This window comes from Molossus molossus, unplaced genomic scaffold, assembly GCF_014108415.1.
Source record: "Molossus molossus isolate mMolMol1 unplaced genomic scaffold, mMolMol1.p scaffold_m16_p_5, whole genome shotgun sequence".
Lineage (NCBI taxonomy): Eukaryota > Metazoa > Chordata > Mammalia > Chiroptera > Molossidae > Molossus > Molossus molossus.
In genome coordinates, this window is record NW_023425388.1 from 1,577,551 (window position 1) to 1,720,609 (window position 143,059).

A 143,059-nucleotide genomic window follows, 5' to 3' on the forward strand; every position below is an offset into this window, starting at 1 on the left:
CCCCTGTCCTCTCGGCCCCCGTCCCCTCGGCCCTCGGCCCCCCGGCCCTCGGCCCCCGTCCCCTCGGCCCCCGTCCCCTCGGCCCCCGTCCCCTCGGGCCCCGTCCCCTCGGCCCCCGTCCCCTCGGCCCCGTCCCCTCGGCCCCCGTCCCCTCGGGCCCCGTCCCCTCGGCCCTCGGCCCCCGTCCCCTCGGCCCCCGTCCCCTCGGCCCCCGTCCCCATCCCCCGTCCCCTCGGGCCCCCGTCCCCTCGGCCCCGTCCCCTCGGCCCCCGTCCCCTCGCGCCCGTCCCCTCGCGGCCCCCGTCCTCTCGGCACGTCCCCATCGCCCTCGGCCCCGGCCCCTCGGTCCCCTCCCCTCGGCCCCCGTCCCCTCGGGCCCTCGGCCCCCGTCCCCTCGGGCCCCGTCCCCTCGGCCCCCCGTCCCCTCGGCCCCCGTCCCCTCGGGCCCCGTCCCTCGCCCCCGTCCCCTCGGCCCTCGGCCCCGTCCCGATCGGCCCCGTCCCCTCGGCCCCGTCCCCTCGGCCCCTCTCCCTCGGCCCCCGTCCCCTCGGGCCCCGTGCCCTCGGCCCCCGTCCCCTCGGCCCTCGGCCCCCGTCCCCTCGGCCCCCGTCCCCTCGGCCCTCGGCCCCCGTCCCCTCGGCCCCCGTCCCCTCGGCCCCCGTCCCCTCGGGCCCCGTCCCCTCGGCCCCCGTCCCCTCGGCCCCCGTCCCCTCGGCCCCCGTCCCCTCGGCCCTCGGCCCCCGTCCCCTCGGCCCCGTCCCCTCGGCCCCCGTCCCCTCGGGCCCCGTCCCCTCGGCCCCCGTCCCCTCGGGCCCCGTCCCCTCGGGCCCCGTCCCCTCGGCCCCCGTCCCCTCGGCCCCCGTCCCCTCGGCTGCCACAGAGTCAGCCCCTCCTGGGTGGTCATCAGGCAGAGGAGCCCCACCCACTTGCTCTCCAGCGTCTCTAAGGTGTGTCTCCTGCCAGGCGACTCTTCCGCGCTCTGAGGTCTTTTCTTTCTCTTCAAACTGAGTTGGCCCACAGATCCTGGAACAGAGATCCAGAGGCCAAGATGGAAGGAACCGCAGCCGAGTCCTCAGGCCGGGAAACACTCGTGTGTGGAGGCCGTCGCCGCGTTTGGAGGAGAGAGCCCGGCGCTTCCTCCGTCCATGGCGATGGCCACCGTGGGAACCTTGCGGACTGCGCGTGGTGGTTACAGGTGTGCCGGGCTGGCAGGGGAGGCCGCACCGGCCGTGCTCTGTGATCCACACCGAGATGCCGGCAGGCAAATCCATCCCTGGACGGGGGACAGTGTGTCACTGCTCGGTGCAAGCCATCACCCTGTCGCCTGTGCCCACAGCGGGTGGCACGTGTCATGCCCCTGCCGCGAGCCGGACTCGGAGCTGGACGTGCATCTGCCCTGAGTCCTTCTATCTTCACAGCAGCCCTGTGGGGCCGACGCGCTTCTGTTCCCGTCCTGCGGATGAGCAAACAGGCTCAGGGTTACCCCGGGGCCACGGAGCCAGGGCAACACGAAGCTGGAGCCCAGTCTGCCGCACGTGGAAGTCCAGCCTCCCAGTGACATGTCCTCCTCTGTAAGCGCCAGGCGCCGGCCTGCTGCTGGGGACACGGAAAGGAGCCCGAGGAGCTCCAGGGACCGTCACTGCCAAGATGAACCACGACAGGAGACAGCTCATCGCGCTGCAGAGAAAGGAGCACCGATCTTCCTGTGTTAGGGACCCTCAGGCCACCCCAGCCCACCGGCACGCGCTCAGGCAGGCGGCAGGACAGAGCGGCCGAGGGAACTGGGGGTGGACTTGTGTCCCCGCAGGTAAGCCGAGTCCCAGCACGCAGGGAGGACACAGGCCTGGGTGGGCTCCCCTCTGGCCCCCGGAAGGCACCAGCCTGCTGACATTTGGGACGATAAGCTTCCGTTCTCAGCCACACGACACACGGGCCTGTGCTACGGGGGACTCAGGAAAGCCGCTCGGATCGCGGCCCGATGCCTGTGAATGTGACCTGACTTGGGAACTGCGTCCTTGCGAATCAAGAGCTCGATCACACGGGAGCAGCACTGCTCCTCAGCCCAACACGATGGGTGTCTCCGTCCGAGGAGGAGACAGAGGTGGACGCAGCGACGTGGGGGCTGGGAGCCGCAGACGGCCGGCCACCCCAGAAGCTCCGGCAGAGACACGGGACAGTCTCCTTGCGCCCCCAGGAAGGAACCCACTCTGCCCGCCCACACCCTGACCTCGGCCCCCTGGCCTCCAGAAATGCAAGAGGACACACTTGTGTCGTTTGACGCCACCCAGTCTGGGGCACTTTGTGTTGGCTGCCCGGGGAAACCACCAGGGCAGCTCCCAGTTCTGTGGGAGGAAAGTCACCTCTGCTTGACCTCGTGACCTTCTCGTGTCTCTTCCAAGGCCTCCTAGTCCCTCAGCCAAGCGTGGCCCTCCCAGCTCAGCTCTGCGTCTCCCCATCCTCGTTGGCCCGGCTGTCTCCTCCGTGCTTCTCACACACACGTGTCCCTCCCCACCGTGCACACTGGGCCTCGGCTCCCTCGTCCCTCCTGTGGGTCCCTGCGCCCCTCCTGATGAGCTGCCCCGGGGAGGGGAGGGGCTGCAGCTGGAGACGCCGGGGAGACCAGACCCAGAGCAGGAAGAAGGCACTGCTCACTCGGGAGCTTCAGCTCACAGCAGAGGGGCTGGCGCTGTGCAGGGCTTTGAACGCGAGAGGCCCCTCGTGTCCGCCTGCTTACGGAGCGCCTGCCCCCTGCTGGCACTGCCGGGAAGTGACGACACTGCAAGTGCACCAGTCCTTTAACAAGCAGCCCGGAGGGGTGGGCCATGGATGTCTCCAAGGACCCAGGTTTAACTCTTCTCCACTGTTCTCAACGTTGTTGACTTTGAGTTTCATTACTTTGGTATCAAAACCAAAGACCTTACAAAAACAGATTATGGGCCAATATCCCTGGTGAACATAAATGCAAAAATCCTCCACAACATAGCAGCAAACCAAATTCAGCAATGCACTAAAAAATCATACACCACGATCAAGAGGGATTTAACCCGGGGATGCAAGGTGGTTTAACATCTGCAAATCAATCAACATGACACATCACATCAATAAAGCGAGAGATAAAATCATATGATAATCTCAATAGATGCAAGAAAACATTTGACAAAATTCAACATCCTGTTGTGATAAAAACTCTCAACAAAGTGAGCATGTATAGAAGGAACACCTCAACATTATAATTCCTGTGACACACCCAGAGCTAATCTCATATGCAATGGTGAAAAGCTAAAAACTTTTCCTCTGGCCTGGCTGGTGTGGCTCAATGGGTTGAGCATCAGTCCCATGGACTGAGAGGTCCCAGTCTGATTCCCAATCAGGGCACATGCCCAGGTTGCAGCTCCATCCCCAGTAGGGGGCATGCAGGAGGCAGCTGATCAATGTTTCTCTCTCAGGTGGATGTCTCTATCTCCCTCTCCCTCCAAAAAAAATAATAAAAACCTATTAACCAAACAACAACAAAAAAACTTTTCCTCTGGAATCAGAAACAAGACAAGGATGCCAACTTTTACCACTTTTATTCAACATAGTATTAGAAGTCCTAGCCACAGCAATCAGACAAGAAAAAATAAAGAATAAAAGGCATCCTGCCCAGCCAGTGTGGTTTAGTGGACTGAGCATCGTTCCGTGCACCAAGAGGTCGCCAATTCAATTCCCAGTCAGGGCACATGCCCAGGTTGTAGACTCAATTCCCACTGGGGGGCGTGCAGGAGGTGACCAATTGATGTTCTCTCATCCATGTTTCTATCTCTCTGTCCCTCTCCCTTCCTCTTGCTCTAAAGTCAATAAAGAAAAACATTTTTTTAAGTAATCTGAAGAAACTGCTTTTATATTGTATAAATATTGCAATGTCCTTTTCCCCAACAGATTGTGTCCATTGTGATTGTAGCCTCATCAGTGATTACTGTGAGGGATATGAACTGGCAATTTGATTTTCTGCATGTATTAGTCCCTCTACATTTGTTCGTTGGCATTTAACTTCCTCTTATAATGAAAGGAGAGCTTTCTTTACTCCTTTCATTTATTTGTTACATAGTATTCTTCTGATCCACAGATTCTTCTCTTACACTATGTGTTACTGTATCTATAACCACTTTAATGAACTTTACTATTATTGTTGTTTTCATGTAAAAATGTATCTGGTTAGCACTCTGTCAGTTCACAGAATTCCTCCTTGTTGGTTTGTACAGCAACAGGGTATTCGCTGTGTGGACGTACTCTGATTTAGTAAAATAATTTCCTACACGTTGAAGTTGTTTTTCATAATTTGCAATTACAAATGATGCTGCAAATGACCCTATCTAGAATATTTCTGAATTGTTAGAGGTAATTCAGGACATTACCCAGAAGTGACATTTTTTTCTTTTTTTTTTTTTTTGTGGTACGTGTCCCTAGCGGGAACCGAACCCAGGACTCTCTGGTCTGCAGGCCAGTGCTCAACTGCTGAGCCAAACCGGCCAGGACAGAAGTGGCGTTTCTCAGTCAAGGGCTAAGTGCTATAAAATGTGTAGACATCGCTCAGTTCCCTCTCCAAGGGATGTACCATCTTGCTTTCCCACCACCCACGCTGGGAGTGCCTGCTTCCTCCGGCCTCTCTAGGCAGGTGGGCTCTCTGCCACCACGCCCTCGCCCTGTGAGGCCTGGACACGCCAGCACCGGGTACCTGCTCACTGTCCTGGAGGAGGAGCTCAGCCTCCGCACCCACACAACTGCCACCAAGAGCTATCCCACCAGGCTGGGCAGTGGACTGGGGAATGGAGACCGAACATTCCAGAAGGGGGCTGAGGGAACCTAACGACAGCCAGGTGCAGGAAAAGGGACAGACAACTCTGGTCATTGACAGCTTGCATCGAATGTTCTTCTCTCATCAGATGGGAGAAAGTGCTGGTTTGACCCCGTCTGTTGAGTTGGCCAGGACCTTCCTCCCACTGACAGCATCCAGGTCCCTAGGGGGCGCCGTTTTCAGTGTTGTTGTTATTTTTCTTTATTGATTTTAGAGAGAGAGGAAGGGAGAGGGAGAGAGAGATAGAAACATCAATGAGAGAAAACATCGATTGGGCGCCTCCTGCATGCCCTCCCCCCGCTGGGGATTTGGCCCACAGCCTGGGCATGTGCCCTGACCAGAAAGGAACCAGCGACCTCTTGGTGCGGGGTCAGTGCTCAACCCCTGAGCCACACCGGCCGCATTCTTTAAAGGGATCCAGAAGATTAACAGGCCTCGTTCTCCTGTCACGTTACAGCTCCAGGTGCGGTCACGCCCCAGGGAAGGCTGCCCACAATGTGGGCCAAGGTACGAGTTCACCTCTTTGTTCACCTCTTATCTGGGCCGTGGGAACGTGCCTGAGGGTTGGAAAAATGCCCCTCCCCCCACAGGCTCAGTGGGGAGGAGGTCAAGGCCCTGCGGGAGGGGGCAGCACAGAGGGTGGGTGTGGCTGAGCTGGCCCCACCCCCCCCCACAGGCTCTGGACCAGCACCCGCAGTCCTGGGGGGGCAGAAGGCTGCCCGAGGCCTGTCAGATGTCCCTTCCCCAGCTTTCCCGGGCGGGCAGCCCTGAGCTGTTCCATTTCTTCCCGTGGACAGAAGCTACACAAGCCCACACCCCACACGGGGCTGCAACGTCCTGGGGGGGCAGAAGGCTGCCCGAGGCCTGTCGGATGTCCCTTCCCCAGCTTTCCCGGGCGGGCGGCCCCGAGCTGTTCCATTTCTTCCCGTGGACAGAAGCTACACAAGCCCACACCCCACACGGGGCTGCAACGTCCTGGGGGGCGCTGGTTAGGGCAGAAGAGTGAAATCGTGAGAGGCCTCATCAGGGTGACCTTGCTCCTCTCCCCACCCCCTTCTCAGGGACATTTCAGTGATTCATTAACAAAGATGTACTTAGCCCGCTCAATGCCAAGCGCTGGGGCGCGGGGGGGCGGGGGGGGGCGGGGGGCAGGGACCAGAGACACCCAGGGGGACACTATCTACAAAGGAGAAAGAGCCTGGTGGAGAGGGGCGGGTCTCGGCCGGATGGTCTCTGAGACGGACAGGAGGGCCTGAAAGGTCAGAGAGCATCCAAAGCGCTCAGAGCTGCTGCGGGGAAAGAGGGGGACCTGCCTTCATGACGTCCCCGACCTGCCCTAGAAAGGGGAATCGGCGAGGGTTGAGGACATTAAGAACGTAAGGAGAAAACAGAAGCGGAGGGGTTTGGACAGAGGACGAGACAGCCGGGAGCTGGCGGGGGCTGCGACCAGGCTCACAGTCCCGCGCTGCTGGGCTTTGCGTCAGCACCCAGGGTCAGCCCGCCCTACAGACGGCTGCTGCCACAGCACTGTCCGCCCCCCACACCCCTCGCCCACAGCCCATGTAAACTCTTTCAAAACAACTTGCCTCTTTCTTCCCAAAACGGGGTGTATAAAGCCCGTGAGCCCCAGGCGGCGGGGCTGGTCTCCAGGGGCCCTGCTGCCAGTCGCTTGGACTCATGCCCAGGACCTGGTCCCCTTTGTGGGCTGGCACTTGGCTCAGGAAAACCTTTCTTTCAGGAAAACTTTAGGTGATGCACGTGTGTTGTTGAACAAAAGCTCCCGTCCTCACCAGGTGGGGGAGGCTGGAGAAAGGGCGGGGACCAGGCAGCCCCACGGACACCCACCGAAACTTCCCTGGGCCTCCCTGTGAGACAGCGTGGGGGGGGGGGGCAAGCAGGGACGCTGGGGTCAGAGCGACAAGGCTTTGAATTCTCGACCTGTGGCACGCACATGCCTAACCAGCTGGAGCCCGCCCCGCCCTCTGTAAGGGGTATGCCCAGCCCTCCCATCAGGCACGTGGGAAGGCCAAGGGCCCCAGAGGCGTGCAGACACCTCGGTGGCCGGGAGACAGCTGGGCAGCACGGGTGGCCCCTCTAGGACGGAGGGGGGACGCCTTCACAGTGCCGAGGCTCCTTCCCAGCGAACGGGCTCCGGGCCAGGACAGCGCCTGACCCGCTGCTGTTGGGTAACTGCTCACAGAATGGGGGGCGGGGCACAGAGGCTGGGATTCAACAGCGTCACCTGTTCCTGTTTTAAAATAAGCTGCTTCTGCCCTGGCCTGTTTGACTCAGAGGTTGGAGCGTCGGCCTGCGGTCCAGAGAGACCCGGGTTCAGTTCCCGCTAAGGGCATGTGCCTCGATTGCAGTTTGTCCCCGGCCCCAGTTGGTCCTGCAGGTGGCGGCCACTCAATGTGTCCCTTTCATGTCGATGTTTCTCTCTCTCTCTCTCCCCCTCCCACTCTCTCTGAACAAAAAAAATGTAGAAATGTCCTTGAGTGAGGATTTAAAAAATAATAAAATAAAATAAGCCGCTTCCCACATCAGCACGAAGCAGGCAGCTGGGCGAGGGTCTGACTTGTGGGGCCAGGTCAAGGGCAGCAGCCGCCCTCGGGCCCTGAGAGGCAGGAGGTCGGGGTGCAGGCCAGCAGGATGGGGAGCATGCTGGGCACGCAGAATTTCAGGGGACCCCTCTGAGTAACCAGATCCCCAGGTTAATTTTTGCAGGTTCAAGTTTGAGAAGCATTGATTTAACTTTCTAAGACTTGCTCTCCTAAATGAGGGGCCAAAGTAGTTTTAAAACAAGTTGAATAACCCTGGCTGGTTTGGCTCAGCGGTTAGAGCGTCGGCCTGTGGTCCCAAGAGACCCGGGTTCGGTTCCCGCTAAGGGCATGTACCTCGGTTGCGGTTTGTCCCCGGCCCTGGTTGGGCCCTGCGGGTGGCAGCCACTCGATGTGTCCCTTTCACGTCGATGTTTCTCTTTCTCTCTCTTCCTCCCACTCTATCTGAACAAAAAATGGGCCCTGACCAGATTGGCTCAGCAGTTGAGCATAGGCCTGCGGACCAGAGAGTCCCGGGTTCGGTTCCTGCTAGGGGCACATACCACCAAAAAAAAAAGGAAAAATGTCCTCAGGTGAGGATAGAAATAAACAAACAAACAAGTTGAATATAAATATAACTAGTTTTTTGTTTTTTTTAATCCTCACCCGAGGACATTTTTCCATTTTTTGTTCAGGTAGAGTGGGAGGGAGAGAGAGGAACAGAGAGAGAGAGAGAAACATCGATGTGAAAGGAACACATCGAGTGGCTGCCACCAGCACAACCGACCAGGGCCGGGGACAAACTGCAACTGAGGTACATGCCCTTAGCGGGAACCGAACCCGGGTCTCTCTCGACTGCAGGCTGACGCTCTAACCGCTGAGCCAAACCGGCCAGGGCCTAACTAGTTTTTTTAAATGAATAAAAGTAGTACATATTTGCCTCACCAGTGTGGCTCAGTGGTTGAGCATCGACCCTGCACCAAGAGGTCGCCGGTTTGATTCATGGTCAGGACACATGCCCAGGTTGTGGGCCTGATCCCCAGTGGGGGGCACACAGGAGGCGGCCAGTCGATATTCTTTCTCATCGATGTTTTTTCTCTCTCTCCCTCTCCCTTCCTCTCTCTCTAAAATCAATAAAAACATTTTAAAAAAAGTAGTACATATTTATAAAGAAAAAAATTGAGCAGAACAGAATGTGAAAGCGAAAAGCAAAGTCCTCTTTATCTCACAGCGTCCCACAATGTCCCAGAGGGTCCCACAGGGTCCCACAGGGTCCCACGGCATCCCACAGGGTCCCACAGGGTCCCACAGGGTCCCACAATGTCCCAGAGGGTCCCAGAGGGTCCCACAGGGTCCCACGGCATCCCACAGGGTCCCACAGGGTCCCACAGGGTCCCACAGCATCTCACAGGGTCCCACAGGGTCCCAGAGGGTCCCACAGGGTCCCACAATGTCCCACAGCATCCCACAGGGTCCCACAGGGTCCCACAATGTCCCAGAGGGTCCCACAGGGTCCCACAATGTCCCACAGCATCCCACAGGGTCCCACAGGGTCCCACAATGTCCCAGAGGGTCCCACAGGGTCCCACAATGTCCCACAGCATCCCGCAGGGTCCCACAGTGTCCCACAGGGTCCCACGGCATCCCCCAGGGACCCCAGTGTCCCGTGCTCCAGCCCCACCGCAGCCCCGCCTGGTGTTGGCTTTCTCCCTTTCTGGCGGGAGCCCCTCATGCGAGGTGTCTCTAACCACCAGCCAGGGCCTTAATCCTATTTTAATAGTTAAGCATTTAAAAAATTATAATAAAAGTCTCTTCTGAAAAGTTCACACAGGACACAAACATGGTGAATTCCAATGGCCCAAAGGGTGCGCAGGTTAAGGCCAGCCCCCTCCAGCTCCCTCCCCCAGGGCTGGCAGGGGAGGCCCAGCTGAGGCCTCTGGGGGCCTCCCCACAGCCTCCCTTCCTAGGTCTGCTCCAGATGTTTGGACAAGGGTCTTGGCTTGCTGGTCAGAGCAAGTCCTCAACCCCCAAGAAAGGCCGGAGCTCGCGTGTCCACTCACCACCGGAGTCCAGAGGACGCCATTCCCTCCCACATCGTCCTGCCAGCCAGGCACTGACCCAGACGGCGGGCGCCGGGCGGAGAGCACAGACACGGCCTCTGGACGGGGCGCTGACCCTGGTGCCCGGTGGGGGGCGGCCCGGTCCAGCTCGGGCAGCACTGCCCCTGAGGGTGCAGCGCCGGTGGTCCGGTGTGAGGACCGGGGCCAAATGCCCCCCCAGAGCGAGGGACCTGTGGCCTCCATTCATGCCTCTCACAAGGACACGGTCCCTAAGCCACGCGGTGCTTCATCTTCCGCAGACAGCGACAGGGACGGCCCAGGAGCAGTGGGCGGCCAGGCCTCCTGAGCAGTGATGGCCCGACAGGGAACCAACCGCCTGTGGCTGGTGAGACCTGGAGCCCGGGACCCAGCGACAGCGTGGGCCAGGGACAGGCCACTCTGGAGGTACCCTCGAGAAAAACACAGCAGAACACCCCTGCACCCTTCACCAGTCACTGCCTTCTTTTTAAAAAAAATTTTAGTTGGGGGGGGAGAGGGGAGAGAGACATGGATGGGAGAGGGAAACATCGACTGGTTGCCTCCTGCAGGACCTCGACCAGGGCCAGGGACCAAACTGCAACTGAGGTCCATGCCCTTGACTGGAATCGAACGTGTGACTCTAGTCCGAGGGCCAACGCTCTAACCACCTAGCATCCAGCCAGGGCCTTCCATTGGACAGGAGGACAGGCCATCTGCTGGGTGCTCACCATCAGTTTGATAACCCGGCCGAGGCCTCTCCTTTACAAAGAGAGGAAGGGGTTTCACCTTCTCTGACATACCTCCAAGGATGCCTGGTTCATGGTTTAACTGCTGTGTGTGTGTGTGTGTGTTTGTGTGTGGTGCATATGGTGTGTGCTGTGTGTGTGGGGTGTGTGTGTGGGTATGTGTGGTGTGTGCGGTGTGTGTGCGGTGTGTGTGTGGTGTGTGCGGTGTGCTGTGTGTGTGGTGTGTGTGCGGTGTGCTGTGTGTGTGTGCGGTGTGCTGTGTGTGTGCGGTGTGTGTGTGGTGTGTGTGGTGTGTGGTGTGTGTGCGGTGTGTGTGCGGTGTGTGTGGTGTGTGCGGTGTGTGTGCGGTGTGTGTGTGGTGTGTGTGTGTGGTGTGTGTGGTGTGTGTGTGCGGTGTGTGTGTGCTGTGTGTGTGTGGTGTGTGTGTGGCGTGCTGTGTGTGTGTGTGGCGTGCTGTGTGTGTGTGCGGTGTGCTGTGTGTGTGCGGTGTGTGTGGCGTGTGTGTGGTGTGTGTGCGGTGTGCTCTGTGTGTGTGCGGTGTGCTGTGTGTGTGGTGTGTGTGGTATATAGTGTGTGTGTGTATGTTGTGTGTGCGGTGTGCTCTGTGTGTGGTGTGTGTGTGGTGTGTGTGTGGTGTGTGTGTGTAGTTTGTGTGTAGAACTGCACCCCGCCGTCAGCATGGTCTCCGCCCCCCTCCCACACAGGACCCCCACACAGGCCCCCACGACAGGCTGCCCCCGCACGGTGGATACAGTCCCCATCCCTGGCCTTGTGCTCGTGTGGAGGATCAGGCCCAGCAGGTGGGAAACAGACAGGAGGGCTGCCCTAGAAACGTCAGCACAGGGTGTGAGATGGACCAGAAACAAGCAAACAAAACACCCAGACAGGCGCAAAGGGAAGAGGAAGCGAGACCCACGCTCCCGGAGCGCGGCCACGGGAACTACACGCACAGGCAGCGACTGGCAACCGGCGAGGAGGCCGGGACCCACCGGGGCGGCCGGCAGAGCGACTGGCGTCACGAGGTTGGGTGAGGCGACAGGACACAAACGCTGAGGCCGGGCGGGCCTTCCTGAAGCACAATCTGGGGGGACCCGGGACCCCTCCGCGCCCTCTCGGGGTGCACTTCAGGGGCATCGCGCAGGTTCCTTAGAAAACCCCGCTCCGGTCAGCATGGCAGCAGGTAACGCGGTGTCCGTCCTCCACCACCACAGCAGAGTTACAGCTGACTACAGAACAACCATCACTCAGAACCGCCCGACCCCGAGCGGGATGGAGTCCTGCAACCACGGGATTAAAGCAGCCACATCCAGACTGGCAGGAGGGCGGAGCGGACGGGCTGGGCCCACACCCACGTGTGGCGGATAAAATCAGGGGACACCTCGGCTGGGAAGGTCCTCCCTGAAGACTGAGGGGTCCCCGTCCCACACCAGGTGCCCCGCTCAGGGTCCCAGGGCCAGGAAGAGAGTCCCCATCACTTCTGGCTGGAAAACCAGCGGGAACTGAGGCTCAGGGAGGCTGAGGCGGCTGGAGCCCCAGGCAGCTCCTCTTAAAGGGCCCGCGCACGGACTTACCGGACTCTCTCCCTCTAAGCTTGGAGGGGAGGCAGCTCGAGGGACACCAGAGACATACAGGGAAGAGCTGAGCTGTTTGGCACTGGCACGAGGGCTGGAGAGGGGGCTTCCTCCGGGACAGCTGTGCTGTCAGAGGCCTTTGTTCCTTGGGTGAGCCCTTCCCTGGGGCGGCAGACAGCCACCAAATCTGGGACTCCAGCAACCTGGCTCACACTGGTAGCCCCGCCCTGGTGATTCCCTGAGACCCCGCCCCACCCAACTTTAAGGCCCACCCAAGCTGTTGCCAGTTGGTTAAGTATAGGATTGGCCTAGCCCTGGCCGGTTTGGCTCAGCGGTTAGAGCATCGGCCTGTGGTCCATAGGATTGGCCTGTCTTGGATCCTGCTTCAGGTTTTCCTAAATCCTTTCAAACAAGCAGCATCTGGTCTCAGCTAGCCTCATACCTCTGGTTAAGTAATACACAGAAACAAACACAGAGAGGCAGCCAAAATGAGGAGACAAAGAAACAGGTCCCAAATGAAACAACAGAACAAAACCCCAAGAAAAGAACTAAGCGAAATGGAGATAAGCAACCTAACAGATGCTGAGTTCAAAATACTACTTATAAGGATGCTCAATGAACTTAGTGAGAACCTCAGTGAACTCAGTGAGGGCCTCAAGAGCATAAAAAAGGACCAGTCAGAAATGAAGGAGGCACAGTCAGAAATGAAGGAGGCACTAACTGAAATAAAGAATAATTTACACAGATTCAATAGTAGAGTATGTAAAGCCAAGAAGCAAACCATCGATTTGGAATATAAGGAAGCAAAACACACCCAATCAGAACAGCAAAAAGAAAAAAGACTCCAAAAACATGAGGATAGTGTAAGGGGCCTCTGGGACAGCTTCAAGCGTGCCAACATTCGCATCTTGGGGGTGCCAGAAGGAGAAGAGAGAGAACAAGAAATTGAAAACCTATTTGAAACAATAATGGCAGAAAACTTCTCTAACTTGGTGAAGGAAACAGACATACAAGTCCAGGAAGCACAGAGAGTCCCAAACAAGATGAACCCCAAGAGGCCCACACCAAGACACATCATCATCAAAATGCAAAAGGTTCAAGACAAAGAGAGAATCTTTTTTTTTTATCCTCACCCGAGGATATTTTTCCATTTTTTGTACAGATAGAGTGGGAGGAAGAGAGAGGAAGGGAGAGAGAGAGAGAAACATTGACGTGAAGGGACACATCGAGTGGCTGCCACCCGCACGACCAACCAGGGCCAGGGACAAACTGCAACCGAAGTACGTGCCCTTAGCGGGAACTGAACCTGGGTCTCTCTAGACCGCAGGCCGACGCTCTAACCGCTGAGCCAAACTGGCCAGGGCAAGAGAATCTTAAAAGCAGCAAGAGAAAGGCAGCTAGTTACCTACAAGGGAGTTCCCATTAGGCTGTCAGCTGATTTCTCAAAAGAAACTTTGCAGGCCAGAAGGGAGTGGCAAGAAATATTCAGAGTGATGAAAAGCAAGAACCTACAACCAAGATTACTCTATCCCGCAAAGCTGTCATTTAGAATCGATGGTCATATAAAGAGTTTCCCAGACAAGAAAAAGTTAAAGGAGTTCATCACCACCAAACCGTTATTATATGAAATGATGAAGGGTCTTCTTGAAGAAAAAGATAAAAAATATGAACAAACAAAATGGCAATGAATACATATCTATCAACAATGGAATCTACAAACAAAATGAACAAGCAGAACAGAAACATTCTCCTAGATACAGAGAACATTTTGTTGGTTGCCAGATGGGAGGAGGGTTGGGGGATGGGTGAAAAAGGTGAAGGGATTAAGAAGTGCAAATTGGTTGCTAGACTGACAAACCTCAAAGGGAAGGGAGGTTGGGGGTGGGAAGAAATAAACCAAAGAACTTATATGCATAACCAGTGGGTGCAGACAACAGTGTGGGGAAAGGTAGGAGGGGGGCAGGGGTGGGGAGGAGGGGGTCAATGGGGGAAAAATGAGGAACATCTGTAATACTTTCAACAATAAAGATATAATTTTTAAAAAAAGAAAACACACAGTACCTGTTCTAATAGCAAATACCCGAAAACATCCACCAGTCCTTCCACAGGTGTAAGGGGTTGAAGTAGGTCCCCAGAAAGGTAAGTTCAAGTCCTCACCCTCAGCACCAGTGAACATGGCCGTGTTTGGGAATCGGCTCTTTGCAGATGGGATTAGTTAAGGTCAGGTCCCACGGGTCTGGGGTGGCCCTGAGTGCAGTGACTGGTGTCCCTACAGGAAGAGGGGAGGGCACTCAGACAGCACACGTGGTGATGGAGCAGAGATTGCAGTGACGCGGCCACAAGCCAAGGAGTCCTGGAACCGCGGGAAGCTGGAGACAAGGACGCCACCCTCCCTGGAGCCTCCGCAGGGGTCACGCCTCTGCCCACACCGAGGTTCTGGCCGTCTGCCCTCCCAACAGGGAGAGGATACATCTGTCGTGTGTTAGGGAAGCCCAGGGAGGGGACACAGAAGGGGTTGGTTCAAAAAATAGTGGTGCCAAACACAGGGCTAAGGACGGTATCTTGGTCTTTAAACTATGGGAATATAGTTCCTTATATGAAAATAAAATAAAATGGAAACAATAAGTTAAAAGTCTATTTCTTTCCCTGTTACCTGGTTGTTGTTTTTTTTTTTTTGTTATTTTTTTAAATCTTTACCTGAGGATATTTTTCTATTTATCATTAGATAGAGCTGGGGGAATGGGGGGGGGGGAGATATCGATGTGAGAGAGACACATCAACTGGCTGCCTCCCACGAGACCTGACCAAGGCCAGGGACAAACCACAACCGAGGTACGTGCCCTTGACCGCAATCAAACCCACGACTTATGGGTCCGCGGGCCGACGCTCCAACACAGTGGTTCTCAACCTTCCTGATGCCGCGACCCTTTAATACAGTCCTCATGTTGTGGTGACCCCCCATAAAATTATTTTTGTTGCTACTTCATAACTATAATTTTGCTACTGTTATGTCTTACGCGACCCCAGTGAAAGGGTCGTTCGACCCCCGAAGGGGTCGCGACCACAGGTTGAGAACCGCTGCTCTAACCGCTGAGCCAAACCAGCCAGGGCAGTTGTTTGGGTTTTATTTATTGCACCTGAAAGTCAAATAATAGAGGACAGTGACTGCAGTACTGCTCTGTACATGGGGAACTGGGAGATCTGAGCCTGCCGGTGCGCTGGGCAGCAGGGGCCCCAAACATGTCCGCAGGAACAGAACCTGCAGCGAGGCGGGCAAAGGGCAGTCCCGGCTGCTGGTAGAACTCGGGGTGCTAGTCAACGGACCTTGGAACAAAGAGCAGTTCTGGAGGGGACCCTCAGAAGCGGGAGAGGACGTCGAAGCAGCAGCGGGGAGCAGAGTGGGGCCGGCTTTGGCTTTGATGGAGCCGGAGGCCACAGGCCAAGGGAGGCGGACAGAAATCCTGTCCTGCTCTAAATCCTGGCAAAGGCCAGGAATGGACTCCCGCAGAGGGCTCCGGGAAGGAGCATGGATTTGCAGACACCCTCATGTCAGCCCGGTGAGACCCCATCAGACTGACCTCCCCAAACGTGAGGCCCAGTGTGTGCTGTTCTCAACGACAGCGTTTGTGGTCATTTGTGACAGCAGCAGTAAGAAACCCGGACACCTGGACAGCCCTCGCTTTGCAGAGGAAGAAGCCGAGATCCAAGAACCCCAGAGAATCAGCACGGGACCCAGACACCCTGGCCGAGCAGGATGTTTCTGCAGGAGAATGAGCACCTGCTCACCTCAGACACAGTCTGCCACAGTCCAGTCTCCCTGGGACACTTGAAAAATAATCTGCTCTTTGAAAAAGTCAGCTTCTAGGCACTTCTGAACACTTCTCATTGTACAAACAAAAATAAACAGCCCCGGCCGGTTTGGCTCAGCAGTTGGAGCATCGGCCCGCGGCCCAATGAGTCTCGGGTTTGAATCCAGTCAAGGGCACAGACCTCGGTTGCGGTTTGTTCCTGGCCCTGGTCAGGACCTGTGGGAGGCAACCAGCCGATGTGTCTCTCTCACATTGTCTCTCTCTCTCTCTCTCCTTCCCTCCCGCTCTATCTGAAGATAAACGAAAAATATCCTTCAGTGAGGATTTAAAACAAAAAACAAAGCATATTTAAAGCCAATGTCATGTGTGGTTGAGAGCACCCTGGCCTGGAGTTCAGAAAGTCTGGGGTCCAGTCTGGTTTCCCATTCCTGGGCCGTGACCCTCCCCCAGTCTTAGTCCCATGCACAAAAGGGGGTCCCGAGGCCTGCCTTCCCGCCAGGAGCACGGGATGGAGGGAGGAGTGTGACGGGCTCGCAGGCGTGGCCCTCAGCGCCCAGGACCAGCCTGTGAGGAGGACCCAGAGGGAAGCACCGGGCGGACACGCCCAGCGGGACACTCCGGCCTCCCGGCACACAGAGGACAGATCCCTGACAAGACTCGCGGCTTCTTGTCCCAGCTCATGGCCTCGCCCGGGAACCCATCCAGCGGTGGGCACTGGCCTCACCTGCCCAGCGACACAACGGGCACCCTGATGTCCTGCCCAGAACATGCGGGGCTCCCCCCGGACACTCCAGGCTGCTTTAACGAGCAAGGGGGAGCCCTTCCTGCACGTCTTCCCAGTGAAGGGTGCGGCTCGCACAGGGGACACCAGGGTGTGCCCCAGCGCGCTGGCTCCAGGCTGGAGGACGCCTGTGCCCTCGCCGTCCCAGGACGCCTGTGCCCTCGCCATCCCAGGACGCCTGTCCCCTCGCCATCCCAGGACGCCTGTCCCCTCGCCATCCCAGGACGCCTGTGCCCTCGCCATCCCAGGACGCCTGTGCCCTCGCCATCCCAGGACGCCTGTGCCCTCGCCATCCCAGGACGCCTGTGCCCTCCCCATCCCAGGACGCCTGTGCCCTCCCCATCCCAGGACGCCTATGCCCTCCCCATCCCAGGACGCCTATGCCCTCGCCATCCCAGGACGCCTGTCCGCTCGCCATCCCAGGACGCCTGTGCCTTCGCCATCCCAGGACGCCTGTCCGCTCGCCATCCCAGGACGCCTGTGCCTTCGCCATCCCAGGACGCCTGTGCCCTTGCCATCCGCCTGTCCCCTCGCCATCCCAGGACGCCTGTCCCCTCGCCATCCCAGGACGCCTGTCCGCTCGCCATCCCAGGACGCCTGTGCCTTCGCCATCCCAGGACGCCTGTCCCCTCGCCATCCCAGGACGCCTGTCCCCTCGCCATCCCAGGCTGCTCTTCCTCCAGCTGGCTCCGTCGTGTCTACATCGCGCCTGCCAGGACGCCCAGGGGGGGACGACAGCCCCACTTCCCTTCTTGCATCTTTTTGTTGTGAGTCCTCACCTGAGGCTATTTCATTTATCTTCAGACAGAGAAGGAGGGAGGGGAAGAGAGAGACATCGATGTGAGAGAGACACACTGATTGGTTAGTCCTGCGTGACCCCAACTGAAACCGAGGTACGTGCCCTTGGCCAGAACCGAACCCGGGACTCTCTGGTCCACGGGCCAGCGCTCTAACCTCTGAGCCAAGCTGGCCAGGGCTCTTGTGTGTCTTTCCTAAAGGAAGGGAACATTTCTTAGAGGCCTCTGACTGCCCTCCATGGCGTGCTGACCACACAGGGGTGGGGGTCAGGCCGACCCCTAACCTCAGCGCTGACACGGGACGGACGAAGTGACCTGGCTCGTGGGACAACCAGGCCCGCCTCCAGGCCCAGGGCACGAAATCGGGGTTCCGCAGCGGGAAGGCGGCAGCAGGCTTTGGGCAGGCGCTCAGCAGCTGGAACTGGAAAGCAGTCTTGAGTGTTACGGTCAAGTCTCCGCCTGTGGCAATGGTGCTGAACTGAAAGGGAAGGTCCGTCACCACCTTTCTTATCTTAGATGCTGAAGAGACATCATGGACTTTATGTCCCGCAGAACTGCCGCTCTTGCCGGTTCCGAACCTGCTCCTGACGCTCTTCATAGGTCGAAGGCCGCATGGCCCTGGACGCTCCCCGCAGGCCGCCTCTGACCACCAGCACGCCGCCCGGCATCGCCTTGGTCACATCAGCCGGCGTGAGAAAGGGGCTCTCTTACCCTTGGAGGGACCTGGAGGGGACTGTGCCGAGCAAATAAGCCAGACAGAGAAAGACAAGCACCACGTGATCTCGCTTGTTTGTGGAATATAACGAACAAAATAAGCTGATGATCAAAACAGACCCAGAGACAGACAGGAGCAGGGTTCAGACGGACAGACCTCAGAGGAGGGAGCGGAGCGGAGCGGAGGGATGAGATGAACCAAAGAACTTATAAGCATGTGAGCGTAACCAAGGGACACAGACCACAATGCTGGGGCGGGGGAGGGGGGGGTAGGAGGAGGGTGCCTAGGGGGGGAAAAGGAGAAACATCTGTAACAAAAATAAATTAATTCATTTTTTTAAAAAGAGGAAGCAACCCTGGCCAGTTTGGCTCAGCGGTTAGAGCGTCAGCCCGCGGACCAGAGAGGCCCGGGTTCGGTTCCTGCTAAGGGCATGTACCTCAGTTGCAGTTTGTCCCCGGCCCTGGTTGGGTCGTGCAGGTGGTGACCACTTGATGTGTCCCTTTCACATCCATGTTTCTCTTTCTCTCTCTTCCTCCCTCTCTCCCTCCCGCTCTATCTGAAGATAAATGCAAAAAAAGGAAAAAAAAAGAAGAAGAAAAACAAAGATACATCCATCTGGGGCCCAGGAGGCCCAGGGGCAGGGAGTCGGACAAGCCGCAGCCACGCTCCAGTAGCAGGGACTCGGGGTGTCTGGGGCAGCACCTGTGGCGTGGAACTAGGGGTCCTCATGAGGGCAGTGGCAGGGTGAAGCTTCTCCAGGAGGCCCTGAGGACCACAGACGGGAACAAGAAGAACAGAAGAGGAAGAAGGCCACCTGCAGCTAACACTCTGGCTTGTGGGCACATGGGAGCTGCTACTTCGAGTGCGCCCAGAAACAACTAAGGATGCCTGCCTGGGGGTGGGAGAAGGGCTGATTCCAACAGAGCTGGTAGGGTGTGCTGGGGTGGGGGTGCTGGGGTGGGGGGTGTTGGGGTGGGGGTGGTGCTGGGGTGGGGGTGCTGGGGTGGGGGTGTTTCTGAGGAGGGGTGGTGCTGGGGTAGGGGTGCTGAGGTGGGGGTGTTTCTGAGGAGGGGTGGTGCTGGGGTAGGGGTGCTGAGGTGGGGGTGGTTCTGAGGAGGGGTGGTGCTGGGGTGGGGGTGTTGGGATAGGGGTGGTGCTGGGGTGGGGGTGGTTCTGAGGAGGGGTGGTGCTGGGGTGGGGGTGCTGGGGTGGGGGTGGTGCTGGGGTGGGGGTGGTTCTGAGGAGGGGTGGTGCTGGAGTGGGGGGTGCTGGGGTAGGGGTGCTGGGGTGGGGGAAAGGCTGATTCCAACAGAGCTGGTAGGGTGTGCTGGGGTGGGGGTGCTGGGGTGAGGGTGCTGGGGTGGGGGGAGCAAACTCCTCTGTACTGTGGCTCCAGGGGGCCAGGCTGCTGGGGTGACAGTGCATCACTCCCAATACACATTGTGGGATGCTGTTCTGAGAACGTCACACCACTGAACTCCTGTTTCCCCTTTTTTATAATAAAGTAAATTTAAAAATGTTCTTATTGAGTTTTTAGAGAGAGAGATGGAAACATAGACGTGAGAGAGAAACATTGATCCACTGCCTCTTGCACGCCCCCCACTGGGGATGGAGCCTGCAACCCGGGCATGAGCCCTGACTGGATCGAACTCGGGACCTCTCTGGTCCACGAGATGATGCTCCATCCACTGAGCCACCCTAAGTCACACTCCCTGGCAGCCCCTCCCTCCGAGTGTGAGCCTGGGCCTCTTTGTCCCCGGAAAGGCTGCTCACTCCCAGAACAAAGAAGCAATCGCTTTAAAGCCAAAGATCATTTTCCTGCGGCCACCACATGGCGTGACCGGGCACTGGGGTGTCCCTAGGACAGACCATCTGCTCTCGTGGTCTTGGCATTCTTACTAATGCCAGTCCGCCAAGATGTGCCCGTTTGGACAATACATTATAGTCACTCCTTTTTATTTTATATTCTATTTTTTTGTTAATCCTCACCTGAGGATATTTTTCCATTGATTTTTAGATACAGTGGAAGGGAGGGAGGGAGGGAGAGAAACATCACGTGAGAGAGACACATTGACTGGTTGCCTCCCGCATGACCCTGACCAGGGCTGGGAATTGAACCTGCCACCTAGGTACGTGCCCTTGGCCGGAATCAAACCCAGGACCCTTCAGTCCACAGGTGGACACACTAACCATTTAGCCAAACTGGCCAGGGCCAGTCACCCCATTGTAGAAAGTAATCTGAAACCCTCTTGTCAAGAGAAGGGGTTTCTAAGTTCCTCTGGCATCCGTGAACAAGTCAAGAGTGACCCTTGTGAACAGACCGCGGAACTTCCTACCAGAGGTGGCGGAAATCGGGCCAGAGGGCGGCCGTGGCTCTTCGGGGGCGGGGAGCAGACCAGCAGCAGCTCCCGGAACCTGTGACACCCGCCAGGTCTCGGGCTCCACCTGCTGCCGGGGGCGGGGCTGCAGCCTCTTGGCTTCCGCGGACCTTCGGACCCTCGGGGGCTCCGATGCAGCTGATCAAGACCCTCTGCAGGGGCAAAGGAAACAGCTTCCTCCAGGTGGTGGGACGAGGACAGAAGAGAGAACACAGGTGCGAGCCGTCCTCACTCTGCTCTGAGTGCGGGGGCCGGAGGCAGGGACACTGAGGGATGGCAGACCTGGGAACATCAAGCGTGCTGGTGGCGTAAGCGCTGGGTCAGCTGTCAGGACAGGGACGACTGGGGGGCATCGCGTACCTGTGTCTAGCACCCAGGGCACCCCGGGGTGTCTGTGGGCCCCGGTGCTGGGATGTCAATAGGCGACTTGACGGGTGGACCAGGGTCGGGCAAAGAGGTGGAACTTGGTGATAAGAGGCAGATGGTTGGAGTCACAGAGGACAGTGGTGGGACCGTCACACGGAGGCTGTCCCAAGTCCAGAACAGACTGGACCAGCTGCTCGGCAGCAGAACCCAACAGGGACCCCGATGACACCCGAAGGAAGTGCCCCTGTACAGTGCCGCCTGAGCTCTGCCAACCCCGTGCCCAGAGTCCAGCAGGGACGGGGACAGGAGGGGAAGCTTAGCGTTCAGAGTGAGACAGAAGCTGTCCGCCGCCGAGGAAGGCCGTCTGCAGGGGAGCGGGGGCGGGCCAGCAACAGCCTCCTCTAGGGAGTTTCCCGTGTTTCTGATGCAGTAACAGCCCTGCGCTCACAGATGCGACTGAGAGCCACCGGACAGTTCGATTTCCCTGCAGCCTCCTAAGAATCACCTGAGTGCTGACCCCTGGCTGGTGCTGAGCAAGCTGTCTTGCAGTTGACAGCTCTTTTTGAACCTAATGTCACAATTTTGTCTGGTCACCTGTACTTCTAGCAAGTTTTTACTGCCCGCCTGTGTGGATCAGGGGTTGAGCATCAACCCTGCAACAAGAGGTTGTTGGTTCTATTCCTGGTCAGGGCACATGCCCAGGTTGTGGGCCTGATCCCCAGTGGGGGGCGTGCAGGAGGCAGCCAATTGATGATCTCTCTCATCGATGTTTCTATCTCTCTCTCCCTCTCCCTTACTCTCTCTAAAAATCAATAAAGAAAAAAAAAAGTTTTTACTGAGCCCCGCTGGTGTGGCTCAGCGGTTGAACATCGTCCCATGGACTGAGAGGTCCCGGTTCCATTCCCAGTCAGGGCACATGCCCAGGTTTCAGACTTGCTCCCCAGTGGGGGGCATGCAGGAGGTGGCCAATCAATGTTCTCTCTCATCGATGTTTCTTTTTTTTTATCCTCACCCGGGCACATTTTTCCATTTTTGTTCAGGTAGAGTGGGATGGAGAGAGAGAGAAAAAAAAATATCGATGTGAAAGGGACACATCAAGTGGCTGCCACCAACACGACCCAACCAGGGCCGGGGACAAACTGCAACCGAGGTACGTGCCCTTAGCGGGAACCGAACCTGAGTCTCTCTAGACTACGGGCCGACACTCTAACTGCTGAGCCAAACCGGCCAGGGCTCTCATCGACATTTCTATCCCTCTCTACAATCAAAATTAGAAAAAAATTAAAAAGAAAATAATACAAAGGAGAGGGGAGAGAATCGAGCTGTAAGTCTCTGTGTCTTACCAGAATTAGCATTGATCTCAACTAGATTTTGATAAGATGTTGTCATCTGCAGCGGGGTGTTTTATAATGATAAGAATCACCTTATGAGTAATATATAATAATTATAAAAGTATATCCATCTAACACAGAGCCTCGAAAACAGGAAACAAAGCTGGCTGGTCTAAAGGAAATACAGACAACACGGCAGCAGTTGGAGGCGTCAGCAGCGCGCTCGGAATAACTGACGGGACTCAGACAGACAGACAGAGAGTGAGTGAGGACAGAGGGCAGGAAGAGCGACAGCCGGTGTGGCCGATGGCACCTGTGCACTCTCACCAAACGACCACAGAAACCACGTTCATTCCAAGTGCAGGTGGGGATCAGATGCGAGGCCACACACTAACTCTCCGCAGGAGACTGCTCACACACGGTGCATCCTTGTCGTGTGCCATGGCATTAAACTAGGAATCAACAACAGAAGGAAATTTGGGGACTCCCCAGATATTTGGAAGTTAAGCATTATAAAGTAGCCCATGGGTCAAAAAAGGAATCACAAGGCAAATTAGAGAAAATCGTGAACTAGGTAAGAATGAAAGCGCAACATTCCACGTATGGCTACAGTTAGTACCATGCTCAGGGGGACATTTTATAGTTTTAAACAGAAGAAAATACTATTAACAACTCTGTACCAACAAATTAGACAATTTAGATGAGATGGGCAAGTTCCTTGGAAGACATAAAGGATCAGACTCAAGAAGAAACAGAAAATCTGAATAGATTTCCAATGAGAAAGTGAATTAATAAGTAACGATCCTCCCCGAAAGAAAAGCCCAGGTCTAGACGGCCTCACTGGTGAGTTCTGTCAAATCTTTAAAGACAAACAACACTCATCCTTCACAAACTCTTACAGGAAGGAGCAGAGGAGGGTATGTTTCTCAACCCCTTCGGTGAGCCCAGTGTTATCCTGACACCAAATACAGGCATCACGAGAAGATAAAATTACAGTACAATATACTCTGTTCAAGTGGGATCTATTACAGGAATGCAAGGTTGGTTAAACACCTGAAACTCTATCAATGTAATACACGGTGTCAATAGATAAAGGACAAAACCACACGATCATCTCAGTATATGCAGAAACAGCTTTTCATGTTCATGTCAAACACTCTCAACAGTCTGGAATAGATGGGAACTGCCTCAACCTGGATGAAAGACATCCATGAAGAGCCCAGAGCTAACTACTATTTAATGGTAAAAGTCTGAATGCTTCCCCCACACTGGGAACTGCCAGGACGGCAGCCTTTACCGTTTCCATTCAACGTGGCAGACTCCGGCCAGTGTTACGAGGCCAAAAAGGGGGAAGGCGCTGGAATGGACATTTCATTAAAGAAGACATGCCAGCCACGCAGCCACGCTGAGCTGAGCTCCGGCCGGGGGCTGGCTGCCTACCCGTGCTCAGGGTTTGGGGGCGACCACACAGGGGAAATACAGGCTCATGGTGGCAGATTCCGGCTGAGGCTGGGGGTCGAGCTCATGGGAGGCGCTCCCTTCTCTGTGGCCATGGGTGGCGGACACCCCAGCGACGATGGCTCCCTCGTACAATCAGGTGCCCTCTGTCGTGAGAAAACAAACCCGAGTCCCACGGCCGTGACGGGGTGCCCCCTTCTCAGCCAGACGCCGCAGCCGTCAGCACGGCCCTGCCCCTCCCAAGCCCAAGCCCACCTTACCAGCCGACAGCCCTTTGCCCAGGGAGCAGCGGGCACCGCAGTCATGCCAGCGGGCAGCACTTCCCTCCCTGGGCAAGTCCCTGCGGACACAACTATGGCACCAGGGCACCGCCAGCCTCTGGATACCCACCCAAAGCATGACTCAAGCGCACGAGGGAGGAGACTGAGAACAAGGAGCCTGATTCAGAATAATGCGCGTGGGGTCCCCAGGCCCAGGCCACCACACCGGCTACCCCCCCAGCAGCAGCGGCTCCAGCAGTCAGGTGAGGACCAGCTGGTCAGCGTGAGGTGCTGCGCTCCCTGACCAGCCCGGGGGAGGTTTCGGAGTTCTTGGGCCAGGGACTCTGAGTGAGTGGCCAAGCGCTGGGAGAGGGGCATCCTCGCAACTGTGGCCGTCGGGATCCTGACGAGCCACCCTCGCGTGCCCGACAAGGTCCGCGAGGGTGAGCGTCCCGGCCGGCCTGAGCACGGAGCCTGCGGGGGTGAGCATCCCGGCCTGAGCACAGAGCCCCAGGACCGCGGGGGTGAGCGTCCCGGCCGGCCTGAGCACAGAGCCCCAGGACCGCGGGGGTGAGCGTCCCGGCCGGCCTGAGCACAGAGCCCCAGGACCGCGGGGGTGAGCATCCCGGCCGGCCTGAGCACAGAGCCTGCGGGGGTGAGCATCCCGGCCGGCCTGAGCACAGAGCCTGCGGGGGTGAGCGTCCCGGCCTGAGCACAGAGCCCCAGGACCGCGGGGGTGAGCGTCCCGGCCGGCCTGAGCACGGAGCCCCAGGACCGCGGGGGTGAGCATCCCGGCCGGCCTGAGCACAGAGCCTGCGGGGGTGAGCATCCCGGCCGGCCTGAGCACAGAGCCTGCGGGGGTGAGCGTCCCGGCCGGCCTGAGCACAGAGCCTGCGGGGGTGAGCGTCCCGGCCGGCCTGAGCACAGAGCCTGCGGGGGTGAGCGTCCCGGCCGGCCTGAGCACAGAGCCTGCGGGGGTGAGCGTCCCGGCCGGCCTGAGCACAGAGCCCCAGGACCGCGGGGGTGAGCGTCCCGGCCGGCCTGAGCACAGAGCCTGCGGGGGTGAGCGTCCCGGCCGGCCTGAGCACAGAGCCCCAGGACCACGGGGGTGAGCGTCCCGGCCGGCCTGAGCACAGAGCCCAAGGACCGCAGCTTCACCTGGCCAGGCCGCCTCCAGCGCAGGGCTCACACGGCCGGCCTCCGCGACGCTGGAGCAGAGCCCCCAGGGCTTCCTGGAGCAGGACTCCGGGTGGCCCTTCTCCCCAGGGTGCTCACCCAGCCCAGCAGGCTGCCACACCCCAAAGAAACCAGGAAACAGTGGTGTGGGGGCTCCGTCTAGACAACCATGCAGAGGGAAGGCCATCCATTTGGGTTCGGCCAGGCGCAGTCCAGGGCGGTCCAGGCCTCTGGGGTCACCCTTGTCTGCCCCTCGGGGAGGCGCTGATGTGCGACCAGGGGCTGTGTCCCTGTAGAGCTGGCCCTGCGCTGGCGGCCAAACCCCGGGGCTGCGGAGCACGCAGCTGGGTGCGAGCGCAGGGACCACAGCGAGGTTCCCCTGGGACCCAGACTCAAGCATCCTCCCTGGAGGCTGGCACCAGGGGCCCAGGCCCATCCACATGTGGCGGACAGTCACGTGGCCCTCCCTTCCCTGGGCGGCGGGCGTGGCCCACGCGGTGGGGCTGCAGCCAACCAGTGGCGTGGAGAGGGCGCAGCCCATCCGGGAACAGCGGCCTCACCAGGGGGCGGCTCACAACCAAGGGAGAACACAGCCCACCGCGGCCTGGGGCACTGCGTGGTGACAGCCTCCAGCTCCACCAGGGAGCCACTACAGCCCCCGGCCATGGGCAGTGTCTTCACCATCCCCAGCGACGCGGACGAGGAGCGGAAGCACGCGCCCGCTAGCACTGTCCCCAAGCAGCCGACTGTCCAAGGCCGCCCACTCTTGACACCCAGGGGAGCCTGGAGGATCATTGCACTGGGACCCCGAACCACCATGTGCCACCCCTGAACAGCCGGGCCGTGGAAAGGGACAGCGTGGTCCCAGTCCTCCCAGGACCCCAAGTCCTCCAGCAACATGACCTCCACAAGCGGTCACTCTTCAGGGAGCTGACCTGGGACCGTCACCTGCCAGCAGCAGCTGCCTTTCAACCTCAGCCAGGCTCAGCAGGTCCCCGTGCGAGCCACCGAGGGCAGTGTCCTGCCTCCGTCCCGATGCCCAGGCTCAGCGGGTCCCCGTGTGAGCCGCCCAGGGCAGTGTCCTGCCTCAGTCCCAATGCCCAGGCTCAGCGGGTCCCCGTGTGAGCCGCCCAGGGCAGTGTCCTGCCTCAGTCCCAATGCCCAGGCTCAGCGGGTCCCCGTGCGAGCCGCCCAGGGCAGTGTCCTGCCTCAGTCCCGGTGCCCAGGCTCAGCGGGTCCCCGTGTGAGCCGCCCAGGGCAGTGTCCTGCCTCAGTCCCGGTGCCCAGGCTCAGCGGGTCCCCGTGCGAGCCACCGAGGGCAGTGTCCTGCCTCAGTCCCGGTGCCCAGGCTCAGCGGGTCCCCGTGCGAGCCGCCGAGGGCAGTGTCCTGCCTCAGTCCCGGTGCCCAGGCTCAGCGGGTCCCCGTGCGAGCCGCCGAGGGCAGGTCCTGCCTCAGTCCCGGTGCCCAGGCTCAGCGGGTCCCCGTGCGAGCCGCCGAGGGCAGGTCCTGCCTCAGTCCCGGTGCCCAGGCTCAGCGGGTCCCCGTGCGAGCCGCCGAGGGCAGTGTCCTGCCTCAGTCCCGGTGCCCAGGCTCAGCGGGTCCCCGTGCGAGCCGCCGAGGGCAGTGTCCTGCCTCAGTCCCGGTGCCCAGGCTCAGCGGGTCCCCGTGCGAGCCGCCGAGGGCAGTGTCCTGCCTCAGTCCCGGTGCCCAGGCTCAGCGGGTCCCCGTGCGAGCCGCCGAGGGCAGGTCTTGCCTCAGTCCCGGTGCCCAGGCTCAGCGGGTCCCCGTGCGAGCCACCGAGGGCAGTGTCCTGCCTCAGTCCCGGTGCCCAGGCTCAGCGGGTCCCCGTGCGAGCCGCCCAGGGCCGTGTCCTGCCTCAGTCCCGATGCCCAGGCTCCTTGCTGCTTCCCAAACAGCAGCCCCAGCCCGGGCACTGTGCCCCCCACCTGGCTGCCACTGCTGCCCACCTCCCAGCGAGCCCACCTCTGCACCTGCACAGCGCCCTGGCTGGTGACCTCCCGGGGTCTGCACGACCCACCGAGCAGGGCCCCTGAGCACGGCCCGGGTCCTGCACTTTTCCACCACCCGCCGGAGTCAGCGTCCGGCCGAGTGTGCCCACTGCACCTGCACCAGCGCCTCTCCAGTCTCCACCTTCTACAGGGTACCCACCGAGCCCTTGCCAAAGTTCACCAGTACCCGTACCCCGAAACACTGGGAAGGACAGGAGAGCTGACTGCAGGCACAATGCAAATGGTGGGGGTGGGGCAGGACCCAAAGGAAGAGCTGGGGGAGGGGAGGACTTAGAGCAGAGAGGACATTTTTAAAAGGAAAGGATTCAGGAGGGTGGGATCTATGCTTTTTTATTTTGAAAGAGAAAAAGAAAACACAGCTCAGGAACCCATTCTGCACCCAACTGCAGAGGAGAGCGACAGAACCTTCCAGAGGCGGAATGGGCGAGGGGGTGGGGGTGGGGGCCGGCTCGAAGGAACTCTATGAACTTTTCAAAGAACATTTTCATATGGTAGCAAGTGGCATTTAAGAATTTGCTCTCAGGGGACATATGATATGGAGATCCAATAGGTCTTTAATTATTGAACATAAAAATTAGGGAATTTAGCCCTGGCTGGTTTGGCTCAGCGGTTGGAGCGTCGGCCTGCGGACCAGAGTCCCGGGTTCGGTTCCCACTAGGGGCACGTACCAAACAAACAAAAAAAGGTAAAAAAAAAATTGGGAATTTTCCGGAAGTCTAACCAGTCAGCAGCCCTCTGGAAGTCCAGGCTGCGGCCTGAGGCTGATTGTTAGCCCTAACTTCCATGTTACTGCCCCAAGCCTCTCGTCCCAGAAAACCAAAGCCCACCACTCACTCCAGTCAGGCAGAACGGAATGAGGGAAACCACCCTCACCCACCCCAAACTGCAAACGGTACCTGGACAAGGAAAACAAGTTTCAGGAGACCCCAGGCCCGACCAATCAAGAACTCGGGAGACCCCAGGCCCGACCAAGCAAAGACGACCACGTCTCCACCGCTGAACAACCACCTCCCAGCCCTGAGTTTAAACTCCCTGGTCTGTTCAAGCCGGTTGCTACTCTCTCCTTAGAGGTAGTCCAGCAGGCTGATTCCCAATGAACCTGCACTTCTGGGACCCCGCACCGCCTCGTTCCGCCTCGTTCTTACACTGATATTTTGGGGGTGGTCTGGGGTGGGCAAAGCCCAGTTCTGGCTCAATGGTCAGGGCTGGGGGGCGGCGCTGAGGTCAGCTGATGAGCACATGAAAAGAACCTCAGAACATTAGTCACCAGGGAAGTGCAAATTAAAACTGTAATGAAACACCATTGCACTCACAGTGGCTGTAATAAAAAGACAATACCAAGTGCTGGCCGGGAGATGGAGAAAGTGGACCCTTCAGATGTCGCCGATGGGAATGTCCAATGATGTAGCCACTGTGAAATAAACCATTTAAAAAACATTAAAAATTTCCAAAGTGAACCGGGAGAAGGGGAACCGTATGCCCGCGCAGACACGTGAACCGTGTTCTTAGCAGCACTGCTGGTCGTACTCCCATACGGGAAAGCATCCTGTGTTCGTCTGGGGGTGCTGTAACCAGGTACCACAATGGAGGGGCTGAATAACAGAAACTGATGGGCTCACAGTCTGGCGGGAAGTCGGAGGCCACGTGTCGGCAGGGTCGCTCCGTCCTGCACCTGAGGAACAGTCTGCTCCAAGCCTCTCTCCCAGCTTCCGGGGTCGCTGAGATCTCGGGGTCCTTGGCCTGCAGCAGCACCGCCCCATCTCCGCCCTCCTCACATGGTGTCTCCCCGTGTGCTGTCTGTGTCGAAGTTTCATAAGGACACCAGTCATGTGGGATTAGGGTCTGTCCTTCTCCAGTGGGACATCATCTCCGCTGATCACATCTACAAAACCCTGTTCCCAGACAGGGTCACATTCTGAGGCGCTGGGGCCTACGGCTTCGACATCTGAATTTTGGAGGGGACACGATTCAACCCACGGTGAACCACATGCCCACCAACCCGCGAGTGGGAAACCATCCGTGTCCTGTCCGCCCGTGGCACCTGCTCAGACCACCAGGGACGGACGGCAGGTACAAGCTACCGCGTAGATCAAGCTCGACACAGTATATGAAATGAAGGAGACCAGATGCAAATGGCTGCAGAGGGCGTGATCTCATTTATAAGAAATGTCCAGAAAAGGGACATTTATAGAGAAAAGAGCGATTGTGGTTGCCTAGCGCTTGGGATGGGAGAAGGGATTCAGCAAAGTCCAGCTGAGGCAACTCGGGCGGCTGGGAATGTTCTGAAACCGCATTTGGTCAGGTTGCCAATGACATGATTTCCTAAGACCCACTGACGCGTACTTTGCAATGGGGAGAGATAAGATCTTGTAAATTATATAGTAATAAAGCTGGGTTGTTATTTTTTTAAAGAATAAAGACAAACTTCCAGGCTGGGGACCAGTGATGTGTTCTAACCAGCCTTCCGCGGACTCTAATGTATGCAAACGTATGTAAACCCCTCCTCCAAGGAGATTTTCAGCCAGACTTGGGATGACGTCAGGGCTCGCCTGTCTCACCTGACTGCTCCGGCCACACCCCCTGCCCAGAGTGGTGGGGAATCGGGCAGTTACAGCCCCTGAATGACTCCATTTGTTTACCAATCCGAACAGCACGGGTGTTAGATTTGGTCTAAAGCCCAGACTCACAAGTGCCCCTGAGGTTCAGACCCGTGTCTAATTGGACATGTCAAGCTTGACATTCCGGGGCTCCTCAGGCACCCAGGTGCACGGTGTTGTGAAGGAGCTCTTCATGCCTCACCCCCTCCACCCAGCCACACAAGCCTGGAGCCTGGCAGCTCCCTTGCCCGCCACGCCGCCCCGAGTCGGTCGCGCGGCTTGAGGCCCCGTCTGTTATCTCTCCCCTTTCTGCAGCGATGGCGTCGGGCCAGGGCCCTATCGCACCCCCCACACGGCCTCGCCGCCTCCAGCCTCACCCACCCCAGTCTGTCCCGCACGCCGACGCCCGGGGGCTCGTGCTGGCTTGTGGGCACGGCCACGCAGCCCCTCCTGAAACTCCCAGGGGGCTTCTCGTCGCTGTCATGGGAACCTGCCTGACCGCGTGGAACAGAAGCCTGGTTACGCTTGCTGGAGCGAAGAGGTTTGTTTCTCCCACGTGACGGAAGTGCCAAGGGAAGCAGCCACTTCCAGCGACAGCCGTTCTGGCGTCCACAGCGGTCTGATGTGCCTGGGCAGTTTCAGTGTATCCCATTGGGAGGTGTGGACATAACCGGGACCAGCCAGTGTTTTCAGAAGAGTCCGGGGTGGTACAACATGCAGCCAGCCCAGGGGCCTTGATCGATAGCGACAGCTGAGCTCCGCAGAGAGGGGCCAACACGACACAGTGGGCCAGTGGCCAGGGCCCAGGCTGGAGCCGCTCCACAGCACGTGCCCTGTGCGACCGCCAAGATGATTAACTACACAGCGGGCTCCCAATTATAGTTTGCAAATTAAAAATAAAAAACACATTACATGCCCTGGCTGGTTTGGCTCAGCAGTTAGACCGTCGGCCTGCGGTCCAGAGAGACCCGGGTTTGGTTCCCGCTAAGGGCACGTACCTCGGTTGCAGTTTGTCCCCGGCCCTGCTTGGGTCGTGTGGGTGGCGGCCACTCGATGTGTCCCTTTCACGTCGATGTTTCTCTCTCTCTCTTCCTCCCACTGTATCTGAACAAAAAATGGAAAAACGTCCTTGGGTGAGGATTCAAAAAACAAACAAACAAACAAACAAAACACATTACGCTGAAGTCACTCGGGCCCTAAGTTTGTTTCTTCTGGGCAACCTCCGCTCCTGCTTCGGGAACAATCTGCTCTTCCCAGTAGGACCCTCTCGGCGTCAGCAGGGAGCACTGGGTGGGTGTGAAGCGGCCGTGGGCTGTGCTCCGGGTCGCGGGAACTTTGCTCACTGGACATGCTGGGAGGGAGGACCTCCGCCCACGCCCTGTGGTGCGGCCGGCTCTCTGCATCTTCAAGCAGAGCAGCAAACCCAGCGCTGTCTCTGGGCCGCCCGGAGCCCAGCCCCGCTGCCGGCACCCACTGCGTCCGTGAAGTGCCCCCTGACACTTGGTGGCCTTCGGATACGTGTGCCGTGCTGGCCTGGCGGCTTCACTCTCCTTGAAGTGAACGTGAAGATCTGAACGCCTAGATTTGCGTGATCTGCATGATTTTTGTGTCTTTTCTGGGTCAAGCGAGCGGCGGACTGTTTTCAGAGGTCGCCTTCTGGCCACTTACGGGAAGAGCTGCAAACTTATTTTAAAAATCCTCACCCGTGGATATTTTTTCTATTTATGTTCAGATACAGTGGGAGGGGGAGAGAGAGAGAAACCGATGTGAGAGGGACACATCGACTGGCTGCGTCCCGTGTGACAAACTGCACCCAAGGAACGTGCCCCTGACCGGAACCGAACCGTGACTCTGGTCCGCGGGCCGACGCTCTACCACGGAGCCAAACCGGCCAGGCTCAGGGCTGCGAACTAACCCCAGACCGTCCCCTCCTGCTCCAAAGAGTGATCACACTTTCCCTTCCGGCTCCCCAATGCCTGACCGCTTCGTGGCCCTGTGGCGTCATCTCACACGGACCGTCACCCGTCCGTCCAAGCTCGCGTGGCTCTTTCCCTTTGGTGTGTGACTTACTAACGTTAACTCTCTCCACGTGGGATCGTTCATTCCGCTTGCAACTGCTTCCAACTAGCTTCCAGCCAGTGGTGTGTCTGTGTCCCAGCATTCAGGACCCTTCGTGCTAAGCTTGCTCGGGATCTCCCAGTCCTGATATGTTCCCACGCTTCACGTAAAGTCTGTTTTTCAGAAGCAAAGGCCTTGGGGATGACCCCCTGGTGACCTGTGCTGTGAGGACATTAATAGGAGCCAGCGTGGCCCTGGCCGGTTTGGCTCAGCGGTTAGAGCGTCCGCCTGCGGTCCGGAGAGACCCGGGTTCGGTTCCCGCTAAGGGCATGTACCTCGGTTGCAGTTTGTCCCCGGCCCTGGTTGGTCGTGCGGGTGGCAGCCACTCGATGTGTCCCTTTTACATCGATGTTTCCCTCTCTCCCTCTTCCTCTCTCTCCCTCCCACTCTGTCTGTACAAAAAATGGAAAAATGTCCTCGGGTGAGGATAAAAAAAAAAAAAAAAAAAGTAGGAGCCGGCGTGTTTTCTGAGAAGGATGAAGGTGTGAAGGGAAACTCGTCTTGGGTCAGAGAAGAAAACCTGATTTCGGCAAAGGAGGAAGGAGAAGGGTGGGAAGGAAGACGGAGGGCCTGTTCCTCCTCCCTCACCTCCGACCCTCAGAAGGCGCAAACATGGGTCTTCCCTCCCGGGGACGCCAGGTGACAGACACCCTGAGCTGGACACCTGAGGCGCCCTCCTGTCCTCACCCTACGACCCCAGACCGTCTCTGGGTAGCTGAGGCTGAGATGTCCAGCTTCAGGGGACAGACTTCAACCCTTCACATTTTAATGTCATTTGCTCACAGAAGTAAAACGAGAGCTACCCTATGATCCGGCGATTCCACTTCTGGATATTTCTCTGAAGAAACAGAAACACTGACTTGGAAAGATGTATGTGTTCCCATGTTCACAGCAGCCTTATTTACAGGCCCGGAAGCCACCACGTCGATGGACAACCGGATGAAGACAGCGTGGCATTCAGCACAGGCGTGATGAACATGACTCAGCACAAAGCAGAGGGCGATCTCGCCCGTCGTGACTGCGTGGGTGGGCCTGGAGGGCACTGTGCTAAGGGGAACGAGCCGGACAAAGACACTGTACAAGCCCTGGCCGGTTTGGCTCAGTGGTTAGAGCGTCGGCCTGCGGTCCCGAGAGACCCGGGTTCGGTTCCCGCTAAGGGCACGTACCTTGGTTGCAGTTTGTCCCCGGCCCTGGTTGGTCGTGCGAGTGGCAGCCACTCGATGTGTCCCTTTCACATCGATGTTTCCCTCTCTCTCTCTCTTCCTCTCCCTCTGTCTGTACAAAAAATGGAAAAATGTCCTCGGATGAGGATAAAAAAAAAAAAAAAAAAAAAAGGACCTATAAAGACACTGTACAATCTCACTTACATGTAGAATCTAAAACAGAAAAAGAATGTGTAGGATCAGAGAACACATTGGTGGCTGCCAGAGGTGGTGGGTGGGCAGGAGGTGGGCAAATTGGTAGGGAAGGGGTAAATAAAAAGAATAAATTCTGCCCTGGCCGGTTGCTCAGTGGTTAGAGCGTCGGCCTGCGGACTGGAGAGTCCCGGGTTCAGTTTCCACTAAGGGCATGTGCCTCATTTGCGGTTTGTCCCCGGCCCTGGTTGGGGTCGTGTGAGAGGCAACCAGTAGATGTGTCTCTCTCACATCAATGTTTCTCCCCCCCCCCCGCCACTCTATCTGAAGATAAATGTAAAAATGACCTCAGGTGAGGATTATTATTATTATTATTTTTTTTATCCTCACCGGAGGACATTTTTCCATTTTTTGTACAGATAGAGTGGGAGGGAGAGAGAGGAAGGGAGAGAGAGAGAAACATCGACGTGAAGGGACACATCGAGTGGCTGCCACCCACACGACCAACCAGGGCCGGGGACAAACTGCAACCGAGGTACGTGCCCTTAGCGGGAACCGAACCCGGGTCTCTCCGGACCGCAGGCCAACGCTCTAACCACTGAGCCAAACTGGCCAGGGCCTCAGGTGAGGATTAAAAAAAAAAGAATGTCCGGCCTATAGGAAAAGTCTTAATTTGAATTAATTAAAAAGAATTAATTTGAGCCGACTAATGAGAAAACGCCCAGAAACAAAATCTCAACACATTGAGAAATATTTACAAGAAGGGCAGTTATTTGTAATCCTCACCAGAGGATATTTTTCCATTCATCTTCAGGTAGAGTGGGAGGGAGAGAGAAAGAGAGAGAGAAACAATGACGTTAGAGGGACAAATCGACTGGTTGCCTCCCACATGACCCTGACCAGGGCCAGGGACCGAACCGCAAAAGGCACGTGCCCTTGACTGGAATCGAACCCGAGACTCTTCGGTCCATGGGCCGACGCTCTAACCGCTGAGTCACACCGGCAGGGCTAAGAAGGGCAGTTTGGCAGCTTATTTTATACATTAGCTGTTCGGTCTCCAAGCTTGCAAGGCCCACCCTGCAGGGCCCCCCGAGTGTGTGAGGGGTAGTCTATGGTCTCTACGTCTACAGTTCAGTAAACTTCTCTGGGAGGACAGGTCCGGTCTGGGTGGAAGTGCCTTCGTGGCCACAGATTCTGTCCCGTGGGGGCTGTGGCCTGAGGAAGGCCCGTGCCAGGGCCCTCTGGAGTGTGGGGCCCGTGCCAGGGACCCCGTTGCCAGGGTGAGGGCAGCACTAGGAAGACACCTCAGGGGTCCTCTATCCTGCAGGACACAAGCCCTTCCTTGGGCTCAGACAAGGGGCTCCCCAGCTCCGGGAGGAGCGACTCCCTGGCCCAGGGCCACTCTGTAAGCGGCTGCCTCCCTGGCCAATCCTCACTGACCTGAAACTTCCTGAACCCCAGAAACTCTGGCCTCGGGCAAAGGCCCTTGGCTGGCGTCCACACGCTTATACAAGTCTAGCAGGTGCCAGGCTGGAGTCCAACAGGCAAAGCCACAAACAGGCGCCTTTTCTGCAGGATGCTACAAAGTGGATTGTGTGTCTCGGACAGAGGATCCCTTAGAGGCCAAGGGTCTAAACAGACAGACAGACAAACTGTAGCCCAGACGTGGCTGAGACAGCCTCTGGCCTTCACACACTCGGGGCTTGAATTAGGCCTCAGTATTTCACCAGCCTCACAGCTCAATCCTCCCTGCTGGGCACTGGAGGAGAATGTGGGTTGTGCTGAAGGGTCCCGGGGAGATGGGGGGTCTAAATCCCACACAGCTAGGGGCACAAATCAGCAGGCCCAGATCGCCTCCTTCGGGTCTGTCCCAGCCGGAGTCTCCATGTTTCTTTTCAGGACATTTTCCTTTTTTTCCTCTTTTGAGTCAAGGAGCTGTGGTTCTTGTCCCCACTTTGTATATTTCACTGAGCACGAGAAACACCTGAAGTCAGAGGTTCTCCAGTGAGGCCCCAGGCCAGTGGCATCAGGGCTACCTGGAAACAAGCTACGAAGGCAAGTTCTGGATTCCCACCCAGACCCACTGAGGGGGACACACAGCAACCCCTGGCTACCGAGCCCTGGAGGTGAGGCTGGAGCGGCTTCAGGTCACTGGGACCTCTTCTTTCTTATTCAGGCACAGCTGCTGGGGACAGAAGACAAGATTCTTCTCCCCATAACTCCCCCTCCCCCAATGGTTTATCAAACTATTCTTCCAACAGAAGTAAGTGGGGGAAATTCTCATGCAAAGCCCTATTTTGCAGACAAATGTTATCATTGTAAAAAAAAAATTTAAGGGAAGAACATTAGCTAAAGTGTCGTTCTCACTCCCCAAAGGTACCCACAGTCCCCTGAACATCTTTCTCGAGATTTCTGACTACAAAATATAGGTTCATACTAAAAAAAACAAAAACAAAACACCCCACAAAAGCAGTTTGTATTGTCTGCTCCTTTCATAATATGTGTTTGGAATATCTTCACTGAAGAAGTAATGTTCTGGTGTATGGGGGTGTCAACAGAGCATAAATGAGCTCAGGAGGCTTTGGCTAGAAATACACGATAAAGACCTTTTGGGGAGGGGGGGTCTTAGGGTTTGCAATCGGAAAAGACAATTAGGCAATATGCAGAATGCTCCGAAAAGAAAGAAAAGTGGAAGAAAGCAGAGGGTTCTTACTGTAACAGGTACCTTCTCGAGAAGATTCAGTCCTGCGTTCCTAGGCCCCCCCCCCTTCTGATGTGCCGCCAAATCCTTAAGACAGACCCTACCTGCCCATCTAGTCACCGACCTCTTTTCCCTTAGATTGTCAAATAAGATGACAACAGCCAACACAATAGCCATCTGGTGTGAACGAATCAACATCATACCTTTTTGGGGGGTCAGATCAGCAAAAAATATCTACTTTTGGGTGTGCTGCAGACATTTAGTCATCAGTCTAGTGTGCCATGAGGTGAAAGAGGCTACCATCGCTCTCCTGGATGACCGGTGGTCCGGATGGGGGGCACCGTCCCCGAGTCCTGCATGGAGGGGTCGGCTGGAGGCTGGCTGCACGTCCAGGCATCGCACAGCACGGGCCGTGCAGCGGCTGCAGCCCCCAGGCCGGAGGGAAGAACAGTGGGACCCATCGCTCGGGCCCCGGCCTAGCTGCCTTTGCAACTGTGCAGCTTGGCTACAGGGCGCCACCCACCCCGGGGCCGACCCACACCGCGCGCAGCGGCCCGGGCACAGGCCCCGCCGAGGGGCAGGGGCGCGCGGCCGGCGTCTTCGGCTGTGGCCTCCTTCCTCGGGGGGAGGAAGGGTGTGGAAAGCACCCCGCATCCCGGACTCGGGCTCGGTAACTGCAGGCAGCGGGCCAGAGCCCGGCGGGGAGGACCAGGCGCGGCCGGCGGGGAGCGGTGCCGCCGGGACTCTCAGGCGAAAACACGGCAACTCCCGGATCGCCCGGCTCCACGCGGCCGCATTTCTGAAGGACACACGGACGACCCAAGTCAGCTACGGCCGGCGACATGTCCAGACCAAGTGACTTGAGAGCTTGCAGGCGAGCCCGGCCCGAGCGGCACCCCGCGGGTTCCAGGGTCCGGGGAGACGCTGGCTCCACTCCAAGTCCAGGTTCCGGGGCCCGCAGAGGAGGGAGCGGGACTCTCCCCTGAGCCCTTGGCTCCGCCCCTCCCCGTGCAGCCAATCGCGCCCTTAGGCCTCCGCGGGGGCGGGCTCAGTGCGCGGGCGGCGATTGGCCCCGGGGGCAGGGGGCGGGGCGCGGGGCCGGCCTATAAGAGGCCCGCGGCGCCGTCGCCGCTGCGTCGGCGTGCGTGCCCTGCGGTGTCTGCGAGGCTTCGGAGCCGGACCGCGCGCCCGCGAGCCATGACGACCCAGGCCGTGTGCGTGCTGAAGGGCGACGGCTCGGTGAAGGGCGTCGTGCGCTTCGAGCAGAAGGCAAGGCCGGGGCCGCCGTGCCCGCCGGCCCGCGCGGTCGCAGTGCTGAGTCACCGGCGAGCGCGCTGGGCCTGGGCGGGCCCGCGGGCCCGGGAGCGAGGGAGGGCCGCGGGGGGAGGCCGCCGCCCGGGGCCCGCGGCTGCGCAGCAGGTCGGGCCGCAGGGAGCCGCCGCCGCCCATCCCACGCTCCCTGGCGCCCCGAGCTGTCCCCAGTGCGGGTCCGCCCCGCGCCCGCCCGGCCGCCCGGCGCTGTGACGTCGTCCTGGGTGAAGGGCCGCGAAACGGGCGCACGCACAGCCCGCGTGGCTCTGCCGAGAGCTAGCCCGGCCCGGCCCGGCCCAACCCGGCCCAACCCGGCCCGGCGTACAGGCGAGAGCAGCTCCGGCCCGGCCCGGCGCGCAGGCGGGAGCAGCTCCTCCCCGGCCCGGCCCGGCGCGCAGGCGGGAGCAGCTCCGGCCCGACCCGGCCCGGCGCGCAGGCGGTTGCAGCTCCGGCCCGGCCCGGCCCGGCCCGGCCCGGCCCGGCGCGCAGGCGGGAGCAGCTCCTCCCCGGCGCGCAGGCGGGAGCAGCTCCTCCCCGGCGCGGGCGCGGGGCGGCTTCCCGGGCAGCGTGACCCGCTCCCTCTTTAAGGCCCCACCTTGATGAGGGTGCGGCTGTGTCCCCCGAGAAGGGGCCGCGGGTACTTGGCTTCACAGCCCTCCCGACAGCCCGGGGTTCAGCGGGCAGTAAGCTGTATTTGGTTGGCCTGCTGTGTGCCTACAAGTTTGGATTATTTCCCAGTTTTTCTAAGGTCAGAAAGGTCCGCCTGTAAGTCCGCATTCCTCGCTTCCCGGGAAACGTTTGGAGAGCCGCCCGTGCGGAGTCTTCCTTCGCCCCGCACCGCTGCTGCGCGGGCCACCGCAGCCCGGCCCTGCCGGTGCCCCCGGGGCTCGCGCTGAGCCGCCGTGAGCGCCCTGCGCTCGTGACCGGGACTTGCAGGCTCGGAAGAACCTGCCCTGCTTGTCTTTCTGTGCTTTTGATAACTGTGTGTTTCGGGGTGTCCTTAGAAGAGTCTAGCATCTCTATTTAAGAAAACACAAGAACAGTAACAGCTACCACAGTGCTTGATTTGAGCACCATATTTGTCCAGTGGAAAGTCGGATCTCGAAGGCTGACACCTGGCTAAGTAGGTCCTGACTATTGAAGAATGAAGACACGGTCCCCCGTGTTCCGTGTGGTGCGGGTGCCTGTGTATATTCCCAGTCATCAGATGGCTGCCGAGCTGTGACAGCTATGTCCTTGGTTTTGGGGTGTGGCCCTGCCGCACCTCTGCCCCATCGCTGGCTAAATGGCCTTCCCTGCTGTTTCCACCTGCTTCCTGACCTTGCTGTCCTTGCTTTTTGGTCTCAGTAGCGAGAGAGGAGAGGTTATTGATGTTTCAATGCCTAAAAGACTTCAGAAAATGGTACCTCTGGTTAGACTACAATCAACCCCCAGGGACCAAGGGATAGGACATTTTCTGGCTAAGAATCAAAAACACCTATGCTGGAATCATAATGTACTCCTGAAACATACAATCTTGTGTGCCAGTATTACGACACACAAGCATGCTCTGGGCACTGGGAACGGGTCCCTGAGGGTAGCCAGCAGGACATCGCTGGGCGCCTTTTTCTTTAAAAAGGCAAATCTATATATTTGCTGTATGGGAAAATGCATGAAGAAACCAAAGTGCTAAAAAGTAGCGTGTACTCCCATCTGGGTTACAAAGTTTGCTATGTACACGTATTCTCACCATGTGCAGACTTAATCTATCAAAAAGTACTTACAAAATAAATAAGAACCTTACTCCTTGTAAGGGTGTCAAACTCAGCGAGTCGACACGTCCACATGGAAGTGCTCCTTGCGCTCTGCCGGGTGCCTTTCCCCTCACTGAATCCCCACTGAATCCCCACTGAATCCCCACTGAATCCCCACTGAATCCCGAGCCTGGCCCAGGCCCCCTGCTGGGTGTCAGGACCAGGTCAGCATCTCCCTCTGGTTGGACATTCCCTGCTAGGAGGTGGTGGGGACTGGTCTTCTGACTCCCAAGTCCACGTTCTTTCTACGTGACCGTGAGCAGTGAAGGTAGTCAGCTGTTCCCTTCCCTGAGGGCACTTACTCACTTGCACTTTTCTCTGAATGAAGGGAAAAGGGCCGGTCAGCATCACAGGCGAAATCGAAGGACTGACCGAGGGCGAGCATGGCTTCCACGTGCATGAGTTTGGAGACAATACGAGAGGTGGGTGCCGAGCGGGCAGGGCCAGACCTGTGTGCCCTGCTAGAAGAACGGCGCTGAGCCGCCCCTGAAACCAGTCCACCGACACGACTGAGGTCACCCGAGAATCAGCCACAAAACTAGCCTTTGACTCTTGAGTGTGGAAAGGAATGGGAAGGCGTTTTTTTTGTTTGTTTTGATTATGGCTTGATTATATATGAGTCTCAGGTGGTCTTGTGTTTTGTTTTGTTTTTATCCTCACTGGAGGACATTTTTGCATGTATCTTCAGATAGAGCGTGAGGGGAGAGGGTGGGAGAGAGAGAGACACACATCGATGTGAGAGACACACATCAACTGGTTGCCACCCACACGACCCCAACCAGGGCCGGGGACAAACTGCAACCAAGGTACGTGCCCTTAGCGGGAACTGAACCCAGGACTCTCTGGTCCACGTGGGCCGATGCTCTAACCGCTGAGCCAAACCAGCCAGGGCTCAGGTGTTTTTTTGTTGTTGTTGTTCAGAGAGTGGGAGGGAGAGGGGGAGAGAGAGAGAGAGAAAACATCGACGTGAAAGGGACACATCGAGTGGTTGCCACCCACACGACCCAACTAGGGCCGGGGACAAACTGCAACCGAGGTACATGCCCTCTACGGGAACCAAACCCAGGTCTTTCTGAACCGCAGGCCAATGCTCTAACAGTTGAGCCAAACTAACCAAGGCCTCGGGTGTTTTATTTAAGGAAAACAATTCAGGCCTTGGTGGGTTGGGCTCAATGGTTAGAGCATCAGCCCACAGACCGAAGAGTTTTGGTTCTAGACTGGTCAAGAGCATGTACCTCGGTTGTGGTTAAGTCCCCAGCCCTGGCTGGGGTTGAGTGGGGGGCAACCAATGTGTCTCTCTCACATCGATGTCTCTCTCTCAACCCCCCTCCCCCATCTGAAGATAAATGGAAAAATATCCTGGGGTGAGGATTTAAAAGAAAAATAATCCAGCCACTTTGTGCCATCTGCATGTTCCTAGGCATTTGTGAGCAGGGGCTAAGGGGGGCTTTAGCCCAGGGTGTGTGTGCTCTGCCCTGTCCAGTGAGGACAGGCCCATACCCCACACAAGACCCTCCATGAGACAGGAAGGTACACACTGAAGATAGAAAGTGAGTTTCATCTCCTTATCTTGGGATGAGACGTTAACAAAAGTTTATGCGTGGAAAATAGTGGTCTTCTGCCCTGGCCGGTTTGGCTCAGCGGTTAGAGCGTCCGCCTGCGGTCCGGAGAGACCCAGGTGCGGTTCCCGCTAAGGGCATGTACCTCGGTTGCAGTTTGTCCCCGGCCCTGGTTGGTCGTGCGGGTGGCAGCCACTCGATGTGGCCCTTTCACATCGATGTTTCCCTCTCTCTCTCTTCCTCTCTCTCCCTCCCACTCTATCTGTACAAAAAATGGAAAAATGTCCTCGGGTGAGGATAAAAAAAAAAGAAAATAGTGGTCTTCTGTCATTTTTGAGTAATCTGACCTTCGTGTTTACACTATGAGAAATTGATTTCGTTTTTAGGGAACTTGTTTTTAATGTTCCTTAATTGGATTCTTATAGTGATTCAATGACCAGATTTGGTCCATTTCAACAATTACAGAATTTCTCAAGTTGCTTCCTGGTTTTATGGCCTCTGCGTTTGGAGGCCGTAGCTGCGGCTGTGAGTCACTGAGCTGTTCTGCGGGGGTGCAGGGCTGGGGGAGCTGTGCACGGTGAGGGGCGAGAGCTGGGTCACGGAGAACCCCTGCTCCGGGTGAGCTCTGCGCATGGCAGGGCTCGCGCACAGCCGGCCTGCTTGGTGTTTTTGTGTAATTCTCTCCTGAGGATATTTCTCCATTGATTTTAGATAGAGTGGGAAGGGGTGGGGAGTGAGAGACACATTGATTGGTTGCCTCCTGCATGACCCTAACCTGGGCCAGGGATCGAAACTGCAACTGAAGCATGTGCCCTTGACTGGGAATCGAATCCATGCCTCTCGAGTTCTCAGCTCGACACTCTTTTTAGTTTACTGATTTTAGAGGGAGAGAGAGATAGAAACATCGATGAGAGAACATCGATGAGCCGCCTCCTGCATGCCCCACACTGGGGATCAGGCCCACAACCTGGGCATGTGCCCTGACCGGGAATCTAACTGGTGGCCTCTTGCTGCATGGGTCAACGCTCAACCACTGAGCCACACTGGCTGGGCGTAGGCCGACACTCTTAACTGCTGAGTCAAACCGGCCAGGGCCCGGGCAAGCCGTGTTCACAGAAGGCAGCCCGAATGCTGCCCGGAGCTGTGTGGGCGCAGCCTCGGCCCTTGGACATGGCTGCTGCCTCTGCTGTGCACGCACAGGCGGGAGAGCTGCGGGCAGTGTGCTGCTGGTGGACTCAGACTGTGTGTCAAGGTTTCCTACCTCCATACAAACTGGGATCATGATCGTGGGATTTTTACAGTAGAACCACCAGTCAAGATCGACTGTTGGCTTCTTATTTTATAGAGCAGTGGAGAAACCCAGTCCAGAGAAGGGCATGAACTTGACTAGCGACAGAGTGCTCAGCCCTTGTACCCCTCTCCCTGCCTGTTCTGTTTGTGGGCAGGGCTGCTTCCTGTCCTTAAGGCCTGGAAGTCCTCATGTAGGTCGGCTCGTCCTCCATTCGAGGTTCTAGCAGCAAACAGTTTCTTCTTAGAATTCATTTGGAATTTTGATTCATAGTTTAGCTACTTTTTTTTTTTTTTTTTTTTGTGGTAAATAGGCTGTGCCAGTGCAGGGCCTCATTTTAACCCCCTGTCCAGAACCCACGGTGGGCCCAAGGATGAAGAGAGGTAAGTGACGAAAGGCTGGCCTCTTGGGTCAGGGTGGGTATACTGCTTGAAATTGCGTGCTGCTGGGCCGAGGGACTGACAGATGGGGACACTCAGAGCGGCTTGGTTGGTGGCATTTATTGAGCACAGAGCTAATACAAGCACCAGAGGAGCTGACACAAGAAATGAGTGACAGTGCTGTCAACACGAACAAACCATCACTGTGACACGGGGTTTTGCAGATAGAAATCTGATACTGAGACTTCACTGAGACTCCATTTGTAAGTTTGTTTTCTGAGAGCCTTTCAGGAAAGAGGAGGTTTGAGGACAAGGACTTGTCTGTTTCCGCACCCCACCTCGGGCAGGGCTTCACTGGAACTGCCACGTGCTGTCAGCACTCCGCCTCTGGACTGGTGGCCCGGCCGTGACCCCAGGGACTCGGCGTGGACGAGCCCTGTCACAGCTGTGTCTAGCCAGAAGTGCCCGCACCTCCGGCCGCCCCAGTCTGACCCGGTCTGTTTCTGATCTGGTCTGTGAACTATTCTGACGCTGTTTCACCCTCAGGCACGTGGGAGACCTGGGCAACGTGACTGCGAACAAAGAAGGTAAGGTCACGCTGGCTCTCGAAGACGCGGTGATCTCCCTCTCCGGGGACCATTCCATCATTGGCCGCACGATGGTGGTGAGTGTTCATGTGCTAAGGACACGCAGCTTCTCCTCACACAGTCACGTGTCTTTTCATGGCGATGTATCCTGGTTCCTAAGGATCCACGTAACTGCGCCCGTAGCTCAGAGTAGCAGCAGCAGTCACTCTGTTAGGTGACCGTGAGGAAGGGCTCCCCACGGAGGCCAGCTCGGCACTGTTCAGCGAGGCAGAGTGTGGCCGATCGCGCTGGATCGCGTCCGATCTGCGTGGCAGCCCCGTGCCTTTGCCTGAGGGAGCGGGTCCCTCTGCAGGTAGACCACACTCCGTCTAGCCCTGGACGGCCTTGGCTGAGTCTTCACCCCTGCCTGCACGCTGCCGCCCGTCTAACCCAGGGCCACTGGCTGCCCCGATTCCCTCAGGAGCTGCGTCTGTTCACACACAGCACCCGGTACAAGCAGCGAGGACAGCGGGCCTGCAGGGACCACTTCTTTCAGTTGACCCTGGTCCTGAGCATCTTTTTCAGCCACAGTAGAGAAGCAGAAAAATTTATAAATGTTTGATGAGAAAAATTTAAAGTACTATTTTAAATAGTTCAGGCTATTTTAAGGATTATTATTATTTATAGGCATAGTCATTAGGCACGATTTTGATCTTTTTTTTTGAAGGGGGTTCACATTTCCTTCATTCTGAAAGCAACTTAGAGTGTAAAAGAATGACTGCCGACACCGAGGTCACCAGACTGTCACGGGGGTGCAGACCGCACGTAGCTGTGACAGTTGTTTGGTTCTCGGTATTTCGTTTACCGGCAGCTTACCTAGTGTTGAAAGGTAATTTACGCCCTGGCCGGTTTGGCTCAGCAGTTAGAGTGTCGGCCTGCGGTCCAGAGAACCTGGGTTCGGTTCCCGCTAAGGGCATGTACCTCGGCTGCAGTTTGTCCCCAGCCTTGCTTGGGATCGTGTGGGTGGCAGCCAGTTGATGTGTCTCTCTCACATCGTTGTTTCTCTCTCTCTCTCCCTCCCGCTCTATCTGAAGATGAATGCAAAAATGTCCTTGGGTGAGGATTTAAAAAAAAGTAATGTCTTTGCACCGTCAAGAAAAAGCTGAACAGTAGTTCCCACTTTTTAATACTTTTGCATTTACCTTCAGATAGAGCGGAAGAGGGGGAAGGAGAGAGAGAGAGAAACATCAATGTGAGAGAGACACGAGTGGCTGCCACCCACACAATCCCAACCAGGGCCAGGGACAAACTGCAACCGAGGTATGAGCCCTTAGCAGGAACCGAGCCAGGGTCTCTCTGGTCTGCAGGCTGACGCTCTGTGGAGCCAAAGTGGCCAGTGCAGTTACTGCTTTTCATTACTAGATTAAATATGAGTCTATTTTTCTACTAGGATTATTTTCACATTCTTTTCTAGTAAGTGCTTCTTTTAGAAGTCTTTTGGGTATTGTTAGGAAGAGGTGGTGATTAATAGTCCTAAGTTAATATGTTCTTAATATTTTTCCAAGGTCCATGAGAAACGAGATGACCTGGGCAGAGGCGGAAATGATGAGAGCAAGAAGACGGGGAATGCTGGGAGCCGTCTGGCTTGCGGGGTGATTGGGTTCGCCGAGTTACATTCCTGAGGAGGAGATCAGAGTCCTAGTAGTAGCTCCTCTGTTACCTTGCTAGTGGTAGAAATTTAACTTGATAGACATTAAACACTGTAATCTTAAAAGTGTAATTTGTTTCTTTTTAAAAATTGCTTTAAGTACCTGTGATGTGAGCTGATTTGTATGGCTATATAAATCTCCTGTTCAATTAAAATGTGTTTCGGTGATCTTGGTGTCTGCAGACTTCATCACACAGGCATGAAACTGAGCTGTCTGACTGGCGCCTGCAGCACACAGGCTTGATGTGGCCTGTATTTTGAGCTTATTGAAGCGTCCAGCTTGAAATCTCAATTAGCTGAGGCTCACAGAGCTCGAAGAGCAGACTTAGCAGTATGTTGACAGGTACTATTTTCCACTCTTTGGAAAGTGTTTTGAACGAGATAATCACAATGTTTGCCTTTTCACAGCTAGTCTCTGAGCTAAGACTGACTGGAACGTGAATCTTGGACAGATAGGTTGCCCTGTGTTAGCTTTAGGGAGATTAACGGGTTTCCCTGCTTACCACTTAGCATTTATTTGAAAATTGGATCTTATGGTTTGAGAGCCCTTTGGTACCATAGTGAAGCTGAATGGCTCAGTTAATGGCCTCGGTTGGCCAGAGATGAATTCACCTACCTGCCAAAATGGTGCGTGCCTCACTCTTGTCGGCCTGTGAACATCTAGTTAAAAGACAAGCAGAAGTTGGCAGTCGGCGTTCAGAGGAGCCCTTTAAAGAAATACACTGCATCGCTGTAAGATGGGGCCGAGGACGTGTCTGATCGTCAGCCAGTGACTTCAAGTCTGCTGCTCCTACGTAAGGACTGCATCCCTGTGAGCGCTTTCCAGTGACATGCTGATCCGCCTCAGGTCTGGCCACGCGGCTGCTTTGTTAACTGAACACTGAAACACTTCGGGTAGCAAAACCGGAAATGAGCTGCGATTCTGACTGACCAGAAAGGTAGGATGCACTAAAGCAGATCATTCAGGAGGAAAAGCTATTTTAGGAAGAGGCAATTCGCAGCGTTTTCAAAGTAAAGTAGGTGCTAAAGGACAGACGACAGTACGCTCACTACGTTAAAACTGCTGCTGGGTAGAGAGCGTAAAGACAAACAGCATCCAACGAGATTTCGCTGACACGTCTTACACGTGTCCGGTGAGACTCTAGGGCAGGGGCTCCCTCATGACTTTTCGGGCCTCAAGCACACTCGCTACCACTTGTAGTACCTGTGGGGCTCTGTCCTGTGCAAAGGGGTGGTCTCAATACTTTCAACAGGAAATACAGGCTGCAAGCTCTTGAAATCTGAACACTAAATAATCACGATTCTCTCTTTCCAGAAGCAGTTTGTTGGGATTTTTAAACCTCCCAGTGGGCCCCATAAAACTAAGGGAACGTTGTGTAGTTCAAGTCTGAAGGTAGGACATGGGGCTCTGTCCTAAAGGCAGGAGCACGAGAACATGACCCTAGACACCGTCTCCCCATCAAACGGCGACCTCTGCGCAGATACTAGTAAACCCAGTAATGCAGCATTGCCTGGGGATGGGGGCAAAGGAAAAGTGAACCGCTCAGCACACCAACACCTGGACAGTTAAAAAACCTAAGAAAAAAGCTTCAACTAGGCCACGGACACTTGGATTTTGTCACGGCAGGTGTTCAGCACTGGTTAGTTGTAGCTCCTCGACTACAGGAGGAGGTCTGACTTGGCTTTGGATGTCTTCATGTAACAGTTCTTGGATAACCTACAATTTCTCCTAGTTAACAGTTTTAAGCAGAGATAAAAGTAGTTCATAGGCGGTACCCAGTTCAGTCTACCTCTGCCCAGAGGGGAGTTTACAAAACCGGCACAGAAGGGGAACAGGCAAAGATTCTAGTAAACAACAGGTTGCATTGAAGTCCTTAAACATACAAAACAAAACAAAAAGCTTTCAGGTTGCAAACGTCAATCTTAATCTCTCCCACCCCTTTGAAAAGTTTAATGGGAAAACATTCAACCTTGTCCATAAGTAATACTCAGGCAGTCAGATAACTTGTAGTACAACGGGCAATGTTGGATCCAACCTTTCTCCCACCAGAATTCCTCTTTACAAATTAATTAGGGCAACATTTACCACAAAGCCAATGGCAAAAACAAAAACAAACCTTGATCAAACTGCAAAACAAACATTAAAACCACTAACTTTTACCTTATGATTAAAACACTAAAAATCAAAAGTATTACAAATGCAAGTGTTCGCAAACTACATAAAGATGCCTATTTCCATCAGGTCGGTCTAACTTGGACTCGAACACAGTACCAACAGCTCAAACTTTGATGGTGAGCAATCCTTTTCCACCTGAGTGCAGTGTACGAAGAATAGCACACATTAAAGTTTGTTACGAAAATAGAGTTTATTAAAAACATCCCTATTGTCTGAGGAGCTTTCACCGTTAACCTTGTCTTAAATTAAAAAAAAAAATAGAGAGCACTTCTAATTACGATTTGTAAACTTTTTAAAGTCAAAACTTTAAAAAAGTTACAGCAAAAAGGGTAATATTTATTCATATTTTCAGTATTTTTTGTTATTTTGTGGCTATTTTTAAATAGAAGGGAAGCAATCAAATTGCTTACAACGCCCCACAACTACCGTGGGGCGACAGCGGGAGCGAATATAATACAGCATCTGTACACCTCAGCTCTGCACGCGCCGCACGCTCTGCACGCTCCACACGGCCCAGTCCCTAGCGAGCCTCTGCTGCCGGGCCGGAATCCTTCTGGGGTTCCGAGGGTGAGGTAGCCTCAGCAGGCAGCTCTTCAGCAGGCTTGGCCGGCGCAGGCTCGGCCTCCGCCTTGGCGAGTTCCGAGGTCGTGTCTGCACTCCCCGCCTGGCCAAGGGGAGGCTCGGCAGCCCTGTCTGCCAGCTCAGGCTTCTCCTTGGCGCGGGTCTCCTCCTTCTCTCTGCGAGACTCCCTATCCCTAGAATCTCTCTCCCGGTCCCGGTGCCCAGCAGACCGCCTGCTTCTGTCCTCTGAGTCTCTGTGTCTGTCCCGGTCAGGGCTCCTCCTCCCCCACTCTCTCCTCTCTCGGCCACTATTTTCTCTCTCGTCATTCCGGTTCCCGTACCGGTCCCGGTCATTCTCCACCCTACTTCCGAAAGATCTTCTTCCAAACCTTTCTTGGTCTCTGCCTGAATTGAACTGCTGCCTGTTGTCATTTCTAAACGGCTGCTGCTGTGGCTGTGTTGGAGGCGGCTGCTGCGTTGGTGGCGGCTGCTGCGTTGGTGGCGGCGGCTGCTGCTGTGGTTGCTGCTGCCTCCCGTCTCTGTCTTCAGGACCCCCTGGGCCTGGGCCTGGGCCTGGGCCCCCAAGCCCTGGCATGCCACCAGGCCTCACAAAGGGGCCATGTGGGGGGAAGGGGCCTTTCATTCCATGGGGTGGAGGCACCCCAAAGCCCCCCGGTCCGGGCGGCGGCCCTCTGTGCATCATGTGTGGTGGCATGGGCCGAGGCGGCAGCAGAGGGAACCTCTGCAGATGAGGCGGAGGCATTCCCGGGGGGCGCTGCAGGGGGATCAGGCCCGGCCGGGCACCGAGAAGACCTGTAGAAGGTGCCTGGAGACCAATCACAGGACCAGGAGCAACTCCTTGAGTACCTAGAAGGCAATAAAGCAACAACGTCAACACAGCGGCACTGTCTTTCCAGCCCTCCTGCAGCTGCGAACAAGCGCAGTGTGGCCCAGCGCCACCACGGCCAGCAGTCTCCAAGATACAGGTAGAGTGTGCTGCATGTCAGCATCTGAGCAGAGTCCAACGAGCTGGACACGGACACCGTGAATCCACAATTTCTGGAAAGAGGATGGAGCCTTCGTGAGGAGCTGTTACTCCTCAGGACACTGAAAACATCTCACGAGACAGGGCTGGACCGCTCAAGCCGCCCGCGGTTCTCAGGCGCACTCAGGAAAGGCCTCCGTCTTCCCTGGACTCACTACAACGGAAGGGCCCCGCCGAACCTCGGACACGCCCTGCGGAGCTCCGGGCAGTGCAAGCGCCACTCCCACCGACGCAGCAGCATATTGGCACGGGCCCCTCTAAGAGCACAGGGCACCGTGCACCGAGCCAGGCCGAGCCGAGCCGACCTGCTGAGTCACGGCTGCTCAGTCCTGCGCCTGCCCTGCATCCTTCACAGGTGGCGACACTGCTCGAGCTGCCGCCGCCGAAAGTGGCAACGATGACAGGGTTGCGCGCGCTTACACGAGGACCCTCTCGCTCGGGTGAAGCATCGCCCAAATCCCACAACCCACCAGTCACGATATGGGGAAGAAGTATTTCTGTTGGGTTCACCCCTGGAGTAACAGGAAGGCACTGCTCTCTCGTTTCTCTGCACATGTGAACAGCAGGCAAATCCGTGCCCAGGAGTTACTGGCACGGCCAAGACGCTCCACCCGCAGGCTGCAGAACAGTGCCTGCGTGAGTCACGGCAACGCCACCCAAGTGCAACAGACACCGACGCAGCCTCAGAGCAAACCCAACGCGTGGGCCGGGGTCTGCTCCTCCCCACACCACTTCCGCCCACTCCCTCCCACACACTGGACAAGTTGGCCTGCTCCCAGGTTTCTGTATAAACTATAAACAGAAATTTCTGCTGTGGTTTTTGCTCCTCACTACACGTGGTCCAGTGCTGTTCTGTGGGACCTAAACTCTGAACAGAGGAGCCTGAAACGCGTGTGCACCAGCTTGTAACTCTTTCAGCACGAACACTCACTAGCTCCAGTATTTACTCAGACAAGTGCCTTAAAGAGACACACAATAGCTGTGACCCTGGACATGTGCCTCACAAATGGGGTGATGATGCCTGCCTCCTGTTGGGATTGAACGGCACATAAGATGTGGGGTGAGCTCAGAGCCTGGCCCAGAGTTAAGTGCTGGAATATTATTCCACACAAATATTTTGACCATAAATACCTTAATGCTAAATCTCATCAAAAACAAACAGCAGCTCATTTGTGATCATTAATATCACTTAAACAAATCGAACTTTACGTCCCACTAGCTTTTATTCCAGGACTAAAGACCAGTGTTTACTATGTAGAAGTCAGAGTATCTACAGGCTCAAGGAGCCAATGGCAAGTTTTAAACAACAAGAAAAATGGGCAGGGGGTTCAGAACATTTTATCACAGAAGAATTAAGTTCAGCCCAGCTGGTGTGGCTCAGTGGTTGAGCATGGGCCCATGCACCAAGAGGTCGTGGGCCCAATCCCCAGGGGGGGATGTTTTTCTCTCTCTCTCAAATCAATAAAGAAAAAAATAAGAATTCAGTTCAGACTCCTGAAGGGAAACCGAAGGCCCTGTCCTGGCCTCCCCATGACGACGGGCATCCTCTGCTACCACAGTGACTGGCCACAGGGCACGCAGCAGAGAAATGAGCTGTGACTCTTCGTAAAGTATGAGCCATCTATGGAAACACATCTCTTAGGTCCCATTAAACCTGTTCTGAGGGTGCAGACAGACTCGTCATATTTTTAACCACCTACAAAAGCACAATAGTTTTTATAAAGGTAAATGTTGCCTAATTCACCTATTCTACATGTGGATAATTATATCTGGGATTTGCTTAAAATGTTAAACACGCAAATCTCATTTCTCATTTGTACATAAGATGATTTCCTTTTAACCCTTCACAGACCAGCACATTTTGCAGATTCCTAACACAAAATTCCCATAGTCCCAAATGTTGCTCTTCAGACCACAGAAACGGCAAAACTGTGAAGTGTTTTTTTTTTTTTTGGCTTATCTGTAGTTCTTCATTATTTATTTTTTAAAGTGACCATGTGTTGCTTTCTTAAAAGTGACATTTAGTTAGCAAAATACATCAGGGGATAAGCCCTTGCAGGCATGCTACTGCATCTGACCCGTATTTTCATCAGGAAAGCGGACATTACGCATAGGCCAATGGCACATGTAGTGAGTTACTCACCTCTAAAGGGCATTCAAAGCAATTATTATTTTATCTGGAAGTAGGTACAATCCCCCACTGACGAGTTTTCTAGACTTGCAAATTCATTCACTCACATATACATGGAACAGCTACCTGGGCTTTGGATCATTAACTCGTTTAACATGCTGGGGACATAAAGATAAACATGGCACTTCCCCTTCCAACAGGATACAGCGTGGGAACAGACACACCACCAGGAGGCCCACCAGCACGCGGCCACATGGAGCCGACAGAGCTGGGGGCGTGCACCTGCAGGGGAGGCCCGGGGGAGTCTGAACGGGGTCTCACAGGAAGGACACGAGGCCGACACGGCACGACAGACACAACTGGCGGAGGGTGGCAGCTTCTGAAAGGCCAGTGAGGGGAGGAGCCGGGTGTGGTGTTCTGAGAACAAGTGTCTGATGACAACCGAGAGCAGAACCTCCACAAGATGAGGTTCGTTACTGCAGCAGCAAGAATGGACGTAGACACAAGTCACCACCAGTGTGAAGCACAAGGCTGCTGAGGCTGAGCAGCTGCGGCAGGCCAGGCGAGCCCGAAGCCTTCCGTGCACACGAGGAGCTTGGAGGGCTCCCAGCGGGGAGGACCCTGTGATCATTCAGAGAGACCCTTCGGAAGTCTTCGGGAAAGCATGGCAGAGAGGCCAGTGGAGAGGAGGCAGCTCCGATCTGGGGAACGGCAAGGAAATGGCCTGAGGAGCTCTAAGGCATCAGCGGCGGGACTGACAGGGTCTGAGAAGCCACTCTTTCTCAAGACAGGTGGCAGATGTCACACGGCTGCTGAGAGCTGGGAGGTCTGGGCCACCTCTGTGGCGACAGGTGGACAAACTGATCATGCATGGACACCTAGCTCTCGGAAGACGAGTGGCTGTTACCCTGAGTACAGGTAAAACAACAAAGGTAAGAGTTCAGATCTGAGAGAATAGACTCAATTAGAAGCCTCTAAAATGTCTAATATGGCAACATTTAAGGCAGACTAAGAAAACGACAGCCCATAATGTCTGTATGCAAATTCAATTTTAAAAAATACACTGAAGTTTAACTCAAAATAACCAAGACTTAACTGGTATTTCCTCTGATGAGCCAGAAAGTGGCTGTTGCACAATTAAAAATAGAAGTCAGCCCTGGCAGGTTTGGCTCAGCAGTGGGGTGTCAGCCTGCGGACCAAGGAGTCTTGGGTTCAATTCTGGCCAAGGGCACATCAGTCAATGTGTCCCTCTCACATCGATGTTTCTCTTTCTCTCCCTCCCACTCTATCTGAAGATAAATAGAGAAATATCCTTGGGTGCTCTGGCCGGTTTGGCTCAGTGGTTAGCGTGTAGGCCTGCGGTCCAGAGAGACCCGGGTTCAATTCCTGCTAAGGGTGCGTACCACGGTTGCAGTTTGTCCCCGGCCCTGGTCGGGTTGTGTGGGAGGCGGCCACTCAACGTGTCCCTTTCACGTTGATATTTTTCTCTCCCTCCCTCCTACTCTATCTGAACAAAAAGTAGAAAAGTATCCTCGGGCACCAAAAAAACAAACAGTCAAGTATGGCCGGTGTGGCTCAGTGAACCGAGCGTCACCCGAGGGCTAAGTCCCTGCTCTGTTCTCGGTCAGGGCACACGCCCGGGGAAGTGGCTTGATCCCCAGCAGGGGGCGTGCCGGAGGCAGCCAACTGATGTCTCTCACATCAATGTTTCTCTCTTGCTTAAAAATAAAAAAATTCAAAAAAAAATTCAAAAAAATTTGCAAACTAAGTAAGATTAGGGGAGGTGCCATTGCTCTGTATGGCAGCGAAGATGGTCAGAATGACAAGGAACAGAACGCAGGCATGTGAAAGGGCTAGAGGGCGCTGAGGAAGGGGGTTGGTGCCACGGGCGGTGGCCAGTGTGGAGGCTGAAATCTCAGAACGTAAACAAGGGCTAGAAAAGATACAAAGCTGAGCCGGGGGTGTGGTCAGGGACGCCAGCAGTCACTACTGGCGGAGACCACCTGCACCAGCCAGCCGGGAGCACAGGGCGGAACCGGGACCTCTGCAGGAAAGCCAAGGCGGGGTACCTGAAGGGGGAGGGGCGCAGGAGCTGGGGCAGGGGACTATCAAGAGGCAGTTGCAAAGGCAAGACAGTCCTGCCTGGTGGCAGTAACCTGGTCCTCCCCTGCCTCTAGAAGCCTGGCCCTTTCACTACAAGTAACTCGATCACTTCCAAATCCTCATCTCCAGCACCCTAGTCTCTGACCCCTTTCCCTGAGCAATCTCCAACCCATGGGGGTCACCCCAACACCTTCACGTGTACCTCCCTCCTTACCTGCCGGGAGCCCAGTCTCCCTCGCCACTCGCCTCCGTGTTCGTTTCCTGTGCAACCCCGACCTAAGCTGCTCCAGAACCTGGCTGGGCTGCCCGCCCTGCCCCGCACTGACCGGTCTCGCCGTGGCCAGCGAGCCCCGTCCTCTTACTCAGTCACGTCCCTGTTCCCCCTCAGTGCTCCGCTGCTGCGCAACAGGCAGTGAGATCTCAGCAGAGCCCGCTGCTCCCACGCAGGGCGCACCGTTCAGTGGCTTCCAGCCTATTCAAGGTTGGGCACCGGAGAACATTCCCATCACCCCAGACACCCCGGGCCCGTCGACCAAGCCCCCACCCGCAAGGCTACCGCGCCCTGCTCGCATCTCCATGGACTTGCCTGTTCGGGGCAGTGCACTCCAACGGAACCGCAGTGCCCGCTTCGGGGCCGCCTCTCCAGGTCCATCTGTGCTGGCACGCGGCAGACGGGCACGCCCTGCTTCACCCTGCTTCGCAGATGCTGCCCCCCTTACCCAATGGAAGGTCTGCTGGCACCACTCCCCACAGCAGCTGTCCACTCTGTGTGCCACACTGGTAATTCTTGCAGTATTTCCCTCTTTCTTTACTAGCGGTGGGGATCTGTCACCTTTGACGTTACTATTGGAACGATTCTGGGGCACCCAAACCACACCCATTGAACAGTGAACATAATCCATAAATGCTGTTCCGACTGCCTGACCAACCAGTCCCCCATCCTGCTCCCTCCCCTGGGGCCGCCTGCGCCCTGACACACACAGGCAGGCTACACCCAGGGCCGCCCTACGATGGCCTCCAGGCATCAAGCGCCAGGGAAGGGCCTCGCGTCTCAGTGTCCACCACAAGCGGGAAGCACGTCGGAGCTGAGGCTGTGAAGGCCGGGCCTGCTCCCAGAGCCCAGCTGCGGACGCAGGAGGCCAGGGAGCAGGACAGACGTCGCTGCTGTGGACAGGCGTGGAGGTCTGGAGAGAGCGACCAGCACCACCTCCCAGGAAGCCAGAGCCTGACCCGAGCCAGGCCCCACTGCAGTTGCCCGGAGGCTGGAGAGCGGGGACACGGGGGAGGGGAAGCCGAGCTCGGTTCTGAGGCCGAGGGAGACGGCACCTCACCAGGTGCAGCAGCAGTGCTGACGTGGACGCTACAGCAGGGCGTCCAGATCTGCTCAGACGAAGCCCATCTGCACGCAGCAGTTCACTGAGCATTTTAAGCCCACGGTTGAGACTACTGCTCAGAAGAGTCCTTTCAGAACACGACTGCTCAGCGACAACGCACCTGGTCGCCCCGAGCTCTGGTGGAGACACCCAAAGAGAGCAATGTCGCTTCCGTGTCTGCTAACACAGCGTCCACTCTGCAGCCCATGGGTCCAGGAGCAATTTCGACTTTCGAGCTTCTAGTACCTAGGAAATGTATGTACTTGGTGAAGCTGTGGCTGCACAGGTGGTGGGTGGCTCCTCGGATGGGTACAGGCAAAGTGCACAGAAAACCTCTGGGTGCCATTAGGAACGTTTGCGATTCATGGGACGAGGTCGAAACATCAACAGTAACGGGAACTTGAAGGAAGCTGGTTCTGGCCCTCAAGGGTGACCTTGAGGACAAGACTTCGGGAAGGAGTGAACAGAGACAGTGGGAACAGCAAGAGAACCAGAAGCAGAAACGCAGCCTGGACAGGGTGCATCACTGCCACCCGACAGCCTGGAGGGAGCCGCTGCTATGGAGGAGCAAAGCAAGCTGTTTCTGGAGACAGGACACTCCTGGTGAAGGGTGTGAGGGCATCAGAAGGGCAAGGGACTGGGGACGTCACACTGACTCAGCTGATGGAGAAGTGGCCGACTCTGAGAGGGCCGATCCCCGCTTCGAGGAAGTGTCTCTGGATGAAGCTGAGGTCCCTGGTGCCGTGTACATCGGTGGCTCCCTCGAGTGCGGTGCTGGCTTTCCGGGGCGATCTGCAAGCCACCCCGTGGTGCCTCCCAGGCGGGCCTGCACTTCTCGTTACGGCATGTTCCCTGACGCGGACCTACCCCCTTTTATCCGGGTCGGCTTATTAAAAAAGTAAGGCCTGTAGAAGACTCCCCCATCTGCGGATCGCCAGACCTACTAACTCGCCTGCACCACCCGTTCTCCCGCCCTCTGCCCATGAACCTGTGTCCTGAAGGCAAAGCCTTCATCCAAATCCTGGATCCAATGCCTCCCACCTACATAAGGCTACCAACCTATCAAATGTTTCTCTTGCACTCAAAATTTCCTCTACTGGATTTTTCAATAACAAAGACACCATCATTTTACCCTTCTAGGTATAAAAACAAAAATAAACCCCCTCGGCCTTGCAACTCTTCAGTGACTGCCCCAGTCACTGTCAGGTGTCGGGAATCACTGCGCATTTCTCCACCTCATTCTCTCCCGACCCCACGCAACTGGGCTCTTGGACCCGTCACTCCAGTGAAACCACACTTAAGGTCATCCAGAAGACTCCGTTTCAGTAAATGCAGCTGGCGAAGTCACTCCCGACGGTGAGCAGCATGGGGCAGTGGGCCTCCCCCTCCCGCCGGGGCTCCCTGCGGGCTGCAGAGCACCTCCCGCCACGTGGCGACCAGCCCACTGCCGGGCCTCGGCGCCCTGTCCAGACAGAACAGCACAGGGCAGTTCGAATGCGTGGGTGTTGGAGTAATGTCACCTCACATTCTGGTTCCGCCCCTTGCAGCTGGGACCTCGGACAGGTCACTTCGCCTTGTATGCTGTGGTTCCCACCTATAACATGGGGACAGCGGCTCTGCCGCCCCGAGGCTGAGGCTGAAAGGCCTGACCCACACCAGCTCCTCAGAGTTCCTGGGTTTTCACCTGCTCAACGCTGTGTCCCTCTCTCTACCCCCTTTACCTTCCCTCCTCAGGTCACCTCGCGGGCTCCAGGGGCTGTGCTGATGTGAAGACACACATGCACCCGAGCACCACATGAACCCACCCCTCGGTATCTGCCTGCCTCAGGATTGGCAAGCACATTCCACCAAAGGCTCAAGTCAGAAGGTAATCCCCCCACAACTGATTTTTAGAGAGAATGAAAGGGAGGGAGGGCGGGGCCTGTGTGTGTGTGTGAGAGAGAGAGACACACACACACACACACACACACACACACACACACATTGTCAGTGCTTCCTGCATGACCCCAACTGGGGCTGGGAATCAAACCTGCAACCCAGATACACACCCCTGACTGGAAACTGAACTCACGACCCGTTGGTCCATGAACCAATGCTCTAACTAGTGAGCAACACTGACTAGGGCCAGAAAATCATTAAAAAAATTTTTTTTCTTTTCTTTATTGATTTTGGAAAGAAAGGGAGAGAGAGAGAAACATTGATGAGAGAGAACATCAACTGGCCACCTCCTGCACGCCCCCCCACTGGGGATCGGAACCACAACCTGGGCATGTGCCCTGACCCAGAATTGAACCGGTGACCTCTTGGTGCAGGGTTCGATGCTCAACCACAGCCATACCGGGCAGGTCAGAAAGTCATTTTTGACTCCTTTCTCTCACACTCCACTTTAAGTTACAGAGCAACTTAAGGCTCCAACTTCCAAATACATTCAGAACCAACACTGGTGGCCTCACGCTGCTCCGCTCAGAGTGAGCTTCCATCTCAACTGCACCAGCATTCAAACTTGTCTCCTCTTCCACCCTGACCACTTCCTCCATCTGTTCCTACAGAATAGCCAGAGCCAGTCTTTAAAAAATGCCTATCAGATTACAACCCCATTCAAATCCTCCACTTCCCACCACAACCACAACCTGGTCCTCGGCAACGTGTCTCCACTCAGCGCCTACCCCTCTCCCTTTACCCGCTGCTTCTGCCACACCAGCCCACTGTGGTCCCTCAAAAACCCAAGTTCGTTCTCTACCTGAAACCCTATTCTCTATGTTCACCAGGCTCTTTCCTGTCTCTCTCCACACACCACCCCCGCCCATTCTGTGTAACACAGCACATCCTATGTGACACTCCTCCAACCCCTCACTCATTCCCTGCAGAAAAATATCTCCACATGAAATGGTTCTTTTATGTATTACCCAAGTCCCTACCAAACACGAATCCCAGGAAGACAAGCCTTCGGGTACCTCTAGTTCCCAGAAGAGCAAGTGCCTGACACACAGCAGGTATTGAACAGACACATGGTGAACCTATGAATGAATGCAAGTGGCAGAGGTGATGACCAAACTCATTAAGATATGTTCGGGGGCAGGCACAGGGGCTACAAGGTCCAGACCTGCCCAGGGCTCAAGACTCTTCCCACTGTACCCCAAGACCTGAGATCTGAAAGGCTGCATTTCCTTCATGAGCCCCTTCATTGTGCCTGGCTACAGCTCTACCCATTTAGACTTGATCTCAACAGAATGTCACCGTGGCATTCTGCATGAACCTAACACAATTTCCTACTCAAGAAAAAGATCAGCCACTCCTCTCTCACCAAGGCGCCAAGGTCTGGGTGCTTCTACATATTCGAGTGCTCTTTTCATTCCATAACTTCAGGAAATGGAAACAGTGCAACCACTATGTCTTTCTTTGACCTAGACTCACCAACTAACACATGTAAGGCACATTTATTTTGACTCCCAGGCGACTCCTATGGTAGGCACTGTGCTGGGAGCTGGTGAGAGCAGAAGAATAAGGAGCAAAATTTCAAAAGTATTATAAAGCACATTTTAGATTATACATTCGGATTATTTTGTAAAAGCATGCTTAGTTAGAACGTTAATTTTTTTTTTTTTTGGTAATTTTAGAGAAAGGAAGGGACAGGGAGAAAGAAATATAGATGAAAGAGAAACATCGATTGGCTGCCTCCTGCATGACCCCCAGTGAGGATCGAGCCCACAACCCAGGTTTGTGCCCTGGCCAGTATTTCTGGGTGCATGGGACAATGCTAAACCAACTGAGCCACATCGCCAGAGCTAGAATGTTAGATTTTAAGGGAAAAAAATGAGTTTTTAATAATTAAAATGCAGGCATACTGAGATCTATTTTTAGCATATGGTATTTTTGATAAAAATCCCAACACAGGAGAACCAGAATTTCAAATAAAGAGAAATCAGAGACTGATTATTACCACCTTTAAAAAAATCTTTACCTGAGGATATTTCTCCATTTATCTTCAGATAGAGCGAGAGGGAGGGAGGGAGGGAGGGAGGGAGAGAGAGAGAGAGAGAGAGAGAGAGAGATCAATTGGTTGCCTCCTGCAAGATCCCAACCAGGGCTGGGAATGAACCGCAACCAAGGTACGTACCTTTGGCTGCAATCAAACCCAAGACTCTTTGATTCACGGCTTACGCTCTAAATGCTGATCCAAACGGGCCAGGGCTGATTATCGTCACTTTAAAATGACTTTTTAGCCCTGGCCCGTTTGGCTCAGCGGTTAGTGTGTTGGCCTGTGGACCAGAGAGACCGGTTTGGCTCCTGCTAAGGGCACGTGCCTTGGTCGTGGTTTGTCCCCCACCCCGGTTGGAGTTGTGTGGGTGGCAGCCACTCGGTGTGTCTCTCTCATGTCGAAGTTTCTCTTTCTCTCTTCTTCCCTCTCTCCCTCCCACTCTATCTGAAGATAAATGCACAAATGTCCTCAGGTGAGGATAAAATAAAATAAATAAAATGACTTTTTAAAAACAAAATGATGTACAATAGGTTTTGTCCGATCACTTCCCTATGATTACTCAGGCACCTTTCAGATCCAGTCTGTGTGCTGGCTGCTGTCTACTGTGCCGGGCAGAGGGCCACAGCATGGCAGACCTGAGGCTGTGCCACCAGGACGGAGAGGCTGAGAGACACGGCTCACCTTGTCTCTGCTCTTACCAGAGAATTTCGTCGTCGCTATTAGTGGGCAAAAACCCCAAACAAATCTTACCTGAAGTTCTTCACAGCGATGCCTAACAAAATCGCCTGCTCCAGCTCCTGCCCCCCACCGCCCTCAAGCCCGGGCTTCCGTCCCTGTGCCCAAGTGGAGCAGAAGAGGCTCTGGGGCTGCGGCCCTGAAGCCCAGGGGCAGCGCCGGCGGCAGTGCGGCAAGTGGTGCTCACGTCTCTGCCCAAGGCCTTCCCAGGGTTTGATGTGAAGCTTCACCTTCTGAGAAAACACAGCGACTGTGCGTAAGTTCAGACCCAAGCAACACCTGCTGTACAGCAGCTGGGGCGAGTCCTCCACCGCGCGGTGTCCCGCGCTGAGTGGAAGGCGTGCTGATGAGCGTGGGAAGCATTTCTGCCACCTGACACCAATGACCAACATAGAACATACGTTGAAGCTTTCCAAAGGGAAATATTCTTGTAGTCAACGGCTTTTGTTTTGTACCAAACTGAACACCTGGCAGATCCTCTAGCTTATAATTTAATAGAACCAAACATACCAAAATTTACAAAAAGAAAATACTAAAATGCAAGAATATCTAGAAAATTAGATGTTATCATTAAAAAAGGACTTTCTAGGGTTTTCTTCAGGTTTCCTTTGAATGTTAGTCACACTAGTACATTGGTGCTCTAATGTTCTCATTTAAATGTTAAAAATTGTGAACTATAAAAAAAAATTCTGGGCATAGAAATCTAAGTGAAATCTCCAAAAACCAAACCAATTTTAAAGTAACTATAGAAATTGATGGTAAAGTTATTTATCTTCTAGGCAGTTTTAAGAATTATAAAATATTGCATAAAAGCAAACACAGCTGTTTAAGTATAATAATTCACAAACCAATTCTGTTCACATAATTTCTTAAAGTGTTCAAATTTGAGAACATCAACTCACATGCCTGATGAGGCCATGCAAGAATACATGAAAATCAAGCAGGAAGCAGCCTTACAAGTAGCCAGTTCTGACTTACGAATTTCACCATCATCTACAGCAGTGGAACATAACGGGAGATTCTTTGCATATTAATAATTAAATGTATTTGTCAAGAAAAGAGGCTTTAATTTTCTACAAAAGGAATGAGTCCAAGTTAGAGTAATTTTTCCTTGAAAAAAACATTTTGGATATACTGGTAACACAGTAGAGATATGTAACACAAACAAACATTTTTTTTTGGCGTATTTTTTATTTTTGGAACACCGCAGTAACCAAACGTCACATTTACAATGAAGTTTGTAATAGAAATATGCTGTACAAAGTATTATAGAGACACGTTATACAAAAGCAAACGTTGACACAGCGAAGACTGGATGGCCGTCACCTGTGACGTCCCTCCCCTAAACAAGCGACACTGCTGGACTCATGCTGGCTTTTACGAAACCAGCACTGTCCTACTAGCTGTAAGGGAGAGTGTGACGTTCTAAGAATGAATTTCTTTAAACCCAGTGATAATGAGTTATTTGTGTGTATCAAGTAATTTCTCATTTTGAGATGATCAGTTACTAAAATATTCAGAATCTCTAAAAGCTGCTTGGAGGTTCAATCCTCTACGAATGTAGCAATGTGGGTTACCTCATACTCAGCTCAACTCCAGAGCAGGTAGTCATGATTCCCAAACTGACACCCACACACTCAAGTCTGATCATCAGAGAATTCTTTAGCCCACACCACCCTTACAGCACTCAATGCCTACTGCCCGTACAGTCAGGGCTCACCATAGACTTCTGGGAGGATGCACTGAGCATTTGTTTGGCCTCTGCTACTTAAAAATACTGCTGGCCACATTTATAAATAAGTTGTCTCTCAATGATGCATTCATTCACCTTCCATTTTAAAACTATTTGAGCATCATTAATGGGAAGAAGACAGACATCATGTTGTGCTATTCAAATAAAACACCACCATACATTTTCCTAGTAAGCCAATGATGGAACTTGAATGTGTGAACTTGCGATCTGGTCTAATCTACCATGAAACTACCTGAAGCAACCAAGTTAAGATACACATCCCACTGTAAAAAGTTTCCTTTGTCTGCCAAAAAATATAACAATTTAAAACAAATCGTTGCTAAAGTAATGTAAATTTAGAACTGCAAAGTTGAAAACCCCTCTGGTATTCTAGGCATTGTCCACAACACCCATCACCACTCGCCAAGGTCCCCGCACCCTCGTGCAGCCTGTGTTCCCGTGTACACGCCCACCCGTGACTCAGCACAATCCCCGCATGTTGTCTCTAGTCCCCCTCTGCAGGTGGAGAAGCGGAGTTGTGGTGTCACACCGCACCGATTCCTAGGACTCAGTCATCTGCCACAGGGCTGTCTCTATTCTCACAAAAGGGAACACCAGTCCGGCCGCTGTGGCTCGGAGGGTGAGCATCGACCCTGCACCAAGAGGTCGCTGGTTTGATTCCCGGTCAGGACACATGCCCAGGTTGTGGGCCCAATCCCCAGTGAGGGACATGCAGGAGGCAGCCAATTGATGTTCTCGCTCATCAATGTTCCTAGTTCTCTCTCCCTCTCACTTCCTCTCTAAAATCAATAAAGAGAAAAAAAAAAGGGGGGGGGGGTGGACACAACGCACCCAGAGGAATCTGAAAGCACCTCTGTCCTATGGTTGAGAACAGCACAGCCCAACCTGTTGCTGAGCCTTTAGGGCATGCTGACTGCTACCTTTCTCTATATTAGTCTTTTGGATAAATTTTCCCTTCTTTTCATACACATTAAAAAGTCTTTTCAAGATTTCTAATTGAAGGAACATGGAAGGCTTTCCTTCTCTGAATGAAACTGCATGTTGGTTAAAAGTGCTTGTTTTAACAAGTTTTCCTTTTTTTGTTATGTCGAATTTTAACCTTTCCAGATTTGGAAGAATCTTCAATTTCTTTTTAAAAAAAATATTTTTATTGCGTTTCATAGAGAGAGGAAGGGAGAGGGAAAAAGCAGAACCGCTGTGAGAGCTGAGAGCAAACCGCCTCCCGCACGCCCCGCCAGGGACCGGGCCTGAGAGCTGGGCACGCGCCCTGACCAGGAGGCCAGCCAGCAGCCTTTCGGCGCACGGGATGACACCCAACGGGCCGCACTGGCCAGGCCAAGTTCTAAACTGTGTTCTAAAAGTGACAAAGTCGGGGTTGGGGGGGAGGCAAGAAATAAACCACAGAACTTCTATGCATGTCTGTGTCACCAGGGACATAGACGACAATACTGGGGGGGGGGGGGGCGCGGCAGGATTGGGAGGTGGGTGTCAATGGGGGAAAAAGGAGGAACATCTGTAACAAAAATTAATAATTAAAAAAAGGCGACAAGATCATCACAGGTAAATATAAATGGCAGGGCACTGAGAACATCCATCCACCACTCACTCACGTACCGCCCGCTCTCTCACGGAGCCTTGGTTCTACAGAGATCAGGATGCTGGGGGAATGAACAACCAGATGGACATCCAAAGAGGTAACAGTACACGCTAAGAAATTAATTTTTCTAGCAATGCTTAGCTTACAGAACTTTTTTCTTTCAAGCTCGCCAACTTCTGATCTGTGTTCTATTGTTGCACATCCTGAGCGCTGAGGTTAGATCACAAATTTCAGTAGCGATCAGAGAGAAATAGCAGAATCTCCAACCCAAGTGCTGAGTCAGGGACAGGCAGGCTATTTACTCTTCAAGTTGTTTGACAGTGGTGGGTACCAAACCCTTGAAGATGATTAAATCTTCGTATTTATTCAATGAATTTATTAAGCCCAGGAAAAAAGTATGAATGCACACAATTTTGTAAATGTTTCCAGGTGGCCCGACATCCATGGACGCTAGACTAGAAAATTTCACTTCAAACAGAATTCATAATCAGGGGTGTGGGGTGGAAGAAAAGAGTTGATCGGAAAATTCTATCCAACTCAGATTCTGTGGTTCTTGTGAAACCAACTTATTACAAATATGAAAACAAAAGAAAAAACAGATAAAACAAAAACAAAAAACACATAAAACCAGGATCCAAAGATGTTCAAGGTTCTTGGCTGCTGGTCCTTTTCCTCCTACCGGATGATTTCCAGGGCACAGGCCTTTTAAGCAATCGCCTTATTAAACAAATCACTTGCCATCATTATGATGACTCCTGCTAAATTACTTGTGACAAATTATAATCCCAAATCCTCTTTTACTCTCACTGAATCTGTGTACTAAGATAAATAAAAACCAAGTTTATTGTTGGCCTAAACTCGGTCTTGGAGAGGCCAGAAATCAGCTATTTAGAAACAAATCAATTTTTATTACAAATGTAGTACAGGCACAAAGTAAAAATTTCCAACAGTCCTGAAAGGTATAGGTGAAAATTAAAAGTTCTGCATCACAAACCACGTCCCACAATCCTACATCTCAGGGGTAACCACTGTGCTTTTTCCTAGAAAGTCTAAGATTACGAAAGCAAACGTGCATACACACCCCTCTGAAGACACATGGACTCACAAGACTGACACGGTAACAGTAAGGATGAACTGACCACTCACTGGGAGATCAAGTGTGAATGATACTTGGCAATATCACTTCCAGTACAACAATTTATTAATTAAAAGATGGTCAGTATAACAAGGATATGATATATTCATTTATAATTCAAGGAAGCAAGGGTAAGGCCTCTCAAAGTTGTAAACAATCTAAATCACACTCCCTTTAATCACGGTAGTCAAGTTGTAGGTTAAGTACGACAGATAACCTCTAGCGGGAGAAACTGAGGGGGGCCTGTCACTCAGGTAACAAAGCCACTTTACTGCAACGGGTCAAAGATCAATTTCCTTTGCTAGCCCACAAAGAATGCTACCAAAGTCCAGGGGGTTTAGATATATAACAATTGATCCAGTTAGTCCAGACGGGAAAAAAACCCATGTTGTCAAAAATGTCTTCATAAAGCTGGGACACATGGGGTTATGTCAACCTTGGACTTTGTACCAGTTCCTCTCCACAGAGGCGAATCACTTTTGTGCACCAAATTAAGATGTGCAGACCCGAACTTTCATTCAACAAGAACACACATAATGTCATCATGGAGGCTGCCTCTATGGCTACTCTTGGTAAAAACCAAGAGCACATATTTAATTTAAGAGAGAAGATCTTCCTCAAAGAAAATCAACCTCAGAGAACACTTTACCAGAATTGCTAGTTTAAACACACACACACACACCCGCCCCCCGCCACCTCCCGCCGCACACACCATCAACAACTAACTCGGGCAGAGGAATAGAAACTAATAAAACAATGAACTTACCCAGTAGTGAAACAGGCTGGGTTACAGGAGGGGTGGGCAGACTCGTGGGTGCGGCGGGAGGCACGGCAGAGCCATACATTTTCACGCTGTCACCAGCCTCGGCGTTTCCTCTAGCCCCAGACACCACTGTTGGAATGGGATTTCCAATAGATAAGTCTTTTGTAGTGTCTTCATTTATACCAGCGATAGTAGCTAAGGAATATAATCACATCAACATGTGAAGCTGAATAATTAATTATCTCCTGGTCCACATCCTCTTGCCACTCTAGACCCTAGTACTAGTCACCTTCCCTCCACTCCCGACGCCAAGAGGAGAACTGAGCGCAGGGAAAACATGCTTACAGTTTGGGATGCTGATTGGTGGAGTGTGAGGAGGAGGAATAGACACTGGTGGAGTTATAGGAGGTGGGGGTCCAGGAGGAAGAAAGCCTAGAATGAGAAAGACGACATCACTTACGCTGCGTCTATCACTTTATCTCAGATTCAAAACAACGTCTCCTCCAACAATCTGGCGTACCTGGAGGTAAATGCATTGGGTTGAATCCTGGGCGTAGAAATGGTGGAGGAGGAGGGGGAGGAGGAACACCGGGAGCAAAGCCCGGAGGAGGAATTCCCAAAGGCGGCGTGAAGGCGGGCGGCTGGAGAGCGCCCACCACAGGAGGACCAGGCTGGTGTGTTGGGACCTAGGAAGGAAGGAAGGAAATGAGCCACACATCTAGCCACCTCCCACCCACACACTGAGCAGAGACGAAGAAAATATCTTTTTGAATAAACAGATATTTCTAATTTGTTATTAAATGAATACATTAGAAAACAGGTGGTGATCTGTCCCTGCCCCAAACTCTCCTGTCACAGCAATTCCGTATGACGCTGAGATGTGTCCCACCTCCAGGCCGGCATGCCTGAGAAATGTCTCTAAGGAAAGCTACCGCCAAATTCCACAATGATTTGATTCCAGGATCAAACCGCCCGGCCAGATCTGTGACCCTGAGCAAGTGTACCCTCTCTAGACCTTGGTTTATTCATCTATAAAACAGAAAAGTGCCAACCTCACCTAATTATGGTAATTAAAGAATACATGTTCAGCCTAGTACCTGGCACTTACTAAACACCCAAGAAATCAATATTTGCTATTGTTTAATAAAAAGTATAAACAATTTTAACAGATCAGTCAGGTTTCTGAAATGAATGCTCATATACTTGAATCTTATTTAAAACCTACACTAAAGAGCATATCCAGAAGGCCAACTACAGAGGGCAGTTTAGGAAGTCCATTTATAAAATTCACAGCTAAAGGAAGAGGCTAAGCACAAGGAAGCCTGACGGTCTGTGACTTGCCCAAGGTCACCATGCTGAGTGAACAATGGAAATGGGATTCAAACCATGTTCTGCCAGAATCCAGACCCTTTCTTCTGAAGTAAAAGGAGAGTAAAGACTCTTAGACCTTCAGTTAAATGTCACTCAATTTTTTTTTTTTTTTAATTCATGATAGCATCCTCCAAACTGGAGGTTTAGAAACTATCTTTCCCTCAAAACAAGCTACTTGTCAGTTATAAATCCAAGCACCCTCAGAACAAGAGTCTATGAAGAACATAGACTGATAAGATAACAAAGTAAAAGAGCAGAAGAAACTCTAACAGGTCTGCACCTCAAGCCTGAAATGCCGTAATATAAGGTGCTCAGTAATCCAAGCAGATGTGAGGCACTAGGAGTGCGTTCTGGTCTCTTAACACCGTTTAAAATGTGCTCAGCAACTTATAAACAACAGGGTGGGCCTATCAAAATATGACAAATTAATAACGCACATATAAGTACTTGGATCTTTGACTAAATCTAGACATCCTTCTACAGTAAAAGTTGGAAAGGTATGTTTCAGAAACATGAAAGTTCCAATAATATCCCAAATGTCTCACCTGAGGAGGAGGCACTGTCATAGGTGCGGGAACAGGAACAGGAGGGACAGGCACAGGCACAGGCTTCGGGATGGGCGACGCTGGTTCTGTGTGGGAGCTCTCTGCCCCTCCGTTTTGCGCAACCTCATTGTCGTGCTTCTTGGGAATTCCTTTCCACTCTACGGGAGTTAATGAAATTGAACAATAGGCGCTTACCATGTTCAGCTTATAACTGTAAATCCAGAAATGTTTTTTCAAATGTTGATTATATTAAAAAGCAGTAGTCAAAGATTATCAAAGAAATGACTATGCTAATCTTACAAATATTTAAATTAGCAGATATGCAAAAAAACAAGTGCTCACTTGGTGCAGGCACGGGTCTAAACATTTTATATGTACTAAGCAATTTAATTCTCATACTGCCTGTAAGTGGTTCCTGTTATGATTATTCCCGTGTTATGAGGAAAAGAAAGACCATTTGTGCAACGTCACATACCTAGTAAGCAGCAGAAATGTAACTCAACCTAGACACACCTGGCTCTAGTCTCTGTTCTTATTTGGACAAAGGATCGGGGAGGGAGAGGCAGTACTTCCCCTCTGGAGCGAGCCTCCCAGAATGCCTGGCACACAGCAGACCCCAGTCCGTCTGCCTCAACACACACAGCTCTAAGTGAAGGCACCATGCGCATGGAGGGATGAGGGTGTGAGAGCTGTCAGCCCAGCATGGCCCCTCCTCAGGGGGCTCTCAAGCCACAGATCCTGCTGGAAACTGCCCCTACAGTTCCCTCCACAGCCATGCCACCCTGTGCTCCCCCCGTGCCAGGCCCACGCATGCTGCCACTTTCCCCACGGCCACGCCACAGTCAGCCTGGCATCTCTAATATTCCCGACCATAAGTAACTGCACCTCCTTGCCACACGCACTTACTTCCCACTGCTTCTCTGGACATCTAAACATTTTCAAAGAAATTATTACAACGTACTGGATTAAAACACAGTATCAAAGACAATCAGTTAAGATGCGTTGAATCTGTTTACCCCACGACCAGTAGTTATTTAATGTGGATCTGCATCTCTATACTTCATATAAGTTGCAGAACAGCAAAGATCTCATTTGCCTTACTCACCATTGTTTCCTCAGTTTACAATGAAGAGACTGGCATATATCAGATACTTGAAAAATCTCAAAAATCACTTCCTAACGGGAATAAACATCTAGCACATGCACTGTTAAGAAAAGGCATGAGTTTAAAAAGCTCGAAGTGCTGCTGTACCTGGATTGAGCGTATCACTGTCCAACATCCCTCCTTCACAAAAACTTTCCAGTTCTTCAGGCTTGACTTTGTCCCAAGGAATATAAGTAACACCAAGTTCCACATCCCAATACTGCTTATAATCTGCCTTTATTCCTTTGTTTAAGGCCCAGGCAATCTATATCACCGTTAATTAAGATACAAAAGGAAAGGGAGAGAGAATGTCATAAATTTTGCAAGGTCACTGTCGCAGATCGGCAGCAGGGGAGCCCATGGCCTCGCTATCCAGGGGCCTTATTTGTCACTGGGAACTGGTTCCCCGTTCACCTCACTTTGTCCTAGAACAGACATGTGACTGGCAACATCTCGCCCACTCTTCCATCCCCCCGCCCCCCACCCCGGCCAGCACGCCCTCAGAGGAAGAGGGTTGCAGGGCAAGGGCAAACCTCCCCGCAGCCCAGCACACCGGGCCACCTTCCAGAGTCTCGGCACCTTGGAAGTATTCCGCATTAGTCATTCTCAGATGAGGTGACAAACTTTAAATCCAGAATTTTTGAACTAACAAAATATTTTACTAAATGACATTATATTTAAAGCACCAAATAACTAAATACCATGATGACTTGTTCTACCTACATTTTAAAAAATCATCAAAATTCTACCATGAACCCAATATTTAAAATTTAAAATTTAATAGATAACCTTTTTTTTTTAACTCTTCACTCAGGATATTTTTCCATTTATTTTCAGATAGAGCGGGAGAGAGCAGGAGAAAGGGAGGGAGGGAGAAAGGAAGGGGGGGGTATTGATGTGAGAGAGACACAACAATTGGTTGCTTTCCTTACAACCCTGACCAGGGCGGGGGACCAAGCCCCAACCAAGGCACATGCCCTTGACTGGAATTGAACCCAAGACTCTTTGGACTGAGGGCCGATGCTCTAACTCCTGAGCCAAACTGGTCAGGGCTAATCCCTTTTTTTTAAGTTTATTTATTTATTTTTTGGTTAATCCTCAGGATATTTTTTTTTTTTTTTTAAGTTTTCATTGATTTTTTTAGAGAGAAGGGAGAGAGGAACATCAATGAGAGAAACGTGGATCAGCTGCCTCCTGCACACCCCCTACTGGGGATCGAGCCACAACCCAGGCCTGTGCCCTCACCAGTATCGAACGGGACCTCTCAGTCCATGGACACGCTCAATCCACTGAGCCACATGGCCAGGCCCGCTGATTTTGTTTTTTAGATAGAGTGGAAGGGAGGAAGGGAGGGAGGGGTAGAAAAAGAGAGAGAGAGAAATTGATGTGAGACACATTGACTGGTAGCCTCCCACATGACCCTAACCAGGGGCCGGGGATCGAACTTGTAACCCAGGTATGTGCCCTTGAATGGAACTGAACCCAAGACCCTTTCGTTCGATGGGCTGACGCTCTAACCGCTGAGCAAAAAACAGCCAGGGCAGTAGATAACCTCTTTTTTAAAAGATGCATATGAAATCTTCTGTCCAAAATTACAGTTAACAAAAGAATTCTAATATCTAAAACTGTACCTTTATAGATTTCTGGTTCACTTTATAGTTTCCGCGGCTCAGCTTCTGCAGGGCACGGTAAGCGTCTTGCCTATGAACCATAACGATATAGGCACAGCCTCTGGGAGGAATCATCTGCTCCGACACATTTCAATGTCACAAAACACGATCACAAAATTAAAGAGCAGTAAGATGTAACACTAAATAACAACAACCCCAACTATAACCCATCTCCCCCATCAAGCCAGTGTTCCATTACCTGAGATTAAGTAACTTGTAAACTGGCAATCTGAATTTGGTCTCAACTGCCTGTTATTAACGCGCCCACTGTCCCCTAAGCTTTATTACATAATAAAGACTTCTCTAGAAAAAAGTTTTAATTAAACTTGATTATCAAAGACATGTGGTTAAAATGCAGAGAATGCTAAATAAACACAGACTCAGAACATCTAACCTCTAGCCACATTGTCTATAAAACCTGGGCAAGTTTTAACTTAGGCCCCAATCCTTAATTTTTTAAAATGACAATCACATCTGCTCACTGTCACAAAGTAATTTTTTTTTAATCCTCACCCGAGGACATTTTTCCATTTTTTGTTCAGACAGAGTGGGGGGAGAGAGAGAAAGAGAGAGAGAGAAACATCAGTGTGAAATATCGAGTGGCTGCGTCCCGCACGACCCAACCAGGGCCGGGGACAAACTGCAACCGAGGTACATGCCCTTAGAGGGAACCGAACCTGGGTCTCTCAGGACCGCAGACCGACGCTCTAACCGCTGAGCCAAACCGGCCAGGGCAAGTCACAAAGTAATTTAATACACACTCACATTAATGGATTCAATCGGGCCAAACTCTTCTAAGAGACTGGCAACATCCTGCTGCGTAGTTCTTTTGTCCAGCTGTCCCACCCAGAGTGTAGTGCTACAAACTGAAAATAAAATCATCATCGTAAACACTCCCATTTGATAATGAACCACACTGTACCTGACATGAGCAATCATCACAGAACCATGCCTGCGCCACATCATGACGCTCAAGTCTGAGCAGCAAACCCCACAGACACTTAGAAATTCTGGAAAACTGTGGTACTGCTTCCAGAACTGAAACCAGGACAACGGACACACGCAGCTGGAAAGCCTGCCTTGTGCACACACCCAGACTGGGTCCTAACGCTGGCCACCAGCTGTGGTTCTGTTCCCCAGGCGCAGGCACACCCCCACCTGCCGAGCGCATGGGGGGTGTCTCTTACACTGCGCCCTAGGTAATAAGCTTTAGAGTCAGAGGTTTTACACATGCTCTAGTCACATAGATTAAAATTTCAATAATAGCCATGGACCTACAGCACACCCTACTAAACATATTTTAAACACATAATGAGATCCAGAAAAATAATGCAAAGTAATACAGTCTGTAAACTGGAAATCTTTATAAAAGGAAGAGGATGTTAGTTATTCTGGAAGCAAGCTAGACCTCCCATTTTCCACACCCACTCCTATTGCTGCTTTACAGCCGACTTAACGTACAAAAGCAAACCCAAGAACATACACTCAATAATGAGACACGATAAAACAGTATTTTGTTAGTAGTTAGAAAACATTGAAAACCCATGACATGAAAAATTAACGGAGGAAGTTTGAACATGAAGGTTAATTTACCACTCGCGGTTTCTGATTTGACTGGAGGAAGGCCTTTCTGCCGGCGCTCTCTTTCCTTTTCTCGGTCCCGTCTTTCTTGGGATCGAGATCTAGGAGAATGCCGGCGTCGATCTCTCGACCGAGACCTAGAACGTCGATGACGAGACCTTCGAGATCTAGAACCAGATCGAGATCGCCTCCTTTTTGGTGACCTATTATTTTCAGGAGGGAGAATGGATAACACATGAAGAAGAAATTTAAGAAATGTAAGCATGTATTAATCTGACAAAGAAATAAATACAGGGAGGTAACTTAATACTGACTATGTAAGAGGCGAGAGCAGGGCAACCTCACACTGCACATGAGATGGGGAGGTTGACAGCGGAGGCTCGTGCCCCGTCCTCGGCGCCTCTAGCGCTGTGCCAACAGCAGGGCAACCTCACACTGCACAGAGATGGGGAGGTGGACAGCGGAGGCTCGTGCCCGTCCTCGGCGCCTCTAGCGCTGTGCCAACAGCAGGGCAACCTCACACTGCACATGAGATGGGGAGGTGGACAGCGGAGGCTCGTGCCCCGTCCTCGGCGCCTCTAGCGCTGTGCCAACAGCAGGTTTGCAGGGCAGGTGCAGTGTCGTCACTGCACCTGCTCCACAGCTGTGACCTCTCTTCTAGTCCAGCCTTCTTTTTTGCAACATTTAAAAACGTAATCTGATGACAGTATTATTTATTACATTTCCAATCTGTTGGCTGATAAACGGAAAAGACCGTGACAGTGTAGTAAGAATTCCATGCACACGATCTGTACGCAGCATTAGAACAACTCCAAGGGAATACGTGTGGGTAGGATAGACTGACTTTAGAATCTTTCTGTAGTGCTTCTGTCCCCACTCACACAGAGACAAACAAACCACGTGTTATTTTATTCACCCACCATGGAACCAAACTTGATTTTAATCTCTATGCCTCCTAAGACATACAAGATCGAAAAACCATTTTCTATGAATTACCTGGACGCTGACCTAGATCTTGATTTTCTGTTATCAGACATATGCCGCTTAACCTCTTGAACACAAGACTGTTCGACTTTCATTTCCTTTAAAAACAAATAGTCATCATCAAATGAGAAAAGTAAAAATTATAAATAAGGCAAGAGGACAAAACCTAAAAACATTCAATTACAAATCTCCTGTCCTGAAGCAGTTCTCTTTTGGTCACTTGAGACCAAATTACTAGTTTAATAACCACTGGTCTTAAGTGGGCAAAACAATTTTATGGTTTACAAGACTATAAGAAATACTCTACTTTTGGAAACTACTTCATATAGCTTACATATATATGCATATAATTTTTTAAAAAATATTTTTTCTTTAGCCTGGCCAATGTGGCTCACTGGTTGAGTGTCGACCTATGGACCAAGAGATTACCGGTTCAATTCTCAGTCAGGGCACATGCCCAGGTTTCGGATTCGGTCCCCATTGGGGGTGTGCAGGAGGCAGCCGATTGACGTGTCTCTCTCATCGATTCTTTCTCTCTCCTTTCCTCTCTCTCTAAAAATAAATAAAAACATATTTAAAAACATAAAATAAATATTTTTTCTTTATTGATTTGAGAAAGGGAGGGAGAAAGAGATACGAACATCAATAAGAGAGAACGCCTTCTGCACGCCCCCCACTGGGAATCAGGCCCACAACTGGGCACGTGCCCTGACCGAGAATCAAACTGGCAACCTCTTGGTGCAGGGTTGATGCTCAACCACTGAGCCACACTGGTCAGGTGCATACCATTTTAATAAATCATAACTAGGCACTGGTTAAGCATTCTATACTCTATCTCAATCCTCAAAACTTAATTAAAATTGGTAGCATTATTATGTCCATTTACAGGTGAAAATCTTGGGGCACAGATGGGGTTACCAAGTGCCCAAGGGAAGGGTCTGTCTTCAAGTCAAGTGCAGATGACAAGCTCACAGGCAGGAACCTGCACCTACGTCCAGGAGACCAACAGCTGATTGACAACCAGGAACGAGGTCTCACCTGATGCGCCTTCTGTGATGGAGGGTCACCTGGGGCCTGGAAAGGGGCCTGGAATGGTTGCTGGGCGGGGGCAGCCGGAGGAACCCCAGCCTGAGCCAGGGATGGAAACGCAGGTGTGGGAAGAAGGCCAAATCCTGGCATCTGTCCATTAGGAGGAAGTGGAACCTTAGTTTTTAAAGGAAAGGTATGAGTAGATTTTGAGTAATAGATACCAAAAATAATTTAAAAATCAAACAAACAAAACACCCTACTTTAATATAAAACTAAAATACCTTCAATAAATTTTTATCAAGGAAAAACTACAATGACATGCAACAATTAACAGTTTCCAGATACTTACTCAAAGAATTGTTACATATCCAAGTATAGGTTAAAAATCCTATGACTCATTTTGAAATTATGAACACATAGGTTTGGGTTATATATTTAAAGGCATAATTTCATTTATGTGCGGAAACTTCGCAAGAGACTGAACTTAAAGTCAGAGGTACTATGACTTTTGGGAGAAAGTGGCTAAAGTATTGACCTCTAGGTTCGTTCTTTAAAAAATTTACTCTTGCCCTGGCCGGTTTGGCTAAGCAGTTAGAGCGTTGGCCTGTGGACCAGAGAGACCTGGGTTCGGCTCCTGCTACGGGCATGTACCAAAAAAAAAAAAATTTACTCTCAGGAGACTTTCAACCAACAACAAGAATAAACCACGTGCCATTACAATGTCAATATAATTAAAAGTATAATTATAACGTCACAAAAGAAGTACTCTTTCTCTATTTATAAACTTTCAGTAACTGTTGAACATTTGGAAATAACTTCAAAGGTTTTCTTCATATTTTAAACAGGCTTATAAAATACTTTTAAAATTTCATTCATCAGCAAGTCATTAAAATCACAGTACCCATTTCATGTTACCAAATGTATGAAATGGACTGAAAAGGACATAAGAATATGAATGGAGTCCAAACAGATCCCTTAGAGCTCTTTCTACACCGAGGCCATCAAGGGCTACTTCCCAAGACTAACTGTACAGCACGATCACTGCACAACTGAAAATGTGTCTAGACTCAGTGTTTAAACTCACTGCAGCATCACAGGGCCAACATTGGAGTTTTTAAATGCCCCTCCCTGCCCCCATTAACTCAGGTGCACAGTCAAGCTTAGGAAACTCTGAATTAGAGGATTTGCTGAAATGAATCCCATGACTAAATCTCTACTAACTTCCTCCCTGTTGAGAGCTGAAAATCCTCTAAAATATGCACCAAAGAGGATCCTTGTAAGGGGAAGAGCTCTATAGTAACTAAAGAGGCAAGTTCCCTGAAACAGAGCCATGTTCTCTCTCTCAAATACTTATTATTAGATTATAAGCACATAATATGTAGCGTCCTGGTTTTAATGAAAGCGAAAAGCAACTCAAACCAGTTACGTGCTCGACAGCCTTACTGCAGCCATGGCACTACCGATCCAACCACGAGGCTGAAGAGTGGTCTGTAAGTGCAACCCCTATGCTCGAATGAATGTCTTCAGGTATGAAGACTCAGCTGCCGGGAAAACGCCTCTACCTGATGGTGCACTGGATCCTGTTGCATCGCCATCATCGGAGGTTGGAACGGATCCATATTTTGATGTTGGGTATATGCCGGTTGCTGCATGCCATCTCCAGGAAATCCACTGAAAAGTATGAGTAACCCTTTTACCCAGTCAAAACCACATGAGATTCTCAGCCACATTTACATAGAAGCATGAAGAATGCTGTCCTGTAACCATTAACAATCAACTGAATCATCTACTGAATCCACTTGCCTATGTATTAACTGATACACTGAGCACTATTCCTAACATAAAAGCCATTTTTAAATCCTAAATCTTACAGGTTCTCCTCCCCATTCGGGAGAAAACACAAGATATCAGTATGTAAAAAGAGAGTGACTGTACATGGAAACAACCTTCCGCTCAACGCCCCTGTGCGGTGCCTCGCAAGGAAACCCACTCCACACACTGAGGGCGGACACCTACAAGGGGGCCTGCGGAGGAGACGCGGCGGGGACTGCAGCGGAGGGCGGGGCGGCGGCAGGGGGGGCGGCGGCAGAGGCTGTGCTGGCAGCAGCGTCTTCTTTCTTAGAGTCTTCCACAGCTTCTGGTTCGTCGTCGTAATCAAATCGATCGAGCAGCTTCTGCAACAGGCATGCCGGTATTCCATTTAAAATTCTGACTGCGTTCAGTACACAAAAACTTTATAAAACCAACAGATTTTCTCACCATCTCTAATCCCACCATGCTGTCGTGGACAATCTCATTTTCCCACCTGCCCCTAGGACCTTGGTTCATAGACAAACGGTTTTTACACAAATGCCATTTGAGAAAGACAGTTTTTGTCCTGCTTTTCTCCTCCAATTATAAACGCGTGTTTTCTTTCTGACCATGGTCTGTACACTTGCTCTGTTCTTAGTTTACCATGTGAGTCTTTCACTGAAATAGTCCTATTCCTAGACTAACAATGTTTGGAACTCTGCATACTTGACAATGGTGCACATTTTCAGTAGCTTGGAAAAGTACAAGTGCAAGACCGTCTTATCCAATCGCTATAAATGCTCACAGAAAAACACCGTTGTTGCCTGCCGAAGAATATGTTAACATGAAAAAACAAAAGCGAAGGGCACAGATGGGGCTATATAAAGAAAGCTCACCTCATATAACCAGAGAGAGAAAGAGAGAAAGAGAGAAGAAAGAGAAGAAAAGGGAAGGAAGGGAAAGAAAAAAGGAAGGAAGGAAGGAAGGAAGGAAGGAAGGAAGGAAGGAAGGAAGGAAGGAAGGAAGGAAGGAAGGGAGGGAAGGGAGGGAAGGGAGGGAGGGAGGGAGGGAGGGAGGAAGGAGCGAGCGAGCGAGCCTGGCTGGCATGGCTCAGTGGATTGAGCATCGTCCTCTGTCTGAGATCAGGTCCTGTTTGATTCCAGATGAAGGCACGTGCCTGGGTTTCGGGCTCAATCCCCAGTAGGGGGCATACAGGAGGCATATCTGTCTCTCACATGGATGTTTCTCTCTCCTCCTCTCTCTCTCAAAAACAAAAATTAATAAAAACATATGGAAAGAAAAAAAGAACAAGGGCATTTCACAAAATCACGTGTCTAGAAGTGCCATTGAAATTCTGATTACATTTATTCAGAAAGGAAGGTAGGCAGCACAATGTACTCCTGCTATTGTGTGTGTGTGTGTGTTTTTTAATCCTCACCCGAGGACATTTTTGCATTTATCTTCAGATAGAGTGGGAGGGAGAGAGGGGAAGGAAGAGAGAGAGCGAGAGAGAAACATCGGCAGACATGAGACACACGGAGTGGCTGCCACCCACACGACCCCAACCAGGGCCGGGAACAAACTGCAACCAAGGTACGTGCCCTTAGCGGGAACCAAACCCAGGACTCTCCAGTCCGCAGGCTCTAACCGCTGAGCCAAACTGGCCAGGGTTGCTATTGTGTTTTGGTAGATCACACACAATACTTCACCATCACAAAAAGCAAATAACGTAGACAGATTTTCTTGTTTTTACAAACAAGGAAACGAAAGCTCAGGGCATTTAGAAATATAACCGAGATGGTATGGTCAGTGAGTGGTAGACTCAGGTTGTGGACACTGGTCTTTTCAACCTCAAAGACCCAGACTCTGGATGCAATGAGCAATCTCCTCTCTTAAGCTGTATCCACTCTCCTCATAAATTTCCAACCTCAGATTCCTGTGACAGTTCTGCTAAACCTTAACTGAACAGCAGAATTCTAAATTAGGAAGGGACAACACGTGTTCCCTTCTTTGTAATTCTAGGCTATGTAAATAAAAGTTCTTATTGTAACTGAGTGAATCAGTATGGCCCAGGCACCTTGCTCTCTTACACACATCAGCTCATCTAACCCTCACGGAATACAGTATGGGTGCCACTCTCACCACTCACAGCAGTGCACACTGAACACTTGAGTAACAACATTAAAGTGAAGCCACATTAAAAAAACTGGGCCTACATAGTCTACAAAAAACAAAACGTATGATCACTGATAAATATGTTCCTTAAAGTTTTAAGACTTATACCCATTGCTTTGGGAAAAGATTTGAAGCAATTAAAAAATTAAACTGTGGTCTGGCCCGTTTGACTCAGCTGCTAAAGCATTGGCCCGTGGACCAAAGAGGAGAGGGTTCGATTCCCAGTCAGGACGCATGCCAGGTTTGCGGGCTAATCTGATCTTTAGTAAGGTGCGTGCAGGAGGCAGCTGATCAACGTTTCTCTATCGATATTTCTACCTCTCTCTCCCTCTCCTTCCTCTTCCTCTTTAAAATCAATTAAAAAATATTTTTAAAAAATCAATAAAAATGAATACATAAATCACCAAGATACAATGACAACCACCAGTGTTTAGCACATGGAGTCTGTTCTTTAAATTAATTTATTTTTTATTGTTGAAAAGTATTACAGATGTAGCCCCTCCTCCCTGCTCCCACCCCCCTCCTGCTTTCCTCAACCTGATGTCTGTGTCCATTGGTTGTGCATATACGCATACAAGTTCTTTGGTGCATTTCTTCCTACCCTCATCCCTCTGAGGTTTGTCAGTCTGTTCCCTACTTCCATGATTTTGGATCTATCTTGATTGTCAGCTTATTTTGTTCACTATATTCCATAAATAAGTGAGCATGTGGTACTTGTCTTTCTCTGACTGGCTTATTTCGAGCAGCCTAGTGCTCTCCAGGTCCCTCCACGTGTCTCAAAGGATAAGAGATCTTTCTTTCTCACAGCTGCATAGAATTCCATTGTGTAAATAATGTACCACAGCCTTTTTTTTTTTTAACTACTCACCCGAGAATATTTCTCTGTTGCTCTTTAGATTGGAAGGGCGAGAGACATACACATCAATTGGTTGCCTCCTGCACAACCCCCGCCAAGGATCAAACCCAGGTACATGCCCTTGACCAGGATTCGAACCTGAGACCCTTCAGTCTAAGGACTGACACTTTAACCGCTGAGCCAAACCGGCCACAGCTGTACCACAGCTTTTTTATCCACTCATCTACTGATGGGCATTTGGGCTGTTTCTAAATCTTAGCTTTTGTAAATAGCACTGCTATAAACATAGGGGTACATATATTCTCCCTGATTGGTGTTTCAGGCTTCTTAGAATATATTCCGAGAAGTGGGATCACTGGGTTAAATGGCAGTTCCATTTTTAATTTTTTGAGGAAAACACCATATTGTTTCCATAGTGGCTGCATCAGTCTGCATTCCCACCAGCAGTGTACTAGATAAAGCCCCTTTTCCTCCACATCCTCCCCAGCACTTGTTATTTGAGGGTTTGTTCATGGCAGCCATTCTGGCAGGTGTGAAGTGATATCTATCTCATAGTTGTTTTAATTTGCATCTCTCTAATGATTAGAGAAGTTGAGCATTTTTTTCATGTCTCCTGGCCATTTGTATGTCCTGTTTAGAGATATTAGCGCATGGAGTCTTAGTTTGGACTAAGACTTAGCATCTCTTATATAAGATCTAATAAAAGTTATTATATCTGCCCTTGCCAGTTTGGCTCAGCAGTTAGAGCGTCGGCCGGTGGACCAATGAGTTGTGGGTTCGATTCCGCACAAGGGCACATTCCTCAGTTGCAGTTCTTCCTGGCCCTGGTCAGGGTTATGCGGGAGAAAACCGGTCAATGTGTCCCTCTCACATCGATGTTTCTCCCCCCACCCCCCTTCCTTCCACTCTATCTGAAGCTAAGTGGAAAATTATCTTTGGGTAAGGATTAAGAAAAAGAAAGTTATTATATGTTATAATTAGAATGCTGGAAAGAAATTAAAAATCTCAGATGATTAAACTAAAAGATATCCTTTATTTCTAGGACCTTCAAACTTGTGTATTTTATTGCAGTGAAAACTATAAAATGAAAAAAAGTATACAGCCATAAACCCAATAAATACAAAAGACATAAAACAGACAAGAGTGGAGTTGTCTGGGTGAATATTTCACCCAGGAGTGTAAGCTGTGCCCATTCAGCACATCTGTGCACTCAGATGCCTCTTACACATGCCAAGGCCCACCAGCGCAGTGAAGACACCGAACCACCCAAACCTCACAAAGATATGGCAACTAAGGTTTTTTAACAGCAAAAACAGGGGAAAGCAACTTAGATGTCTGCTGAAAGGGGAGTAGCAAACAGTGATGTGTCCATGTAATGGAGTACCTATACCGAACAAAGACACTCGGTGAGAATATCTATCTGAATCTTGCCTGGCTGGTGTGGCTCAGTGGTTTGAGCACCGTGCCAACTGAAAGGTCCCAGCTGGATTCCTGGTCAAGGCACATGCCTAGGTTGTGGGCTCAATCCCCAGTAGGGGGTGTGGAGGAGGCAGCTGATTGATGTTTCTCTCTCACATCAATGTTTCTATCTCTCTCTCCCTTACCAAAAAAAAAATTCAATAAAAATATACTTTAAATCGATTTATCTTGAGGAGCGGAAGAGATAAAGCAATGAATTTACATGCGTAACCAATGGACTCAGACAATGATGTGGGGAATGCAGGGCAACTGTGGCACAGAGTTGGTACAGAGTTTATAGTGGCTACAGGGGGTTCAGAAGATACTTTAACTGAGGAGGGAGTCGGGGTGGGGGACATCTGTAATACTTTCAACAATAAAGATAAAATAATAAATAAATAGAAATAAATCTGTTAACCGGAACAACAGAAACAAGATAACATGATTGAGATAAAACAAGCAAGTTAAAAATAGTGTACATACATTATGTACACTAATGAGAAAGGCAGATCTGTGGCAAAATGTCACAGCAGTTCTCTCCAAGTACTGAGTTAATGGGAAATGCTCTTCTGTTTACTTTTCTCTAGACTATTTACTTTTACTATGTTATTCACTTTCTTTCCTAAAATTTTCTGCAATCAATATATTTTAAATTTATAACCAGAAAAAGATTCCATGTTTTCATGTTGTGGGGGGAATCCCTAAAACCACAAAATGAACGATCCACAGACTCTAGAGCACGGCTAACGTCACCACCCCAAGTGAGTGACAAAAGTACCTTGTCAAATGCAGTTGCCTTCTGCTCTGGCGGGGCTGCCGGAGTCGTCTTTAGCTGGGCGGTGATGGCCTGAACCTGTGCCATCACAGCATTGTCGATGGCAGGAGACTGTGGTTTTGGAGGCTGTTGAAAAGTCTGAAGGATCTGCTGAAGCTAAAACACAAGGAGACGGTAAACCCCCTAACGAAGTACGTCACTGTATCAGAAGACATTTACTAAAGAAATCTAAAGGGGACTCCAAATCTAAAGAGGAGCGGAACGAGATAAAGCAATGAATTTATATGCACAACCAATGGACTCAGACAATGACGTGGGGAATGCAGGGCAGCAGAGGCACAGAGCAGACTAGAAACAAGGACCACCACCCTTCGCAACGGCTGTCTGTGAGTGAAGGCCAAGGGTACAATGTGTGCAGCTCTAAGTCAAGATGTACGCTGACAACCCCACAGTAGAGAACAGTCAAAAAGAAAACACACTGAATTGTGAGCAAGGTAAACATGTTTTTAGAAAAATGTAAAAATCTTTTCCAATTCGAATAATTCTGAAATCAGTCCCAAATGGTAGCACTCTGAGCGAGGACACCGCCCTCCGCAGCCCGGAGCTCTCCTGCCGGCGGGCCTCCTTTCTCACCCTCCACGCTGCCGCGGCTGCTCCGCCACCCTTCCCCGCCCAGGCTTTCCAGCTGAGGGCACAACTAGTTCCTCACTTGAACGGGCTCATCATTAGGAAGAGAAAATAAGATCTGACAACAGTAAAAACTGCCAACAATCTAACCTCTGGACGGGTGGTTTACCTGTTGACCTTGTGTTGTCTGGAACAGTTGGGCCACAGCAGCGAAGGCATCAGAGCTGGGCAACTGTGGCACAGTTGGTACAGAGTTTGTAGTGGCTACAGGGGGTTCAGAAGATACTTTAACTGGAGGTGGAGGTGAACCTGAAAAAGAAAATGTCATTAGAACCTAAGAAAACTTTAGCCTATAAATTTTCTTTTTTTACATTCCACTAAGCTTCTTTACCAAAGCAACATTCTGGCTCTGGCTGGTGTGCTCAATGGTTAGAACGTCTGCCCAAGCACCAAAGGGTCTCTGGTTCAATTCACAGTCAAGGGTACGTACCTGGATTGCAGGGGTGTATGCAGGAGGCAAACCAATCGATGTGCCTCTCTCACAGTGATGTTTCTCTCTCTCACCGCCCCCCCCCCAATCTGAAAATCAACGGAAACATATCCTCGGGTAAGGATCCACAACAGCAAACAATGCTCCATCTGGTCTACATGGGAACAACACAGCTGTAGACCAGAGTCCACACTGGAATAAGCGCTGGAAGAGCAGACTCTCATCACCAACCCTTACGGACGTGGAAATCCATACTTTCCACGGTGAGATCTCAGCTTTCCTTCTCATAAAAAATCCCACCAGCAGGAGCAGACCCGACCGTCTCCCGCACAGAAAGCCATCCTTCTAGCCCACAGACACCCTGGGCCTTACCTTCATTGTTGGCGACGCTTTCTGCTCCCAGGACTGCATTACTGCTACCTGCTGCCATGTCCAAAAGAGGCTGGATGACTTCAATTTTGAAAACTCCATTTTTTTGCCAAAGGTTCAGCACACGAACTATTTTACTCTGTTATGCGTGAGAAAACATGAATATACAATAAATATTTGCATACATAAATTGTTACACCTTACAAAAAAAGAGAGGAAGAAGACAACCCTAGGCCGATTTTTCCAAACTAAATCTGTTTTGCAAACAGGAAAATAAAATCTGTTATCAGAATCATAACCTAAACTACTCTACTCAGCCTTTTTTTTATTAGTGAATCTATAGTAAAAATCAGAGAAGGGAAAAAAGGGAACAGAAAAGTAATATAACCTAGAAAATCAAAAGAAATTGATAATAATAAAGAAATGTATTTGAAGTTTTTGTATTTTATTTATGGTTAAAAAGAAAATGCATCACTGCCCAGCTGGCATAGCTCAGTGGTTGAGCGTCAACCCTTACACCAAGAGGTCGCCACTTCGATTCCCAGGCAGGACACATGCCCAGGTTGTGGGCCCAATCCCCAGTGGGGGGGGCCTGCAGGAGGTGACCAATCTACGTTCTCTCTCATCGATGTTTCTGTCTCTCTCTCCCTCTCACTTCCTCTCTCTCTAAAATCAATAACAACAAACACCCCTGAAACACTGACCAAAAATAAAGTTATAGAATTGAAGAATAATTTCTTTAGAATGATTATAACAATTATAATAGTTAATAAACTGGCCAGTAGTATCTGATAGGTAAGCTGTTCTGTGGACCAGGAGAAACGGAGGACACCCAGAGATGTTGTTCAGGGCGCATCTCTCACCTCCTACCCAGGGAGCCCCGCTTTTCCTCTGTCCCTGTGAGCTTTCCCCACAGCACTCCTCCAACATACACACAGTCCACACTCAAATGTATGTGCGTTTATTGTAATCGACCCGCCCTCCACTCCTCTGAGTGGGCTCACCAGTGTACCTCTGCCCTCCTGGAGGGCAGCCATGGTGCGCCAACTACGGATCTGAGGAGTCCGCAGCCTGGCTGCTAATGACCACCGTTCATGCTAACGCCATCCACCACTGCCCCTTCCTTCCGGAATGAGCAGCATCTGAGATGAGCCCTGCCTTTCTCTCCTACAGAATGTCTTTATCACTCAACCACAAGTGAACCTTTCCATCAATGTGTTCTTTAAAACAAAATGGTGCTCCTTTCATATTCCAACAGTACGACATTTCTAATAAATATTAGTATATAATTATCTTTCTAACACTATGGTAGGCTTCAAATATCTTAAATACTTTTAAATAGATTCATATGATGATAAGTTTCATTTTTTAAATTAACTATATTAACTATACCTTATCTTCAGATGGACAAAGATATAAATATTGGAATGTGGCGGTTATGTTTTTAGAGAATCTTGGCCCAAAAACATCTTTATCAGTTCCAAACTGATGCCGAGACTGCCGCACAATCGAGTCAATCACATATAACCCTGGAACCTTGTATTCTGGTTTACACTACAAAGATAAAGATGTAAAGTCAATGCAAGAAAAGCAAAATCACAATTTGATACCCATTAATCTCACTGTAATGTGAGATTACACTGTATACTAATAATACTTTCTATTTAAAAACGACTTGAATGTTTAGCTGTGTCACTAGCTAGCTTGTCAAATTTCCCACAGGACTATAGAGAGCTACCATTCTCTTGCTACTTCAGACCCCCGGAATTTTACTTTTTTCAGACCCGTCTACCTCCCACAACATCTCAATCCCTAAACCACTTTCATACAAACCCAATTCATCCTGCTAAATATTAATTTTTACCTTTTACCTGTTACTTTTTACCTTTTCAAATTACGACAAAGGCAATTTTAACAACACACCATTTAAATAAAAACTCAAAGCAAAGGTTGTTTTTGGCCTATGAAATTGATAAGATAAAAAGATTAAAGAAACAGCCCGGCCAGTGTGGCTCGGTGGTTGAGTGTCGACCCATGCACCAAGAGGTCACCTGTTCAATCCCCAGTTAGGGCACATGCCCAGGTTGTGGACTCAATCCCCAGTGGGGGGGCATGCAGGAGGTGGCCAATTGTTGTTTTCTGTCATCAATGTTTCTCTCTCTCTCTCTCCCTCTCCCTTCCTCTCTAAAATCAATAAAGAAAAAAAAATTAAAAAGAGAAAAGAATAGCCCTGGCCGGTTTAGCTCAGCAGTAGAGCATCAGCCCGTGAACCAATGAGTCGTGTGTTTGATTCCAACCAAGGGCATGTAGTACCTCGGTAGCAGTTCATCCCTGGCCCCGATCAGGGTCATGCAGGAGGCAATCAGTCGATGTGTCCCTCTCACATCAATGTCCCCCCTCGCCCCCCACCCCGGATCTGAAGATAAATAGAAAAATATCCTCGGGTGAGGATTAAAAAAAATAAAAATAAAAAAAGAATAGAGAAACAGACACCTACATACATTCTAGTGATATAACTAAACTTTTATTGAAGAGGATTTGCAATGAAAGCAAAGCCTCATTCAATCCGACAGTTCTACATCTAGAAAGCTACCCTAAGAAACACAGTCACGATGCACTGGACTTTCGCACAGGCCAGCCGCCGCAGTGAAACGCCCAGCGCGGGGCCTGGCTGACTACACTGAACCAGTATGTGATACAACACTCCGCAGGTGTTCACGGTGGACACAGTGGGAAAAGCAGGTTATCGATCAGCATGTGTCCATTTTCCCTTTCATGAGTGTCTGTGTACATGACAAACCATGAGTAGATCCCAATGTAATTATCTGTCGTAAGGGGGGAGGGGTGCCATGCAGGTAATTTTAACTGTTTCCCATCTGACTTTTTTGTCCTTTGATGTGCTGCACGATCCCACAGCCAGTATTCAAGGCCGGGGAGCAGAGCCATCCACACACACCTACTGGTGTGCACTGCATGGCACAGCTCCCGGCGGGGGGAGGAGACAATGAGCCAAAATCTCCGTTCTCAGTCCTCTGCTGAGACACACATGTGCTAATCACACCGCTGTAAAACATGCTACCACTGTAACTGAAAACAGTTTAATTATGTTGGGAGCAGGGAAAAGCTGGGAAAACTTTATAAAGTGCTTTCCTTTGAAATGCTCCCAGATAAGTGAGATGCCACCAGAGTAGCAGGGCAGAGGGCGGAGGGCAGGAGGCACAGGAGGCTGGGGCGGACTTCTGCCTGGCCGATGCCCAGGGAACTGTGGCTGGCGCCTCCCTTGTGGCTTGTGCTCAGTCAATAGCACCGCTATAAAGTTGTTTCGTCTTCTTTAAAAACCCTCTAGATATTAAAAAGAACCTGTATTGACTACTTTTCTGTTTAGTGACTTTACAAGCAAGCATCCAAATAACTATTTACAAAGTAAATTACAAATACTGAACATAACGAAAATGAGGTAATAATTAAATGGATACTTACCTTTTTGATGAACTTTTCTACTATTTGAACTACATGCTTATAAAGCTGAAAAGAATGAAAAGAAAATTATTATCCAGTTTACACATTTCTACATTTCTTGCAATGTAATTTAAAAAATACTTAAAACTTTGAAATTTGCACCATTTAACTAATTCTCAAGATACAAACACCATGATTTCACTTATATGTGGATTCTAATAAACAAGATAAACTAACAAAATAAAGATAGCAAGGAATAAACCATCAGAAATAATCTAGTTAACAACTGAAAAAAAAAATCAGAAATTAATGAAAGCACAAAACTACAAAATCATCTCCCCAACAGAAGGCCTTTTTCTTAGATTTTAAATCAATAACCCTTCATAAAGCACAACATTAGGCAGCTTTATTAGAGGGATAGAAACAATGGAACTGGAACTAAAATGAGTCACTTATTTAGGTGTGATCTTGGGTAAGAAATTTAATTTCTTGGAGCCCGAGTTTTTTTGTCTAGCTTTATTTTAAATCCTCACCCGAGGACATTTTTGCATTTATCTTCTGACAGACCGGGAGGGGGAGAGGGAGAGGGAGAGGTAAAGGGAGGGAGGGAGAGAGGGAGAGGGAGAGAGAAACATTGATGTGAGAGAGACACACTGAGTGGTCGTCACCCACATGACCCAAACCAGGGTGGGGACAAACTACAACTGAGGTACATGCCCTTAGCGGGAACCGAACCCAGGACTCTCTGGTCCAAGGGCCAATGCTCTAACCGCTGAGCCAAACCAGCCAGGGCTAGTTGGTTTTTTTTTTTTTTTTTTTTAAAAATGAAGCTAATACTCAGCTGATTTATGACAAGAATAAAATGAAATAGATAAAAATAAAACCCTGACACTCCACTCTCTACTTCTGAAGAGTTGACATTTTTTAGCACCACACACACAAAAGGTAAACATCTGAGGTGCTGGATGTGTTCATTAGCTCGAGTGTGGACATCATCAAACAATGTGCATGTATCACATCATCATGTTTTACTACCTATAATTAAATATATACAGTTTCTACTTGTGAATTGTCCCTGAACAGAGCTAGGAAAGAATGCAGGGGGTACGAGTGACAAGGAGGCCCGTCCTGGAGCAGTGTCGTGATGGAGGCACATGCCTGCACCTTCAGGGGGAGTTGGTGAACGGTCTTTGGCTCAGGCCCGAACAAATTCACAAGATGAATTCTCATGTTTAATAGCAGTTTCCAAATTTCATGAACATTTTTCAAGTTAAATATATTTTACTCTCACCTTAATGGCTTTAATAGCAGCTTTTGTGATGAGAATCATCTTGGCTCGAGAGATGGGAGGTTTCATATCCATAAGTGAAAAGAGCTTAAAAGAAAAACAAAACAAGGAAAAAAATTTTTTACTTGAAGGTAAAATCAGAGGTCAATTCACCAGTTCTACAAAGATATTTGCAATTTATTAACTAAAAGAGTAACAAATTTTGGGAATTAAGTTAAAAAATCTGGCTAGTAAAGAAAAATCCTACATACCTGCACTGCCACTTAGAAAATACAATGGGAAAACATCATATTAAAAACAGGAAAAAAACCCCAGCTGGTGTGGCTCACTGGTTGAGCATCGTCGACCAATGTACCCAGAGGTCGCCGGTTTGATTCCCAGTCAGTACACATGCCCAGGTTGTGGGCCCAATCCCCAGTGGGGGCATACAGGAGGCGGCCAATCGATGTTTTCTCTCATCGATGTTTCTCTCTCTCTCTAACCCCCCCTCTCTAAAATCAATAAAGAAAAAAAAAATGTTTTAAGTAACTTCTTAAAAAACACCCCCTAAAAGCAAAAAAGGTAAAAAAAAAGTAAAAACATTTAAGAAATTTACAGAACCTATAAAAAAATGCAAAAAAAAGGTAAGAAAAAGTAAAAACATTTAAGAAATTCACAGAACCTATAATAGAAAAAAATTAGAAAACTTGACTGAAGAACTCAAAAGTGGTTTAAATAAAAACACAGTTTTCCTGAATTGAAAGTGGCACTACTGTGATTCAGTATTGAATATAATTTCAATTCAAATCTGAGATTTGACAATTCATATAATTCTAAGATTCATTTGGAGAAAAGCATATATTAAAATCAAACAAGAAATTTTAAATGCCATATAAAGTTGGAATCCACAATTTCTTGATTTATCAGCAATAACAACCACATTTAACAAATTACACAATAGTAAATCCACAATCCACACCTCACTGAGATTTTGTGCAAGTTTAAATCCAACTGAGACATATAATGAGAGCCCACAGATGATAAAGATAAAGCCCAGATATTAAGACGCTTACATCTAGCTTCTTAAATTGTTCTTTCTGTTTTGTTTAACAATCACAGGCACATACTGAGTATGTGAAATTTCTAAAAGGATATTTTGAAATAAGCACTATCAACCTTATGTGAATCAGACTGGTATTTCTTTCCAATTAATGTTAACATTTCAAATATGGAATCCCCAAGATAAAGACCTTCGCTGTACCACTACCAAAGAAGCTAGCCTAAAGAACAAAAGTCTCGCCCAGCAGTGTGGCTCAGTGGTTGAGCATCGACCCATGCACCAAGAGGTCGCCGGTTCGATTCCCGGTCAGGGCACATGCCCAGGCTGTGGCTATGGGCCAAATCCCCAGTGGGGGGCATGCAGAAGGTGGCCATCCTCTCACTACGATGTCTCTCTCTCTCTCTCTCTGTAAAATCAATCAAGAAAGAAAATTTTTTTAAAATAAAAAATAAAGAACAAAAGTCTCATTTCCCAGAGCTTAGCCCTGCTGGGGCAACACAGCCTGCAACATTAACTTTCTCCATAAATACTATTAAGATAAAGAAAACAGCCCTGGCCAGTTTGGCTCAGATCAGCAAAGAGTCCCGGGTTCGGTTCTGGCCAAGGACACGTACTTCAGTTGTGGTTCATCCCCGGTGGGGGGTCATAGTGGTAGCAACCAGTCAATGTCTCTTTCTCACATCGATGTTCCTTTCTCTCCCTCTCCCTCTCCCTCCGTCTGAAGATAAATGTAAAAATATCCTCGGGTGAGGATGAAAAAAAAAGATACAGAAAACAGAAGAAACAAAGGTACTAACACATTAATTCATTTTAAAAAATAAATATCGAAATAAATTAAGGTCATGATTCTGTATTATTTTATTTACCAACACAATAAAAATTCTCCTTGAAAATACTAACTGAAAAACAATCAGAAAAGAGATAGCAATTGTTGAGATTATATAAATGAATAAAAAACAAGAAAAACATTTCAACTTAAATACAAATTCAAGATATTAAAAGAAAAAATTTTTTAAATATCAACACTGCATGAAATATACAACATACATTTATAAAAGGTATAGTTTGACCATTTATAAATTATAAAATTTATTAGGACAGTTGTTTATTACTGCTCTTTTTCTCTATCTTTTTTTAAAACATGTTTTTATTGATCTAGAGAGAAAGGAAAAGAAACTAAACATTCATCAGCTGCCTCCTGCATGCCCCCTACTGGGGATCGAGCCTGCAGCCTGGGCTTGTGCCTTGACTGGGATCGGGGGGAAAAAAAGACCTCTGCGCCCAGAGCATGCCTCTCCATCCACTGAGCCACACTGGCCAGGCTCTTTCTTTGTGTCTTAAAGCAGAGAAAGGGGAAGCAAAACCATTCATATATGGATCTTAAGAATAAGCAACAGTGAGACTAGTTCTCTGGCCATTAAGAGTGTAGAGAATCACTTTAATAAAGCCTAAGCCAGAGCTAACACTCATTTAATGTTCCAAACAGGACTTTTTGATTATTTAGCAGTAACTTGCCATATTAAAAAAAGAACAAAAAACAGCCAAATGAGCTTATAAAACAGACCAGATAATGAATCTTCTCATGAACTACTCCACATATAGTCTACATATTTAAATTATCAAATAGTAAACCCTCAATTTTGCAGACCTCGACCGAACAAATTTCAGATTTCTGGTCCATATATCATATGTGAAAATTAACACCCTGTAAAATTTAAAATGCCTTTTTTTTTTTTTTTTTAATCCTCACCCGAGGACATTTTTCCTTTTTTTGTTCAGGTAGAGTGGGAGGGAGAGAGAGGAACAGAGAGGAACAGAGAGAGAAACATTGACGTCAAAGGGACACATCAAGTGGCTGCCACCCGCACAACCAACCAGGGCCGGGGACAAACTGCAACCAAGGTACATGCCCTTAGTGGGACCACAGGCCGAAGCTCTAACCGCTGAGCCAAACCGGCCAGGGCTTAAAATGCTTTTAACCAAAATTTGTTCATAATTAAATTAACAGGTTATTTTTTTTTGTTATTAATTCACTGTTATTTTTAACAAATTTTAGCGAATGGGCCGTATGTTGGAAAACACACCGTAGTAATCTCACCAAAAATGTTACATATCTACAACTATAGGCTACATATTTAAATCCAAGAGTTATGGCTCGTAAACAATGTTCAGTGAATGATGAGCACCAGATCACACTATATTAAAAGCAGTAATAGGTTGTTACCTTGGGGTGTGACTTCCTACAGCAGTTTTAACCTGCATGAGCCACACCCCAGCCCTGTGCATTTGTTTGCTTGCAGTGACTGGTGAATGCATGTGTTTACTAGACCTATTCAGTATCAATTAAAAATAACAGTAATACATATAGAGAAGTTTTCTGTGAAATTACACTTTTCATACATAGTTTTAATTATACAAACATGTCTACATAAAGAAAAACAGGTAAACTCAATTTTTTAACAGCCGCATTCAGAAAATCTACTTTGTTATAAACAGCCTTCTGCTTTAATGACACCCTCTTGTCTGAATTAGTCCATCATATTGTGGTTTCACTGTACAGACTATACCAACATAGCAGTATAACTATTATTCAAGCAAAAGACAAGCAAGAAAACCTTCAGAGACTTCTGGTCAAGATGGTGGCGTAGCCCTGGCCGGTTTGGCTCAGCGGTTAGAGCGTCGGCCTGCAGTCGAGAGAGACTCGGGTTCAGTTCCCGCTAAGAGCACGTACTTCGGTTGCAGTTTGTCCCCGGCCCTGGTCGGTCGTGCGGGTGGCAGCCACTCGATGTGTCCCTTCACGTCGATGTTTCTCTCTCTCTCTCTCTCTCTTCCTCTCTCTCCCTCCCACTCTATCTGTACAAAAAATGGAAAAATATCCTCGGGTGAGGATAAAAAAAAAAAAAAAAAAAAAAAAGATAGTGGCGTAGGTAAACGCGGTTATCACGTCCTCCCACAACCACATAAAGTTACAACTAAACTACAGAACAACTGCCCTGGCCGGTTTGGCTCAGTGGTTAGAGCGTCGGCCTGTGGTCCAGAGAGGCCCAGATTTGGTGCTGGCTAAGGGCATGTACCTTGGTTGCAGTTTGTCCCCGGCCCTGGTTGGGTTGTGCGGGTGGCAGCCACTCGATGTGTCACTTTCAGGTCGACGTTTCTCTCTCTCTCTCTTCCTTTCCCTCCCTCCCACTCTACCTGAACAGAAGATGGTAAAATATCCTCAGATGAGGATAAAAATAAATAAAATAAAATAAACTACAGAACAACCGTCATTCAGAACATCAAGCAGGAGGAAGTCCTACAACTACGGAATTAAAGCAGCAGCCACATGGACACTGGTAGGAGGGTGGAGGGGACGAGCTGGTCCCACACCCACGTGTGCCTGATAAAAATCAGGAGGACACCTCAGCTGGGAAGGTCCTCCCTGAGGACTGAGGGGTCCCTGTCCCACACCAGGTGCCCCGCTCAGGGTTCCAGTGCCAAGAAGAGAATTCCCCTAACTTCTGGCTGGAAAAACCAGCGGGAGCTGAGGCGGCTGGAGCCCCAGGCAGCTTCTCTTAAAGGGCCCGCGCACGGACTTATCGGACTCACTCCCTCTAAGCTTGGAGGGGAGGCAGCCCGAGGGGCGCCAGAGACATACAGGGAAGAACTGAGCTGTTTGGCACTGGAGCGAGGGCTGGAAAGGGGGCTTTCTCAGGGACAAACGTGCTGTCAGAAGCCTTTGTTCCTTTGGTGAGCCCTTCCCTGGGGAGGCAGATGCCCCCATATCTGGAACTCCAGCAACGTGGCTCACACTGGTTGCCCCGCCCTGGTCAATCCCTGAGGCCCCGCCCCACCCAACTTTCAGGCCCACCCAAGCTGTTGCCAGTTGCTTAACCATACATAGGATTGGCCTGCTTGGATCCTGCTTCAGGTTTTCGTAAATCCTTTCAAACAAGCAGCATCTGGTCTCAGGGAGCCCCATACCTCTCCTTAAGTAATACACAGAAACAAACAGGGAGGCAACCAAAATGAGGAGACAAAAGAAACAGGTCCCAATTGAACAAACAGAACAAAACCCCAGGGAAAGAACTAAGCGAAATGGAGATAAATAAAAAAATATCCTTGGTGAAGGATTAAAAAAAAAAACAATTCTTTGGTTTATCTCATCCCTCCCCCCTGACCACCTCTTCTGAGGTTTGTCAGTCTAAACTGTACTCCTTTCTATGTCTTTGGGTCTATTTTGTTCATTAGCTTATTTTATTCATTATATTCTGCAAAATAAGTGAGATCATGTGGCATTTGTCTTTCTCTGATTGGCTTTTCTCTTAGCACAATACTCTCCAGGTCCCTCCATGTTGTATCAAAGGATAAGATATCTTCCTTTCTTACAGCTGCATAGTACTCCATTGTGTATATGTACCACTGCTTTTTTATCCACTCATCTCCTGATGGACACTTGGGCTGTTTCCAGATCTTGGCTATCGTAAATAGTGCTGCTCTGAACATAGGGGTACATATATTCTTCCTGGTTGGTTTCAGGCTTCTTAGGGTATATTCCCAGAAGTGGGATCACTGGATCAAATGGCAGTTCCATTTTTAATTTTCTAAGGAAACACCACAGTGTTTTCCATAGTGGCTGCACCAGTCTGCATTCCCATCAGCAATGTCTAGAGTCCCCTATTCTCCACACCCTCGCCAGCACTTGGTGTGATGATTTGTTGATGGCAGCCATTCTGGCAGGTGTGAAGTGGCATGAAGGCAAAGGGATGTGCCCAGCCCAGCAACAAGTTAGAGAAAATGTACTGAGTCCTCACCTGAATCTACAGCAGTAATAATTTTAAATAAAAGGCCACCTGTGCTGGTGGAGTAGCATTTTGGAGGCGTGGAGCTGTGGTGACCTATGATTTGGGTGATGGTTACTGACGTTCCGGTCAGAGTCACACCAGAACGGGCTCGCTATCCACCGGCCTAGGAAACCCTGACTCTACCACTCTTTGGCTATGAGAATTTGTTTCCCCACCTGTAAAGCAAGGACAACAGTCCCACTTATTCCGGAAGTTAAAAGCTGATTCAAACATATAAAAGCATTTATTTATTTATTTATTTATTTATTCCTCACCCGAGGGCATTTTTTTCATTTTTTGTTCAGATAGAGCGGGAGGGAGGGAGAGAGAGGAGGGGGAGGGGAAGGGAGAAGGGAAGGGGGGAGAGAGAGAGGAAGAAACATCGATGTAAAAAGGACACATCAAGTGGCTGCCACTCGCACGTCCAACCAGGGCTGGGGACAAACTACAACTGAGGTACATGCCCTTATTAGGAACCGAACCCGGGTCTCTCTGGACCACAGGCCGACGCTCTAACCGCTGAGCCAAACCTGCCAGGGCTCAAACATATAAAAAGCATTTAGTGCGGCGCCTGGCACGGAGTTAGGATGAAACACATGTCAGCTATCTTCACTCCTACTGCTGCACATAATTTTGTTGGAAAAAAAGAAGACTCCCTGAGGGTAACCCAGAGCAGTGTTTTTCAAACTGTGGGTAATAATACATTAGATTATAAAAATGAACTTAGTGGCCCTGGCCGGTTTGGCTCAGCGGTTAGAGCCTCGGCCTGCGGTCCTGAGAGACCCGGGTTCGGTTCCCGCTAAGGGCATGTACCTCGGTTGCAGTTTGTCCCCGGCCCTGGTTGGTTGTGCGGGTGGCAACCACTCGATGTGTCCCTTTCACATCGATGTTTCTCTCTCTCTCTCTGTTCCTCCCCCCCCCCCCACTCTACCTGAACAAAAAATGGAAAAATGTCCTCGGGTGAGGATAAAAAAAGAAAAGAAAAGAAAAGAAAAACATAACAGGGCTGCACACAGAAGGACAGAAGGGCAGTACTGGTTTGGTGAAACGGCTCACTTCTGGGTGTGGAATGCATGCACAAGCACCCGAGTCTCAAAGTAAAATTGCAACTCTTACTGTGGGTCATGGTCAAAAAAACAAAGGCAATTAATTATTCAGAAAAATTCTTCTGCTTTAGAACTGAGGAAAACAAAGCCCAAACCAACCACTGGTCACCTTTCAATAATGGGTAGCATCCTTAAACCAGTCATACATTTCTTATGGACAAGCTGTGGGGTGAAAGCAGCATTAACCAGTCAGAAAAAAAACTTCCTATTTTTCAATGACATTTAGACTACACATAGTAGTAGATACAAAATAGAAACAGAGCTAAAAGTAATTCAGGCTCTAGTTTTTTCTGACCAATATCTAATCTCAGCCAACAAAGTTTAAGGAAAAAACCTATCAGCTTTATACACAAAGATTGAAAACAATAAAAATATGACTCCAACAAACACTACTAATGAAAACAAAACAGGCACCGTGGTATTATGGAACAAGTGAGACAGACCTGGTTTTAAAACTGGGTCCCACCAGGTGATGATTCTGACACATTGCTTAACCTTTTAAGCACCAGTGTCCTCACAGGGACAAAGGACACAGGTGGCATGAGAACTTAGTTTTGCATATGGAATGACCAGCACATCACCTGCAGCAGGGCGCATGCTGAATGAACATCACCAGGGACAGCACTCTCCCTGCAGCCTGTGCTCACAGTAAACGCTGTCAGGCTGTCAGTGAAAACAAGACGTGTCAAAGTAACCAGAGAAAGCCCTCAACTCTCGTATACAGAACAGAAGCAGCAGGAGGCCCCCAAAGGTACAAAACCTACTTAGAAACATACATGCCAGCAACACAAAAGTCTGCCTTTCTGCTTTGTCACTAGCTGAATGACGATGACAAAATCTAACTAGGAACACTGTCCTCCTGCATGACATACACAGAAGCCTGATACACGAAGTATTCTAAACATTATGAAGAATCCATCATCACAATCCCTTGCATCCATAAAGAAGACAAGGAATGAGAATGCTGGCCTGCGACCTGTAGAACTCCGTGTTTAGGATTAGTCCAATGACACGGGACTCTGCATTTACTGATGGTATAAACTTGGACAAGCTTACCTAACCCTTCTAAACGGAAAGTACTAGGATTAGATGACATAATGCATATACATTTTTGAGCCCAGCACACCTGACATATAACTGGCTCAGTAAACAGAGCTATACAATGCCCTGGGTGGGATCTGCTATGACTCACCATAGCTTTTCTGTATTACATCTACAATCCAAATGCTGCCTTTAGAGAAAATGTAGCAGCATCAAAGACTTACAAAGCTACACAGCACCTCAGTACCTACTCTGGTACGCATAATAAATTCATAACCACTTTGACAATATCCCTGGCAGATGCCTGGCTAGTGACACAGGCTTGGTAACTACCCAGCTTCATTGCTTACAGCAGTCTTTTCACTACTAACCCCAAATCTCCCTCCTGATGTAGTCCCATGTTACTGGAATCTAATCAACTGTCCTTTGTGTCAGTTTCCCATTTCTGCAGCGACACATCACCACAAACCTTGCAGCTGGAAAAACAGGAACGTGTTCTCTTCCAGCTGTGGTACCTGATCCGCACTGGTCTCAAACCAAGGTGTTGGAGGGCTGCATTCCAGAGGCTCTGGAGCAGGATCTATTTCTTGTCTGTTCCAGGTTCCAGAGGGGGCTCCACGCCTCTGGCTCACAGCCCCTCCCCCCATCCTCAGAGCCAGCAGCACAGCATCTCTGTTCCCTGGCCCTCTGCTATGGTCACCCAGACTCCCATGCCCCTCTCACAGAAGGACCCTTGGGATTACACTGGGCTCACCCGGACAATGAGGGATAATTAACCCACCTCCTAACTTAATCACATCTGCAAACACTCTTTTGCCATGTCAGACAAACATATTCATAGGTTCTAGGATTCAGAATATGGACACGGGGGGGGGGGGGGGGGAGTATTATTTTTTAAATAGTGCTTAATTCATTAACTTACATCTATAATCAACTGAAACCTTCAAACTGTTTCACCAGAATCTCTATCTTAACTAGATCTTTTTTTTTTTTTTTTATCCTCACCCAAGGACATTTTTTGATATTTTGTTCAGATAGAGTGGGAGAGAGGGAGAGAAAGAGAAACATCGATGTGAAAGGGACACATCAAGTGGTTGCCACCCACACGAGCCAATCAGGGCTGGGGACCAACTGCAACCGAGGTACGTGCCCTTAGCGGGAACCGAACCTGGGTCTCTCCAGAACGCAGGCCAACACTCTAACCGCTGAGCCAAACCAGCCAGGGCTTAACTAGATCTTCATGCTGACTTGCCACTGGTTTCTCAGAGTCTGGAAATAATTTCCCGCTACCTGATGTAGCAGCTATCCTAATTCATTTGTATATTTCACGAGCCTATTTTATATGCCTTCCTCCAACTCAATGGTTTTTTTTTTTAATCCTCACCGGAGGACATTTCTGCATTTGTCTTCAGATAGAGCGGAAGGGAGAGATGGGGGAATAGAGAGAGAAACATCGATGTGAGAGACACATCGACTGGCTGCCACCCACTCAACCCCAATCGAGATACGTGCCCTTATCAGAAACTGAACCCGGGACTCTCTGGTCCACAGGCCTACGCTCTAACCGCTGAGCCAAACTGGCCAGGGCGTCAATGGTTTTTTAAAAATTAAAAAGAACAGGACCTGCCCAGCCAGTGTTGCTTAGGGACTGAGCATCTACCTATGCACCAGGAGATCCCTGGTTTGATGCCTGGTCAGGGCACATGCACGGCTTGCAGGTTCAATCCCCAGTAGGGGGCGTGCAGGAAGCGGCCAATTGATGTTTTGCCTCATCATCTATATTTCTCTCTCCCCCCCTTCCTTTCTCTGAAATCAATAAAAACATATCTTTTTTAAAAGTTTGGAGAAGAAAAAAAGAACAGGACCTACTTGCAAGATGACCTTATCTGGTATCCCTTGGACACTGCCTGTTAGGTAAAATCCCTTAACAATACACTCTCATCCTGCCTCTGCTTTTCTAATTTATTCACAATGAAATCATGGCAAGTTACCATTCTGAAATATCTGGTTTACAGACTTCTCTAGACAAAACAAAAAAGTTTAATTTGGTCTATTATAAATTGTGAGTGGATCTGTTCTGGCTTCTAGTGACTAGAAATTTCTAGAAAGTCATAAAAGGAACTAACAACTGCCTGGCATCACCCTCGCTAGTGTGGCTCAGTGATTAGAGAGTCAGCCCGAGCACCACAGAGGGTTCGATTCCCGGTCAAGGGCACATACCTGGGTTGCAGATTTGATCCCCACCTGTTGGGGCATGTTAGGGAGGCAACCAATTGATGTGTATCTATCACATGAATGTTTCTCTTTCTCCCCCAGACCTTCATCTTAAATTTAAAAAAAAAAATAAAAATAAATGGAAAAAAATATCCTTGAGCCCTGGCCGGTTTGGCTCAATGGTTAGAGCATTGGCCTGCAGTCCAGAGAGACCCGGGTTCGGATCCCGCTAAGGGCATGTACCTTGGTTGCGGTTTGTCCCCGGCCCTGGTTGGGTCGTGCGGGTGGCAGCCACTCGATGTGTCCCTTTCGCGTCGATGTTTCTCTCTCTCTCTTCCTCTCTCTCCCTCCTACTCTATCTGAACAAAAAATGGAAAAATGTCCTCAGGTGAGGGGGAAAAAAATCCTGGGGTGATGATTAAAAAAAAATTACTGGCATCAAGCCTATTTCTGAAATGTCTTTTCCAAGTTTTTAAAATTGAGGTGTCAAAACAATAAAAAGAATTAGAAGACTAAATCCTAGTCTAAGTAAATGTTTTAACCTTTTAAATCTCTCAAACAATATTCCTTTCAGAACCTCTTTCAATGTGATACTTACCCCTACCCTTTCCCCCCTAAATTTTAAGAAATACATAGAGTGACAGGCTAGTACTCAAATCTGCCCCAATAGATGCAGATATCATCTGCAAAAGTGTTTAATTCTAGCCTTTCTTCTTTTTTTAATTTGACTCAATATATCAGACATGCTGGTGTCAACCAGAGAGTTAAGTCCAACATAACTTTAATGTTGTTAGTAACACAAAAACATGTTATAAACTATACATTAGTTTTTCAACAAAAGATAATCAAGAAAAAACTTGCAAAATCATTTTTTGCCCTGGCCAGTGTGGCTCATTGATTGTGAGCATCATCCCATGTACCATAAAGGTCGCCAATTCAATTCCTGATCAAGGCATATGGCTGGGTTGTGGGTTTGATCCCCAAAGTAAGGGGCATGCAGGAGGCAGCCGACTGATATGTCTCTCTCTCTCTCAAATCAATAAAAACCTATTTAAAATAAAGTAATTTTTCTGCAAAGATATTTTGTCCATCTAATTACAGCCTAAAGCAACTCTATAAAAGACTTACTGCCAGGACAATTAAGTAAGGAACAGTTAGTTTACAGTCTCTTCCTACCTGGTATTTCACCTTATACTTTTACATACACTTTACCAAAGGTCTGTTTGAACTAATGCTTTCTAACTACTGGGAAATTAATCTGAAGAGGCAGACAGGATGGAGGCTAGGGGCCGCAAACCAACCACTCCAGTAAGGACCGCCGTGCCACTCTCCCTGGAGGCGGAATACAGTGAGTTAATCAATACCAGGTGCAAACAAAGATACTAGTAAAAGTGAAGAATGTACAGAGAGTAACACAGTTAAATAAACAACCCCAATAGTGAATTAATAAACACAAAAAGTTTAACCTTATCAATAACCAGTTAAAATAATGAGATATAATTCTTCAATTATCTAACTGGCTTGAATGTAGATTAACATAAAACAAAGAGGACACTCTATTGATGAGACCTAATGGGAGAGTTTTAATTTCAGAAAACAACTTAAAGCTATATATCATAAAATGTCCAAATCTTTTAAATCTAATACATTCATTTCTAGAAATGTATTATAAAACAGTTATATGTTCTCAAATTTTCCATGATGGCAATTTAAAATTACAAAATAATTTCATGTTGCCCTGGCCGGGTACACCTCAGTTAGTTAGAGCATTGTCCTGACACCCCAAGGTTGCAGGTTCGACCTCTCTCTCTCTCAAATCAATAAATAAAATTAAAAACAAAATAATCTCATGTTATTCGGTAAACATAAAAATTCCAAACACAAGTGGAAAAGAAAAAAGACTGAAATACTCTAAAATGTTAATGGTACTTGGTGAAATATTTTCTTTCTTTTCTAATTTAAATTTATCTAACTTACATTAACTTTAAAATGAAAAAAACTTGAATGTGTTGCCCGGCCAGTGGGGTTCACTGGTTGAGCGTCGACCCATGCACCGAGAGGTTGCCAGTTCGATTCCCGGTCAATGCACACGCCCAGGTTGTGGGCCCGATCCCTAGTGGGGGGCGTGCAGGAAGTGGCCAACTGATGTTCTCTCTCATCGATGTTTCTATCTCTCATTTTCCTTCCTCTCTAAAAATCAATAAAGAATAAAAATTGGGGGAAATAAAAAGGCAAAATAACTTGAATCTGGGGCACAAAATGCATTTCTCCAACTTTTATTATAAATATAATATATACAATCAACACTGTCAGATAAAACTTGTCCATTTAGGTAAATCTTGTTTTGTAAATTATGTCCAAATCAATGGCTTACAAATCTTTGATAAAACTTTTCAAAATCCCTAAAACAAAAATTAAAAATAAAATTTTAAAAATTCCCCTTTAAAAATCTTTATAACTGAAACTCTTATGGATATAAAACCCAAATCTGAGAAATCACTGTTCAAATGTTTTTAATCTTCACCCAAGGACAATTTTTGTATTTACCTTCAGATAGAGCAGGGGAGAGAGAGAGAGGAACATCAGTGTGAGAGACACATCGACTGGTTGCCACCCACACAACCCCAACTGGAGGTACGTGCCCTTAGTGGGAACCAAACTCGGCGACGCTCTAACCACGGAACCAAACGGGCCAGGGCTTTTTTTGTTGTTGACATCTGTGTGTTAAAAGCACATCCCTTTAATTGATGGTATACAATTTACTCCTATATAAATTCCATTTACTTTCCATAGAGTCAAATCCTTTGAAATCCAAATGTTTACCCAATTTTCCACTTGCTTAGAGGGACTGTATAGAGATATTAATATGAAATATTCCTAAAATGGAGCAAATTTACAAGGCTTTTTATTATTAAATAATACATATTTATTATTTAAAATATTAATAATAAACATTATTAAATATACACATCCAAGTGCAAATATCCACTGTTAATACTAAATATGAAACCACTGTTGGGTTAACTACTGATATGTGCTTTTAAGAAAACAGAACAGCCCTGGCCAGTTTGGCTCAGCGGTTAGAGCGTTGGCCTGCGGTCCGGAGAGACCCGGGTTCGGTTCCCGCTAAGGGCATGTACTTCGGTTGCAGTTTGTCACTGTCCCTGGTTGGTCGTGCGGGTGGCAGCCACTCGATGTGTCCCTTCACATCGATGTTTCTCTCTCTCTCTCCCTTCCTCTCTCTCCCTCCCGCTCTATCTGTACAAAAAATGGAAAATTATCCTCGGGTGAGGATAAAAAAAAAAGAAAACAGAACAGCACTGTAGCATACAGGAGTTTAAACTTCATCTGCACTGTTTCCCACTTCTTAATTCTATCACCAAACCCTAATTTTGTTACTACTTGCTGCTGGCAGAACAAATTTTCTGAACAGCTAATTTCTGAAGACCCGCCCCGTGAAGCATGCCCTAACTTATTCCACCGTTCCCACACTCCACTCTTCACGCAAACTTTCCACCTGAGCACGCCGGCTGCCTCTCCCCCAGCAGGGCTCTAACCTGCAGCTCCAGCAACAACTGGCGTCCTAGTCCTTCCCGCCCGCGGTTCACTGACCTGCAGTCAGTCCTCGGCTCCTTCCTCTTTACTTACTCAAGAAACAGGCCGAAAGGTGATTTAGAAAATGTCAAGTGTCCCCTTCATGCCATCACTCGTTCTGCTGGCACAGATGCCAGCTTTCAAAATCACTTTCACTGTGACCTGACCACAGCTCAGCTGGTCAGAGGGCACTCTGATATGCCCAGACTGTGGGTTCCATCCCTAGTCAGGGAATATACAAGAATCAACCAATAAATGCTTCAAAAAGTGTAGTAACAAATTGATCTCTCTGTCTAAAAAAATTTTTTTAAATCTTTTACTGTGCCTCACTAATGAGAGCTTTGTGTACCCCCAAAGTTGGCTATAAAACATTTTTGTGAATTAAATATTTCTCACTAGACCTCAACAGAAGAAATAAAATTGGTTCCAGGACATATACTCATTTGATTAGATAAAAACAATAAAGATCACCCCCTATTTTTTGTATTTTATTTAAACCTGGTTATTTCCACAAAGTTGCAATCGTTGGATCTATACACAAGCAAGGGACTAAAACTGAAAATGTTAGCATTAATAAAATCCAAATCAACTTAAAATTTTAATTGTGAATATAAACTAGTAAAAGAAATATCAATGCCTAAAAGTATACCTTACATTTGAAACACTGATTTTATCTACTGCATTACTGTAGACGACAAAAACGGACCAAACTCCATTCTCCTGAAATGAACCCTGACAAGTCCCTCCGACAGGGTCCACAGTGGAGGGGCTGCTGCCATGCTTTCAGGTGCAGAGCCCTCTCACTTGACAGACACCCCACTTCAGAACAGCCACCTAGGCTGTGGGCTGGACTCACACACATCTCAGAGCTGCCATTTCTACTCTGTGTGACCTTCGACAGTGCACACCACCTTTCCAGTGTCCTTGTCTTTGAAATGGAAAGAATATGAAAACATATATATATATGTATACACACACACACACACATATATATGTGTATAAAACACCTAACCCATTAGCTGGCATCTGGTTGCTATTTATTTAATAAGCAAAGACAGGATTCCTTTCCTGTCCTTCCTTGAACTGTCCCCCAGTGGATTTATTGTCCCCAGTGGACTACTGTCCCCACTGGATCTTGAAATAGCATGAAAAAACTAAACTTATCCTTTGAACAAACTTAGGATTTATGATCAACAAAATAATTTACAGAGCCACTTAGTAGCTAGTAGGCACTGTTTAAACCTGATAGAAAATCGGATCAAGCAACAAAACAATGGAAATGTGTTAAAACCTAACGGTTTTATACACCTTTCAGACATAATTCGAATACCATAAAACTCACCCCTTACAGTATACAGTTCAGTGGTTTTTATTACATTCAGAGCTGCACTACCATCAACACTACTTGATTTCAGAGTATTTTCCCCTTCACTCCCCACCAAGAAGCTCCATACCCAATGACAGTCACTCTCCGTTCTATCCTGCCCCAACCAACAATCTACTTTCTTTCTCTATGAATCTGTCTATTTTGGACATTTCATACGTAAAAAAAAAACCAAAAACAAAAAAACAACTAACTTTCTAATATGTGTGTGCTTATTAAACAATGGTAAAGGCTTTTATAAAGATCTGACCACATCTCCAACTAAACCCCAAACTTGGCTGTCCTTTCTAAAGTGATTTTTCATTCAGTATCTCTTAATTGAGGTGAATTAGATGATATGTGACTATTAAAAATTAAAGAATATTTTAGCTGTTTCCTAAAGGCTTAAAAGGTGCATTAACATAAATTGTTTTATGATAAGTTTCCTTTAAGCAGGATACTGTAATTCCACTTCGGCTAAAATCAAGCTCTGACAAAGTTAAAAGGAGGAATAAAGTAAAATACTCATGATATAGTGCATAAAGATGTACTGGGGCCCTGGCCAGTGAGGCTCAGTTGACTGGATGTCGTCCCATGCACCAAGAGGTTGCCAGTTTGATTCCCGGTCAGGGAACATGCCCGGGTTGCGGACTTGGTCCTCAGCAGGATTCGTACAGGAGGCAGCTGATCAATGTTTCGCTCTCATACCAATGTCTCTCTCTCCCTTCCTCTCTCTCTAAAATTCAATAAAAAAGTCTTAAGTGGGGTGGGAGTGAAGAGGAAGAGGCCAACTGGGGGGGAAAGGAGGGACATCTGTAATACTTTCAACAGGTTTTAAAAACTCTTTTAAAAAAGAGAAATATAGGCCTGGCCAACGGTTAGAGTGCTGGCCCACAGACCAGAGTGTCCCGGGTTCGGTTCCTGCTAAGGGCAAGTACCTCGGTTGCGGCTTGTCACTGGCCCCATTGGGGTCATGTGGGTGGCAACCAGTGTCTCTCTCACATCAGTTTCTCTCTCTCTTCCTCCTCTCTCCCTCCCGCTCTATATGAAAATAAATCCAAAAATGTCCTCAAGTGAGGATAACAAGTAAATAAATAAAAAGAGAGAGAGAGCCTGGCTGGTGTGGCTCAGTGGTTGAGCATCGACCCTGCACCAAGAGGTAGCCAGTTCGATCCCCAGTCAGGGCACATGCTCAGGGCACATGTGTGCCCGATCCCCAGTGAGGGACATGCAGGAGGCAGCCAACTGATGTTCTCTCTTATTGATGTTTCATCTCTCTCCTTCTCCCTCCCTTCCTTTCTTTCTCTCTAAAAAAACGCAATAAAGAGCCGTGGCTGGTATGGCTCAGAAGTCAGAGCATCAGCCCGCTGTCCAGAGAGACCTGGGTTCGGTTCCCACTAAGGGTATGTACCTCGGTTGCAGGGTGTCCCTAGCCCCAGTTGGGGTCGTGTGGGTGACAGCCAGTCGATGTGTCTTTCTCACATCGATATTTCTCTCTCTCTCTTTCTCCCTCTTGCTCTATCTGAAGATAAATGCAAAAGTGTTCTCGGGTGAGGATTAAAAAAAAAAATCAGTAAAGAAAAACTTTTTAAGAGATAGATTGGGGATATTACAAAGGGAGATTTAGACTATAGGGCTAGTTAACTATTGCTCTTGAAGGTACTAGCATACCTAGAGTGGGGCAATGAGAGAAGTCTACTCAGGGTCAGGCAGTAAGTGGGTGCATTGTCTCTAAAGACTCTAAACACAACAATAAAACTGACCAAAAATTGTTTTATTATCACCAACACCAGCAATTCCAAATAACATCAAGAACAAAATATTCCTTCCCCTAAAATATTGCTGACTAGGACTCTAAGTTTTAAATGACATTGTTGTGGTTACTGATCCTTTAATAAGCCATCTGTTCTGAGTGCAGATTCAACCAGGAAACCCTCCAGTCACATGATCAGTGCCCGAACGTGCAGATCTGCACACCGTTCACCAGGGCCCTGCTCCAGGGCTCAGGACAGCCTGCACGCCCAAGCTCAGCAGGTGTCTCCAACCCACGATGCAGACACACATACATTCCTGTGTTTAAACAGTACATTCCAAACATGTCTGCATGTGATTCTTTCCGGAAGGACCTTTTTTCTGGTACACATATTTACAAGTAGCCACACTGCTTTGGGAGAAAGGGCCAGTGGAACATGAAGCATCAAGACCCACGAATAAAAGTTATAGAGAAATGTCTTTACTACACAAACAAAATGTAAAGAAGTAAATGTTCACACAGTTTTTTAAATGTTTACCAAATATAACAAAAACATATACTGACTTTTTGAGCGAAAATATTTTAGAGGAAAAAAAAATTTGTTTGTTAATCCTCACCCGAGTATATTTGTCCATTGATTTTTTAGATAGAATGGAAGAGGGAAAGGAGGAGGAAGAGAAGAGGAGAGGAGAGAGAGAGACACATGGATTGGTTGCCTCCTACTGACCGGGGCCAGGGATCGAACCTGCAACCCAGGGATGTGCCCTCGACTGGGAATCAAACCGAGACCCTTTGGTCTGAGGGCCAGTGCTCTAATGGCTGGGCCAAGCCAGCCCAGGTTCTAGTGAAATTTTTTTTGACTAAGGAGAGAGACATATGAAAGTCATCAGCATCAATGATAAAAAAAGACATGGGTAGTACTGTAATGTCTAGGATTTATTGTAAAAGTGGGTTTAAAAAAAATTCTGGCAAAAGTAATGTTATGTTTAAGACTTTCCACCTATATGTGTATGTATCTGCTGCTTCATGTACAACTTTTTTGTGATTATATTTGATAACGAGCCCAGTGGTGTGGTTCAGTGAAGCGTCGACCCATGCACCAAGAGGTCGCTGGTTCGATTCCCGGTCAGAGCACATCTCCTGATTGTGGGCCAAAAATCCAGTGCGGGGCATGCAGAAGGTAGCCAATCAATGTTCTCTCTCAACAGTATTTCTCTCTCCCCCTCTTCCTCCCTCTTTCTCTAAAAATCAGTCAGTCAGTCAATAACAAAAAAACCTGGCAGAGAACCTACAATTTATACTGATATATAAAAAAACAAACCTCCCCCCAAATGTACACACACACACACACACACACACACTCAACTACCATTTTATCAAATATAAGTAGTGTTATTTCTTGAACTGTTTCACAAGAGTTTATAAGCCAACTTTTCCATTATCCCAATCTTTCTCCGAACCAGTTCATGACCACGTGCCCATGCAGCTTTTCTGAAAGACAACACTGTACGAAGGACAGACAAGGAGCCTGTACACAACACCAGTGGCCAGCGCTACTGCACCAACCTGTGAGCAGCTACACTCCACTCGCCTTGAAGCCAGCTCTGCTGCTGTCAGAGCAGAGACCTGGACCGTCGCTTTTAACACCCCTAGCTTCTCACGCGACAGCATGATGTGACCAAGGGAGGCAAGAGAAACTCAGGTCACTGCACTTGCGCTGGTCTCCCCATCTCACCCTGTGCATAGGAAGCCTTGTTCCACGTCCACGCACTTCTCCAGAGACCTCAGAGGAGAAAGGCACGATCAAAACAACCGAAAATCAATGTTACAGGTTAAAAGAGAACTCACTGCCCAGCTGGTGTGGCCCAAGTTGATTGAGCACCGTCCCCTGGACTGGGAGGTCCTGGTTTGCCGGCTCGATCCCCAGTAGGGGGCATGCAGGAGGCAGCCGATCCATGCATCTCTCTCACATCAATGTTTCTATCTCTCCCTCTCTCTCTCTAAAAAAAAAAAAAAAAAAAATCAATAAAAACATATTTAAAAATAAATAAAACTTATATTACGATCTAAACTGCAGAAGACGCCATGGCCAGTTTGGCTAAGCAGTAAGAGTGTTGCCCCTTGAACTGTAGGGTCTCGGGTTTAATTTCTGGTCAAGGGCATGTACCTCGGTTGCAGGTTCAATCCCCAGCCCCACTTGGGGTCAGGGTGTTGAGGGGCAATGGATGTATCTCTCTCTCTGCCCTCTATCTAAAAAAATCAATGGAAAAAAATACCCTCTGGTGAGGATTAATAAAAAATAGATAAATAAACAATTGCACCTAGTAATCGATAGGTAAAAATGGACAGCAGTCCACACAGAACGATTTCCAGTGGGAACAGACTGGAACTCAACTCTTCCATGAGGACAACAACAGCCGCGCAAAACGAACAGCCCACGGAGGTAAGTGCACCAACATCAATTCATACATTAAGTATTCATAAAGCTCACTTCTAACTTTAAAGACAAATGAATGAAATGAAAGTACCCTTATTTTCCTCCTGCATTTAAGAGGAGCATCATGTGCACATCACCTCAGTGGTTTTTGAAGTACAAACGGCTTTCACATTAATACGAAGACATTCACTCCCCTTTTCATTAATTTTCTCACAAGTGCACAGCAGTTCACCAGAGCTGTGTGATATGTGCGATGCAAGAGACAAAATAAGTCAATAAAAACCCAGTTTTTATTAAACCAAAGTTTAAATGAGATTTGCAAAATGCAGAACAGCCCTGGCTGGTTTGGCTCAGCAGGAGAGCGTCGGCCCACGGACCAATGAATCTCAGGTTTAATTCCAGCCAACTGCACTTGCGGTTTGTCCCCGGCCCTGCGGGAGGCAACGACTCAATGAGTCCCTCTCACATCGATGTTCTTCTCTCTCCCTTTCTCTCTCCCTCTCTGTCTGAAAATACATAAATAAATATTCTGGGGTGAGGATTAAAAAAAATTTTTTTTAATACCAAACAATGCCACTCTCCTAATTTTTTTGTTTTGAAAACATTTTTCATTGAAAATGTTATTTGTGCCCTGGTCGAGTCGCTCAGTTGGATAGAGCATCATTCCGATATGCCAGTGTTGTGGGTTCAACCTCTGGTCAGGGCACACACAAAAATCAACAAATGCATAAATGAGTGGAACAACAAATTGATGTTTCTCTCTCTCAATAAACTTTTTAAAAATAAGTTTTTATTAATTTTTAGAGAGAGAGGAAGGGAGAGGGAGAAAAAGAAATATCGATGAGAGAGAAACATCAATTGGCTGCCTCCTGCATGCCCATTAGGGATCCAGCCCAAAACCCAGGCATGCACCCTGACTGGGAACTGGTCATCTCTTGTGCATGGGTCAATGTTCAACCACTCAGCCACACTGGCAGGACTCAATAGAACATTTTTAAAAATTATACCCTGGACAATTTGGCTCAGCTGTCGGCCGGGGGATGAAAGTCTCAGGTTCGATTCCAACCAAGGGCATATACCTCAGTTGCAGTTCGTCCCCAGCCAAACAAATCGATGTGCCCTTCTCACATCGATGTCTTCCCCCCAACCTCCCCAGACTCTATCTGAAGATAAATGAAAAATATCCTCAGGTAAGAATTGAAAAAAACAACCCTGACTGGTTTTGCTCAGCGGTTAGAGCAGCGGTTCTCAACCTGTGGGTAGCAACCCCTTTGAGGGTCAAACGACCCTTTCACAGGGGTCGCCTAAGACATAACAGTAGCAAAATTACAGTTATGAAGTAGCAACAAAAATAATTTTACGGTTGCGGGTCACCACAACATGAGGACCTGTATTAAAGGGTCACGGCATTAGGAAGGTTGAGAACCACTGGATTAGAGCATCAGCCCACAGACTGGAGAGTCCCGGGTTCGGTTCCCACTAAGGGCATGTACTTCGGTTGCAGTTAGTCTCTAGCCCCAGCTGTGGTCGTGAGGGTAGCAACCACTCAATGTGTCTCTCTCACGTCGATGTTTCTCTCTCTCATTTTCTCTCTCCCACTCTATCTAAAGATAAATGGGGGAAAAAAAGGTCCTCGGGTGTGGATGAAAAAAAAAAAAACTAAAATAAACAAACAAAAAAATTTAAAATGTTATTTATGTTACTGTGTAATAGGTTTGTTGTTATTTTTAATAAATGCTTTTCTTGCCCTGGCCAGTTTTGCTCAGTGGTTAGAGCGTTGGCCTGCAGTCCAGAGAGTCCTGGGTTCGGTTCCCACTAAAGGTACGCACCTCAGTTAGTCTGTCCCCAGCCCCAGTTGGGGTCGTGTGGGTGGCAGCCAGTTGATGTGTCTCTCTCACATCGATGTTTCTCTTTTTCTCTCCCTCCCTCCTGCTCTATCTGAAGATAAATGCAAAAAAACCCCAAAAATGTCCTTGGGTGAGGATTAAATAAATAAATAAATAAATGCTTTTCTCAGCTTAAATTTCTAATATGGTAAATAATAACAGATATAATTCACAAATACAAAAGTTCTATGTGGTCCTTTTATGAGTTTAAAGGAGTCAAAATTCAAAGTTTGAGAACAGCTGTCCCAGAGGAACTTTTACAACACAAGGAGACTTTTAAGATTGTTCATTTCAGTGTTTGTTAGGAAAAATATGAGAAAACTACCCATATGTTTATCAACTGGGAAACCAGATAAACAGAATGCAATTTATTCTAAGGATGGTATACTACACAGCAGTTAGAGTGAACTAAATCTTATCATGCATGTAGTATTAATGTTTGAACAAAATTGAACAAAAGACCACATTGCAGAATATGTATAATACACTACCCATATGTATCAAAACATAGAATATTGTATTTTGCTAATGGACCAGAGATTGATAATCCATTATTTGCCTCTGACGGGAAGTAGGGGGAGGAAGACATGTTCTTTTGGATTTACAGATGATTGATTAAAGGCCACAAGTGCAAGAGATGATTTAAAATATCCCATTTGTAAACTTCGTGCATTAAGCAAAGGGAGTGAATAAACATAGCAGAACACAACTAAGAATCGGCCACAACTGATCACTGATTTGTTTTTTTATCCTCACCCGAGGACATTTTTGCATTTATCTTTAGATAGAGTGGGAGGAAGAGAGAGAGAGAGAGAGAGAGAAACATTGATGTGAGAGAGACACATTGACAGGCCCCAACCGGGGTGGGGGACAAACTGCAACCGGGGTACGTGCCCTTAGCGGGAACCGAACCCAGGTCTCTGGTCTGCGGGCCAACACTCTAATCACTGAGCCAAACCGGCCAGGGCTGATGACTGACTTTTTTTCATTCATCTTTTCATCTTTTACAACTCTTAACGTGTGCCTTGCCAGAAAGTGCTGTTAGTGGGTGTCCGTTGATATTCTCTCCTTTTTTTTCCTTCTACATCAGAAACTGACCTGTTTTACCTGGTTCTTCTCTCCCTCCTCTTAGGTACAACTTTGCTTAAGTCACCCCCCTCTTTTGCTTTAAACTATGCTGCTCTATACTTCCTCTCTTCCCACATACTCAAGCTTCTACTCCAATCTGAGAGAGACCAGGGCTTCAACACCCCTAAGCACAGACCTTGTACACACTGGACAAACGTGAAAGGCCCAACTCCAGTGCCTGCCTAGTACACTGTTAACTGCTCTTCCTTCCCTTCGCCACTGGAGCAACTTTCCTCTTGAATCCCTCACAATGGAACTTCCACCTTACTTCACCTTCTCCACCACCATTCAACCATACACTTCAGATCCCACTACCCTCAAACATTTTAGACAGCTTTTTCTTAAGTCTTACTTAACCTGTGACCACTCCCCTGACACTACAAAACATCACCTTCAGCCCTGGCCAGTTTGGCTCAGCGGTTGGAGGATCTACCTGCGGACCAGAGAGTCCCGGGTTCAGTTTCCACTAAGTTCACGTACCTCAGTTGCAGTTTGTTCCCGGACCTGGTTGGGGTAGTGCGAGAGGCAACAAGTTGATGTGTCTCTGTTTTTCTCTCTCCCTCCCGCTCTATCTGAAGCTAGGTGTGAAAATGTCCTCAGGTGAGGATAAAAACAAAAACAAAAACACAACATCACATTCAGGCAACAATAAGGCTGGGAGGTTTACATTCAACCCCAGCTCTGCTACTCTGTCTCTAGCAGCAGCCCTTGGGCGAATCACTGCTACCTTCTTCAAAGATCAGTTCTAATCTGTAAGTGGATGTCTAGGTAAGGCTGTAGAAACACTAAACCAGATATGTATAAAGTGCCTGACACACCAGAGCTGCTTATTAAGTATTAATTCCTTTCTTCCTGGCCTCAATTTTCTTCAAGGCCCATGTGAGTGACTCCTGGATATCAACCTCTTTTGGCTGCTTCAAGTTTGAATCCTGGATGTCCAACTGAATGCCAAAATTTCCACAGGACCTTCAAATTCAAACTTCACCTGCTCAAAAACCAAACACATCTCCCCTCCACTAAACATGCTCCGATGAGTGCTTGCCTGTGTTAATGGCATTACCATGCTCCTAGCATGGAGCACGTGGGGGCAAAGGTGCTGACGAAGCCTATCAGCTGCCAAGGCCCACAATTCCCTCTGGCCCACATCTTTCCTTCCTCTCCATTCCCACCACAGTACAGACACGTCAAGTTCAAACCCTACTCCACTCTTTCCCAAATCTCTGGCCTCCGCCGCACACACTACAAATCAAGCAAGTGTCTTGATTATATCACCCCATGACTTCCAACCTTCAGTTTATCCAACTCTCCCCTGAAGACAAGAGCCTAACAATGGAATTCGAACACATTAGACATGAAACTTGTCAGGCCCCAAACTATGTAACCACCCTCACCTTCCAGTGATGTCGAGTCACACGTCTGCTCATTTATCTCAGCACAGTCGCCCCTTCATTGCTCTTTCCTATACACTTTTCCCTTCCCAAGTCTTCAGTATTTTACAAAGGCCACAAAGGAAGTGTTTCATCACAATATTAGTCATTTGCCAGCACTGGCCAGTGTGGCTCAGTTGGTGGGAGTGTCACCCCATATACCAAAAGGTTGGGGGTTTCATCCCGTTGGGGCACGGTACAGAAGGCAACCGATCAATGTTTCTTTTTCCCCCTTCCCCCTCTCTCTAAAATCAGTACGCATATCCTTGGTGAGGATTAAAAATAGTAAAGTAATTTGCCTAAGTCTCTTGTCCTCTATTAGATGGACTCCCAGGGGGCAGGGGGCAGGGGGCCTCGGCAGTGCCACCACAGTCAGGGCACAGCTCTGCAGCTGAGTGGGCACTATCATGTCTGGGAAGTAAGATTTGGGAGATTTGAGGGCACTGAGAACTGATCAATCGTATTTCTTGAATGGGAAGAAATAACTGAGAAGCACTGTAAATTGAGCAGGCACAAGATGGATTTTAAATTCAGACTAACTTCTCCAGAACAGTTTTCTTCAGGGGAGAGTTGAATTGACAACATACACCTAACACGATGCAATCTGAAGTTCCTAAAGTAAGACAAGAAATGGAAATGAAAGTTATCTGAGGAAAATGAGCAATACTCAAATTCTCACCTTGTACACTTAAAAGGGTTAAAATACCAATCCCCCCTTTAAAGGAGTCAATATAATTCCTAAATCTGATTTTTCAAAGTAAAAACTACTCATCACACTTTATCAGAATTAACATGTCTTCACTTAATAATGTGCTTAGTAACAACTTCCATAATACTTAAATACTTCTGATCTTTAAAAAATTTTTTTAGAGATAAAGGGAGGGGGAGAGAGAGACAGAAACACTGATTTGTTGTTCCACTTATTTATGCTTTCATTGGTTGATTCTTGTATGTGCCCTGACTGGGGATCGAACCCACAACCTCAGCTTATGGGGATTATGCTCTAACCAACGGAGCTACCTAGCCCAGGGCATAAATACTTGTGATCTTAATAAATCATTCCTTTCATTCACTAAAAATTGCACTGGCTGGTGTGGTTCAGTTGGTCGACCATCTGTCCCCAAAAGGTCACTGGTTTGATTCCAGGTCACGGAGCATACCCAGGTTGCAGGTTTGATCCCTGTTCAGGGTGCATACAGGAGGCAGCCAATCAACGTTTCTCTCTCACTAAAAATCAAAACATACTTAAAACTTACATACATCCAATACGTGGGGAGCTGTCTCCCCCCTCCAGGAGCACACCTGTGCCCTTCCCTTCCCCCACAGGCGTGCATCTCCTAGACTCTAAGGGGTCCCCACCAGACCTGCAACCAGGGGAGCATGGAAAGTGGCAGCTTGTCAGGGCTGAGCCCCGTGACCCTGTCTCCAAGGCCCCCTTTGTTGCTTCTTCTACCCTAAGCCTCTCCTTGTTTCACTGTCCCCAGCTTGAATAAACGCACTTAAAATTTTTTTAAAACTGAAGTGTCCACCTTGGAAGGAAATGCACGCCTGATCTCTAAGAAGCTGCTGCCCCGCTGTGCACACCGTCACTCGCTCAACAAGTGCTTGCCGAGCACCTGCTCCGGCGAGGGGAGGCGGGGGCACAGAAGCGCCCTGCCCGGGCCGCCGCGCGCGGAGCCGCCCAGCAGACAGCTGCCACCTGGGGTCTGGGCGCCCCGACTCGGCTGCAGCCGGGAACCCCGCGCCGGACTCCCGGCGGGCCACTCTCCAGCTCTGCGAACCTAAGCACCCCGCGGCCTCCCGCAGCCAGCTCGACCCGAGCGGCCCCGCAGCTGCAACAGCGCCTGGGAGAGCGGGAAGGGCTGCGTCCTCCTGAGAGCGTCGCCGGGACTCGGCAAGACCCCGCCAACACCCCGCCAACACCCGGGGCGGCTCCGGGCCACCGGCTCCCCTCCCGCGGCTCTCTCCGCAAACCCGAAGTTACCACGGCCACGCGTGACACCGGCGGGCCCGCGCCACCTCGGAGAGGCGGCTGCTCCCGCGCCCTCCCGACGCCCCAACTCGCGCGGCGGCTGTTTCCCGAGCGGGCCTGCCCCCCGCGCCCGCGGAAGGAAGACGATCCACTACCGCGAGCCCGCCGGGCCAGGCCGAGCCGCCGGGGCGCCGGGCGGAAGGGGCGGGCGGAGCGGGGCGCTTTCGCATGCAAATGCCCGGGAGGGGGCCGGGGCGGGCGCCCGGGCAACTTCGCGGGAGTCACGCCGGGCGGCGGGCCGAGAGCGCGGCGTGCGCGCCGGGGAGCGACCGCGGGCGCCCCGCACCTTCGCCGACCCCGCTTCCCAGGGCGCGCGCTCCGCGGGGAGGGGAACGCCCCCGGGCTCCCGGCGGGATCAGAGTCCAGCCGCCGCGGCCCGAGCCCCGGGAGCCGGCCGCCCCGCCCCCACGCTCCGGGCCCGGCGCCGCTCGCGGGGCAGCGGGCGAGCGGCGCGCGCGGACGGGACGCGGCCGAGGTCGCCGCCGGGCCGTGGGGGAGGGGCGCCGGCCGCCGCCACCCTCCCGGGCCGCAGGCCGCGGCGCGCGGGCCCCGCCGCCCGGCCGCCCGGCGCCGGGGCAGGAAGCGTCCCCGCCCGAGCGCCGCCTCGAAGCCGCCGCGGCGAGAGGCGCCCGCCCGGCCGGCCGGCCTCACCTCCTGGTTGAAGGCGTTGACGGCGTCCATGTTCGCGCTGCGGCGGCTGCTCCGGGCCCGCCGCTCGCATAGGCCTCGCGCGGGCGGGGGCGGCGGGGCGGCGGGGCCGGGGCCGGGCCGGGCCGAGCAGGAAGCGGGCGGCGGCGGCGGCGGGCCCCTCAGTGCCGTTCGGAGGCGGCGGCGGCGGCGGCGGCGGCGCTGGGCCCCAACATGTCCGTTCGGCGGCGGCGGCGGCGGCTGCGCGGTGCGTCTCGCTGGCCCGGCCCCGCGCCCTCACGCACTGGCCACACGGCCCGGCCGGCGAGCGGCGGCCTCTCTCAGCCTCTCGCCAGCGGGATGGCGGCAGCGGCCCGAGTCCACGCCGCGCGGGGCACCCTGGGACGGCTCGGGCCTCCCGGCGCTTCCGGTGCCGCGCTGGCCCCGCCCCCGCGCCGGCCCCGCCCCGCCCTGCGCGCCCGGCCGCCGGCGCGCGGTGCTCGGAGCCCGGGCGCTTTCCCGCCCGCGGCGGCTGCGCGCCGGAGGGGTGTCGGCCCGCAAGGGGGGCCGGGCCGGGCCGCGGGACGGCGCGGGGCCGAGCGGCGCAGGCCGGGCCGTGCGGGCGGCGGCGCCCCGGGCATCTCTGGGGCCCGTGCCGCCCGAGCAGGTCCTGCACGCGGCCGGGCCGTGCGGGCGCGGGGCCCGGAACAAAGGGCGCGGGACTTAACCCCCGGCCGCCGGGCGTGTCCTCGCGGGAGCCCTGGCACCTCTGCCGCGCGGCCCGCGCAGCCGTCCGGGTCCATCCGCGCGAGGGGACGCGCGGGGACACACAGGCCTCGGAGCCCCCGCCGGTGGGACAGCCCGGGGACACCCAGGCCTCGGAGCCCCCGCCGGTGGGACAGCCCGGGGACACCCAGCCCTGGAGCCCCCGCCGGTGGGACAGCCCGGGGACACCCAGCCCTGGAGCCCCCGCCGGTGGGACAGCCCGGGGACACCCAGGCCTCGGAGCCCCCGCCGGTGGGACAGCCCGGGGACACCCAGCCCTGGAGCCCCCGCCGGTGGGACAGCCCGGGGACACCCAGGCCTCGGAGCCCCCGCCGGTGGGACAGCCCGGGGACACCCAGGCCTCGGAGCCCCCGCCGGTGGGACAGCCCGGGGACACCCAGGCCTCGGAGCCCCCGCCGGTGGGACAGCCCGGGGACACCCAGGCCTCGGAGCCCCCGCCGGTGGGACAGCCCCGGGGCGGGGGGCTCGCGCGGAACCTCGACGTCGCCCCCCCAGCCACCTTGTTCCTTTTTCTGGGGGAAAGACTTCGCCCCGATTCACTTCCCCCGGTACCTCCCGTCGTGCAGGCGCTGGGCCGGGCTCCGAGCGTATGGGAATAGAATCGGTTTTCCGCCTTCACGGCCCAGGACAGTGGGGAGCAGAGCACGAGGAGTGTCGGGGCAGGACCCCGGGCCCGGGGCAGAGTCGTCCGCCTGGAAGTCCAGGGAGGCTTCTCGGAGGAAGGGGCACCTGGGCGGCATCTGGCAGAAGCAGCGACGTGTGGAGAAGACACTGCAGCCTGAGCTCGATGAGCGCTGTGCACCAGCTTCCCCCGAGGAGGGCCAGCGGCCGCTGGGCAGCCAGGTGGACCGGGGCGGTTGAACCAGGGCCCAAAGAGTCTCTCCGCCACCCTGAGGAGCTCGAGTGTAGTCCCAGAGTAGTGCGCAGCCATGGAGAGAGGAAGAGGGTGGGGGTGCTCTCAGAAGAAAGACTGGAGAAGCAAGAGTGGAGTCAGGGAAAGAATAGCCCTTCCCCTGGCCGGTTTGGCTTGGCAGTGAGACCAGAGGGACCCCCCAACCCCCGGGTTGGTTTCTGCAAAGGGCAAGCACCTTGGTTGCGGTTTGTCCCGGCGGTTGGGGCTGTGTGGGTGGCAACCGGGTGATGTGTCTCTCGCACATGGATGTTTCTCTCTCTCTCTCCCTCCAGCTCTATCTGAAGATAAATGCAAAAAAAAAAAAAAGTGTCCTCGGGTGAGAACAAAAAAATAGCCTTGCTCCCAGGGGATGCTGAGGGCTTAAGGCACTGGAGCGAAGAAGGAACAAAGTCAGATATTTAAGTGGGATGGTGCACTGGCCAGTGTTCTCAGTGGTTAGAGTGCACCCAAAGGGGTTGCCAGTTTGATTCCCTCTCAGGGCACATGCCTGGGTTGCAGGCTTAATCCCAGGTAGGGGACGTGTAGGGGACAGCCCATCGATGTTCCACTCTGACTTCGATGTTTCTCTCCCTCTCCCTCTCCCTTTCTCTCTAAAAATCAATAAAAACATTTAAGAAAAAAGAATCAACCAATGAATGCACAAATAAGTGAAACAACAAATTAATGTTTCTTCTCTCTATATCTATATATGTATATATAGATACCCAATCAAATTAAAAAAGAAAGATGGTGATGGTTCGCTTGAACAGTGTGGGTGGTTGGGTTTATAAGTCAACTTAGGGAATATGTGGGGAGGAGGGACAGGGTGTGTGAAGGCAGGATAATGGTTAACACCTGTACATCGTTCTCATGTGCCAGGGTCTATCTGACATGCTATTCTGTGTTACTTAATCTCCGTAACAGGCTTCTGTATGAGGTGGCTATTAGTAATACCCCTGTGTCACACTTGAGGAAGTGAGGCCCCATTCAGTTAACTAAAGTGAATTAAATGACTTCCTTCTGGGGCCTATGGAGTTTGAGTTGCCCCTGGGGCAAATAAATGAAGATGTCTAGGAGGCCATTGGATAAGCACAGGTGGAGGCTGGAGCTAGGGCTGGGAGGAGGTAGGGATCTGGTAGTCATTAGCGCTCAGCTGGCGTGGCAGGGGCTGAAACAGACAGGGAACAGAGATATTCGAGGGGTAATAAGTGGGAGCGAGAGGCAGAAAAGGGGCACAGGAGACGCAGTCAGCCCTTCCCATGCTGAAGGTAGAAGTTGGCAAGGTGAGGAACGGAAGGTACCTGGCTGCATCTCAGGCCTTCCGCAGGAACAGTGTCTGGGGTGGTGAGGGCAGGAGCCAGACTGGTGTGCTCTCCGGAGGGGAAGGAGCAGGAGGTACGTTACAGAACGTGACCCTGAAGGCAGCGTGTGAAAAGCTGCAGGATCAAGAGAGAGTGCCCGCCCTGGCCGGTTTGGCTCAGCGGTTAGAGCGTCGGCCTGTGGTCCAGAGAGACCCGGGTTTGGTTCCCGCTAAGGGCACGTACCTCGGTTGCAGTTTGTCCCCGGCCCTGGTTGGTCGTGCGGGTGGCAGCCACTCGATGTGTCCCTTTCACATCGATGTTTCCCTCTCTCTCTCCCTCCCACTCTGTCTGTACAAAAAATGGAAAAATGTCCTCGGATGAGGATTAAAAAAAAAAAAGAGAGAGTGCTTGTCTAAGACAAGACAAACATCCTCTTAACTACTGAAGAAACAAAGTAGATCCCAAATATTTTTTCCAGACCCCCCCCCATCATCGACTTCATATCACTACCTTTTTATCTCTCAGCCAAACGATCATTACGTTTCTAAAACCCATTTTGCTTCTGTAAGAGTTGTCATCTATAGGACCACCAACATTGCATTCGAAAATGCAGTTTTTAGTGGCCCAAACCCTTGGCTTTCTGGAGAATTCATTGTCTACCAAATACTGTTCGAAGTGTCACCCCATGTTTCCAGCCTCCTGCCAGGACACAAGCCAAGTCTTGCCACTCCCTGGACAGGTCTGGGAGTGGACTCAGGTTGGGCTTTGCTCTCATGGACAGTCCCTGTCTGCCCCTCCATGGAGGAAGGCTCATTTGGCATCCAGTTAATGTCCAGACACCCACCACCTCCTTTCAATTACTCACCGCTTGCCCAGCACCTCCTCCACCAGGCACCGTGCTGAAAAGATGCCCACTCTCCTCCCAGCCAGACTGCACACCTCCCAGCACCTGCTCCCTCAGCCCTGCCCTAGCACGTCTTGTCTTGTGTGGCTATAATCTGAAATAAAATCTGCGTGACTCCTACATGCTCTGCCCTCCACCTCCCTCTACCTCTTTCTGTGAACAGTAGTACAACTTAAAAATGGGCGCACAGAGCTTAATGGGGTCCTTTCTCCCTTAATTCATATAAGCAGTCTTCTTCCCTCCTGTGAGTTAGGGACATGGATTTGACGAAGTCTGCAATCTCAAGCCGGGATGGGAAGAGGCTTGTGCAGAAGGTGGTGAGCTCAGCCTCACACAGACTGCACTTGGGACTCAATACCGTCTCAGTTTGTTGGCCTCCAGCGGCTGTTGAACCCAGTGACTGGTGAAGGAGAACGTTTTCTGTGCAGAAGAGGTAGCTTCCAAGATCCTTGTGTTCGAGGTAGATCGTTCTGCAGGTTCTTTTCCGGATAGGGTTGTTTGCTGCTTGTTTTGCTAGCGTCTGAGAGGTCTTTTAAACGAAGTGGTCGGGGAATGCGTGTTATCAGCTAGACTCCGGGCACCTCGCGGTGTTTGGTACCATTTTCCTGTTCAGAAGGCATCAGCGCCTCTCTCTGCCCTGCCACACCTGGTGGCCATCTGCCTAACTCCTGCGGGACTTGGTCTCTATCTTTCCAGGCAGAAAAGTCAAATCCTCCAGTAGGAAATTTGGGGCGGATGACAAAAACTCACAAGGCTGTCCTTTGTGAGCAGACCCGGACGCAGTGGAAATGCAGCCTGTTAAGAAGATGAACAGCACCCTGGCCAGTTTGGCTCAGTGGTTAGAGCGTTGGCCTGCGGTCCGGAGAGACCCGGGTTCAGTTCTCGCTAAGGGCACGTACCTCGGTTGCAGTTTGTCCCCGAGCGTGTCCCCGGCCCTGGTTGGGTTGTGCGGGTGGCAGCCACTCGATGTGTTTCTTTCACTCTCTCTCTCTCTCTCTCCCTCCCACTCTGTCTGAACAAAAAAAAAAAAAAAAAAGGAAAAATGTCCTCGGGTGATGATAAAAAAAAAAAAAAGATGACCAGCGCCCTGGCCAGTGTGGCTCAGCGGTTGGAGCATCAACCCTCAGACCAAAGAGTCATGGGTTCGTTTCCGGTCAGGGGCACGTACTTCGGTTGCAGTTTGGTCCCCAGTCCTGGTCGGGGTCGTGCGGGAGGCAGCCAGTCGATGTGTCTCTCTCACATGGATATTTCTTCTCTCTCTCTTTCTCTCTCCCTCCCTCCCACTGTATCTTAAGATAAATGAAAAAATATCCTTGGGTGAGGATAAAAATTAATAAAAAAGATGACCAGAGGACCCTAAAGGCATGCAACCGATAGAAATCAGCAAGATGTATCCAGTTGCAGACGTGCCCTCTCTCAGGGAACACAGATTTAAACAGATGCAGGTGTGAAAATAGTTCCGAAAAGCCCTTCCAAACAAACCCATGTCTTTAGTTTTTAGGTTTTCTTTGGCTGCCCCTCACCCAAGGATATTTTTTTCACTGATTTTCAGAGCAGAAGGGAAGGGGGGAGGAGAGAGAGAGAGAAACATCGATGTGAGAGAGACACATCGATGAGGTTGCCCCCCTGCACCCACCCAGGTACGTACCCCGGACTGGGAATCAAACCTGCGACCCTTTTATTCGCAGGCCCACACTCGAACCACGGGCCGGGCCGCGCCGCCCAGGGCCAAACTTGTGTTTTCAGAAAGGGTCAATGAAATCAGTTCTCAGAGGAAGGAAAAGGTGGTATTCAGGAAGTGAACTCTGTGTCTCGCGTGTCAACTCACTCCCTACGGAATGCTGGCCACAGTCCACAGGTGTGGAGGTGACAGGGAGAAAACACCTCCCTCCCGGGGAGAGCCCGGGGGAACGTCTGTAGATGAGAACTCAAGAGCCCGGCCAGTGTGGCTCAGTGGACTGAGCGTCGTCCGGGGACTGAGAGGTCCCAGTTTGATTCAGGGCACATGCCTGGGTTTCAGCCTCGACCCCCAGTAGGGCCCATGCAAGAGGCAGCCAGCCGATGGATGTTTCTCTTTCATACTGATGTTTTTTTTTTTTGGGGGGGGGGGGTTGTTTTGTTTTGTTTTGTTTTTTTAATCCTCACCCGAGGACATTTTCCCAATTCTTTTGTTCAGGTAGAGTGGGAGGGAGAGAGAGGAACAGAGAGAGAGAGAGAAACATCGATGTGAAGGGACACATCGAGTGGCTGCCACCCGCACAACCGACCAGGGCCGGGGACAAACCGCAACCGAGGTACATGCCCTTAGCGGGAACCGAGCCCGGGTCTCTCTGGACAACAGGCCGACACTCTAACCGTTGAGCCAAACCGGCCAGGGCTCATACTGATGTTTCTGTCTTGCTCTCCCTTTCTCTCTCTCTAAAAACTCAGTAAAAACGTATTTTAAAAACAAAACAAAAAAAAGGCCCTGGCCAGTTTGGCTCAGCAGTTAGAGCATCGGCCTGCGGTCCCGAGAGACCCGGGTTCGGTTCCCACTAAGGGCACGTACCTCAGTTGCAGTTTGTCCCCAGCCCTGGTTGGTTGTGCGGGTGGAGGGACACATCGATGTTTCTCTCTCTCTCTCTCTCTCTCTCCCTCCCACTCTATCTGAACAAAATATCAAAAAAAAAATGTCCTCGGGTGAGGATAAAAAAAAAAAAAATTAAAAAAAAAAAAAAAGAAGAATTCAGGAGAAGGGAGGTTCTTTCTCACGCATCATCGGGTGTACGTCCAGGGCAAGTATAAACTAATCGTGCTGGACATTCTCTCTGTTCTCCTTGGTCTGCTTTCCCTCCTCTGGCCAGCCCCTCCCCCGCTGAGAGTTCACCTGCCCCTCTGCGACCCTCTCTGCCTGCCCGCTTGGCATCGGAAATCTCTCCTGGTGCACAGCTGCATCTGGAAGATCCCACAGGCATGTCCCCTGCCCCTCTGGACCCTCTCTGCCTGCCCGCTTGGCATCGGAAATCTCTCCTGGTGCACAGCTGCATCTGGAAGATCCCACAGGCATGTCCCCTCTGTCCCCAGAGGACCCCCCCCGATTCCATCTCGCGTCAGACTCTATCTTCCTGCCTTTGTGCTGCTGGTGCCGAAACCGGGACAGACTGAGGGAAACAGGAACTGGACGGAGCTCAGCGCCGTGGAAGTGATGGGATTTTAGGGAATTTTCCTTTTCAACTTTTCAGCATTTTCTAGACTCCCCAAAGAAGGCACGCGTTACTTCTGTACTCAGAAAGAGCGAGCCCCTGAAAAAAGGAGGAAACCGCACAATAAGTGTGCAGCAAACCTAAAATGCTTCGGACAGATAACCTCAGCTATGACGGTCATGAGCACACAAGCGATGCATCAATCCGGGCTCCCCAGAAAGACAGACCATTAGCATGTACATGTTCTCCTTGTATATAGACCGTTACTATATATATCTGTATATATATTGCCCTCATAGAGTTACATCGATGGACATTCATGTGCACATAAAATCTGCCATCTGCAGGTTGGGGAATCAAGAAAGCTGATGGCCAGTCCCAGGCAGGCCCGGGAACCAGGGAAGCTGATGGTGGAAATCCCCGTCCGAGGGTGGGAGATGATATGAGATGCCCCGACTCAACCACTGAGGCAGCAAAAAAAAGTGCTGATTCATCCCTCCCCCCCTTCGGTTCTCTTCGGGCCCTCCCTGGATGTGACGAAGCCACACGCTGGAGAGGACCGTCCACTTCACTGAGTGGCAGAGCAGACGCTGGTGTCACCCAGACACCTTCCCGGACACGCCGGAGTCGTGTTTAATCTGGGCGTTCTGTGGTCCAGTCAAGCTGGCACATAAAGTCAACCATGGCAAGTCGCTAATAAAGGGCAATGGTTTCTCTCGGCTATTTTCTGTCTTAATTAAAAACAGGGATCTAAGATTCCTAAGATTCTTTTTTCCCAAAATTGGAAGTTTTTTGTTGTTTTTTAATCCTCATCCGAGGACATTTTTGCATTTATCTTCAGATAGAGCGGGAGGGAGAGAGGGAGGAAGAGAGAGAGAGAAACATTCGACTGGCTGCCACTCACACAACCCCAACCTGGGCCGGGGACAAACTGCAACCGAGGTACGTGCCCTTGGTGGGAACCGAACCTGGGTCTCTCTGGTCTGCGGGCCGAGCCTCTGACCGCTGAGCCAAACTGGCCAGGGGCAAAATTGGAAGTATTAAGATCAAGTCTGTACTGCAGTGACATGTCACCTTCCAAACAGAACCGCCCACTCTAACATTCGTTCCTTCACAAGAGAGATGCGGACCTCCGCGAGGACCGACACGGTGCTGGGTGTTGGGGTGTCACGGTCAGCAAAGACAGACCACGCCTTGCTCTGTGCCTTCGGAGGCATCGCCCTGATGCCCAGCGTTGCTTCACGTGCCTGTTGGCCGTTAGTACGGGACAGTTTAATTTTTTTTCCTAGCCACTATGTATGCCGTTTACTTACCTCTCTTATCTGCACCGAGCAGTAGTAACCCAGCACAACGTGGAGGAAAGCGCAGTGGATAGCTTCGTCTCGGCCAGCATTCACCACCGCCCAGGTTGTCACCTGCAGGCTTTTCACAGGTGCCCTGGGACAGGATAGGGACTTCCCGTCCACTGCTTCTTGAGAGGTTATTTTTTTTTATTATTATTTTTTTAAATCCTCACCCGAGGATATTTTTCCATTTTTTGTACAGATAGAGTGGGAGGGAGAGAGAGGAAGGGAGAGAGAGAGAGAAACATCGACGTGAAGGGACACATCGAGTGGCCGCCACCCGCATGACCAACCAGGGCCGGGGACAAACTGCAACCGAAGTACGTGCCCTTAGCGGGAACCGAACCCGGGACTCTCCAGACCGCAGGCCGATGCTCTAACCGCTGAGCCAAACTGGCCAGGGCTTGAGAGGTTATTTTTTAAAAATTCTTTTAGCCTGGCCGGTTTGGCTCAGCGGTTAGAGCGTCGGCCTGCGGACCAGAGAGTCCCGGGTTCGGTTCCCACTAAGGGCACGTACCTCGGTTGCAGTTTGTCCCCGGCCCCAGCTGGGGTTGTGCGGGTGGTGACCAGTTGATGTGTCTCTCTCACGTCGATGTTTCTCTCTCTTTCTTCCTCTCTCCCTCTTGCTCTGTCTGAAGATAAATGCAAAAATGTCCTCGGGGAGGATTAAAAAAAACTATTTTAAATCGTGGATGGGAGTTGAATTTTGTCAGGTGCTGTTTCCGTGTCTGCTCATCTGATTTTTCTATTTTATTTTGTTAACACGGTGAATCACATCGATTTCTATTGGTTTTTGAATGAGAAACCAACCTGGCATTCCCGAGTAAAGCCCACTGGTCACGGGGTATCACCGTTTGTATACAGTGCTGGATTCCGTTCGCAAGGCTTTTGTGAAGAATATCTCCTCCGCTGGTTGTGAGTCACAGGAAGCTGGAGTTTCCTCTCCTTGTAGTGGTTTTGAAGTCCGAGTATCTGTCTGTCGAATGAGTTGCGACATCTTTCCTTCCTTCTCTGTTTTCTGAAGGTGTTTGTGTAGTCTAGATATTATTTCTTCCTTAAGGGTTAGTTAGAATTCACCTCTGAAGCCCTAGCCGGATAGCGCATTTAGTTAGCGCATCACCCTAATACACCAAGGTTTCGGGTTCGATCCCCCATCAGGGTCACATGCAAGAATCAACCAATGAATGCACAAAGAAGAGGAACAACAAATCAAACTCTCTCTCTCTCTCTCAAATCAGTAAAGAAAAAATTCACCAGCGAAGCCAGCTGAGCCTAAAGTTTTCTTTATGGCAAGGTGTTAATAATGAAATTAAAATTTTGTCTATAGGACTCTTTTGGTATTTTATTTCTTGAGTCAGTTTTTTGTTTTGTTTTGTTTTTGTTTTTGATTTTTTATCCTCACCCGAGGACATTTTTTGCATTTATCTTCAGACAGAGCGGGAGGGAGAGAGGGAGGAAGAAAGAGAGAAAAACATCGATGTGAGAGAGACACATCGACTGGTTGCCACCCACACAACCCCGACCAGGGCGGGGATGAACCGCAACCGAGGTCCGTGCCCTTAGCGGGAACCAAACCCGGGACTCTCTGGTCCGCAGGCTGACGCTCTAACCACTGAGCCAAAATGGCCTGGGCCAGTTTTGTGGGTTTTTTTTAATAAATAAATTTTTTATTCTCTTGTGGTCCTGGTCCTCAGGTCTAGGAGGAGCAAGGGAGGGGCAAGGCTGCGTTACTTCTGAGTCTGCAGGGTGAGCTGGTTCCTTGCCCTTCCGTCTCCGGGGGCCGCTGTGCTCCCCCCGTGCTCCCGCCCCTTCCCCCGTCACTCAGCCTCTTGCTTTCTCAGTCATCACATCTTCTCAGCGAGTCCATTTTGATCCTCTTTATTTTTGAGAAATTTGTCTATTTAAAGGGTAATGGCCTGGCTGGCGCAGCGCAGTGGTTGAGCATCGACCCTGCACCAAGAGGTTCCGGTTCGATTCCCGGTCAGGGCACGTGCCCAGGTTGTGGGCCCGATCCCCAGTGGGGGGCCTGCAGGAGGCAGCCCATTGATGTTCTCTCTCATCGATGTTTCTATCTCCCTCTCCCTCTCCCTTCCTCTCTCTTTAAAGTCAATAGACAGTTATTTTTTAAAATGTAAAAGTTGCCCTGGCTGGTTTGGCTCAGCGGTTAGAGCGTCGGCCTGCGGTCCAGAGAGACCCGGGTTTGGTTCCCGCTAAGGGCACGTACCTCGGTTGCAGTTTGTCCCCAAGGGCATGTCCTCGGTTGGTTGGTCATGCAAGTGGCAGCTACTTGATGTGGCCCTTTCACGTCGATGCTTCTCTCTCTCTCTCCTCTCTCTCCCTCCCACTCTGTCTGAACAAAAAATGAAAAAATGTCCTCAGGTGAGGATAAAATACAATAAAATAATAAAATAAATAAAAATGTAAAGGTTAATGATTTATTGACAAAGTTTTTCCTAATATTCTCTTATTCTTTTCATTTCTGTGGTACTGTCTCCTCTTTTACTCCTGATATTGGTTATTTGTGTGTTCTTTTTCGTTTTCTTATACCACAGTATAGTTATAGGTTCATCTGTTTTGATCTTTCCAAAGAAACTGCTTTTGGTTTCATTGATTAACTCTGTTGTCTGTGTACTTTCTGGTTCATTCATTTGTACTCTTATCTTTATTACTTCTTTTCTTCTGCTTGCTTTGTATTTAATTTGCTCTTCATTATTTCGTTTTTTAAAGTGGAAGCTTAACTCATTGATTTGTGACTTTTTTCTTTTGTAATATAAGCATTTAAAACTTTACATGTCCCTCTTAAAATGTTGATATGTTGTATTTCCATTTCCACTTAGTTTAAGATATTTCATAATTTTCCTTGTGATTTCTTCTTTTAGCCATGAGTTATATAGAAATGTATTATTACATTTCAGATACTTGGAAATTTCTCAAATATCTTTCTGTTGATTCATAACTTAATTTCACTGTGGTCGGAGATTGTCCTTTGTATGACTTCAGTCACTGTAAGTTCACTGAGACTTCTTTCATGGCCCAGCCTGTCGCCAGCCTGGACGATCGCTCCGTAGGCACTTGGAAGTTACACTGGTCATCTTGGTGGTGTTAGATGGAATGTTCTGTTACCGCCGGTTAGGTCAGGTGGTGGATGGTGTTAAGCCTTCCCTACCTTCCTTCATTTCTGCCTACTTACTCTGCCAGTTATTCAGAGAGATTTGACACCTTCTGCTGTGACTGTGGACTTGTCTGTTTCTCTTTTCAGTTCTGTCAGTGGTTGTTTCCAGTAGTTTTTTTTTTCTTTTTTTTTTTTCCCTTTATCCTCACCTGAAGACATTTTTCCATTTTTTGTTCAGATAGAGCAGGAGGGAGAGAGAGAGAGAGAGAGAGAGAGAAACATCGACGTGAAGGGACACATCGAGTGGCTGCCACCTGCACGACCAACCAGGGCCAGTGACAAACTGCAACCGAAGTACGTGCCCTTAGCGGGAACCGAACCCGGGTCTCTCTGTACCGCAGGCTGATGCTCCAACCGCTGAGCCAAACCAGCCAGGGCTCCAGTAGTTTTTTTTTATTATTGTTGAAAGTATTACAGATGTTTCTCCCTTTTCCCCCCCATTGACCCCCTTCTCCCCACTCCCATCCGTCTCCTGCTTTCCCCAACCTAACGTCCATGTCGATGGGTTGTGCATACGCGCATATCAATTCTTTGGTGTATCTCTTCCCTCCCCCCATCCCTCTGAGGTTTGTCAGTCTGTTCCCTACTTCCATATCTCTGGACCTATTTTGATCGACAGCTTATTTTGTTCATGATGTTCCATAAATAAGCGAGATTATGTGGTACTTGTCTTTCTCTGACTGGCTTATTTCACTCAGCATAATACTCTCCAGGTCCCTCCGCATCATCTCAAAGGGTAAGGGATCTCTCTTTCTTACAGCTGCATGGTATTCCATTGTGTACATGTACTACAGTTTTTTGTTTCAGGTTTTTGGGTTTTTTTTAATCCTCATCCGAGAACACTTTTCCACCAATCTTCAGAGAGACTGGAAGGGAGGGAGGGAGAGAGAGAGAGAGAAACATTGATGTGAGAAAGATCGATGGGCTGCCTCCTACACGCCCCCTACTGGAAATCGAGCCCAAAACCGGAGTGTGTGCTCTGATCGGGAACCGAACTGGGACCTCTCAGTACATGGGATAATGCTCAATCCACTGAGCCACACCAGCTGGGCTATTAGTCTGTTATTTATTTATTTATTTTATCCTCACCCGAGAACATTTTTCCATTTATCTTTAGACAGATTAGGAGGGAGGGAGAGCAGGAGAGAGAGGGAGAGAGAAAAACATCGATGTGAGAGGGACACATCGACTGGTTACCTCCCATGCAACCCCAACCAGGGCTGGGGATGAACGGCAACTGAGGAAGGTGCCCTTGGCCGGAATCGAACCCGCGACTCATTGGTCCGAGGGCCGACGCTCTAACCGCAGAGCCAAGCCGGCCAGGGCTGGTCTGTTGTTGTTACGTCACGGGCAGACTGTCATTGCCGAGCCCATGCCTGCCAAATGCTGTGGATTCGGCTCTTCTGTGTTTGAAGAGGCCCATTTCCCTCCTCAAACTTGTCTTATGATCAGAGGCTGTCCCTGAAGATCAAAGGCGCGATTCATTTCCCCTGAGATCAGATCAAAGTCGGGGGCGGGGTCCTAGGTCTTGTGCCACCCCCGCCCCCCACCTCACAGATCCTTCCCGGAGCAGAGCCGTTCCCGTGTGATCCTGGGCTGCACCTCCAGCACCCCACTCTCTCCTGATTATATGTCACCCTCTTCATCTTGGGTCTTCGTCTTCTAAGTCTGTGCTGGTAGGAGATGAGAGGAGAGCCCTGGCCGGTTTGGCTCAGCGGTTAGAGCGTCGGCCTGCGGTCCAGAGAGACCCGGGTTCGGTTCCCGCTAAGGGCGTGTGCCTCGGTTGCAGTTTGTCCCCGGCCCTGGTTGGTTGTGCAGGTGGCAGCCACTCGATGTGTCCCTTTCATGTCAATGTTTCTCTCTCTCTCTTTCTCCCTCCCACTCTATCTGAACAAAAAATGGAAAAATGTCCTCAGATGAGGATAAAAAAAAACAAAAAAAAAAAGAGATGAGAGGCGAAGAACTGAAATGGACCAGGTCAGCTCCGTCGTGAATCCCCCCGGGAAAACAGTTAGGGCACAGGTGTCTGCACAGACCCAGTTTAAGCAAGTGGCGGGTGGCCATATCATTTGGTAGTTCTTTTTTATTCCTCACTTGAGGGTACTTTTCTGTTTATCATCAGATAGAGTAGGAGGGAGGGAGAAAGAGACAGAGAGAAACATCGATGTGATAGGGCCACATCGACTGGTTGCCTCCCACACGACCCAACCAGGGCCGGGGATGAACTGCAACCAAGGTACGTGCCCTTGACCAGAATCGAACCCGCGACCCATTGGTCCATGGGCCGAAAGTCTAACCGCTGAGCCAAACCGGCCAGGCCTCATTATGTACTTTTCATGTTCTGATGTTTCCTGTTTTGAAGTGACCTATGAGACAGTGGCTGTGTGAGGGCTACCTCACATCCAGTTCTGTCTAGTGAGATTGCTTTTCACAGATCACATGGGGCATTTGTCCTGAAAGCTTCTTCCACTCACCCTACATTCTCCTGCGACACCTGCTGCTCCGTGAATCCGTCTCCCCCATGAATCCATCTCCCCCATGAATCCGTCTCCCCCAGACATAATTCCCGTCAGTGTATGAAGCAATGACATTGCCTCCAAATCTTTCACGTCTGTTACCGTTCAGACCGACAGATTTTGTACTTGCCATCTGTGACATTTTCACTGACCACTTTTGCAAAGTGACATTATTACCACCCCTGCCTGGGCAAGGTTTAATACCGATCTTCCCTCCATCCATGTCATAACCATTCAGAACTCCTCCTTTTTCCCCAGCCCTCCATGCAAAGTATAAATTCAAAGACGTTTCTTGTTAACCTCTTTCCTTGGATACTTTTCTCTAATCATGACTTTGAGAAAGAAATATCATTAACCTAAAGGACAGTTGGGCCCATCCCTGTCTGCATTCTGATTTATGAAGAGTTTCTGGGGTTGTTACTGTTAGTTCCTTATCAACATTATTTATAATGTCTCCATTAGGAATATGATGAATTGTTTCCAAGGTGCCTCCATGTAAAGTTTAATATTTATGGAAATTTAAAGCCTATTTGTAGATAAGAGTAGAATACATTCGTAACATTTGAAAACATTGATCTTCAATTTTCATGACAACTAGTTACACTTGAAATACTAATTTATTTCTTAATCTGAAGATACAGGTATAAATAGGGCAGAGTCCCTGCCCTCGGGGAGTTTTCAACCTCAGGTGAGAGTCTGAAAAGTTAAAAAAAGTGCAATGTGGGAAGAGCTGGGGAGCTGCACTGGAGCACCCCTGGTGGTCACATCAGGGGTGCTTCCTGGAAGAGGCGGATAGGTCTGAGAAGGAGCATTGGAGGTTTCTCACATGGAAAGGTGTTCCAGGGTGAAGGAGCATGTCGGGCAAAGTGAAGCAATTGTTTAGGTAAATCACCAGCAGGCCCACGTGAACGGACATGTAAATGCGTGAGCTGCCCTGGCCGGTTTGGCTCAGCGGTTAGAGCGTCGGCCTGTGGACCAGAGAGACCTGGGTTCAGTTCCTGCTAAGGGCATGGACTTAGGTTGCAGTTTGTCCCCGGCCCTGGTTGGTCGTGCGGGTGGCAGCCACTCGATGTGTCCCTTTCACGTGGATGTTTCTCTCTCTCTCTCTTCCTCTCTCTCCCTCCTGCTCTATCTGAATAAAAAATGGGAAAATGTCCTCGGGTGAGAATAAAAAATTTTTAAAAATAAAAAATAAAATAAAATAAATAAATTAATAAATAAACGCATGTACTTAGGGAAAAGCCCAACAAAGCCAAAGTGCAATGCCCTGGCCGGTTTGGCTCAGTGGTTGGAGCATCGGCCTGCAGACCAAAGAGTCCCGGGTTCAATTCCTGCTAGGGGCACGTACCAAAAAAATAAAAATAAAAAGCCAAAGTGCTCACAGGCTTTCTCTGGGAGTCAAAGCACGTTCGAGAAGCAGGCTGGGGTGAGGATGGAGAAGGGGTTGAGGACCTCTGATGAAGGAAATGACTAGAGAGCAGATAGAAGAAGTTTGGAGCAATGATTATAATCACGTAAGTAACTGTTTAAATGGCGTTTCTTTCTTCTTCTTTTTTAATCCTCACTCGAGGATATTTTTCTCTTTACCTTCAGATAGAGTGGGAGGAAGGGAGAGAGAGGAGGAGAGAGAAACATTCACGTGAGAGGGACACATTGACCGGTTGCCTCCCGCACGACCCCAACCAGGGCCGGGTAAAGAATCGCAACCAAGGTACGTGCCCTTCACTGGAACCGAACCCGAGACTGTTTGGTCCGTGGGCCCGTGCTCTACCACTGAGCAAAACTGGCCAGGGATAAGTGGCATTTCTCATACACTTGACCCTTGAACACTGCAGGGAGTTGGGGTCCTAACCGTCAAGCAGTTGAAAATCCATGTATAACTTTGAGTCTCCAAACACTTAACTACCAATAGCCTTCCGCAGACCAGAAGCCTTACAGCTAAAATAAACCATTGGTTAACACATATTTTATACGTTACATGTATTACGTTCTGTGTTCTTATGGCAAAGTGAGCTAGAAAAAAGAAAATATTCTTAAGAAAATCATAAGGAAGAGAAAATATCTTTAGAGTAGTTACTGAAAAAAAAATCTGGGTGTAAGTGGACCCACACAGTATACACTGGGGTCGTCATGGTCACCCGTAGTCCCTATCTGGGCTCCTACCTGGGCAATCATTCTTTCCCCTGATTTTCTGTTGTGGTTCTACTGAGTAAGACGCTTAGTGCGCCCGTCTGCAGACCGGAGCCAAGCCGCGGAGAACACAGCTTCCTTCCTTTCTTCCCGGGGGTTCGGTCTAAGTTTAGGAAACAGCAATGCAGATGCTTAATAAAAACGGATGTTCTTTTTTTTTTTTTTTTTATCCTCACCCGAGGACATATTTCCATTTTTTTTTGTACAGATAGAGTGGGAGGGAGAGAGAGGAAGGGAGAGAGAGAGAGAAACATCGACATGAAGGGACACATCGAGTGGCTGCCACCCGCACGACCAACCAGGGCCAGGGACAAACTGCAACCGAAGTACGTGCCCTTAGCGGGAACCGAACCCGGGTCTCTCCGGACCGCAGACCGACGCTCTAACCGCTGAGCCAAACTGGCCAGAGCAAAACGGATGTTCTTGAACAGATTGTGTGTGTGTGTGAACATTTCTTTTATCTTGGCTTCACGTAGTATATAAAAAACCCGAGTGAGCCACTGATGCTTTTTTTCTCCCAGTGATAGTGTTTTTCTATCTAAAACACACGCGTGGCAGGATGGCCTCCTCCCTCACGCCCGGAGCCACGGTATTGGCTCACAGACACGATAACGCAGTGATGACGAGCAAAGCCTGTGGGGCCGGGCTGCCTGGGTTCGAATCCTGGTGCCATCCGTCACTAAATCCACGAGCTGGAGTGTGTTCCTCAGTTTTTCACCTGTACACTGGGGTGATATTGATAGTGCTCACCTGAGAGCTTTGATGAGGATTAGTGGGTTGACATGGGCGCTTCGAAGAGTGTCCGGCCATCCCAGGCACAGCCTGAGTGTAGGATCTGTGCCGCAGCCCCCAGCAGTTGTCTTCCGTGCTCTGTCTACCTTCCGACTTATGCACTGTGTCCCCACCATCCTCACCCTAGTGAACTCCTGGGGTTCTGACTCAACTTGTTCTGAGGGCCAGTGGCCTGGCCAGTGTCAGTCACTGGTAGCAATGAGGTGTACTGTGTTTTGTTTTGTTTTTTAATTTTTTTTCTTTATTGATTTTAAAGAGAGAGGGAGAGAGAGAGATGGAAACATTGATGAGAGAGAACATCGATTGGCCGCCTCCTACATGCCCCCTACTGGGTATTTGGCCCACAACTTGGGCATGTGCCCTGACCAGGAATCAAAGTGGTGACCTCTTGGTGCAGGGGTTGACGCTCAACCACTGAGCCACACCGGCCGGGCCAGGTGTACTGTGTTATAAGAGAGGTTCTGGCATAGAGGAAGAACTGGATTAAGAATAAGAAAACCTGGGGTCTATTCCTCTGTTACTGCTTACCAGCTAGGTGTCCTTAGGGGGAAAAAACCATTCTATGAGCCCTGGTTGGTTTGGCTCAGCGGTTAGAGCGTCGGCCTGCAGTCCAGAGAGACCAGGGTTCGGTTCCCGCTAAGGGCGTGTACCTCGGTTGCAGTTTGTCCCCGGCTCTGATTGGTCGTGCGGGTGGCAGCCACTCGATGTGTCCCTCTCACATCAATGTTTCTCTCTCTCTCTTCCCCCCACTATATCTGAACAAGAAATGGAAAAATGTCCTCGGGTGAGGATAAAAAAACACACAGAAACATCCAAGTGTCATAATACTTGGGTCCCTCAAATATTGTTGGGATGACAATGTTTGTCCTTATCTTACCTGGCCACAGAGGGTCACAGAAGACAGTGTTGATGGAACTTGTAAACCGAAAAGGACAAACAGACACACAGGGTTGTTTCCATCACAACCCCTTTGGAAAACAAGACGGGGTAACTGTTCCTGATCTTAGTGTATTATCCATCCCTACCGTACAACATTGACCCGGAAACTTGTCTTATCTCCTACTTTTATGGGAAGGATTTATGAGATTTGACCCAGAAAATGGTCCTTCCTGAGGTTACTAATACACTCTATTGTTCTTTTCCTGATCGCTTTCATGAGTGGGTGTTGACTTTCCAGCAAATGCCTCTGAAGCACCCCTTAATCCAATCAAATGATTTTCCTTCATCTCTTTAATAGGTTCTTAGTCATGAAGCATCTTCCCATCCCTGGAATGACCCTTGTGTACTCTTCCTTTATTATGATGCTGGGTATGGAATATTTTTTTAAATTAAAAAAATTTTTTTTTCTTTATTGATTATAGAGAGAGAGGAAGGGAGAGGGAGAGAGAGATGGAAACATCGATGAGAGAACATCGATTGGCCGCCTCCTGCATGCCCCCCACTGGGGATCGGGCCCACAACCTGGGCGTGTGCCCTGACTAAGAATCCAACCAGCGACCTCTTGGTGCAGGGTCGACGCTCAACCACTGAGCCACACCAGCTGGGCTTAATTTTTTTTCTTTATTGATTTTTAGAGAGAGAGGAAGGGAGAGGAGAGAGAGAGAGAGAGATAGAACCATCGATGAGAGAGAACAATGATTGGCTGTCTCCTGCATGCCCCCCCCTGGGGATCGGGCCCACAACCTGGGCATGTGCCCTGACCAGGAATCGAACTGGCAACCTCTTGGTGCAGGGTTTGATGCTCAACCATTGAGCCACACCGGCCGGGCTGGGTATGGAATTTTGCATCTTTGTTTTTAAATGATATCTATACACAGATAAGATAGTAGATAGAGATGTTGTATTGAAACTGAAAAATGGGTTAGGGAGGCTCCCTGTCTTTTCTGAGGCTCTGGGGCAGTTTGTATTAAATGATCTCTTCTCTGAAGTTCGGGCAGAGCCTCTCTGGAAAGCTCTCTGGGCGTGGTGCCTATTTTAGGGGTAGGTCTTTCAGTGACTTTGACGTGGAAGATTCTTTTCAGCATTCTTACTTTCTCCTGAATGAAGCGTTATAATAAATATTTTCCTAGGAAATTAGCCACTGCATCCAGTAACTTCCAAAATGCTTGCCATTCGGGTGAACATTCTTACAATGTCTGACCCGCGATTTTGTCTTTTTCTCTTTCTTTTGACACGCACACCACAGGTTTGATTTTCCATTAGTTCTTTCAAAGAACCAGTTTAATGCATCAAGTCCATTCTCTTGTTCAGTGTCTGTTCATTTCTACTTTTATCTTCCTTAATTCTTTCATTCAACTTTCTTTGGATTTATTTTCTCCTCCCTGATCTCTCCTGACCCCAAGCCCCTTCCCACGCACCCCTCCCCAGCTTATTGAGTTGAAATCTTGGTTGACTGACGATTTTCAACCTTTCCAGACTTCTACCATGTGCACTGAAGGCTTCATAGTCTTCTTCTGAATGCCGCCTCAGCACAGCCCATGGTTTCCATATGTATGCAGTGCACTTACGGTTCCGTATAGCTTGTAATGTCCAGTTTTATTTCCTTTCAAACCTAGGACTTTCAAACCTAGTGCTGCCACATATAAGTTGGTTATACTTCTGTTATTATTGTATTATTTTTTAGATAGAGAGGGAAGGAGGGAGGGAGGGAGAAAGAGAGAAACACCAATGTGAAAGAGACATCAATTGGCTGCCTCCCGCACAATGCCGATTGAGGATCGAACCTGCAACCCAGGTAATCTCCTTGACGGGGAATCGTACCTGAGACCCTCTGGTCCTTGGGCCGACGCTCCAACTACTGAGCCAAACCGACCAGGGTTGTTATTTATTTAAATCCTCACGGGGGATACTTTTCCATTTATCTTCAGATAGAGTGGGAGGGAGAGAGAGAGAGCGAGAGAGAGAAACATCCATGTGAGAGATACACATCGACTGGTTGCCTCCTGAATGACCCTGACTGGGGCAGGGGACCAACCTGTAACCTAGGTATGTGCCCTTGCCTAGGAATCGAACCTGAGACCCTTTGGTCCTTGGGCCCACACTCCAATCGCTGAGCCAAACTGGTGAGGGCAGTGTGCTGAAATTCTAAACCTGGAGGTGAAGGCATTCGGAAGGAGGGTCTTTGGGGGGTGTGATCAGATCATGGGAGCCCTTACAAGAGAGACCCCGGAGAAGTCCCGCACCCCTTCCGCCACAGGAAAACATGGTGAGAAGACAGCCATCTGAATCAGGATGAGGGTTCTCACCAGACACCGAATCCGCCAGCATCTTGATGTGTCCCTTCCAGCCTCCAGAAGGATGAGAGATACAGTTGGTGTTTGTCAGCCGCCCAGACTATGGTACTTTGTGGAAGGAGCTTGAACAGACGAACAGGCATGCTGGCGATGTGGATGGCGTGCTGCATGTGTGTGCTCCGTAACAGCTCCCGTGGCCCAGGCTGTCCCTGCCATTCGCCATGGGCTTCCTGGAGCTCAGCGTGCGGTCGTGAACATTCACGGTGTGATGAATGAGGCCTTCTCATTCACATCTCCTTGCTGTGACCTCACGGGCTCATTCTTTTAAAAATATATATGTTCTTATTGACTTTTAGAGAGAGGAAGGGAAAGAGAGAGAGAAACATCGATGAGAGAGAGAACATCGATCGGCTGCCTCCTGCACGCCCCCTACTGGGGATCCAGCCCGAAACCCGGGCGTGTGCCCTGCCTGGGAATCGAGCTGGGACCTCTCAGTCCGTGGTACAATTCTGCATCACTGAGCCACACCGGCTGGGTGTAACTCGTTGGGTAAGTGAACCTGCTGAAAGCCAGCGTCTTTCTCAGCAGGACAGCAGGACAGTGACGGAGGGGAGGACATCTCCGTGTCTGTGAGGGCTGTGAGGTGCACTGGGCAGCCAGAGGGCTGCAAAACGCGATTAAGAACAAGAAGCTGTAGACATGAAGAACAACACAGACTTCCAAGTCCCCGGCTCAGAGCGGGTGCTTTCCCGGGTTCCTTCACTTAATCCTCACAAGGGCCGCCCTGCGGTGGTCACTCGGGGCCACGGGACAGTCAGCGGAGCCTCTGTGTGGCGTCCGGCCAAGCCAGGACTCCAGCCCGCGTCCTCCAGCTTCCGACTTGGGTGTCCTGCTCCTGCTCCTTACCCTAAAGAGAAGTCGGCCGCCGGAGGTCGCAAATCAAATCTGCTGCACGGCTGGGCAGGTCTGCGTCCGAGCAGGACGCTTCGTGGCAGCCGCTCACTTACTCTCCCAGCCCCACTGCGGCCGTTCCTTCTATTTTAAGTGTCAACTTTCTCTCCAGCCTCATCTGGAGGCGGGCAGACCTTAACCAAGTTTCTGTTCCTCAAATCAGTTTCTTTACTTGCACCAGGGGGAAGTGTTGCGTGAGCTTGTTTACTGTTGTCCGGCCTTTCGAATGTCTCTGCTGAGACAACGTGGGGTGTGGAGAGGCCCTGGGTGGGCGGGGCCGGGGCAGAGCTGAGCCCTGCTTCCACGCAGCCACGGGCCACGTGAACTTGGTGGGCTACCTCGTCTCTTTGCTTCTCAAGCCCCCCTCTGCAGAGCGATGAACGGGGCTCTTCCCTAAGGGTCGTGTGGGTACACACACATACACACACACACACGCTTAAAAATAATTGCAGAGTCTGCAGCAAAACTAAACACCTGCAGACATTGTCTCAGCGACAGGTCTATATTTAGCTGTTTGGATAATTTTCCCTCCTCTTTCTGCTTCAGTGCTTCCTGCCCCCAATTATTTGTTTATTACACCGGAGCCCCTTTTGCTCTACTGGTGATGGGTGAGATGCCAGGGGGCCTTTGGCTCTGTGCCCTGGGCTGGAAATGGACACACAGGAGACAGAGCACTTAGAAGAACATCTGGGAGCTGACAGGCTTTGGGGGCAGAAAGTGAGTCAACACGTGATAAAAACAGAGCCAACAGCTGGAAAAGGGGAACCTAGGAAGAGGACTGACAACTAGGATAGTGAAAAAGGGGTCCTGGGCCCCAATTCCAAGGGGTGGAGGCTTCCTCACACCAATGAGCAATTCTGACACCAGCAAGGTGTCCAAAAATCAACTCAGTTCTGACTCTGTTTCCTGGGAGGTGAAATCCTATTCCACAGGTAAAGGGCTCAGTCCCTCGGACCCCCCTCCACTTCATGTGCCAGTTACAGAGTCACCTGTGATTTTGACCTGCTGGCTACAGACAGGAGGATCTAACGACCATCCCTTTGGTTTCGATTAACGGCTCACAGAACTCAGGAAAATCTGTTTACTGACGAGATTACAGATTTGTTACAACGGAAATGAAAGGATATGAATCAACAGCCAAGATGAAGAGATACAAAGGGCGAGGACCTGAGCAAAGGGCCTTGGTCTTCATACCTGGCGACAGGATGACAGGGAGAAAGTTGCCCCCACCCCCCAGAAAAGGGCCAATGAAAGGCTCTCCAGGGTTTTCATGGGGGGTTCATTACGCGTCCATGATGGACAAAGTCATTGGCCACTAGTGATTGAACTCATCTCTTTCCTTCCTCCTCCCCAGAGGTGGGGGTAAGGGTGACGCTGAAGGTTCCAAATCTCCATCTCAGGTTGGTTTTCCTGGCAGCCAGCCCCACCCTTGACTGGGGGGGGGCCCAAGCTCACTCATTAACATAACAAAGGACACTTTAATCTCTCTAGACACTTAGGAGCCAGGAACTGTGGATGGAAGCTGACTATCTTTTTTTTTTTTTTTTTTAATTTTCACCTGAGGATATTTTCCCATTGATTTTCAGATAGAGTGGGAGGGAGGGAGGGAGAGAGAAAGAAACACCCAAGAGAGAGACATATTGATTGGTTGCCTCCCACACGACCCCGACCAGGGCCAGGGATCAAACCACAAGGAGGGCCCTGGCCAGTTTGGCTCGGCGGTTGGAGCGTCGGCCTGCGGTCCGGAGAGACCCGGGTTCGGTTCCTGCTAAGGGCACGTACTTCGGTTGCAATTTGTCCCCGGCCCTGGTTGGTCGTGCGGGTGGCGGCCACTCGATGTGTCCCTTCACGTCGATGTTTCTCTCTCTCCCTTCCTCTCTCTCCCTCCCATTCTATCTGTACAAAAAATGGAAAAATATCCTCGGGTGAGGGAAAAAAAAAAAAAAAAACCCACAAGGAGGTACAAGCCCTTGACCAGAATAGATTCTGAGACTCTTTGGCCGCAGGCGGACGCTCTAACCACTGAGCAAAACTGGCCAGGGCAAGACCAACTATCTTATAAATCACAATGTCCCAGCTAGTTTCAGAGATCTCTGGCTCTGGGACTCAATGGAAGGCCCAGCTGACCTGGGTGTGGCCAGGCTAGCACTGCATTGTAAAAGAAGAACATGCCCGGCAGGTGTGGCTCAGTGGTTGAGCCTTGAGCCAGGCACCAAGAGGTCACGGTTTGATTCCTGGGCAGGACACATGCCCAGGTTGTAGAACAAATCCCCAGGGGGTAGGCATGCGGGAGGCAGCCAATCATTGTTCTCTCTCATCGATGTTTCCATCTCTCCCTTCCTCTCTCTCTCAAATCAATAAAGAAAAATATAAAAGAAGAATCAGATTGTGCCATTGCCCTGTCTAAAGCTCCTCTAGGGTTGCCGTCTCTCTTCAGCACAAGGAACCTGGAAGTCCTTAGCTTGGCTGACAAGTTTCCTCCCTCTAAGCTCTTGCTGTTTCTTCTCATTTTCCACCACATAATTCCTTACCAGGGTCCCACCTCGGGGCCTTGCCCGTGCTGTGTCCCCCGCCCCCCCCCCCCCCCCCCCGCCTGGAACACGCCTTTTATCAAGTCTCTGTGGCCGACCTCCCAGACTGAGGGAGACAGCCCCACTTCCGGCTTCTTTTCGGTCTCTGTCCAGATCTGTTTGTCTCCACAGCACTTACCACTGCCGGACTGATGTCGTGCACGGGGCTGCCTGATGTCTGTCCTCCACTGGTCTGGGAGCACCTCAGGGGCGGAGGGCACCGCGAGGTTCTCCAGCATCCCCGGCGCACGGCTCAGTGCCTGGCACGTTTGCAGACTGACTGGGCGGGTGAAGAGATGCCAGACTGCGCAGGACCAGACGCTCTGGGCCTGCGGCTGGTCCCTCAACGTCCCTTCTGCCATCGGGGTCCTTGGCTTCTCGTTTCCAAGCATTTCTAAGTTCCACCCTGACCCCTGCTTTTGCTAACCCGCAGCCTCAGCAAGAGGCGTCTCTGCGAAGGGTGCAGGGAACCAGCCGGGTGGAGACAACGGGTTCATCTCCCTACACTGGGCACAGGTGGGGGGCAGAGGGTGTGGAGGGGCTGGGAGGGGGCTCCTTGAAGATTGGTCCAGAGTCCCGTCAACCAAAGGGAAGTGGTTGGTGCCTTCCTGTCTGTCTGCCTACCGTCCTTTCTCATCATCAGGGTGGACACCAGTGAGCCACAACCTATGACCTTGGCCCCTTTCACCCTAAGAAACAAGGCATCGCAGACAGGAGGGAAGTTCCATTCCTTGTTCTCCGTCCCTGCACCCTCTCCTCCTGCTGTAAATGTGGTGAGTATCCTTCTGGCCCATTGAAAATATACGTTATAGGGCCCTGGCCGGTTTGGCTCAGTGGTTAGAGTGTCGGCCCGCGGACCAGAGAGACCTGGGTTCGGTTCCCGCTTAGGGCACGTGCCTTGGTTGCAGTTTGTCCCCGACACCGGTTGGGGTCGTGTGGTGGCAGCCACTGGATGTGTTTCTCTTGCATCGATGTTTCTCTCTGTCTCTTCCTTCCTCTCTCCCTCCCACTCTATCTGAAGATAAATGCAAAAATGTCCTCGGGTAAGATATAAAAATATATATATATATGTGTGTGTGTGTGTTATAGGAAGACTTCTGGTCCAGATGGCAACATAGGTGAACGTGGGATCGCGTCCTCCCACAACCACATCAAAATTACAGCTAAACTACAGAACAAACATCCTTTAGAACCACCTGACACCAGGCTGGATGGAAGTCCTGCAACTACGAGATTAAAGAAGCAGCCACATGGAGACTGGTAGGAGGGGCAGAGGCGGGCTGGTCCCCCACCCATGGTGGCAGATAAAAATCAAGAGGGACACCTCGGCTGGGAAGGTCCTCTCTGAGAAGTAAGAGGTCCTCGTCCCATACCAGGCACCCGGCTCAGGGATCTAGTGCCAGGAAGAGAATCCCCCAAACCAGCGAGAACTGAGACTGAGGCGGATGGAGCCCCAGGCAGCTCCTCTTAAAGGGCCTGCGCACGGACTTATTGGACTCACTCCTTCTGGGCTCCAGCAAGGATGGGAGGCAGCTTGAGGGGCACCAGAGACAAACGAGGACAAACTGAGCTGTTTGGCCTCCAGATAAGAGCTAGAAGGGCAGCTTTCTCCTGGACAGACGTGCTGGTGGAGGCCTTTGTTCCTTTGGTGAGCCCTTCCCTGACAGGGAAGGCCGACATATCTGGGACTCTAGCAACCTGGCTCACACTGTTTGCCCCGCCAGGGAGATTCCCTGAGGCCCCGCCCCTCCCAACCTTCAGGCCCACCCAAGCTGTTGCCAAAGGCTTTACCATAGGATTGGCCTGTCTTGGATCCTGCTTCAGATTTTCCTAAAATCTCTCAAACAAGCAGCATCTGGTCTCAGCGAGCCCCATACCTCTTGCTAAGTGGCCCCAGGCCTGGCACTAGAAGCAGCCAGCCTTGGTTCACATCTGGCTTTTCTTGGGCACCTCTAAGCCCAGCACAAGAAGCAGCCATCTGCATATCACTTTGTAGCTATGCCAGGTGGCCTTGGATAAAACACAGGCAGAGGCTGACCTTGCCCCAGAGCCAGCACACCCAGTGGACACCTTCAGACCACATCGAAGCACCACCACCCACCTCCACAAGTGACACACTCAATGAGTAGACCGAGTGGGTACCAGGGCCCTGCTGAAGTAAGTCTTGCTCTGTGTGGTGGCCCCTACACAGCTGATCCTCCAAGGTAGTCAGAGGCCAGAGGTCAATGAGCACAGCCAGTCCTTGCAGCTGATCAGCCTGAGTAAATCCCTCCCATTGATGTGCCAACAGCAGTCAAGACTCAATTACAACAGAAGGGTGTACAGTCCACACTAGGGGTATACCTACCACATAGGCCACCCTAGGAGAAACAAAACTCCAGGAAAAGAACTCAATAAAATGAAGATAAGTGATCAATCAGATGCAGAGTTCAAAACACTGGTTATAAGGATGCTCAAGGAACTTGGTGAGACATTCAAGGAACATAATGACAGAAAGCTTCCCTAACTTGGTGAAGAAAACAGACATACAGGTCCAGGAAGCACAGAGAGACCCAAACAAGATGAACCCAAAGAGGTCCACACCAAGACACATCATCATCAAAATGCCAAAGGTTGCCCTCGCTGGTTTGGCTCAGCGGTTAGAGCGTTGGCCTGTGGTCCAGAGAGACCCGGGTTTGGTTCCTGCTAAGGGCACGTATCTCAATTGCAGTTTGTTTCCGGTCCTGGTTGGGTCATGCGGGAGGCAGCCACTCGATGGGTCCCTTTCACATCGATATTTCTCTCTCTCTCTTCCTCTCTCTCCCTCCTATCTGAGCAAAAAATGGAAAAATGTCCTCAAATGAGGATTTAAGCAGCTTGTTACCTACAAAGAAGCTCCCATAAGACTGTCAGCTGATTCTTTTTATATCCCCACCCGGGGACATTTCTTTCCTCAGATATAATATATATATGTGTATATGTATACACACACACATATGTATACACACATATATATAGTATATCTGAGGAAAGAGTGATGATCGGGAATGTATAAAATGGGGCCACTTTAACCAAGTTGCTAAAGTTATTGACATTGAGGAGGCGGAAGCATGAAGATAGACCCCATTCTTGTCCTCACTGGTCTAGAAACCTGGACTCTTTTATTATTGTTGTTGTTGGCTAGGAATGCAGGACGGATAATTCTCAAGGATGTGTTTTTTGTGGTAAGAATTTTTTTTTTTTTTTAATCCTCACCCGAGGATATTTTTCCATTTTTTGTACAGATAGAGTGGGAGGGAGAGAGAGAAAGGGAGAGAGAGACAGAAACATCGACGTGAAGGGACACATTGAGTGGCTGCCACCCGCACGACCAACCAGGGCCGGGGACAAACTGCAACCGAGGTACGTGCCCTTAGCAGGAACCGAACCCGGGTCTCTCCGGACCGCAGGCCAACGCTCTAACCGCTGAGCCAAACCGGCCAGGGCTTGTGGTAAGAATTTTTAACTTTTCTTTCCTCTTTGAACGCGTCTGGGTTGTTGCCTTGCTGTGTTTGCAGTTTGCAAACTGTAAGAACCTTGAATAAACCTGTTGTTTATTTTTAGCAAAGCCTCCAGACTCTGAGTTCGTTGGATATAGCTTTAAGTATATGCACCTTTAAATGTATGTTCCATAAATAAAATGTAACATTGCTTTGTGTTTATGAAACAGACTCTACACTAAATGGTGTTGGGAAATTGGACAGCTACATGCAAAAAAATGAAGCTAGACCACCGATTTACACCATACACAAGAATAAACTCAAAATGGATAAGAGACTTAAATGTGACTTGTGAATCCATAAAAATCCTAGAACAAAATGCAGTCAAGAAAATTTCAGACATCATATGCAGCAGAATTTTCACTGATACATCACCTAAGGCAACAAAAACAAAGGAAAAAATGAACACATGGGACTACATCAAATTAAAAAGCTTCTGCACAGCAAAAGAAGCAACCATCAGAATGGAAAGAGAACCCACTGTATGGGAGAACATCATTGCCAATGATACAGCAGATATGGGGTTAATTTCCAAAATATATAGAGTACTCACATAACTCAACAAAATACAAAGAACCCAATTAAAAATTGGGCAGAGGACCTAAAGAGACACCTCTCTGAACATGACATACAAGTGGCCAAGAGACATATGAAGAAATGCTCAACATCACTAATCATCAGAGAGATGCAAATTAAAACAACAATGAGGTATCACCTCACACCTGTCAGAATGGCCGCCATCAACAAAGCACCAAACAAGTGTTGGTGGGGTGTGGAGAAAAGGGGACTCTAGTACACTGCTGGTGGGAATGCAGACTGGTGCAGCCACTATGGAAAACACTATGATGTTACCTCAAAAATTAAAAATTGAATTGCCATTTGACCCAGTGATCCCACTTCTAGGAATATACCCTAAGAAGCCTGAAACGCCAATCAGAAAGAATATATGTACCCCCATGTTCATAGCAGCACTATTTACAATAGCTAAGATCTGGAAACAGCCCAAGTGTCCATCAGTAGATGAATGGATAAAACAGCTGTGGTACATATACACAATGGAGTACTACGCAGCTGTAAGAAAGAAAGATCTCTTATCCTTTGAGAGAACATGGAGGGACCTGGAAAGTATTATCCGAAGTGAAACAAGCCAAGCAGAAAAAGACAAACATCACATGATCTCACTTATTTCTGGAATATAATGAACTAAACAAACTGATGAACAAAATAGACCCAGAGACAGAGAAGTAGGGTACAGACTGACATTCTTCAGAAGGGAGGGGGGTGGTGAAGGGAAGGGATAAACCACAGAACTTACATGCATGTATGCATAACCGATGGACATGGACAACAAAACTGGGGATGGGGTGGGAGGGGATAGGGAGGAGGGAGTCAATGGGGGGGGGGAGGAGAAACATCTGTAACAAGAATAAATTAATAAAAAAATTAATTAATTAATAAATAAAAGACTTGCAGTTTATGTTTTCAGATTTTAAAAAAAGCCTATCGATTGATTTTAGAGGGAGGGAGAGAAACACCGATTGGTTGTTCCACTTACTTATGCATTCACTTGTTGCTTCTTGTATGTGCCCTGACTGGGGGTCAAACCTGCAACCTTGGGGCATCAGGATGATGCTCCAGCCAACTGAACCACACCAGCCAGGGCTGATGCAATATATTTTTTTGTACTTTGCAGCTGAAAAGTCTTGGATAATGGATAAACCCAGCCTGAACAGCAGAGGGCTCTTATGCACAGAACACGTGTTTTTAGCTGCTTTCAAAGACCTTGGGTACCAGGCGGCAAACTAGACATGGCATGTGGGTGCCTCTGCAGGTGCACATTGGAGAGGTATAATGACTGTGCTGGGGGCCGCCACGGCCCATGGCTTCCTATTTCCCGGTGCCATTAAAGGGAACAAACTTGACAGAGGCGGCGTGTGTGTGCAGCAACCCTAAAGCGAGATGCAAAATATGGTTAATCAGTAAAGCTGTGGAGGTACGAACACCTGCACCCCGACCCCGCGATGGTGGTGAGGTTAAGGAGCCGGGGCCCCAGAGCTGCGGATGCTGCTCAGGGGCGTGGTGTCTGGTGCCCCCTTGCCTGGGGCACTCAGCTGCTTCTCCCTGCCAGGCCTGACTGGAACATTTCAGCCTGCATCTCCAACGTCCTGCTTGGAATTCCTCCCCCGGTCTAGCAGGCATTTCAAAATCAACCCACTCCTCATCCCACCTCCGAAAGCAGAGCCACCAGCCCATCACTGCGTCCTGTCTTCCCAGTTTGCATGAGTGACACCAGCATGCACCAGCTGCTCAGGCCAAAAGTCAAGTCCTGGATTCTGTCTCTTCCTAGCAGCAAGCCAACACAGGTCTTCCAGACACACTGCAGCTCTGCCCCCCTCTGTCTGCCCTCTGCTCCCAGCCACTCTGGCCTGGACATCTGCCAAGGGCCACCTCATGGTCCCTGCTCCTTCTCCAGTCCCTTTGTGTTTCTCGTTTTTCTTCATCTTCACCTGAGGATATTTTCCCATTGATTTTTAGATAGAGTGGAAGAGAGAGAAAGCGGGATGGAGAGAAACATCGATGTGAGGAAGAAATAGGGATCAGCTGCCTCCCGCACAAGCCCGACTAGGGCCAGGGATCGAACCTACGACCCAGGTACATGCTCTTCACCAGGAATCGAACCCATGACACTTTGGTCCGTGGGCTAATGCTCTAATGGCTGAGCCAAACCAGCCAGGACTTCTCTGGTCCCTTTAACCCAGAGGTTCTCAACCTGTGGGTCGCGACCCCTTTGGGGGTCGAACGACCCTTTCACAGGGGTCGCCTAAGGCCATTGGAAAACACATATGTCCGATGGTGATTCATAGCAGTAGCAAAAGTACAGTTATGAAGTAGCAATGAAAACAATTTTATGATTGGGGGTCACCGCAACACGAGGACCTGTACTAAAGGGTCGCAGCATCTGGAAGGGTGAGAACCACTGCTTTGACCCATCCCTCACACACAGCCAGTGTTCTTGAAAAGCAAACCAGCCCTGGCCGGTTTGGCTCAGCGGTTAGAGCGTCGGCCTGCGGTCCGGAGAGACCCGGGTTCGGTTCCCGCTAAGGGCATGTACCTCGGTTGCAGTTTGTCCCCGGCCCTGGTTGGTCGTGCGGGTGGCAGCCACTTGTGTGCCTTTCACATCGATGTTTCCTTCTCTCTCTCTTCCTCTCTCTCCCTCCCACTCTGTCTGTACAAAAAAATGGAAAAATGTCCTCGGGTGAGGATAAAAAAAAATAATAATAATAAAATAAAATAAAATAAATAAATAAATAAATAAAAGCAAACCACACCCTGCCACTCCCTTGCTTGACTTAACCGCCACCCCCCCCCCCCCCCCCCCCCACCCAATGAAGCCTTCTCCACTGTGCTCGAAGCAAAAACCACGCTCCTTTCCCGGCCTAGGAAGTCCCACCTGGTCACCCCTTCCTAGTTTGCTCCTGTGCTCTATGCCAGCAGCTGTGGGCACGGCACAGGTGGTCCCCTCTCCTCCCGGCCGGCTCCTTCGATGGACCTGATTCTTAGCTTGAATGTCACCTCCTCAGAGAGCTCTTCCCCACCCCCTCACCTGAAGCAGAGAGCTGGTCACTTTCATTCACTCTGCCTGACTCAAAATACCACTACCTGACATTACCTTCAAATGACATTATGTCCTAAATAAAGCATTTACACTCCAATCCCATCTACTGACATACTTCCATTCAACCGTATCAGTGAGGTGCTGTACTATGCTTCTTTGGGATTACAGAATATAGAAGCGACATTTTACTTTTTTTTCTTTTCCTTATTGATTTTAGGGGAAGGGAGAGGGAGAGATAGAAACGTCGATGAAAGAGAACATCGATTGGCCGCCTCCTGCACGACCCCACTGGGGATCAGGCCCACACCCGGGGCATGTGCCCCGACCGGGAACCGGCGACCTCTTGGTCCGTGGGTCTATACTCAACTACTGAGCCACACCAGCTGGGCACATTTTTTGTTTGTTTGTTTGTTTGT

General features: G+C 50.3%; 2 protein-coding genes across 4 annotated transcripts; one reads left to right on the top strand and one right to left on the bottom strand.

Moving 5' to 3' along the window:
- The first annotated feature begins 36,785 nt into the window (after window positions 1–36,785).
- Window positions 36,786–44,412, top strand: SOD1 (superoxide dismutase 1). Its single transcript, XM_036243693.1, has 5 exons — window positions 36,786–36,908; window positions 39,072–39,165; window positions 41,904–41,973; window positions 42,517–42,634; window positions 44,102–44,412. The coding sequence occupies exons 1-5, from the start codon at window positions 36,837–36,839 to the stop codon at window positions 44,216–44,218; spliced, it is 471 nt and encodes a 156-aa protein (XP_036099586.1). The 5' UTR covers window positions 36,786–36,836; the 3' UTR covers window positions 44,219–44,412.
- A 2,513-nt stretch (window positions 44,413–46,925) lies between these two features.
- Window positions 46,926–111,748, bottom strand: SCAF4 (SR-related CTD associated factor 4). 3 transcript variants are annotated; one of them, XM_036242679.1, is made up of 20 exons: window positions 111,702–111,748; window positions 85,211–85,294; window positions 83,941–83,985; window positions 81,853–82,014; window positions 80,464–80,599; window positions 79,771–79,910; window positions 78,978–79,130; window positions 73,936–74,093; window positions 73,482–73,590; window positions 71,929–72,093; window positions 70,903–70,988; window positions 69,919–70,109; window positions 69,091–69,191; window positions 68,287–68,400; window positions 66,764–66,920; window positions 65,512–65,669; window positions 64,116–64,281; window positions 63,941–64,027; window positions 63,599–63,790; window positions 46,926–47,848 (listed from the first exon to the last, which is right to left on the bottom strand). In XM_036242679.1, exons 1-20 carry the CDS (start codon window positions 111,729–111,731, stop codon window positions 46,941–46,943), a joined length of 3,342 nt encoding a protein of 1,113 aa, XP_036098572.1. In that variant the 5' UTR covers window positions 111,732–111,748; the 3' UTR covers window positions 46,926–46,940. The 3 variants fall into 3 exon arrangements, with proteins under 3 accessions (XP_036098572.1, XP_036098573.1, XP_036098574.1); XM_036242680.1 differs by lacking the exon at window positions 111,702–111,748 and having other exon boundaries at window positions 63,599–63,724; XM_036242681.1 differs by lacking the exons at window positions 73,482–73,590; window positions 73,936–74,093; window positions 111,702–111,748.
- Window positions 111,749–143,059: the final 31,311 nt, after the last annotated feature.

Coding starts and splice junctions, on each gene's coding strand:
- SCAF4 (XM_036242679.1), bottom strand. CDS start 111,731: ATGGACGCCGTCAACGCCTTCAACCAGGAG. Junction 68,401..69,090: donor GCCCGATTGAATCCATTAAT/GTGAGTGTGTAT, acceptor GTGTCGGAGCAG/ATGATTCCTCCCAGAGGCTG. Junction 47,849..63,598: donor CCAGCCTGTTTCACTACTGG/GTAAGTTCATTG, acceptor ATTGCCTTCTAG/GTACTCAAGGAGTTGCTCCT.
- SOD1 (XM_036243693.1), top strand. CDS start 36,837: ATGACGACCCAGGCCGTGTGCGTGCTGAAGGGCGACGGCTCGGTGAAG. Junction 39,166..41,903: donor GTTTGGAGACAATACGAGAG/GTGGGTGCCGAG, acceptor TGTGGTAAATAG/GCTGTGCCAGTGCAGGGCCT. Junction 41,974..42,516: donor GGGCCCAAGGATGAAGAGAG/GTAAGTGACGAA, acceptor TTTCACCCTCAG/GCACGTGGGAGACCTGGGCA.